General features: G+C 46.7%; 7 protein-coding genes and 1 pseudogene across 14 annotated transcripts; 5 read left to right on the forward strand and 3 right to left on the reverse strand.

The window, feature by feature from the left end:
* The first annotated feature begins 649 nt into the window (after positions 1-649).
* LOC133371124 (nuclear cap-binding protein subunit 2-like) lies at positions 650-5,553 on the forward strand. Its single transcript, XM_061598139.1, has 4 exons — positions 650-837; positions 2,513-2,694; positions 4,094-4,232; positions 5,133-5,553. Exons 1-4 carry the CDS (start codon positions 751-753, stop codon positions 5,193-5,195), a joined length of 471 nt encoding a protein of 156 aa, XP_061454123.1. The 5' UTR covers positions 650-750; the 3' UTR covers positions 5,196-5,553.
* Positions 5,554-10,021: 4,468 nt separating this feature from the next.
* On the forward strand, positions 10,022-10,140 carry LOC133371565 (5S ribosomal RNA; annotated as a pseudogene).
* Positions 10,141-19,464: 9,324 nt separating this feature from the next.
* On the forward strand, positions 19,465-53,684 carry SLC7A3 (solute carrier family 7 member 3). 2 transcript variants are annotated; one of them, XM_061598992.1, is made up of 12 exons: positions 19,465-19,558; positions 40,276-40,685; positions 41,873-42,031; positions 42,982-43,162; positions 43,993-44,105; positions 44,976-45,198; positions 46,053-46,192; positions 46,269-46,371; positions 46,552-46,763; positions 47,439-47,605; positions 48,085-48,193; positions 48,353-53,684. In XM_061598992.1, exons 2-12 carry the CDS (start codon positions 40,316-40,318, stop codon positions 48,469-48,471), a joined length of 1,896 nt encoding a protein of 631 aa, XP_061454976.1. In that variant the 5' UTR covers positions 19,465-19,558; positions 40,276-40,315; the 3' UTR covers positions 48,472-53,684. The 2 variants fall into 2 exon arrangements, with proteins under 2 accessions (XP_061454976.1, XP_061454975.1); XM_061598991.1 differs by lacking the exon at positions 19,465-19,558 and adding an exon at positions 34,807-34,844.
* A 1,147-nt stretch (positions 53,685-54,831) lies between these two features.
* On the reverse strand, positions 54,832-62,867 carry LOC133371486 (uncharacterized). Of its 4 annotated transcripts, none has more exons than XM_061598994.1 (6): positions 61,870-62,854; positions 59,258-59,342; positions 58,644-58,727; positions 57,946-58,040; positions 56,004-56,087; positions 54,832-54,973 (listed from the first exon to the last, which is right to left on the reverse strand). In XM_061598994.1, the coding sequence occupies exons 1-6, from the start codon at positions 62,731-62,733 to the stop codon at positions 54,929-54,931; spliced, it is 1,257 nt and encodes a 418-aa protein (XP_061454978.1). In that variant the 5' UTR covers positions 62,734-62,854; the 3' UTR covers positions 54,832-54,928. The 4 variants fall into 4 exon arrangements, with proteins under 4 accessions (XP_061454978.1, XP_061454977.1, XP_061454980.1 ...); XM_061598993.1 differs by having other exon boundaries at positions 58,620-58,727; positions 61,870-62,845; XM_061598996.1 differs by lacking the exon at positions 57,946-58,040 and having other exon boundaries at positions 61,870-62,867.
* A 4,560-nt stretch (positions 62,868-67,427) lies between these two features.
* SNX12 (sorting nexin 12) lies at positions 67,428-74,887 on the reverse strand. Its single transcript, XM_061598721.1, has 4 exons — positions 74,604-74,887; positions 70,331-70,426; positions 70,000-70,124; positions 67,428-68,739 (listed from the first exon to the last, which is right to left on the reverse strand). Exons 1-4 carry the CDS (start codon positions 74,766-74,768, stop codon positions 68,637-68,639), a joined length of 489 nt encoding a protein of 162 aa, XP_061454705.1. The 5' UTR covers positions 74,769-74,887; the 3' UTR covers positions 67,428-68,636.
* Positions 74,888-77,786: 2,899 nt separating this feature from the next.
* On the forward strand, positions 77,787-100,690 carry FOXO4 (forkhead box O4). Its single transcript, XM_061598446.1, has 3 exons — positions 77,787-78,590; positions 92,254-93,488; positions 97,301-100,690. The coding sequence occupies exons 1-2, from the start codon at positions 78,153-78,155 to the stop codon at positions 93,469-93,471; spliced, it is 1,656 nt and encodes a 551-aa protein (XP_061454430.1). The 5' UTR covers positions 77,787-78,152; the 3' UTR covers positions 93,472-93,488; positions 97,301-100,690.
* Positions 100,691-105,639: 4,949 nt separating this feature from the next.
* Positions 105,640-128,003, reverse strand: GDPD2 (glycerophosphodiester phosphodiesterase domain containing 2). The gene is made up of 16 exons (XM_061598447.1): positions 127,519-128,003; positions 124,931-125,064; positions 121,414-121,517; positions 121,224-121,317; positions 119,953-120,012; positions 118,617-118,715; positions 117,587-117,680; positions 115,947-116,092; positions 113,516-113,598; positions 113,232-113,382; positions 112,604-112,819; positions 110,391-110,542; positions 109,239-109,386; positions 109,027-109,109; positions 106,848-106,876; positions 105,640-106,091 (listed from the first exon to the last, which is right to left on the reverse strand). The coding sequence occupies exons 2-16, from the start codon at positions 125,030-125,032 to the stop codon at positions 106,039-106,041; spliced, it is 1,614 nt and encodes a 537-aa protein (XP_061454431.1). The 5' UTR covers positions 125,033-125,064; positions 127,519-128,003; the 3' UTR covers positions 105,640-106,038.
* A 1,650-nt stretch (positions 128,004-129,653) lies between these two features.
* On the forward strand, positions 129,654-136,590 carry LOC133371239 (fidgetin-like protein 1). Of its 4 annotated transcripts, none has more exons than XM_061598445.1 (2): positions 129,654-129,675; positions 134,457-136,590. In XM_061598445.1, the coding sequence occupies exon 2, from the start codon at positions 134,460-134,462 to the stop codon at positions 136,497-136,499; it is 2,040 nt and encodes a 679-aa protein (XP_061454429.1). In that variant the 5' UTR covers positions 129,654-129,675; positions 134,457-134,459; the 3' UTR covers positions 136,500-136,590. The 4 variants fall into 4 exon arrangements, with proteins under 4 accessions (XP_061454429.1, XP_061454428.1, XP_061454426.1 ...); XM_061598444.1 differs by lacking the exon at positions 129,654-129,675 and adding an exon at positions 132,283-132,304; XM_061598442.1 differs by lacking the exon at positions 129,654-129,675 and adding an exon at positions 132,548-132,841.
* Positions 136,591-139,875: the final 3,285 nt, after the last annotated feature.

A 139,875-nucleotide genomic window follows, 5' to 3' on the forward strand; every position in this document is an offset into this window, starting at 1 on the left:
CAGGAGTGTCTCCAAGGATGTGCTTCATCAAGACGTGCGCACCAAGCATGTTTTTAGAAACTTTTAGGGAAACCTTGCTGAAATTCCTATACCTATTGTTTGCTGACTGAAATGGTTTTATGCTGAGATTTTAATGCTTGATGGATTCGTTTTTAGACATTGTTTTACAGGTCCTTCTCCCACACGTTTTAAATTTCATTTCATTTAAGCCGTTTTATGTTGTTTTTGAAGTCAGGTATAGAGTTGTTAAAAACTAAATATTTATAAAAAACAAATTAAAACGGGCTCAGATGGGAGCTGGCACAGACACAGAGATACCGCGCCTGGCCGCCTGAGAAGCAAAAACAAACAGACGCTCTGAAGGAAATTGTGAGGGAGTCTTCTCGGCACCAAACTTTCCCGCCCAAATTACACCCCGCTTTCGCCGCGCGGCGTAAAGTGGGGATTTGTATTCGTTTCAGGCGACGTGATTGGAGGATCAGACGAGAGCTGTAGAGGACCAGTTAGGGGGAAAACTACAATCCCCAGCATTCTCCACGGCAAGGCTGCCCGCCCCCTCTGCCGCAGACCGCCCGATGATTGATTGTTCTTGGGCGTGACGTTTACAAGAGACTTCAACGAGGCCGCCGCGTTTCTGCCTGTGCAAGGGGGACGGTCTTGCCACGAGTGACAGGTGATAGAGCCAATTGGCTCTGTCGGAGTACGTCTGACGGGTGGTAAAGGCGTAGAGACGTCATCAGTCTGCCGAAGATGTCGGGGATTCTGAATGCCACCCTGAGTTGGCTCAACACTGACTCGTACTGCGAGATGGGCACGTATCGGGACCAGCACTTCATGGTACGTGGGTGGTGGGAATGATGACGAATGGTCGTGAGTAGGTTCAGAGGCGCTCCTTCTTCTTCGGGTCCTTTCAATAAACCCAGAGTGGTCCTTGCAGGGAGAGGCTCTCTGATCATGCCCAGAGGCCCCCTGTCCCCATTTATGGGAAACAAAGCTTCGTGCCATTCAGTTATATATAGCCTCCTAATTTACGCAGTGCGAGCTGTGCTGGAGCCGCTTATCAGGAATCCCGGGTCTCATCCTTGTCACTCCAAAGGCTGCATCACCTGCGTGTACCTCCGGGAGACAGCTACTTTCACAAGCACTAGGACGGGCAGTACGTATTACATCCAACAGAGCATCACCTGCAGGTCCTGCAATATAATTTAGGCCATTGAATACAAAAGACCAGGATGTAATATCCAATAGTTAGGAAAAGCTGCAAGTGACCTTCGCACATGCTTCAGAAACCACAAATCAGCAATCTTGACTAAAAAAGTGGAGCAACCAGTTGCAAAACATTTCAACACTGGGGGCCCCAGCCTGTTGGACTTTTCTATATTAGAGATGCCAACAGATCCAGCAGCACTGACTGAGAGTGAGAACTTTTGGATATATTCTCTGGACACATTGGCACCACCTGGCCTCAACCTGGAGGACAGTACCAGCATTACTTTGCTTGTGCAAAGGAAGCCCCTCTGAGCATTCCATCCTCAAAGCTCTATAACTGACACCTTGGTAACAGCATTTGCATGTTAGCAGCTGATGAAGGTGGAAGGCTTTTATTGCTTTGGTAGAATAAAAACTTCTGTTAATCACAATGATGTGTGTGTGCGCATATTGTGATACACACACGTCATTGTGATTAACAAAACAGATCTATTTTACTAGCAAAACATTTAGGCTTCTACCTTCATCTGCTGCTAACATCCAAATGCTGCTACTAAGGTGGCAGTTACAGAGCGTTGAGGATGGGGGAGCTCAGAGGGGCTTCCTTTGGAGAAGCTAAGTGATCTTTGTATTGTCCTTCAGGTTAAGGCCCTGTGGTGCCAATGTCTCCGGGAAGTATATCCAGAAGTTCACCCTTAGTCAATGCTGCTGGATGTGTAGTTTTTCCTCCATATTGGATATGACATCCTGTTTTTTTGCATTCACTGACATAAATTATATTGCAGGACGTTCAGGTGATTTTCTGTTTGATGTCATATGTTCTGCCTAGTGCTTTTGAAAGTCCTAGTTTTGAAATTAGCTGTCACCATGAGGTTCGCACAGGTGATACAGTGTTTGGAGTGACAAGGATGAGACTCAGGATTGCTGATAGGTGACTTAGACACAGCACTCGCTATTAGGCTGTGTAAAGTAAAAGGCTGGCGAAATGCTACAACAGGAGTCTTGTTGATGGCTCTAGCAAGAATTGTGTGCTTGAGTGTATGTATAGATATATATTATATATATATATAAAATAATATAATTATTGTATAATACTAGATACTTTATAAATAAAACAGTTGTGAAACCTAGATATCTTCTTCCATCTTTCTTTTCTCTGTTAAATCTTTTAGGGTTTGGGGCTGTGTTAGTTGTTCATTTTGCAGAGTTCTTAAAAGCTGTTGGTGCTAAATAAAGTAAACAGGGATATGTGGATAGGAAGGTGACCCTGACTCCATGCCCCCTTTTTCTGTCCCTTTTCCAGGGAAAGCGTGACCTCCAGGAAAAAGCCCTGAAAAACTCCTGCACGCTTTATGTGGGAAACCTCTCCTTCTACACCACAGAGGAGCAAATCCACGAGCTCTTCTGTAAGTGCGGGGATGTCAAGCGCATAGTCATGGGGCTGGACAGAGTGAAGAAAACCCCCTGTGGCTTCTGCTTTGTGGAGTATCCTTGGCTTGTGTTTGCATTTACAGCCTGTAGTTTGATCTGTGGCTTTGCTGACAACCAAAGTATGTAACTGGCAGCCTCATGTGATGTATTTATTGTTGGACTGTACCTTTTATTTATTTAATTTAACAAAATTTATATACCGCTTGATTGTGAAAAACCTTTAAGCATTTTTTTTTAAAAAAACCACTCCTGATTTCGGGTGAGGGAGTAGGGGGTGGTACTGAATGTTACGAATACTTACCATCTTTATAGAATTCTTTCCATATATATGACTAGCATGTCAGGGTGAAGGAAAATCTACCATATAATTGTCTAGTTTGCCTCTTGTTACACTTACATCTATTTATTTATTGCAGTTGTATTTCTCATTTCTGGAAACTAAGTGGCTTATATAAATACATGAAGCTGCTTTTGGCTTGGGCCATTGGCTCATGTAGTCCAATATTGTCTTCTCTGACTGGCAATGGCTCTCCCAAGCTTACTGGCAGAAGACTTTAACATCACACTTATCTGCTCCTTTCAACTGGAGTTTGAACCTACAACCTTCTGCTTGCAGACCATGTGCTGCTCTGCCATTGAGTTATGGTCAAATGTGAAGCCTGCTGGTAATTTCCTGTTGAGTGGGTGAAAAGATGTGTCTTGAAACATACAATCTTACTACTGTTCTGTAGGTAGCATCATTTACATTATTTATAAAAATATTTATATACTGCCAACATGTATATAACATCAGGGCAGTGTACAACACTATATACAAATACAAAATATAAAACGCTAAAGATAAATCGGAATAATCCTTAAAATGAAGTACTGCGTAGGCCTGTCAGCATGAAAAGGTCTTCAAGAGATGCCAAAACTCAATAGTGAGGATGCCTGCCGAATCTCTATTAGAAGAGTGTTCCAGAGCTTGCAACTGGCAACATTAAATGCCTGACTTCTAGTTGAAGCCATTTGCGTCTTCGTAACACGGGGGAAAACTGACAGCGCTCCTCCAGATTATCTCCAGATACCAAGCTGAGACATAAAGGCTCAGGTGGTCCTTATGGTGTATCCTGGACCCGAGTTGTTCAGTATTTTTATATTAACACCAGAGCCTTGAACCTGGCCCGGGAGCATAGGGACAGCCAGCGCAGATGTTTTAGCAGAGGAGTCACCTGCTGTTGGCCATCTGCCCCCATCAGCAGTCTAGCCACTGCATTCTGCAGTAGCTGCAGCTTCTGGACCAGGTCCAGGGGTAGCCCCACATAGAGCGCATTGTAGTAATCCAGTCCTGAGATTTCAAGCTTGTGAGCTATTTGATGTCAGTTCTCTTGTTGCCTCTTCATCAGCCTGTGACCAGCCAGTATGATCCCATCAAACAATCTCATGAGTTTTCTTTAAAGTAACATTCCAGATACTACACGAGAGCGGAGGCGGAGCATGCTATGCGGTTCATCGGTGGGACTCGTCTGGATGACCGCGTCATCCGAACAGACTGGGATGTAGGGTTTAAGGAAGGGCGGCAGTATGGCCGTGGAAGGACAGGTGGCCAGGTAGGGCAGATCTGGAATTAAGGGGCAACTTTACACCAATGCCTCATAGAGGGTTGCAGCAAACGGCAGATCTGAGTCTCCCTTTATGGGAAGGCAGAGATGACCCCTGTGCTCCAGATAACCAGGAGTGCAGGCAGGAAAGGCATAAAAGGCACTTGAGTTGCCATAGTGTCTTCCAGAAGCTTTATTTATTTATTTGTCATATCCATCAACATTCTTCTAGCATCATAAAGACTGACACATTTGTTGGGAACAAACTTCATCAGATCTGTGTCTGGTCAAGTATGCTTTTCCTTCACGCAAGTTTGTTAGTGTTGATGCTGCTGCTAGACTCTCATTGTTCTCTATCAAAACCTGTTCTAGAATTTTGCTTGAGTTGGCTTTGATTGGTCTGGATCAAGCTTTAAAGACAGCTCTGGGACTTTAGCATTTCGTCCGATTTCACCTGGATGTGTATTCTGCCTTGGTTTTCCACCCTAAGTTCTCAGGCAGGGGTTGGCTGGGGGCCTTGCAAGAGCAAAGTGAAGATTTGTCATTGTAGAGAGGATCCTGTCAAAGATTGGCTTAAAACCAGAATCGGATGCTGCAACTGAGATGAGAAAAGAGAAATGGCATAGTGTTCTTCCCTGCATCTTCTAGGCTAAATTATTAACCTTGTGCTCTCTGGGACCATCTCCAGAGAGACCAAGCCATGTTGCGTTATAAAGCAAAACCACCTAGTAGCCTGATAATACCAGGTCATCATCCATCTGGTGGTCCCTTGCTTTTGCTCTGATCAGAGGTTTCTTAAGATATGCGCATGTACAAATCCCATTCCCGCTTGACTGCAGCATGCCCATAATATCAGTCTTTGTCTCTCAGTTGTTGCAAGATCTTTGTCCCCTTGTTCTCCCCTTGCAGGTGCGAGATGAGTACCGGACGGACTATGATGTGGGCAGAGGTGGCTTTGGCAAGATTGTTTAGGAGCAGCAGAAGACTCAACAGACAGGGATCTACTAACAGCTTCTTGGATTGAGAAGAGGGGTTGGGTACAGCGAAGATGATTCGCGGAAGACAAGGAAAAGGTCACAGCGACAGTCTGCATGTCCTGGGCCTCTTGTGTCGCTGTGATCTTTTCCTTGTCTTCCATGAATTTGTGCCTGTTCTGCCACATCCAAGGAATATGTCCAAGAACCTCTGGTAGGGTGGGAGAGTACAGATCATGTGGAGTCTGGGTTGGTTGCTTTTCCTGTGTGGTACGTGTAGTTTGCTTGTTCATTTCTGTTTTTCTGAGTTTTCCCTCTTTTTTGGGGGGGGGATCTAAATAAAATTGTTCTCTTAACATCTGCTGTAACCTGTAGTAACATGCCTGAGGTTGGGGAGGGAAAGCCCTCACTCCTGGCACTGTTAGCTTTGTGAGAAGCATCTCCTTGTAATGCTCTGGCCTAGACTGCCATTTCTGCCCGTATATATTTATTCCTTGACCCAAGGAGAGATGGGGAGAATCCTTCACTGTGAGTCCATGATTCTTAGATGTACAATAGGCTTTTCTGCATGTCCAGTTCTCGGCTGGCCTCGATTCCAAGTGATGTTGGTTTACAAGCTTTTTTTCAGGTTCCTGAGGTTTGTTGGGCAGCTGTCCTCCTCTTAAGTGTGTTTGAATGGTCACAAAGAATTCTCTTATTAGCAGTAAGACCTAGGTTTGGTACAATATGGCCTAGCTTTTTTTGCTGTGCCCTAAAAGTCAATATACCTAATGACTTCTGCACGTTCCTGAGACATCGTCACCAAGAGCATGGGGTCCTACTTAGCTGCCTTTCTTATTTTGATTTGTTGCTATATCTGAGTTTTTAGCCTGTAAAGATGTTGTCAGGAAGTAAGGCCAAGCCAGTCATTTCTAATCTACCTTACAAGAGGACGGTGTGGATTAGCTGGAAATGTCTGCATTTCTTTCTGTCCTTCTTTCTTACTCCCGGCCACCATTCCATTTGGCCTGGTTTAAATGGAACTCTTCTATTCTCCTTCTTTTGCACTGATGGAAGATTCTGGTTGGATGAAGTAGCATCCCAGCTCCCTCCATGGTCCCAGTCAAGGGTGACTTGATAGCCCTGTAACTGACTTACAAGAGAGAGAAAATGGTGAAGGGTTGTGTTTTGTCTTGCCTCCGTTTGTGAAGCCTGACAGAATGGTTTAGAAATCTGCCTTTTTAAATTTACTGGGATCTTCAACCTGCCTTATTGTACCCAGAGCCTCTGAGATGGTTACAATTAAACTTAAATGCAACAGAAATGTATTTTCCCATCTCCCCAAGCTATTATGAATCGTGGCACTGAGAAGCTGGCAAATGGTGGGGTGCCTTGAGAGCAGACAGATGCCATTCACTGGAAGCTGAGAAGAGGTGGCAAAAAGGTGAACCTCTGATCCATCTCTTAATGCACAGTCTTGATCCCTGCTGTTGAGTCTCTTGTTTAGCACGTTGACCATGGCAGAAGGGAGAAGATTAAGAAGTCTCTGGAAAGCAAACACTGAATTCCAGAGGGATCGTCATGTTGGGCTGCTGTAGCAAATATAAACCCGTGTGGTGCCTTCAAAGACTTAACAGGCTTATTGTGGTGTGCTCTTTGGTGGCCTAGAGGAGAGGTGGGCGGAAGGTACATCAGGATCTATTTGGGGATCTGAATGATTTATTATTATTTATTTATTTTATTACATTTTTAGACCGCCCTATAGCAACAAGCTGTCAGGGCGGTGTACAACAGGGTAAAAACAGATTAAAATACATGTGGGTATGAGTACAATACAATAGAAAACATTTTTAAAAACAAAAGATTACAATTAAAATAAATGAAAATTAAATTTAAAATGCCTGGGCAAAGAGGTAGGTTTTTACCTGGTGCCGAAAAGATAACAAAGAAGGCGCCAGGCGTATCTCGTCAGGGAGGGCGTTCCATAATTCGGGGGCCACCACTGAGAAGGCCCTAGCTCTAGTTATTGCTCTCCGGGCCTCCCTATGTGTTGGAACCCGGAGAAGGGCCTTCGACATCGAGCGCAGTGACCGGGTAGGTACATAGCGGGAGAGGCGTTCCGCCAGGTATTGCGGTCCGATGCCGTTAAGGGCTTTATAGGTAAGAACCAACACTTTAAATCTGGCCCGGAAACATATTGGTAGCCAGTGCAGCTGGGCCAGGACAGGTGTTATATGATCAGATTTTTTAGTCCACGTAAGAACTCTGGCCGCAGCATTCTGCACCAGCTGAAGTTTCCGAACCGTCTTCAAAGGTAATCCCACGTAGAGTGCATTACAGTAGTCCAATCTAGAGGTTACCAGAGCATGGATAACTGGCGAGGTTCTCCCTGTCCAGATAGGGTCGTAGTTGGGCTACCAGCCGAAGCTGGTAGAACGCATTCCGTGCCACCGAAGCTACATGAGCCTCCAGTGACAGGAGCAGATCTAATAAGACCCCCAAACTACGGATCTGCTCCTTTAGGGGGAGTGTAACCCCATCTAGGGCAGGTCGGACATCACCCATCTGGGCAGAGAGCCCCCCCACCAACAGCATCTCAGTCTTGTCAGGATTGAGTCTCAGTTTATTAGCTCTCATCCAGTCCATTATCGCAGCCAGGCAGCGGTTTAGTACATTAACCGCCTCACCTGAAGAAGATGAAAAGGAGAAGTAGAGCTGTCTTAAGTCCCTTCCCCTGTAATGACCAATCTGCCTCGCACTGCTATTGCGTCCTCTGCCCACTATTACCAATGCCACCTGTGTGGCAAACTAGCAGTTCACTGGCATGCTTTTTTGCTTTCTCGGGCAATTGCTCGAGGGGATTTATATCAGATCACCAAGGGTTTCTGACTCCCCATTATATAACAATGCAACAACAAAAGGGCTTCCACCCTCCTTCTAATTAGGCTGCTGAGGTTTAGGATGCTTGGTGAAGAAACCAGTAGTGGATTTTTGTGTGACAGGACCGTGAGTTGAGTTCAGACAATGAAAACACATTACAAAGACTATTTCACGGTTGCTAACCTCTTTGGGCACCCTCATCAAGATGTCTTTGCACCGCTGAACACACGTGGCTGCTTTCTGAAAATCCCCTCGAGCAATTGCCCGAGAAAGCAAAAAAGCATGCCAGTGAACTGCTAGTTTGCCACACAGGTGGCATTGAGGTAATAGTGGGCAGAGGACACAATAGCAGTGCGAGGCAGATTGGTCATTACAGGGGAAGGGACTTAAGACATCTTCGAGCTTGTGTCCCTTCCAATCTGCCTCCCAACCTACAGGACACTGGTAGTCACGCTGGGAACTCCCTGGATCTTATTCTGCTGATGAATGCAAGGTCCGTGACCAATAAGTGTTCATGACATTGACCTGGATGAGTGACCTTGCCTGTATTACCAAAACCTGGCTAAGTGACCAGAGCGGAGTGGAACTTTCCCAGCTCTGCCCACCAGCCTTTGTGGTATTCCAGCAGCCTAGATCCAGGGGGCGAGGAGGTCCCAATACTGATCCTTGAGGGACTCCACTTTCTACAGCTCTCCATTGGGAGAACTGTCCGTTTATTCCTGCTCTCTGCTTTCTGTTTCTTAAGCAATTCCTTATCCACAAGAGGACCTCTCCTCTTATTCCATGACTGCTAAGCTTCCTCAGAAGTCTTTGGTGAGGTACCTTGTCAAACGCTTTTTGAAAGTCTAAGTACACTATGTCCACTGGATCACCTCTATCTATATGCTTGTTGACACTGTCAAAGAATTCTAGTAGGTTACTGAGACAGGACTTTCCCTTGCAGAAGCCATGCTGGCTTTGCTTCAGCAAGGCTTGTTCTTCTATGTGCTTAGTTAATCTAGCTTTAATAATACTTTCTACCAGTTTTCCAGTGACAGAAGTTAAGCTAACTGGCCTGTAATTTCCGGGATCCCCTGTGGATCCCTTTTTGAAGATTGGCGTTACATTTGCCACTTTCCAGTCCTCAGGCACGGAGGAGACCCGAGGGACAAGTTACATACTTTAGTTAGCAGATCAGCAATTTCATATTTGAGCTCTTTGAGAACTCTCGGGTGGATGCCATCCAGGCCTGGTGATTTGTCAGTTTTTATATTGTCCATTAAGCCTAGAACTTCCTCTCTCGTTACCACTATTTGTCTCAGTTCCTCAGAATCCCTTCCTGCAAATGTTAGTTCAGGTTCAGGGATCTGCCCTATATCCTCCACAGCCACTATTATGCATGCAGCTCCTTTTTTTAGATCTTGGGATGCTAGTGAAAACAAAACAAAAGTAGATCACACAAACCTGACGTCAGCCCACCCCTGGCCTAGAGTCCCCTTTGCCAAATACTTGCAGCATTCTCCTCGGTAGGCAGCCATATATAAAGATACAGATGGGAAAGTGGTGAGCAATGGGGCCCAGGGACTGTGAAACTCATAGAGGAGCAGTGTGCTTTGTGATGCTCAAATGTACACACAAGTGTATACCCGGGCCTTTGCCAACCTAGGGCCTTCGAGATGTTTTGACCTAGAACTCCCATCAGCCTCAACCAACTGATGGAAGTTGTAGTCCCAAACATCTGGAGGTGACCAGCTAAGCTGAGGCTAGTATACAAGATGAGATATAATGAACTGGGCTTGTTAGAATGTTGGCGAGGAAGTTTATATGGATGGCAGTATTCCACAGCTGTTGGGCAAACGCATGAGCTTTTGGTCTTAGGAAAATCGGTTTGAGGCTTAAGAGATGAGTCAAAGTAAAGGGAAGAGAGCATAAAGAGATTTTGCAGTGGCTTATTGTCTCAGGATTTAGATATTACTAATGTGGGGGATCTGCGGCCATGCTACCCTGAACATGCCCAATCTCATCTGATCTCAAAAGCTAAGCAGGGTCAGGCCTGGTTAGTACTTGGATGGGAGACTGCCTGGGAATACCGGGTGCCGTAGGCTTAGAGGAAGGCAATGGTAAACCACCTCTGAATACCTCTTGCCATGAACACCCTATGAATATATATATCAACAAACCACTGATATGGTGGTGATATATTCATGACATCTTTATGGTCTGGACAAATGGTAAAGAGAGTTTAGAACAATTTAAAAATTACATCAACTCTATCCATCCATCTATTAAGTTTACATTTCATAGTACAAGTGATAATCCGTACATCCCTTATCTTAATGTCCTTCTCACCATTGAAAATAAAATAGCCACTGATCTCTACAGCAAACCCACTGATGCTCACACCTATTTAAACTGGAAATCCTGCCATCCTAAGCATATAAAGAAAAACACTGTGTATAGCTTAGCTCTGAGAATCAAACATATTTGCAACACTGAACATAAATACCAGAAAAGTATCAGTGAATTTTAAGAACACCTTCTGAGAAGATATCCTCCACATATTATTGATTGCACCATCCACCGAGCCTCCATTCTGTCCAGAGAAAATCTCCATCATAATGAGGTGTCGAACAGAGAGCAACGGATTCCATTTGTGGTAGTTTTCCATCCAGCATCTCCTACTATCACCGAGCAATCAGAGAGAGCTACCCATTGCTGACAAACTGAACATCTTGCTAGAGTCATCAGCAGGCCTCCTGTTGTAGCATTTCGCCAGCCTCCTAATTTGCGCAGACTGTTAGTGAGAGCTGTGCTTAAGCTACCTATCACCAATCCTGGGTCTCATCCTTGTCACTCCAAACGCTGTATCACCTGTGTGTACCTCAGGGAGACAGCCACTTTCACAAGCACTAGGACAGGCAGGACATATTACGTCAAACAGAACATCACTTGCAGGTCCTGCAAGATAATTTCTGTCATCGAATACAAAAGACCAGGATGTCATATCCAATACATAGGAAAAGTCACAACTGAACTACGCACACGCTTGAGAAACCACAAATTGGCAATCTTAACAAAAAAAGTGGAGCAACCAGTTGCAAAACATTTCAACTTTGAGGGTCACGGCCTGTTGGACTTTTCTATAGCAGCTATAGAGATACCAACAGATCCAGCAGCATTGACTAAAGGAGAACTTTTGGGTATACTCTGGACGCATTGGTACCACCTGGCCTGAACCTGGAGGACAGTACAAACATTACTTCTGCAAAGGAAGCCCCTCTGAGCATTCCATCCTCAAAGCTCTATAACTGCCACCTTAGTAACAGCATTTGTATGTTAACAGCTGATGAAGGTAGAAGCTGAAACGTTTTGGTGATACAATAAAAAACGTCTGTTTTGTTAATCACAATTACATGTGTGTGTGTGTGAATATTATATATACACACGCCTATGAATCTTTTTTGGATATAGAGTTTTCATGGTAAGAGGTATTCAGAGGTGGTTTACTGTTGCCTTCCTCTAAGCCAGCCTTTGGTTCCCCAGATGTTGTTGGACTACAGCTCCCATCAGCCCAGCACGCTCTCTCTCTCTCTCCCTCTCTCTCTCTGTCTGTCTCTCTGGTTGATTAAAGGCATATAACAACAACAATAATGTGGGGAAAAGGTATTATCTATTGTTTAATCTCTTGATTTATTCACAACAAAGTGTTCTGTAAGTCTGCAGTAAAATGCCTGCCTTAACCTCCCCTTAAGAAGCAAGGTAGGCAAAATGCTCAAGGGGATGAAGCGACTCCCCATGAAGAAAGGCTGCAGCATCTGAGGCTTTTTAGTTTAGAGAAAAGGTGATAAGAGGTGGCATGATAGAAGTGTATAAAACTATGCAGGGCATGGAGAAAGTGGATAGAGAAAAGTTTTTTCTCCTTTCACAATTGTAGAACATGTAGACATCCAATGAAGCTGAATGAGATTCAGGACAGACAAAAGAATCAGTGCATAGTTTAACTATGAAATTCGGTCCCATGAGAGGCAGTGATGGCTACCAACTTAGATGGCTTCAAAAGAGGGTTAGACAACTACGTGGAGGAGAAGGCTATCCATGGCTACTAGCTGTGATAGCTATGCTCTGCCTCCATGGTTGGTGGTAGTGTCTCTGAATATCAGTTGCTGGAGACTGCAGGAGAGGAGAGTGCTCTTATACTCAGGACCGGCTTGCACACTGGTTGACCAGTGTGAGACCAAGTTATCAGACTAGATGGGCTATTGGCCTGATCCAGCAGGCTCTTATGTTCTTAAGTTGCCTTCTACTGAGCCAGACCATTGGTCCATCTAGCTCAGTGTTGTCCACACGGTGGCAGAAGCTCTCCAGGGTCTCAAACGGGTCTTTCCCAGTCCTACTAGCAGATGGCAGAGACTGAACCTTCCGTGTGTAAAGCAGATGATCTACCACTAAGCCACAGCCCTTCCCCTTGGTCTCAGTGATGAACTTCCTAGCTATGCTAATTCAACCTTCCTAGGTCGCGCCTGCCCAAGTGGGGTAAAATCCATTCTGGGTGCACTTTTCATTGCAAAATCTATATAGAAGGAGGCCCACAATGTAGTCCTCCCATGATACTGCTGCTTGCGTTGTGGCAGCCAGCTTTCCCAAATGTCAGCCATTTAAGATTGCACCCTGACCCCATCCAGCTGAACTTAACAGAGCTGGATTTGTTGATGTCTGGTTCAGCAATTCCACGGACAGGAGCTTCCTTTGGAAACCTTTCGGTAAATTTAAGTTTACCTGTAGGAGGCTTCACAAGGCTGCTATAAAAGGCAAAGCATTCAAGTTGCTTTCTTGGCCAAAATGGAAACCTAGACTCAAGAAGGAAACTCCTGCGGTTGAAGAGGAGGAGGGTGCTCAGCAAATGCCTCTGATGTCAATCCAAGGACTTCTTGAACCCACCCACATACCCACCTCTCCAAAGGCAACTCCTGTTACAACATCCTTTTTTTAAAAAAAGCAATGAGGTAGAATTAATGTTTTGAAAGCCAACACAAATTGAGTCTTGCGTCAGAGGCCACTGTCCTCTGGGTTTATCTCCCCTCTGCTGCGGCCCTTCTCCTCGAAGTTCAATCTCTGTTGCCTCCTCCCATTCTGTACTAGCCTCCTTGTCTGCCATGCCAATCACAAGCTGCATTCCCTTTGCTCAGCTATCAGGCTCGTACCCTGAGCAATTGTCAAAGGAAAGGGTTATTCGTCCTGCTGCAAAGGGGCTCTGGCTCAGTGATGGAGCCCCCTTCTTTGCATGTTGAAGATCCCAGCTTCTATCCCAGGTATCTAAAATATCTCTGAAATGCTGTGAAAGATCCTGCAAAGCTGCTGTCTAGTGGAATAGACCCAAGAAGAGGAACCTGTGGTCCTCCAGATGTTAAGATTCCCGCCTCCCTTCCGCTCCAAGCCAGGAGTAGCCCCAGACTATGAAGCTGATCTTTTAAAGGGGCGGGGGTGCAACCTTATCCAAAGCAGGCCATTTACCTGGTTCCCAGGCGAAGCCACCAATCTGCAACACCTTTGTGTTTCAGGGAGAGGTTTACAAGATCCTGAAGCTGCCTTGTATGGTTAATGCAATGTAGTTCTGAGGAGTTGGTATTATTGCATTTATATCCCACCTTTTCTTCAAGGAGCTCAAGGTGGCATACAAACATAGTTCTGCCTCTCCTGACTGTATCCTTACAACAACCCTGGGAGGTAGGACAGTGACTGGCCCAAGGCCACCCAGTGAACTTTATGGTTGAGTGGGGATTTGGACTTACTTTCCCAGGTCCCAATCAGATACTCTTAACCACTACACCACACTGTCTGTCTGTTGCTGGTACTGTTTTCTGTGCACTGCTTTGGGTCTCTGCCAGAGGTTGGGGAAGGAGGGGTGGAAGGTTAGGACCAGTAGAGGCAGAAGAATAAAGTGGCTTTTGTGGCAAACTTTTATTTAACTTTTGGCCTCGGGTCAAAATGTCTCAGGCCTAGGGTCGGGAGTGCAGCTAGCTTGGTCCCTCCTCCATCGCTGTCCCAGCCAGCCTTCAAGAGCAGCTCCATTTGGAATAGTTGCAGTGGAGTATCCTTGGCATTTCATGAAGAAGAAAAGCACTGCAACCGCCTGATGGCATAGAGTTGATTAACATTGTTTCAGGCCACTGTTGCAGCCTGGGATGCTGGGAATCTATGCAAGGCCTGGGTGTCTAGGGGGCAAGTGCAACAAAACTGTTCACAGAGCAATGGGAGATGTTGATTGCCAGGCTGATGGGAGGCAAATCTAGATTTTTGTGGGACTCTTTAACTCCCATCATCCCCAGCCAGCACGATCAATGGTCAGGGATGATGGGACGTGTAATCTAGTAGCATTTGGAGGACCTTGCATTCCCCATCCCTGGGAGAAGAGGGACCATTAAGGGGAGATAGAAAAGCTTTACTCAGGCTGGAACATCAGATCTTTCTCAAGCAAAGGTTAGGACACTGTCCTCTTCCCTTTCAAGTCTGATGATCCCTAAGAGCAGCACTGAGCGACTGTGTCAGGAAGCTGAATCCCTCTCAAGTTCATCCTGGCCTGAGCATCTCTACCGCTTCTGGAATGAGGAAGGGGGAAAGGGTGGGTCCTGCTGGCACTTGCCGCAGCTTGCCAGCTGATGACAGCAGGCGAGAGCTTGCATCATTGATGGTACTGCAGAGAGCATCCTGGGTAATGTAGTCTGGTATTCTAGCTTTCTGGAGTAGCGGAGAGTTTCCTTCTTGCGTTCTCCCAGATGGTAGCTGTGGATAAGGGACACAAAGTTCACAGCCCAGAGCTGTAGCGTCCTGCCGCAAAAGATGGGTGATCTCTTTGTGCTGGATGCAGAGGATCAGGCAACAACCTCCCTCGTGATCATACACTCAGAGTAGTTCACGTTTTTATTGTTTGACTGATCTTATTATACCTGTGCCTTTCCCCTCCTTTTATTTTACAGTGCCTAAATATGCTTAAATGAGCCTGATGATGCTTTGCTAGCATGCATGGAGGAGGGTGTTGCTAGGAGGCCTGAGTTGCAAATATTTTGTGCTGGTCCCCAACTCTCTTGCCCTTAAAAAATAAAATCTAGCTTTGCTTACAGCACAAAGCATGGGATGCCACCCACCTACTACCTGAATTTGCTCAGAAACCTAGGTTTGCATCTATTCATATATACGAGCAGATTGTGTTCTGGGTCTGTGCTCTTGAGGGCTTTTTCCCTTAAAAAAAATCTAGCAATGTCCTTGCATGAGACAAAATGATTAGAAATTAATTTTGGCATGACAAGGCTGCTGTTAAAAGGGCAGGAGCAGTTCCAAATGTTCTAGAAATCTCTCACATGATAATAAGAAAAGCTCTGTTGGGTCAGGCTAAAGGCCTATGTAGGGCAGCATCCTCTTCTCACAGTGGCCAACTGGATGCCCATGAGAAACCAACCACAGAACCTAAGTGCAAGAGCACTCTCCTCTCATGCAGTTTCCAGCAAGTAGTATTCAGAAGCCTCTGACCACGGAGGCACAGGATAGCCATCATGGCTAATAGCCATTGATAGCCTTATTCTCCATTAATTTCTCTAAACCTCTTTTCATAGAATCATAGAATAGTAGAGTTGGAAGGGGCCTATAAGGCCATCAAGTCCAACCTCCTGCTCAATGCAGGAATCCAAATCAAAGCATTCCCGACAGATGGCTGTCCAGCTGCCTCTTGAATGCCTCCAGGGTCGGAGAGCCCACTACCTCTCCTGGTAATTGGTTCCATTGTCGTATGGCTCTAACAGTTTTTCCTGATGTCCAGTCAAAATCTGGCTTCCTGCAACTTGAGCCCATTATTCCATGTCCTGGACTCTGGGACAATCGAGAAGAGATCCCGGCCCTCCTCTATGTGGCAACCTTTCATGTACTTGAAGAGTGCTATCATATCTCCCCTCAGTCTTCTCTTCTCCAGGCTAAACATGCCCAGTTCTTTCAGTCTCTCCTCATAGTGCTTTGTTTCCAGTCCCCTGATCATCCGTGTTGCCCTCCTCTGAAACTGTTCCAGTTTGTGTGCATCCTTGAAGTGCGGAGACCAGAACTGGATGCAGTACTCAAGATGAGGCCTAACCAGTGCTGAATAGAGGGGAACAAATACTTCATGCGATTTGGAAACTATACTTCTGTTAATGCAGCCTAATATAGCATTTGGCTTTTTTGCAGCCACATCGCACTGTTGGCTCATATTTTAAAGCCATCTACGTTGGTGGCCATCCATCATTGCCTCTTGTGGGAGTGAAATCCACAGTTTCAACTATTCCTGGTTTGGTTCAATAGTGTATCAGTTACTCACAGTACTGAATCTTCTCTTAGCTATTTATCAGCCGTTTGTAACATGGATGGCACTTGGGGAAAGCTTAATGAGGACACACCCACTAATTAAGAGAAGGATGTTCCCAGCAGAAGCACCTTTCATGCCCTGGGGCAGCAATTCAGGAGAGGAGATGCTTTGACAGGCTAACCCCACCCTGCCCCTCCTGTGGACACCAGATGCCTAAATCATGCTGTGTCTTGTGGGGCTAGCTGGAAACTCCACTGTGCACTGCATATGAATGGGAGCTCTTCTAATACAGTTGTTGTGAGTCTAGAATTGGAGGATGGAAAGTGGACGCCAACACTATCAGGAGTGCCAGAGGTTCCTTATCCCTGGTCTAGACCTGTGGTCCTCTATTTGTTGGTGGACAACAACTCCCATCATCCTTGCCTACTGGCCATGCTGGCTGGGGCTGATGGCAGCTGGACTCCAGCAATACCTGAAGGACCACAAGTTCCCTGCCGCTGTCTTGACCAGGGGTGGGGAACCTTTGGCACGCCCGGTGCCATTGGACTGCAACCCCCATCAACCCCAGCCAGCATGGTTCCCTGGACACTTATGACACTGAACTGATAAGTGGCAGGTGTTTGAATGATAGCTGCCTCCGGAACAGATCTCAGGGCACCTTCCCAAGAGGGGGAGGGCTCCGTCTCCACTCAGAAGGCCAAAAACAACAAACCTGCTCCCAGCGGAAGAGGAAGAAGAGTTTGTCCAGCCCAAGAGGCAGCATGGGCAGGGGCATAGAAGGTCAGGATTTCAGCACTGCTGCAGTAATTGGGAGACACAATTGCCCTCCCACAGGCCCTTGAAACAATGGGGGCGGGGGGTAAGGACAGTGGGATTGAACTAAGCCTGTGAGGATGGGAAAAGGGAAATGCTCCCTGTCTCTCTGCTTGCAAAAGATGCTCTGCCACTGAGCTGTGGCCTTCCCACAAGGGAATGAATAAATATATGCCCTTTGAAGCAAGAACGGCAGAGTGGCTGCCTGTTGTGAATTGCGGGAAGAACATGAGTCTGCCTCGTGTTGGGGTGTGGCTGAGACACCCACGGGTGAAAGCAGCAGCATCAGAGATCAGATGCCTCCATCCAACGGGGCTCCTGTGCAGGGAATGACACCCCATTTCTTGACAAGAGTTGCTGCTTAAAGCCAATCCTATGCATGTTTACTCAGATGTCAGGCTCCCTGTATTTGAAGGGCAACAGGGCTCACTCCAGGACTTCAGCTCTAAACATCTTGCAGACTGCCTTGCAAGCTGATGTTGAAGGGTGGTGCACAAATTAATCTGGAGTACAACAGGAAGAGGCCACATGCTGTTGTTATTATCAGAGTAAAGGTGGGGGAAAGCCATAGCCCAGTGGGGCAGCATTTGCTTTGCACGCAGAAGGTTCCGGGTTTGACCCCTGGCTCCTCCAGGCAGGGCTGAGAGAGCCCCTTGTCTGAAATCCTGGAGAGCTGCTGCCAGTCAGTGTAGACAATAGTGATCTAGACAGACAAATTATCTGACTCAGTGTAAGGAGCTTTCCTAGGTTTGTCAGGGAGAGAGTATGCACTCTCTGCATGCAGAATGTGCTCTCTGGTTCAACATCAACTTTAAAAGGCAAGCAGGGTGAGGAAGTTCCCTCTGGCTGAACCCCCACAGCCCCTTATCAGAGCTGCTGCCATTCAGAGTAAGTACTGGGCTAAGGCGGAGTAATGATCTGACTCTGTGAATGGCAACATCATGTGTTTCTGTATTCCCCACCTTGAGGAGCTTGTTATTCAGAACGTGACACGGAGGGAGGGGAGATAAATGCGGGCTCCCTGCCAGCTGGCATCCTGACTGGGCATCCAACCAGCACATTAAATACTGTCACCACATGGTGTCTGTCCAGCCCTGGCGGCTGAGTTCAAGATCCACAAAGTCTTGGTAACTTTTGATTTATTAAGACGGTCTATCCAACTCCTCTGGAAGGGATCTTAACACAAGCCTGCAGCAGCACTTGTCCTTGGCCAAAGTGGTATTCAGTGTGTCCTATTCAAAATACACCCATTGAAGTTAATGAACACGACTAACTTGGGTTCGTTAATTTCAGTGGGTCAACTCTGAGTAGTAACAATCATAACATTTATTAATACAAACATTAATTATTGTAGGACTTAGCTGAATACAACCCAATACTATTAATTTAATAGTTTTAAATTAATAAATTAAATCTCCTCCTGCTGGGAGGAATGGCGGGATATAAATCAAATAATAAATAAATAAATTTACACAATTTAATTATATAATATTAATTTAAATCCAAATTAATCCTACACCATTGAATGGGGCATTATTCTGAGAGGCTTGGGTAGGATTAGGGGTGTAGTCGTGTAGGGTCTTGGTGGGGTCTTAGACCCCTTACTTTTTTGGCAGCAGGGTCCCAGCAGGGTCCCTATGTCTCCGGCATTCTACAAGCCAATCAGCATGAAAGAGGAGTGCATTAGCCGCTGAGAAGAGTCTTCTAACATGCTTCCTTGTCCTTTCCTGCTGGTTGGAGCCAGTCAGAGTGAAAGGTGGTGAGTTAACCACTGAGAAGTCTCTTCTCAGTGCTAACACTCTCCTCTTTCATGCTTATTGGTTCCTAGGCATTAACAAGGATTTCATTCTCAGCCTCACACACACAAAAAGCCAGGAGGGGGCGTGGCTGTGATTAACTTGAAGAGACCCTGCACGTCTGAATTTGCCACTACACTACTGGGTGGCTTGTGCTGCAACTATACTAAATGAATAAGGAGTGGTGGAAAAGGTGTTTTTATTGTTAACAGGAGGAAGAGAAAGCTGGCACCATAATAGGTGTTTTTGGAAAGCCTCCGAGGTGACGATCCCCCGGGCAGAGCTTTCCAAGGCAAGAGCGGACGGCCAAGGCCACGTATCGGCTTGCACGCTGCTGCCTCGTTCACACGACGTAGTTCTGGCGCGCGGCGGCGGAGGGCGAGCGGGCGTCCCAAACAGGCTTAGCTGTCTCTGAGCCGCCGGCTTGCTTGCAGGAGGCGGAGGCGGGCGGAGATTTTTCTGCCCGGCTCGGCCCGCCCCCTCTGGATCCTGCCACTTGATATTCCGCCCGCCCGCGCTCTGCTTTCCTTTCTCCCGTTTGTTGTCCTCCAAGCTGCGCCGGGCGCCGGATCTGCGTTCCTGGGGCCGGTGAGAGGCGGGGAACTGGGGCACGCTGGGGTCTTGGAAGCCGGGAAGACAACGGCGGCGGGAGGGGGCTCCTTCCCTCCTCTCCCCTCCGCTCTCTCCCCTCCGCTCTGCTGACTTGGCGCCTCTTTTGCAAGTGGAGCTCCTGGTTGCGTCAGCGCCTGCCCACCCCCGATGCCCCGGGAGCGCTCCGACTAGCCAGCCAGAAGCTCAACAGGTGTAGCTTCGCTTGCCGCGGAAACGCGCCACCCCCGTTTCCTTCGCTGGATTTTTGGCGCCGCATGTTCTGGGTCTGTCTCTCTCCCGTCTCCTTCTCTGCGTCTTGGAGGCGCGGGGAGGTGCGCTCTGTCTGTGCTCAGAGACACCTTTCTTCGTGACGGCCGCGCGCTATCCAAGGCTCTAACGAGGGTCCTACAAGGGAAGGCTTCTGTAGCTGGAGCAAATGGCGCCCTGGTCTCCCGCAAGGTAGAAGGGCGGGGTGGCTTGGCTCGGCTGTCTCAGGAACCATCTGCTTGCCGGTCAAAAGGGTGGGAGAGCGTTGTCGCGCTCGGGCTGTCTCCGGACCGTAAGGCTGGGCTGGGCAGGTTGCATCATACTTTTTCTTTACTTTTGAAGCAAGATCGGAGTGCAAGGAAGGTCCAAGTGCTGGCCCCGTCCGCACTGGCTTTTTCTCCTGACATCTTGGCTTAGGTATTTTCTGGGTCGGTGAGCGTGGTTTCTCTCTCAAACAGGCAGCCTTGCTGGCGAAGCAGGTGTGTTTGTCTCTGTTCAAATCCCCCTCCCCGGCACCAGCCCCCCCCCCCATTCCTGGTCCCCTTGTAAGGTTAAGCAAGGCAGTTGTAGACAGACAGTTGCCACAGTAGGTCCGATGTATGTTTGTGTCATGCTGCGGAAGAGGTAAGCTCTGCTAGAGGTGTGTTTATTTTTAAAAAACAGAATGCCTGGACTCAGCAGAGCAGCTGCTGTAACAGGACTTGCCAATAATTTTTGGAGAATGAAGATGCTGGCTGTTCTGACCAACCAATCCCTTTAGCTTATTGGTAATAACTGTGGATCCTAAACTCACAATTTCCTGAAAAGTTCATATTTTGTATGTATGTTCTCTCTGCCGCCTCTAATTCTGCTTTCTTGTTTGATTTAACTGACCCTCACAACTGCCGTCGGTTACTTTTCCATGAAATAGCCCTGGAATGCTGGTCTCAGTCACCTAACTCTCCTTAACATCATCCTGACGTTGCTGGTGCAATGTGATGTATGTATTTTACATAGTATTACTTCCATATGTATTTTATTTTGGATATCTATATCTTGCTTTTACATTGGAAACCAAAAGTGCCTTTAACTGGAAAATCGGAACGACTCGGCCCATTGACCAGAGGATTCCAGAGAGTGTGAGCGCTCACAAGTATGCCCAGTGCACATAATCACCTGCCTGGTAGGCTTCAGTGACTGCTGCAAGATGCGTAGCTGGACAGTACGTTTGTTAGGAACCAATCAAAAGGTTAGGAGAAAAATAAAAGAATAAGGCAGAATGTTGTAACCATTAGGTCAGCGTTCAGACTCTGTTCCAAGATGGCGATGGCAGGCTGATTAAGTGCCTGCTAAGTGCTGCGGATGTCAGGTTGCACACCTAGGACAAAGACCCAATGACCGCTCCTCAGTTTTGAAAACAGGAAAGGCCAGCTGTTACCCAGATCTGTCCAAGGTGTAGTCCGAAGATCATAAGGAGATCCTTGCTGGGTCAGAGCAATAGCTGGTCTAGCCCGATATCCTGTTCCACACAGTGGCCAACCAGATGCCTTTGGGAAGCCCACAGACAGAACTTCTCCTGGCTATACGTCTGTGCCTGCTGTCGTGGGTTCTGCCCATTCTACATGTGTTAGATCCTGGCTGCCTTTATCTTATTGGATCTGGGTCGGTGCCTTGTTACTAAGGCTTTCCTGTCTGTGGGAAATTCCTTGCCCCAGTTCTTGTGTCAGCAGCTAAAAAGGGGGGGGCAGAATGAGCTCTTCCTGGAAGAGTCCTTGGCACTGGTTGGTGCTTCTGACTGTATCAACTCCTTTAAGTCCCGTCAGAAACACCTTGGTGTCCAAGCGGAAGAGCCAATGCCTGCCTGTCCAGGCATTCAGTGTTGCTCGTGTGCAATCCGCAGGCAACATCCAGTGTAAAAATGCTTTTCCAGAAACACGCCTTAAAGGAGGTGCAGTTTTTTGCTTGGGGAGGGGATGGAGGAAGAAGTATTAAGAATAGCCTCTTATGTGAGGGCATATGCCTCTGAGTGCCATTGCGTTGAGGTCCCACTTGCGGGCTTCCCAGCGGAATTTGTTTGGTCATCTGGAGAAGATAGATGTGCCAGATGAGGCAGCCTTTGGTCTGACTGAGCAGGTTACTCTTACATGCTTATGAAATCTTGGTTCCCAAATGTATAAGGGCACCGTGAGGGAACCTGAGGCCCTCCAATAACATCTGGACTCCAGCTCGCACCAGTCCCAGCTGGTGTGGCCAAGTGGTCAGGATTGATGGGCGAGACAGTCCCAACATCATCCGGAGGGTCACAGATTCCCCACCCCTGCTGTTACAGGGATAATAGCTTCCAAGATCCCTTTGCAAACACTAATTGCCCCTACCTGATGTTCTTTCTTTGCTGTCCTTCATGCTTGTTGGGTATGCCTGGCCTTGACGGGAAGGACCAGCCCAGCATCCCGTTCCTGAGGATATAGTGGGAACAGGATGCACGAACGGAATAGGGCCTTCCAGGAATGGGAGTGGCACAGTGGGGTGTTGGAGCAGGTTTAAAGGGTGCTTGCAGTGCCGGCCTCAGGATCCCGTCTTGTCTGTTTATCATGCTGTTGTTAAGCTGTGGTGTTTCTGGGTCCTGGGTCTTTTGAGATTAGGGAAGGGTGGGGAACACACTTTCCTCCCAGCGTTTAAGCATGACTGCTGCTCAGGGGATGGCTTCCCTGTCTCTAGGCATGCGCCTCTCTCTTCCTTTGGGGAAGGGCCATAGCTCTGTGGTGAAGCATCTGATTTGCATGCAGAAAGTCCCAAGTTCAGTCCCTAGCATCTCCAGGCAGAGCAGGGTCTGAAACTGTGGGGAGCTGCTGCCCGTCAGTGCAGACAGTACTGAGCTAGATGCCCCATTCGTCTGACTCCGTATAAGGCATCTTCTTGTGTCCGTTAGGGACATTCCCAGCTCCATGGAAAAGAACATGATTTCCATGCAGAAGGTTTCCATGTTCGACCCAGCATCTCCCAGACACTGTCTGAAACTGGAGAGTTGCTGCCTGTCAGTGCAGACAACACAAGCCAGATGCACCATTGGTCTGACTTGGGTATAAGGCAGGTTCCTCAGCAGTGTTGTGGTGGGGAGCAAAAGAGTTGGCAAGCAGGGAAAGAGGAACTGTAACTGTACCTAGCACACCTCAGTCTATTTGTGCCCAGGAACCAGAGTGAGCTGCCGCTGGCTGCTCTATGGCGTGCCTCTTGCTGTTTCTACTCTTCCTAGAATATCTGGGCAGCCAGCAGCTCTGGAAAACAGCAATGTGGGTCCTTCCTTTCCCTCCTAATTTGGTTGCCTTCGATTCAGCTCTGCCAACGTTTTTCCTGTTATGCTTTTATTCTAGTTGCATGATTTCCACTGATGTGGGGTGGGTTGAGCACTTCCCCGGTTGCAGGAGGGGAGTCAGGCACAAGCCTACTTGAGCTGAAGTGGAGTCCTTTCAAAGCATCTGAGCTGGGAAATTTGTTTGCAGCTCCGTCCCAGCTGAATGGAGCCAGGTGTGTGTTTGTGTCTTGTGCGCCTGGAGCGTTAAGTGCATCATCTGCTAGTTTTTTTTAATAACTTGTAGGGTAAAAGACGGTGGTGTGGATGATACTCTTCTTCCTCCTAGTAAAGGGACAAGGGTGGTTAAGACCTTTCCTTTGGTCCTCTTGTTTCAGATCTTCGTTGTAGAGCAGCTGACTTTAAAACAGACCTCATTAGCTCTGCATTACAGATTAGCTCCTGGAGGTTTCAGAGAGCTGGCAAAATGCTCTGAAATGCCTCAAAGCTGTAGTTGAGCTAATACACAGCTCTGCGATGGCTGGGAGGGAAGGAATCTCTTCTGGAAATGGCTGAAGGCCAGTAGACAAATCTCTCCCTGTTTTTTTAATGTTTAAGCATCTCTACAGTCTCTGTCACTTGACAGCAGTCTTCCCCAATCTGGTGCCCCCTGGGAGGTTTAGACTCGAACTCCCATCAGCCCCAGCCAGCATAGCCAGTGGCCAGGGATTATGGGAGTTCTACTCCAACAACATTTGGATGGCACAAGCTTGGGGAAGATTGATCTATAGAGTAACATAAGGAAAAAAATGTGGGTGGGTGTCGTTCCCTGCCCTGAGGCACTCGCAAGCTACATTTTGAAATGCAGTTCCATGTATTTAAGGTTGCTTTCAGTTTGGTGTGAGGGCCAAGGGTTTTTGTTTCTTTGTAGGGGCCATAACATTTTCTATGTTTGGATTCTAGCCTTGCTGAGCCAGGATATGGAACGCCCAGTTTGCTAAACCAAGCGGCAAGGATTATTTGCTTTTAGGAATATAGGAAGCAGCCTCTTCCTCAGTATTGCCTGCACTGACTGGCAGCAGCTCTCCAAGGTGTTAGGCGGGGTTCTGTTTTTGCCCTACCTGGAGGTGCTGGGGATTGAATCTGGGGCCTTCTGAATGCATAGCATGTGGTCCTATCTCTTAGCTACGGCCCTTTCTCAAATGGGAAAATACGGTGAATAGGAAAAAACATCGTAACAATCTCTCTGATCTCTCTGCTACCAACGTGACACCGGTAAGGACCAGCTAGCAGAATTTTATGACTTGTGGTCCCTCCCATTTCATCCTGTGCCCTGAGTTGTCTCCAAATGCTGAACAGCCTGCAGTTTGATCAGCCATGCAGAGAGCTTGTGATGAGGCCCACATGCTGTCATTTGATTACTGATCGGGCACGAGTAAAACATCATAACCATGCCTACTGAGTGGCAGTGAGGGCGTCAAAGAAGGCTCACTTCTCTTCCTCCATTGCATCCTCAAGTTGCTGTCTAGTGGAGCTTTTCTGTATTTTCAAGGGTCTGTTGATATCAACTCCAGGAAATGGAGTTTTAGACCTCTCGGGGGCCCACAGTGAATTGTTTGCAAGGCACTTCAAAGGTAAAGTTGCTTGCCTCCGTAGCAATCTTGATCCACATCAATTACATCTGATACAGAGGCTGCGACCCTACCTTCCTATGCATCTGCTTCCACGAGTGATACATGCCCTGGTCTCCTCTCGCTTAGACTACTGTAATGCGCTCTACATGAGGTTACCCTTGAAAACGGTCCGGAAATTGCAGCTGGTACAGAATGCGGCGGCACGCTTGATAAAGCATAGCCGTTGCCGGGATCATATTACTCCAGTGTTGGTAGATCTACACTGGTTACCAGTTGTTTACCGGGCCCAATTCAAGATGTTGGTGTTAACCTTTAAAACCCTATACGGTTTCGGCTCAGTTTATCTGAAGGACCGCCTCCAGTATCACCGATTATGCCGCCAGACAAGATCAGCCTCACAAAACCTCTCAGTCCCACCAGTCAAAACAGCTAGGCTGGTGCGGACCAGAGAGAGGGCGAGAGGGCATTTTCGATTGTGGCCCCCACCCTCTGGAATTCCCTTCCTTTTGACCTTCGACATGCCTCCTCCCTGATGGGTTTTCGCCGAGCCTTAAAGACCTGGCTATTCAGGCAGGCCTATAGGATTTCTGGGGTGGACTAGTTTTTATGATGTATTAATTGAAGGATGGTTTTAGATTAATTGATGTTTGTGGTTTTGATTTGTATATTGTATTTTATATTGTTGTACGTCGCCTAGAGTGTCCATTAGTTCGGACAGATAGGCGACTAACAAATAAAATTTTATTATTATTATTATTATTATTATTATTATTATTATTGTAGTCACCAGTGAGGTGTTGAGTGCAATGTCTGCTGCACCTTCTTACGGGATCAGTTTCAGTTGATGTAGCCTGATGATGTGGACAAGGTACTTGTGATGATGCGACCAGCAACGTATCCTCTCAACCATTGTCCTTCTTGGCTTATTAAAGCTTGCCAAGGGGGTATGACCAAGTAGATCCAGGGTGTGGTCAGTGCTTCTTTGCGGGAGGGAGCGGTCCCAGCCACCCTGAAAGAGGCGGTGATCTGACTGTTCCTGAAAAAGCCCACCCTGGACCCATTGGTTTGTGACAACTACCACCCGGTCCTGAATACCCCCTTCTTAGGGAAGGTGATTGAGAGGGTTGTGAGCAGCAGTTGCAAGTACTCTTGGATGAAACAAATAGATTATCTTGACCCATTCCAGTCTGGGTTCAGGCCTGGTTATGGGACTGAATTGACTTTGGTCGCCCTGATGGATGACTTTTATTGGCAGGACAGGAGGAGTGTGAGCCTGTTATTCTTACTTTATCTCTCAGCAGCTTTTGATACCATTGAGCATGGTATCCTGGGCTGAGTTGGTGAGATGGGTATTGGAGGCACTATTTTATAGTAGTTTCAATCCTATCTCCAGGGTCGTTTTCAGAGAATAGCATTCAATGATTGTCTTTTGGCCCCCTGGCAGTTGTGCTGTGGGGTGCCGCAGGGTATTATCTTGTCCCCAATGCTGTTTAACATCTATATGAAGCCCTTGGGAGCGGTCATCAGATTTGGGGAAAGGGGTCACCAGTATGCTGATGATACCCAGCTGTACCAGTGCTTGGACTCTGTGGTGGGCTGGATGAGGGCCAACAAACTGAGTCTGAACCCTAGCAAGATGGAGGTGCTGTGGGTTGGTGGTTCTCGAGTTTGGATAATTGGTCAGTTGCTTGTTTTGGATGGGGTCGTACTCCCTCTGAAAGAGCAGGTCCGTAGTCTGGGGGTGCTCGTGGATTCATCTTGGTCGCTAGAGGCCCAGGTGACCTCAGTGGCTAGGAGTGCCTTTTCACAGCTTCGCCTAATAAGACAGCTGCAGCTGTTTCTGGACTGGGATAGCCTGACAACTGTTGTCCACACACTGGTAACCTCCAGGCTGGATTACTGTAATGTGCTTTATGTGGGGCTGCCCTTGAGGTTGGTCTGGAGGCTGCAGCTGGTACAGAATGCAACGGCATGACTGCTCACTGGGGCACGGTATCGCCAACATGTTATCCCGCTGCTGAAGAATTGCACTGGCTACCAATTAGCTACCGGGCCAAGTTCAGTGTTCTGGTTTTGGTTTACAAAGCCCTGTACAGCTTGGGACCAGGATACCTGAAAAATGGTCTTACCCCTTATGTACCCAGTTGTTCGCTGTGCTCTGCAGGTGAGGACTTCCCACAGATACCATCTTATCAGGTGGTCTGTTCTGCACAACATAGGAAGCGGACCTTTAGTGTTGTGGCACCAACACTTTGGAATTCCCTCCTCTTAAATATTAGACAGGCACCATCTCTGTTATGTTTTCAGACCTTATGTTTGAAGACCTTCCTCTTTCAACAAGCCTTTTAAGTAGTGACCTTATCCCAGTCTGCGTCTGTGTTGGAATTGCTTTTTAAGATTTTTAAAAGATTTTTTTGTTTTAATATATTTTAAAGGCTGTTTTTAAGATGTTTTAGAGTGTTTTTAGTGCTTCTGGGAGGAAGGGTGGGATATAGATTTAAATAATAATAATAATAAATTGAGGATCGATGTGCTCAGAAACAAGGCAAACATGCCAGGTTTTTGTGTGTGGGTGAGAGAGAGAGAGAGAGCGAGAAGAGAAAAAACACCCTCCACCGAATAGTCAAGGCGAAATTAAGTGAGTTGAGCAGCTGCATGCAAGGGGGGGCTGCAACAGATGGGGAGGATTGTTTTTCCTCTTCCCTGACTGGCTGACACAATTGGTTGCCTTTTCCTTTGGCTCCTTGTAACTGTCCAGGACTTTTGCCCCCATCAGTTCACGCTTAGATGACTCCTGGTCTGTAACCATCTCTCTGCAAGAGGCCGCGGTAAAAGTGTAACTGCTCAGTGAATAATTTCTGCCCGGCAGGGTGATGCTCCAGTCTGTCACAGGGAGTGCTGGGTAGCTGCGTTTATCCCAGATGCTCTTCTTGGGCTATTCTTTATGTGACGTTTCTGGCAGATTTTCCAGAGTGGTAGAAAGGCTGAGGTACCTTGTCTTGTCTGCAGACTGGGTACCTTGCTTTCCAGGAATGAAAGCCTGGTCTGGGATGCTGTGCTCTTCCTCCCCAGAGTCTTTGCAGGGTGGAAACTCAAGGCATCAGTGTGGGAGAGTGGCTGGAATAGGTGACAGTTAGCACCTTGAGGGCCAGGCCTGGTTCCTGTGGTTGGCCAGATTGGGCCCTAGCAAAGGGGCTCAGAAGGGCCCCTTGCTGGCCACACTGCCATTCACTGCCCTTCCAGCAGCCTCTGGACAACCCTTTCAGCAAGCAGTGAGTGGGCAGTAGTGCCATTTTTGAATGGGAGGGAAGCTCTGCTTCTATGGGTGGTGGCTGCTCACCATAATAATACAGATCCACACAATACATTTAAAGCATATCCAACTCGCATTTAAAGCATATGACTTCCCCCAAAGAATCCTGGGAAGTGTAGTTTCCCCCTTCATGATTAACAGTTCCCACCACCCTTAACAAACTACAGTTCCCATGGTTCTGTGGTGGGATTCATGTACTTCAATGTATGTTGAATGTATGTGCTTTAAATGCATGGTGTGGATCTGCCCTAAATTTACCCAAAACACAATGTCAGCCTTATAAATCTAGAGATTTCTTAGATCTCTAGGCCAGGGCATTGTCTTTTGGTTAAATTAAGATGGTGGGCACCCCCTATGGATGGGAGCCAAGCTTGACTCCCTTTCAAAAGTTGCAGTGGTGCCCAGCCACCACTAAAATGCTCTCTGGAGGTCGGGGTCTGGTAAGTGATGCTGTTGCCGCAGCAGCAAAAAAAGAAGACATGGCATTGTTGTGGCCATGTGGGGAGAGGCTAACGGCGGCATCGTGTCGTGGGCCTTCTGCAGACTAGCACCAGCCCTGCAGTGAGGGCGCCTTTGAGACCCAGGTAATTTCCCAGTGGTAATTTCCAGCACTGTTTTTGCTCTGTGTGTTTTTCTGAAGGTGTGCATTGCTTTCTAATAAGTTGCGCCTCATGAATGGCTGCAGTCATAAGAAGACCACCTCTCCGTGTCTGCCAGTCCCTGCTGGGACTCATAATGTGCATAGCAGGTGGTGGCCCTCTTCAGGGTGTCTGGTGCGGCTTGGGCTCGGCTATTACGTTTTCCTCTGGAGCAAGCTGATTTTATGAAAAGAAGCAAATGGGGGAGAGTACTAAAAATGAATTCGTGTCTCCTGTATTGCAATTTCTGGACATTTTGCAACTTACTAAAATGCCTGTTCTTTTAAAAAAATAAAAAATCAGTATCTGTAGGTGGTATTCAACCCCTACTCAGGGTAGATCCATTGAAGTTAATGGACATGACTAACTTAGGTTCATTAATTTTAATTTGGCTATTCTGAGCAGGACTTAGTTGAATACAATCTTTTTTTTATTGTGCAAAAGTGGTCTAAATTCTGTCTTTGTTCTCCTACTCTAAGAAGCAGGAGATGTGGGTGCTCAAAGGCTAATTCTGCAATCTGCCACCTTTTGGGTTAGGCTTGTAATCTTAGCCCATCCTGTCTTCAAAGGCTCTTTTAAGATAAAAGGTCTGGTAAACACTAGGTGCTTCCTTCCCAAATGAGCCATTCATTCTTGGTACCTGCAAGACACCCCTTAACAGATGACAGTGTGAGTGGTGGTTGTTTGCCAAAGCCTAGCCTATTGTCTTAATTTCTATAGATAATTAAAATGTGGCTTTCCATATGCCAGAACTGGTCCAAGCATAAACTAAAGATGGCCGCAAACCATTTCCCCCCTTCTTAAAAATAAAAATGGCTGTTATTCAGCCAACAACATCAGATGAGCCCTCTTGGATCAGGCCAAAGGGCCATCTAGTTCAACATCCTTATCTCCCATGAGGTGAAGGGCTCTCTGTTGCTCTTGTTCCCCTGAACCTGAAACACAAGATGTATTTACTGGGAATGAACAAATATGGAGGAAAAATGAGTTTTACTTTATGTACATGTGTTCCATTTAATTTTTATATTTCCAATGTATTTCCATCACTTATTTCAAATTATTTGGGCAAAAATCTCCAGAAGCAGCTTGCATCCAGAGCAAAAATACATAGATAATAAAAAATCAATAAAGCCACAAGCCAAACCTAATATTGTAATATTATTATTTATCATTTATTTGTTGCTTTGAGACATTTTGGTGTAAAAAAAATTATCAGTAATAAGTAGAAACGGTATTAAATGTTAATAATAATAATAATAATGAAACATGCTGTTTCATTTACTGTCATAAAAACAGAAGCATTTAAAACCATACGGGAATACCTTGTATTAAAAAGCAGCTTGGGGGAGAAAAAGTTTTCATGGTCTGTTTAAAAGCCAGTAGATGCTATACATACATTGCTAGTGAGGGAGCTCCATATACGTGGAGTCACCACTAAAAAGGCCCTGTCTCTAATGTTCGCCAGTCTAATAGGCCTTGATGGCCAGCCCTCAAGGAGGGTCTCTGAGGTTGAATTTAAGGCTTGGGTAGGTTCTTACTGGTGCAGGTATAACCTGGTCCCAAGCCACTAAGGCTTTAATGGTCAACACCAACACATATTGGTCCAGAAAGTGGACTGGCAGCCAACGTAACAGGGGTTGTATGCTTTGAATGGCTAGCCAAACCTTCCCCAGCCTGGCACCCTCCAGGTGTTTGGATTACATGTAGCTGCTAATGGCAGGTGTAGTCCTAAACATCCAGAGGGCACCAGGTTGGGGAATGTGCTTGCCTAGCCCAACAAGCATCTGAACAACTGTATTCTGTGCAGGTTGGAGTTTCTGAGCAACCTTTAAAGGCAGACCCACACAGAGTGTGTTGCAGTAGTCTAGTATGAATATATGCAATGAGGTGAGCAAAGACTTTTCCTAAAGAGTGGGACTGGTATCCAATCTGTATGTGTCTTAGCTTTGTGAAGAACCCAGAATTTGAAAGACCTGTTTTGTTTGTGTTTTTGTAGCGGACAGCTTTGCTTTCTGTCTACAGAGCTGAATTAAGCTTGTTCTCTAGAACATGGATCCGTATTTGAAGCACAATAAAAAGAGAAAAAGGTCCAAGTTAGAGCAGAGCATTTAAGTTTTGTGCACACCAAGATGGCAAACCTATTTCTGGACTGTACCGCTTGCAGTACTATTGTGTCCTTCCCTCCAAATTAAAAATAATAATCCCTGCCTGCACGCAGCCAAGTGGCGTGCAAGGGGATTTTTAAATATGGAGGGATTCAACTGTAGAGCCCCTCTTCCTGCAATCTAAAGTGATAACACCCCAGAAACAGTTCTACCACTTTATCTGCTGTTGAGGCTGCCTTTCCTAGAGACCAGTAGGACAGCCTGAAATTAGCTCGAGAGCGGAAAGCTGATAGCAACAGGGAGAGGGAGGGATGGCTTCTGGCTCCTGCCAGTCACAAACTTGCTCCAGGCTCCCTTTCTTCAACAGTAACCTAGGCTACGCAGCATAGGAGCCACTTCTGCTGGTTTTCAGCTGGGGCTGAGGCCAGACAGACTTGACCTTCTTCGCTGGTGCTTTCTTCTGCCAGAGTAAATTTTTTTATCTATTAATAGGATCAGATGAGCATTGAAAGGCACAATTAGCTTCTCTACTCTTCTGGTGAAATGCGAGTTCAATTGCTCTTCCAATGAGGAAGCGTTTAATTATGTGCTTTGCCATCCTCTTTGATAAGCTAGGGCACTTCTGGGCATAGATGGCAGAAGGCAGAGCTATGCTAGCACGTCTTTTCCCATTCTGTGCTCTGTCGGTCCTGTCCTTTTGGTCAGAGTTTGAAAGATCCCAGAAGCTGCAATGGTGTCTTGATGTGAGGGAGACCCCTCTTGGTAAACAGACTGGTAGTTAAATATTTTGAAATAGTGGGAAGTTATGGGGCAATGTTGCTAGGTTTACTATTCCTTTGAATAGGAGAATGCTGGAAACTAGGAGCATCTTGGTAATATTGTTTTATTTGCAAATGTACACGCTGTTCTTCACAGTCCTGTCATTCATTCCCTTTTCTTCCTGTCTCGTTTTCTAGATGGCAACTTGGCCCTGCTCTGTGGTTCTTCCTCTTCTGAAGCCATCCCTACTAAGGATAGGCTTGCACCTGGAGAACATGCCCTGTGAGATGCTGCTCTAGGAGAGCTCTTTCCTCCCCCTCTGTTATAGGCTGGCATTGCTGCCGGCAGGTGGGGAGATAGTTTGCAATCCACCCTGTAATATGAAACATGCTGTTTTGGTTTACATTGAGCAGGCTCTTGCGTCTCTCCAAGGTCTGGTGCCAACTCATTCAGGCTCTGCTGAGTACAACCCTTCTGTCTCTGTGTTGTGTAAGGAGACCCCTAATTATCCCTGATGGCAAGTGATCATGCCCGGAGTCTTCCGCATGTTTCCACCTGCCCCGAATGTCCACCAAGTACTAGCACCAATTTAGTTAGCTACTCCTTGCCCGCTGTCTGCACCCTTGGGCTTTCCTTCCAAGCCCACCAAGCTGCAGGTCCAGCCAGTGAGTTTTGTCTTGGGGTTCTTATCAATCTGCTTGCTCTTAGTCACACTCAAAGGCCTCCTAAGCAGTTTAGCCATCCTGCTGCCACACCCCTACTATGGAATACGCTGCAAGGCAGTCCTGCCTGGCAGCTGGCCCTCCCTTCCTCCCTCTTGTCAGTTCCTGCTTGGATCTTGTGCCACTCCTCCGACAAAGCATCAGATCCTCACTAGCACCAGCAGGTGTGAGCCTCCTGTCTTTACTGACCAGCACTAGACCGTTCGTAGGTAGTAAGATTCCTAGGCCAGAGCACAGCAAGCAAGTTTGTTTTTATCTCTCTGGAAACAGTGCCATGTCCACGGCAGCCTGGGACTGCTGAGGGTGTGTGTGAAGTTAAAAACCAGAGCAGCTGGCTTTTGTAAGCTGGGTGCACTTGACTTTCTCCTGTTGCACTGGAGTGTGTGATTCAGGAAGTTCATGCTAGGCTTGATTGCAGCAGGATGGGAGGATGTTGCTGTCCTGGTGCATATTTGTCTTGGGGTCCTCTCCCTCCCAAGTGTGATAATTTCTGGTGTTGGCTGTACAGTCACTTTGGCCTCTGATAGCCAGGGGGCAAAAGCTTTATATTTCTGCTTGCTGAGATTGTTTCTCAGTGCTGTTCCCACAACACTTCCAGCCCAGAAAAATGTGCTTCCTCAGAGAGCTTTTTTAAAAGGCACCTTCTGCGCTGCTAGAAATGGAGGTTTGCGTTCCTTTGGCTGATGATGCACATCTATCAAAGTGACATATTTTTCCCTGTTGGTCAGGAAACAGGGGTGGTGGTGGTGGCAATGTTCAAGCAACTCTTAGGCTAACACAATGCGTCTTTAATATTTTAGCTCAAAGGGGTAAATCTACTGAGAACTTCCACCCAAGAGCCTTGTGCAGTCCATTGGCAGTGTCTGTGACCAGCACATGTGGTCTGGCACCAGGTACAGGACTTCAGCCAGAGTGTTCTGGAGCTGCGCAAGCAAGCTAGACATCAAGGGAGCTGTTAACCCACCAAGGTCTGGCGGAAAGTATTGCGCTTATATCCTCACTGCCAAATCCACCCTCTTCCTGGTCATCTGTTGGGTTGCCATTTACAGCTGGATCTCCTCCCTTCTTCTGAGTATGCCCTTCCTCCTGAGGGGGGCCCCTGGTGATGGAGCCACCTGGCACCCAAATGGGCACAGCTGTGGTGACTGGGATTCCAGAGAGGAAGGCTTGTTTGTCTCCTCTGCTGGAGGCAGCCTGCCTCTGAATACCATTTGCTGAAAATAACAAGTGTGGAGAATGCTGTTGCACTCAGCTCGTCCTTGTGGATTTCCCATAGGGCCACTATGAGAACAGGCGCTGGACTAGGTGGGCCATTGGCCTGATCCAGCAGCCATGCTCTTCCGATGTTCTAATGCTCAAACACAACTGTATCCACTTTCAGTAATAACCCTGTAAGGTTCACTCATTTGCTGTGCCTGTTTAACAGACGAGAAGACTGAAGCTACTCATGAGCGGCTACCAAAATGGATGGCTTTAAAAGGGGGTAAGACAGGTTCACGGGGGATAAGGTTTTCGGTGGTTATGTTCTATCCCCACTGCTGGAGGCAGCCTGCCTCTGAATGCCAGTTGCTGGGAATCGCAGGTGGGGAGAGTGCTATTGCACTCAGGTCCTGCTTGCAGGCTTCCCACTGGGGCATCTGGTTAGCCACCAGGAGAACAGGATGCTGCTTTAGTTGGGCCTTTGTCCTAATCCTGCTGCAGGACAGTTCTTGTGTTCCTACTGGGCCCACTGCTGCCTTTGCTCTTGAGGCCTGAAGGGCAAAGGGAATGAATGCTCGGGAAGTGTTTGGAAGGATGATTGGGTGGTCCAGGTGAGACATCCATGGGGGGGGGATTTCTGGCTAACTTGGGGCCGTTGTGGTTTTGCCCGTGTCCTCAGCTGTGCTGGGGTCCTCTGTGGGGGGAACCAAGCCTCTTCCTCTGAACAGATGCTGCTGGGGTGTGGGTCAGGTGGTGTCATGAGCCCAATGGAGAATTCTTGGACTGAGGAGGTGGTGGTCTGGGATCCAGGGGAGGAGCCAAGTGGGCTGGGAGCTGTGCATGAGGATGTCTGGGAGGAGCCCAGTGATCTGCTCCCTTATTTACCCTAAGGTGTCAGCTGACACAGGCGTGTGGGGGGGGGGTGTTGAACCATCAGACCATCCAATTGCATCGCCCTCAACTGCTGTGCCAGCCTCCTGCTGTTGACCTACCATCGGCCTAGGAGGGAATGCCAGAGGTGGGGCCAGGGGAGGTCCTGGCTGAGTCGCCACCACCCCTGTTGCCCCAGGTGCACTGTTGGCTGCGCAGGTGCGAGTAGACTGAGCCCGTTAGCCAGCCTACCCGTAGGAGTGCCTGCTTGCTTGCCCAGTCCTGAGTTGAGAGAAAAGTCTCATCTCCGTCTTTTATTAAGGGGATTAAGGGGGCGTGACGACAACGTCTTTGCTTGAGTAGCCATGCCGAGTAGTGCCTTGCGTTGACTTTAACACCGTGTGATCTGTATAACCTGATTTCTGTTTCAGTCCTGTGCTAATCTGTGGATTCAACCACCAAACTGAGAGTCCTGAGTCTGAATATGCCAGGAGGGAGCCAGGACAGGTGGGACCTTAACTGGCAACTGTAGAGGGAGACTGTCGGTGGATCTTCTTTTTGCATCTTCTGCAAGCCAGCTTCCTCCATTGAGGCCAAAAGCTTCCGCTCCTGAGTTGGGCAACTTTTATTGTCTTTGTCTCTAAAGGGGCAAGAAAGAGAAGAAAGTAAACCAGAGACAAATCCAATAAATTTGGTACTGGATTTACTCTTTGATTGCCAATAATCTGTTTCTGGCAACAAAGAGTGTGTTTGCATGATACAAATGAGGACTGAGAGTTGTTGGAGCTTGATGTTGCTGTATTGCAGAAGAGCTTTAGACCATTTTTCTCAAACTCTGAATCTGTAGCAGCATAATGCATTATATAAACTGGCTCTCTGAGCCCATGCACAAGGAGATGCCCTTCAACTATATGTCACAGAAGTTGAAACGTGTCCGGCATGTTCTCTGAAATACATCTTTTGCAAACGGTCTTAATCTTTTGGGTCTCAAGGTTTTAGACAATCATACCTTTATATTCCACTGTTGTGGTGTCATTAGTATTTGAAAGACATAGTCAGTTTGCACAGCATGATATTTTAGAACATTTTTATGTGCTATTACACACTCTGCATTGCAATGTTGTAAAGCCACAGAAGATTATTTAATCGTTATTGAACGTTCTACTGGTTTTTTGGCTGATCTTCCTTCTTTGATTTCTTCTGCGAATCACACAACCATTAATGGCATGAGACTTTCAGTTCCATGTTGACAAATCCTGGCTTTTTTGTCCTTACATTTGCTTGCTCCTCCAGAATGCTCTTTAATATCCCTTCCCCCTGTTGGCAAACAAAGGAGATGGTCTGACAGTAGAGAGCGAGAGAGAGAGATGGCAATTAATCCCCATAGATCCTCCTTGAAGAAAGAGGAAATGAATGAGCATTTGCGTTGCTGTGTCTCCTGGCAGGCTATCGGTCAGCTTGACGGACAGGCTGGGAGGATGGCACCTGTATTGATTTCATGAGGCACAACAGATGATGGAAAGCCACAACAGTTCTGCAGTTGTCTGATCATACAGAATAAGTAGGACCTGCAACAAAATGTTGCGGTGTATCTCATCCCCCTAAGCTGCAAGGGCAGGGCTGGCATCAGGTACCAGTACAGGTGGATTCTGCTGAGGGGGCCACACCCCTGCACGGCGTCTGCTGATGAGAACCCCTTAGACCTGCTGCAGTGAGAAGGTAGACTCACGGGGGGGCATGGAGGGTATCTTGCCCAAGAGTTCTCAAAATCTGGAGCTGGCATGGTATAAGGTGCTCAAGCAAGCCAATTCGTCTTCTCACCTGCCCCCTCCTGATTTTCACATTCTTTATTTCTAGCTGACACTCAACATTCTGTGGCTTCATCAAGCATGCTTCACTTTCATTGGGCTCTTTTTAGCAGCAGCAGGGGGGGTGAGGAGAGAGTTTAAGTGTGTTGTACCTCTGCAAACCTTAGGGCATGTCAATCCCTCCCTCATTTTCCATATTTTAGCTCAGATCCTGTTGACACTCAGTCACCTGAGCTTGCTTTTAGAGGGAATGTTGCACTGGGAGGGAGATGTTCTCACTACTTGACATACATAAGTAGTTATTTGGGATTGCAGCAGTTGGTCTATATTCATGCCTTGATGCTTCTATGCATGTTAATAATGTACTCTTTGCCTGGTGGCCCATGGTAACTGTGGATTGCTGCTGGGCAAGCAGACAGGGAAGCTTTTGAAAATGGGAACAGTTCGGTTGTTTTGGGTCCATCGATGTGCTGCAAAAGTGTTGTGGACTAGTAGCTTGTTGGGGACCATGGCTTCCTGTTTAGCACCACAGCTCTTAGGATCGGAGAGTCTTTGCATCCTTGTTGCCTCTTAAATTTTGCTGTATTTCAACACGCCATTCATACCCGCCCCCTTCTTTGTCCGTTTCATGAGTCTGATGATGTGGCCCATTGAAGACCTCCTGGCTAAGGCTGTTTGCTGCAATTCCTTGGCACAAACACTACCAGTGCTATAGAGAGCAGACCCGGGTGCTAGTTTTTGGGGCTTCCCTTCCTAGATATTGGAATGGAAATACTTTGTGGGAACCGGGGTAGGTGGGGATTTGGGGCTACAGGTTTCGCTTGGGCATGGCGTCACATCCCGCTAGCACTAAAACTGGCCAGTGTGCATGTCATTAGCCCAGCCGTGTAAAAACAGCCACTCTCCTCTTCGCTTGTGATGAGACTGTCTGAACCTAGTGCAAACCTGTAACGCAGAGCACAGATAAAATGCTTTATGAGATTTGAAAAATGGACAAAGAAGACCTAGCCAGTTCTGAAAAACAGATGATTGGTTGGGATCCTTCAGCTTCTTTTGGATCCCTTTGTTTTATGTCCCAGGCTGAGGCTGATGGGAGTTGTAGTCCAAAACATGTGGAGGGCACCAGATTGGGGAAGACTAGCCTAGAGTTTCAAATCTGCCTGTCCTAGAGAATAGTCTGGACCATCAGCTCCCTGTTCAGAATGTTGCTTCTTTTATTCGCCCCCCCCCAACTCTGCTTCTGATTTGTGTCCTGCAATTCTTGCAAGATTGAGATGCCCGATATAGCTCTGTATAAATATTTGGATGCATGGACTGCTTATATTAATTTATATGTTTAAGTGAGGATCAATGGAATATTTTTACTGTTCGTGTCAGCTGACAATGTTTCTTTCTTTGTCTCTGTTATATTTGCAAAAATGTATTTTTTAATTAAAAATACATCCCCAAGCATTATCTACAGCCTTGTTTTTATCCTCATGAGATCACCATGTGGGCCTGAGTCCCATTAAAGTGGAGCCATTTCCCCCTCCATGCTTTGGTCCTGTGTGCTTGGGCAGGTGGGATTGCGCTATCTTGTGATTTTAAAACTTTTTACTTTGTCTTCATATAGTAGTGGAATCTTGAGAGCTTGTTTTAGATGCTGTCTTTTGGATCTAACCTACACAAGACTTATAACAGTAAGAACATAAGAACATAAGAAGAGCCTGCTGGATCAGGCCAGTGGCCCATCTAGTCCAGCATCCTGTTCTCACAGTGGCCAACCAGGTGCCTGGGGGAAGCCCGCAAGCAGGACCCGAGTGCAAGAACACTCTCCCCTCCTGAGGCTTCCGGCAACTGGTTTTCAGAAGCATGCTGCCTCTGACTAGGGTGGCAGAGCACAGCCATCATGGCTAGTAGCCATTGATAGCCCTGTCCTCCATGAATTTGTCTAATCTTCTTTTAAAGCCATCCAAGCTGGCGGCCATTACTGCATCTTGTGGGAGCAAATTCCATAGTTTAACTATGCGCTGAGTAAAGAAGTACTTCCTTTTGTCTGTCCTGAATCTTCCAACATTCAGCTTCTTTGAATGTCCACAAGTTCTAGTATTATGAGAGAGGGAGAAGAACTTTTCTCTATCCACTTTCTCAATGCCATGCATAATTTTATACACTTCTATCATGTCTCCTCTGACCCGCCATTTCTCTAAACTAAAAAGCCCCAAATGCTGCAACCTTTCCTCGTAAGGGAGTCGCTCCATCCCCTTGATCATTCTGGTTGCCCTCTTCTGAACCTTTTCCAACTCTATAATATCCTTTTTGAGATGAGGCGACCAGAACTGTACACAGTATTCCAAATGCGGCCGCACCATAGATTTATACAACGGCATTATGATATCGGCTGTTTTATTTTCAATACCTTTCCTAATTATTGCTAGCATGGAATTTGCCTTTTTCACAGCTGCTGCACACTGGGTCGACATTTTCATCGAGCTGTCCACTACAACCCTGAGGTCTCTCTCCTGGTCGGTCACCACCAGTTCAGACCCCATGAGCGTATATGTGAAATTAAGATTTTTTGCTCCAATATGCATAATTTTACACTTGTTTATATTGAATTGCATTTGCCATTTTTCCGCCCATTCACTCAGTTTGGAGAGGTCTTTTTGGAGCTCTTCGCAATCCCTTTTTGTTTTAACAAAGATTCAGGACTGTGTGGTCTTGGGGTTTTCCTGTGCATCACATGCCAGGTTTAATGCTGACTTCAAGGTCTCATCCAGCCTGGCCCATAGCCTGTCCTGGAGGAAAGTTTGTTCTGTTGTCTGTTAACCAAAGTTGGCTTCAACGTAGTTAATAGCTGAAGGTTCCTTCCTGCCTTTTTATCTTGTATAAACACTATTAATCCTTGCAGTGTCCCAAGATTTGCTTTTTGCTAATCTTCATGGACACTTGCAGCTTGTGTGGATTTAATGTTTAACCACCATCAATCTGAATCCTAAACTGGCCTTAGCTATTTCCTTAAATACTCAAAAGCTCTCTTTTGAAATATAGATTATATGTGTAGGTTCTATACAGTAATACCTCAGTTAATGAAGTACATTCATTCCTGACCATGACTTCTTTAACAGAAACTTTGGAACTACGTGTAGGAATAACATGGAAAGAATAGGGATTGGTTCCTACACCACAAAAAAGAAGAGCAGTTCAACATATTTCAGCAAACTTTTTATTCAAAGCTAACAATACGCATGTCTGAAGTGAAACAACAAGGTCAGGTAGGCCTTGCATACAGACCACTTGGAGGCTTTTTCCAAAATGCACCCAGGGATGCTTCCCTTGCCTTTTTTCTTTTATCATGTAGCACTCTTGCTATAGCAATCTAAAGCTTTGAGCACAGTTCTCCTCTCCCTACACTCCGTGCGCTTGAGCAGGCAGGCAAGGGGCAGCCGCCACCATCACCACCCTGTGCTTGGTCAGTCTCTCTCTCTCTCTCTGTGCCACCCTCCCCTACGCTTGAGCAGACACGTCTGCAGTATATAGTGCTTCCAAGGCACCTGAAGCACTATTTACTGTGGAGGCGCCTGCGCCACCTGGCAAGGAGTGCCATTCCAGCCACACGTGAGAGCTGCCTGGAGCAGCTGCAATCCAGTAGACAAGGAGCCACATTCTGACTATGTCACAGTGTGTGTCCCTCACCATGCACCCCCCAAATTTTTTTTGTTAAAAAGAGCTTCTTTCCTGGAGGATTTGTTATTACTATAATGTGAGCCTAGAGTCTTTTTTTCATTCCCATGTCACTAAATGAAGTAGATGTGGCATCCTGAGCCCATAGACCAAGGGGGCTAATCTTTTTGGGCCCAAGGGCTACATTTACCTTTGACCAAACACTCTTTTAAAAGACATAAGGTTTTACACAAAGGAGCTGACCCTGAAAGGGTGAGCTTGACCACTCAGGGAAGGAGGAGTGAAACCCCACTGTGGGGCAAATTGCTGGGGACAAAGGATGGTCCCGATTCCAAGCGGTGTAAAACTCAAAGCTTGCTGGGCCACATTTTGGCATTGCCATTCGATTGGTTTTGTTAGATTCCCACATCCTTGCCAACACACATTTGGCATTGCTGTCTGTAATACTGCAATGTTCTCTTCTCCAGATCTTTTGGAGGTGTTGGACACTGCACAAAATCATCCAGGATGTTGAAAAGAACCATGGCAAGCTTTGGCAAGAAGCTGATCCGGCAGCGCACGGTGAACCTCGGCTCCGAGGAAACACAGCTAGCTCGTTGCCTGTCCACCCTGGACCTCATAGCTCTTGGCGTGGGGAGCACCCTTGGAGCTGGTGTCTATGTCTTATCTGGGGAGGTGGCCATGGATCAGGCAGGCCCTTCCATTGTACTCTGTTTCCTCATTGCGGCAATCTCATCAGTGTTGGCTGGTCTGTGCTACGCGGAGTTTGGAGCCAGAGTGCCCAAGGCTGGCTCTGCCTATCTCTACAGCTATGTGACCGTTGGGGAGATCTGGGCCTTCACCACGGGATGGAACCTCATTCTCTCCTATATGATAGGTATGTACTATTCAGCTCAGAGCAAAAAAGGTGGTTCTGAACAATGAGACAATTTTTTTTTCCATCTTGAGATTCAGATGCAAGAAAACTGGAATTTGCCTGCAGCGTTGCATCAATGAAGCGCCCACCGTTGGGTCTTCTTAGCAGGCCAAGATCATCCCGAGTTGGGCTCCACAGACTAGATTATTATTTACACATTCAAACAAGAACAGCACAACAGGCTGCATCATGGTTATGTAACCCTTTTATGTATAGCCTGATTCCTTCAAATATTTTTTAGGCTGTTGTTCCTACTGACTGCTTTTATTCATCCAAAAAAATCAAAAAAAAAATCAAAGCACATATATGAAGTAGGGAGAAAAAACCAAATAGCAGCAAAACAATAATTAATGCTTCTTAAAATAGAGAGGATGAATATGGTTTAGGCAGAATTAATATCAAAACAGGGCAGAAATAAAACCATTAAAAACCCAGAAGATCTTAATTTATCTTGTAAATGGTGCTTGTGCCTCCCTCACTCATCAGGGAAGGGTGGTTTCCAAATGGAGTGATAGCAGTGAAAAAGTACAACACTCTACCCAGCCACTACCCATCTGACCTCACCAAATGTAGGCACCTAGAGGAGGGCCTTGGCAGTAGCTCTTGGATTTTGTGTAGTTTCACACAGGAGGAGGAGGGCCTACTCCTTTTAGGTATCCTGCTTCCCAGCCATGCAGGGCTCCATGTTTAAAACCAGCACTTTGGAACTGTGCTTGGAAATGGACTGGCAGCCAGTGAAGCTCTTTTAAACACTTGCTAACTGCTATGAAATGTTATTTACAATTAAGTGGCATACAAATTCTTAAACACTTGGCGTTATATGTTTGACCACCCCTACCCAACAGTTACTAGTAGCAGTAATCCTAGGCCAACTTAACTTTCCAAGTAGTCTTTAAAGGCAGTCCCATGCACAGTGTCTTGCAGTAGTCTTATCTGGCATTTATCAGAGCATGAATAACAGTGGCCAGACAGAAAAAAGGAGGGTTTTGCTTTTGTCCGTGGCACGTGGCTTGTCTTGTTAGCTCGAGGTTTTTCTTTTCATATGTTCCTCTGCAGGCATCTTTCTGTGGAGTACTGAGGTGCACTGAGATGTGTGGCTGCTGGGGGCTAAGGTTGTGATAATGAAGAGCTCTCTGTTTCTTTGCCAGGGACAGCAAGCGTCGCACGTGCCTGGAGCTCCACCTTTGACCACATCATCGGCGGCCATATCTCCACTTTCTTCCAGAATCGGACTGCCCTGCATCTGGAGAACGTGCTGGCTAAATATCCCGACTTCTTTGCTCTCTTTCTGGTTTTGCTGCTTACAGGTGAGACGATCCTTACAGTGCGGAAGCTTTCCTCTGTTGCATATCCCTGTCTTAGCAATTATAACAGCAGGAGTACCTAAGTTCTGATTGACACGAAAGGGGTGTATACAAATATGCATGGTAATGAGAAAGTGGATAGGAGTGTCCCTTGCCCCACCTCCCAAAGGCTAGATTCAGGAGTCCTCCAATGAAGCTGAATGTTGGGAGATGCAGGGCAGACAAAAGGAAGTAATTTTTTTCAGACGTTCCATATGGAATTAGCTGCCACCAGCATAGAGAGTTTTAAATGGGGATTAGACAAATTCATAAGGAGCATAAGGCTATCAGTGGCTTCTAGTCATAATGGCTGTATACCACCTCCATGATGTGAGGGCTCTGAATACCAGGTGCTGGAGAACAACAGTGGGAAGGTTGTGCCCATGCACTGTATATGGGCTTCCCAGAGGCATCTAGTCGGCCAATGTGGGAAACAGGACGCTGGGCTAAGGGTGTTCTGAAAAGGCTGTTGTTACATACTTGACACTGACTGCTGTGAAGTCTGTTCCGTTTGCCTGAAATTTCAACTTCGTTTCTCAAAGATAGCGATGAAGGTGCCAAATGAATCTCCCTGTGAAGGGAGTTCCACAGCTGGGGCGCCACCACGGAAAAGACCCCCTCTCAAGTAGCTTTCTGCCTAACCTCCAGAGAAGACTGAAACAGGGGGAGGGCTTCAGCCTAACTTAGCTGGTGAGCCCTTGAAACGTGCCAGTCATAGGCTGTTGTTTATAAGGCTCTGTAGGTTAAATCCAGCACTTTGAAATGAATAGGTTCTGCCCTAGAAAGTGTGAAGCTGATCATAATAGTTAACCCAGAAAGCCTCTTGTGTCTGAGACCTAGTGGGCAATTACTTCAAGAAGGCTTGCTCCAAAGAGACCTGGCATCATTCTGTGGCCCCCATATCTCTCTTTCAGCCTTGCTGTCATTTGGTGTGAGCGAATCTGCCCTGGTGAACAAAATCTTCACCGCCATCAACTTGCTGGTCCTCAGTTTTGTCATCATTGCTGGCTTTGTGAAGGGAGACGTTAAGAACTGGAACTTGTCCGAGGAGGATTATCAGAACCGCACGCAGAAACTTGTGGAGTCTGGAAGAAAGTAAGGGCTCTTCTCCCTACGTGTGGCATCTGCCTGGCCTGCTCTTCTAGCTTTTATTGAGCTGTAGACTGGTGCCAGCAGCCATCTCCTGTTCTCCTTGAGGATTACCACCATGCCACTGCAGGTGCTGCTGGCCACCCCCTCCTTGCTGCCAGGTTTTCTTACGATGCTGTGCAGCACATTTATATTTATTTATTTATTATATTTATATCCTGCCTTTCCTCACAGTAGGAGCCCAGGGTGGCATGAAGCACATAAAGAAGAGGGGTGGGCGAAGGGTAAAGGAAGCAGCAGAGGGTAGCCAGTTGGAGAGGCCCTGACGTGGCTCATGGACCAGCTATTCTAGAAGGATGTTTGGTTCACCAAGTATATGTATCTCTATGTGGAAATGCTGTCCCAGTCCTGGCTTCCTTGAAAGTTGCTGAAGAATCAGCATGGATGGGGTGTTTCCAGCTACCCCCACTCCACCTCACCTCACCCCCTGCCTTTGGAAGCATCATAAGAAGTTGCTGCAGGGACAGAACTCTAAATAACGTCATGGGTGGGGTGTTTCTAGGAGCAAAGTTGAAACTGTCTTAATTCCCTTTTATTGTTGCTCTGTTGACAGGAAGTGTAATGTTGCCTGCTAAGAGATGTAATGTTATATTTATTGCATTGAAAAGGTATTTGTGTTTGCTGAGATACTTGCTGTTATGTTACCGTTTCATTATTTTTGTTGTTATGGAATTATTTTTGGTAATTGCTGTTCACTTTGTTGTAAGCTGCTTTGAGCACAATTTTTTTGTGGAAAGGCAAATCAGATGATGATGGTTTTTTTCTCTCTCTCCTAGAGTTGGGCTCTTTGGCAATGGTGGCTTTTTCCCGTTTGGCTTTGAGGGGATCCTTTCTGGGGCTGCCACGTGCTTCTATGCCTTTGTTGGATTTGACTGCATTGCGACAACAGGTGGAGTATCTGCTTTTGAGGTGGGGCGGTGGTGGGTGGGGTGACAGATCCACTTCTCCGTTTCCCATTTGCCCAGGAGCACAGGTAGATGTGCAGTTGGAGAGTGAGAAATGTTGTGCTCAGTGGCTGGGTGTGAGCTGCATGCATCGCTGTGTGGGGACCCTGCTGTGCTCCAGGGCAGACTGAGTTGCTCTTCTGTACCAGCTGTGCTCCTTAGTAGCAAGTTTCCTATTTGTGGTCTGGGGAAATAAGCAGTTATTTGTGCCACAGTTGGTTGCTTTATCTGAAAGTGCCAGAGGAGGCCCCATTTTGCACAGCAGAGTTCTGATACATAGGGATGTTCTTTGCCTGAATGGTAGATTTGCAGTGCAAAAAAACCACACCTGCCACTCTCCAGATGCACACATTTAAAAACTCTCCCTGTCTTGGGTGTAGTAAATGAGAGACATTTTCACTGGAATCTCGTCTAGGTCATTTTGCACACCTCCCTGCTTTTCTAGGGATGGGGGAGAAAATTGTTGTTTGCATTTTAATGTAATTTGCACTTCCTGAACCAATTATACAAATAGAAACGCAGCTCTCCTTTGAAATGTGCACTTCTCTGAAGTTCGCTATGCCGTTCCCCAACCAAAGTGTGTATAGAAAAATGCGCAGTTTAGGGGAAATCGCTTGCAGAAATGCGCATGTTGGCCAATATTCTGCACAGAGTGCATGTATTTGGTGAAATATGCACACAAATGTCCATGGCGACTTTAAAAAAAAATACAGACTGATGCGGAAATAGGCAAACTGAACCTACAAATGGAAAAATAAGCAATGGAGACAAACTGAAATGGACAGATTTCTTCCTTCCCTGCCCCCCTTCTCCAGGCGAGGAAGCCCGCAACCCGCAGCGCGCGATCCCCATTGGCATCATCGTCTCTCTCCTCATCTGCTTTGTGGCTTACTTTGGGGTTTCTGCTTCCTTGACCTTGATGGTGCCCTACTTCCTGGTGGACAAGGAGAGCCCCCTGCCCGACGCTTTCAAGGCTGTGGGGTGGGAGCCAGCGCGCTATGTTGTAGCCATTGGCTCTCTCTGTGCCCTCTCCACAAGGTAAGGGGTACAGAGGCGAAGCAGAGAGTGGGGTTGAATTCCCTTCTGTGGTTACGTAGGAAGCTGCCCCAACACCAAGTCAGACCATTGGTCCATTGAGCTCAGTATTGCTCTCCGGGCCTGAGGATGACGGGGATTGAACCTGGGACCTTCTGCATGCAAAATATGTGGTCTACAACATGCCCTTCCCTTGATCGGCTGCAGTTATTCTCTTATTTTAAGCTCTTTTCTTCAGCATTTATATCCTACCTTCTCACCAAGGATTGAAGGTGATTAAGAAGCAAAAACATACACAATGAAGGAAATGCCAGAGAAGAACAGCAAGCTATAAAAACAAATAAAAGAGCAGATAAAAAGGACATCAAATCTGCCACCAGTGCTTAAAAAGACCCAACTCCAGTTCTAAAAGCAGGCAAGAGAAGGAGTCTAAAGGCCATTAAAGGCCATTAAAAACCCAAGAGAACTTTGCCTAGCACTCAAGGGTTCTAAGGAAGGGTGCGAGGCGAGCATGGCGCAGCAGAGAGTTCCCTGAGCATGGGTGTTGCCACAGAGAGAGCCCTCTCCGCAGTGGCCACTGGCCTGCCTGGAGAGAGGCCTCCGTCTTGGTAGATGGGCAGGGTGTTGTGGGAGGAGGCAGCCTTTCAGAGATACCCCGGGCTCCAGCCTGCTTAGAGCTTTAAAGGCCAGACCATCACCTTGAATTGAGCTCAGAGGCAGACGGTGGGGGATGGCCTGTGCCAAGTTTGCTGCGGGGATTTGCTTGTTACAAGTTGTTGGCCATCTGTCGTCTCTTCCTGTGGAAGCGCTCAGGTGCGCCCGGGTGTTGACTCCTATGTCCTTCCTGCCCAATGCAGCTTGCTCGGTTCCATCTTTCCGATGCCACGAGTGATCTACGCCATGGCCGAAGATGGGCTACTCTTCAGGTTTCTCTACCGGGTGCACAGCCGGACTAAGACTCCCTTGGTTGCCACAGTTGTGTCAGGCATCATTGCTGGTATGGGTCTCTTTCCCTTCACGCTTTGCTCTCGCACAACCTGAGCAGGGACTCACGAGGGGCCATTCTCTTACAGGCCTGATGGCGTTTCTCTTTGAGCTGAAGGACTTGGTGAACCTCATGTCGATTGGCACTCTGTTGGCCTATTCCCTGGTGGCTGTTTGCGTTCTCATCCTCAGGTAGGGGCCTCTTGGAGGGAGCACCGCTCCGCACGGAGTTCTCCAAGCCCCATCTAGACATCGTGCCTCCTTGGTGCATCGGGGCCTTAGCTTCTCCTGGCCCGGGGGAGTCTCCTTTTACAGGAGAGCTGTCAGGGGACTGCAGTTTCTTTCCTTTAACCTCTCTGCCTTTGCTGATAGGTACCAGCCAGAGCTGTTCGGCACCTCCAGAGACTTGGAAATGCTCGAGATGAATGGAAGCGAAGAAGAGAAGGTGGTAATTAATCACGCAGTCAGTGATGGCCAAACGGCACTCAAAGAGAAGTTCACCTGGAGGAGACTTTTCTGCCCCTCTGCAGACACCCCAACTTGCCTCTCGGGGCGCATTGTCTACGTCAGCAGCACGGTTATCTGTAAGTGCTGGTGGAGGTGGGCCCTGAGCTGACTGTGCTTGCTCTTCTGGATACGTGAACGTAGGAAGCTGTGTTACACTGACTCAGACCCTTGGTCCATCTAGCTCAGTATTGTCTACACTGACTGCAGCGGCTCTCCAGGATTTCAGGCAGGGTTCTCTCCTAGCCCTACCTGGAGGTGACGGGGATTGAACCTGGGACCTTCTGCATGCAAAGCATATGTTCGACCACTAAGCTGTGGCCCTTCCACAAACTTGAGTGCTCCTCAGGAGTGGTGCTGGGACTGCCAGTGCTTCACGTGGGCCCAGGAAGAGCTCCAGTATGCCTTTGGAGATGGATTTCTGAGGGTGCTTGATTAGGTGGGCACATCAGACTAATGTACTGTCTTGTACTAGGAACCAAGCAGTTGTTCGAGACTGGAAGAACAAGGGGGGGGGATAGTTCAAAACAGTAGGCAGAAGCTTTGCATGTTAAAACAGGGCTGGGAAATCTGTTGCTCTCCAGATGATGTGGAACTACAACTCCTATCATCCCCGGCCATGGGTCATGCTTGCTAGGGCTGATGAGGGTTGTAGCTGGGCAACATCTGGAGGGCGACAGGTTTCCCAGCCTCGTGTTAAACAATTCTCAGATAGAAGGATGGGGAAATCCCCTTTTGTTTTTTTGTCTTGGCAGCTGTAGCGATCACTGCCTTGTGTGGTATCCTGGCACAGCAGTCGGCGGCACTCATGCGGCGCAGCGTTGGCTGGGTCATCGCCTCTGTGCTTCTCCTTGCCATTTTGCTCATTGGCACGATCATCATCTGGAGGCAGCCGGAAAGCAAGACACGCCTCAGTTTCAAAGTAAGAATCCTGGCCAAAGAGCTGCTCTTCTCTGTGGGATCTTGGGGGCTTGTATGTAGCAGAGATGGGCCTTTAAAGCACCCCCCCAACACACACACACAATTTTTTCTCTACTACTTCAATGTTTCAGAAATAAGATGGAACTGATGGGAGAAAAGGATTTTCAGGAAAGGATCTTTGCAAAACATCATAAAGTTGAAAAGGCCATGTCGCATTCTTTCTTCCTCTTTAAATTCCATTATGTGGAGATTGAGCATTTGTGCTGGAGGCACTACACAGGGCCTATGCAAAGACTGTGCTTCACATACCTCCCCTTTTCAGCCCTCTCCCCACCTCATTAGATGGAAAAGGACTCACTAAAAACCAGACTGGTCTGTAATCCTAACAAAGATTTTGTGCCACAGCTAGTTTTCCCTGAAACGCAAAAATTGTACATTCTCTTGCTTTGTGGAAACCTTGTCTTCTTTGTTTGTTTACAGGTCCCTGGCCTGCCATTGCTTCCTCTCTTTAGTATCTTGGTGAACATCTATCTCATGATGCAACTGGATGCAGGCACTTGGGCCCGCTTTGCTGTCTGGATGGCAATAGGTAAGGAGCCGCTCTGCCCTTGTCGGTGCTGCTGTACAGGGGCTGATCCCGGCAGAGGCTGTGCTGATTCCCAGCCACGCTTGGTGGTGCAGGCATTGCTTGATTGTCAGGGGAGGCTGTGGATACTCTTGTGACCGTGGGGCTCCATTCCTCTTTCAGGCTTTGCCATCTACTTTGGCTACGGGATCCGCCACAGCGCAGAAGGACAGGTCACTCGGCAGTCAGCGATGAGCAAACCTCTGCAATGTCAGAGCCCAAGCCAAGATGCAGAGATCTGAGGATGTGAATCTTTCCTTGTCCCCACCATCCACACACCACAGGTGCCCTTGAGCTCTTACCTGCCTCCTGCCCCTCCCTATGGCAACAAGCAGGAGATAACAAGATCCCAGCAAAATGATATCTTCAGTACAGTGTTGTCAACAGGGTCTTCCTGCAGGGAAGAACAGAAAAGGAAACACTGGTCAGGAGGCAGGGCAGATGCAAGGCATAGCCAATACTCCTGGCCTAGGGGGTGGGAAGCCAACACCCCAGCCAAGAAGCTGCCACTCCCCTAAAGTCTGTGTTTATTCTATTTGGGCTTAGTTGGCTAGAAGTTGCCTTTCCCACGTGTAGATGTATGTGAAAACACCAGATTGTCTGCAGTCCAAAAACAAGACTCTGTGTCCTGTAGCTATAAGCTTTCTTGCTTTCCTTTTCTTGTTTGTATAAATGTCAAAATGTTGGTGTTTTGTACAATTAAAACTCCAAAGGACCTTTTTTAAAAAAGACAAACCAAACCATTTTTTGTTATGTTGGCCACACTTGATGTCAGTTTACTTTCTTGTTAAGCTCATATTCAATGCACTTGCGAAGGGATTTTATTTTCAAGAAAAGCTAAGATATGCGCCTCTATGAGCTGTAAAATTATCCCAGGGCTTCTGGCAAGCTCAGTTTCGGCATTGTGAAGCTGGGACACAATCTCTTGAGTGGCTATAGTCAAGAGTCCCATTGTGGTAGCCCTTGCTGAAGGATCAGCAGGGGCTGTTAAGAGACAAATGCCAGGGTCCCACAGATTTCAACTCCTATAGCCAGACTCTTTCTGAGAACCCACACTGGAAAAGCCAACTTGGTCCTGCTTGTCATGCAGAATGACCACCTTCCCCTGCCCCCAACAAGTCAGTCATTGTACACAACGAGGCAAGTAGCTGCTCATTGCTGCTATGGTGCTTTTAAATGATGGTGTACTGTAGGGCATTAAAAGTAACAAGGCATATTTGAAATCTTTTATGCAGTGCCTCTGCTGCTCTTCACTGTAATTAGCAATCATTTTTGCAACCTGTATACATTGATTGTTTTATTTTGGGTGTGTGTGCTCATAATTCTACTTGTTGTAAGGATGGAAAACATTTCTGCATTGATGTCCATTCCATGCAGCCTGCTTCCTTATCTCCCTTTGCCCTGTTGCACTTAAAGCTTGTTTTGAGGTCTAGTAACTCCCTCCCCACAACCTTCAACTGTAATGGTGATTCACAGGAGCATGAATTATGTAGGGAGTATGTATGTATGCGGAGAATTATGTATGCTTTTGAATACCAGTTGCTCAAAACCAGAGAGTGGTATTGTGCTCTGGTTCTGCTTGCGGACTTCTCATTAGGGTATCTGGTTGGCCACTGTGAGAACAGGATGGTGGACTAGATAGGCCACTGGCCTGATTCAGCAGGCTCTTAGGAGTACGCAAGTGTCCGGCTGTACATGCTATAGTTCAGGAAAACACAAAAGCTCTTGGCTGGACGATTGTGCCTGTACTGATGCTGGTCTGTTATGTAGCTGAACATACGTATCAGTCTATTGGGCCAAGGTAGCTATTTTTTTTTTAGCCAGGTATTCTGTTTCAAAGTAAATTCATCTAGTTTCATCTAAGCTAACCAATGTTCTCATCCAGCATTTTCAGGCCTATGTACTGTAGCTGTAAAACCTGAGTTCCCCAAGCTGTCTGGAACATCTAAACCAGTTGAGCCTGGCAGGCTTTTGTGATCTTGTTAATCTGCAAAGCAGAGGCCTGTGTCCAACCTGAAACGTAAACAGAGTCAAGGGGAGTTTAATAGTCAGACCTCTTGTTCTCTATTACAGGAACCTCTCAGGGCTATCCTCCTTGTGACATTGTTGATAGGAAGTGAGCTTGCAGATCTAGAAGGGAACCTGCCAAGATAGGCCCTGGCCTATTTCAAGAATAAATAGTGTAAATGTAATCATGGGGTCAAGCAGTCGCACTATTAAGCTGGATTTATGGTGCTACAGAGGGACTTGTTCGCACCTGTTGATGAAGCACTTTGGTTTTTTTTATATTAAGTGAGAGCCCAAGCTTTCCATATGCTTCTGCAAAGACATTTAGGATAGTTTGAAGATCTTTCTCTGAACGTGCGGAGACTACATTATCATCGGCATATTGAAGTTCTATGACAAAGGTTGTAATTACCTTACTTTTTGCTTTCAGCCTAGTGAGATTAAAAAGCTTTCCATACGTTCGATATACGATTTCCACACCAGTAGGAAGTTTCCCTTCAATCAGGTGTAGAATCATAGCAATAAAGATAGCAAATAAGGTCGGAGCAAAGATGCAGCCCTGTTTTACACCTGATCCGACTCTGAATGGATCGCTCTTAAAACCATTGTTATCCAAAATTGTCTTTGTCAAGTTGTCATGAAGGAGTCACAAAATCAGAAGTTTATCAGGTCATCCAGTTTTCAGAAGGATGGTCCAGAGAGTGGTTCGATTCACAGTATCAAAGGCCTTCTTCAGATCAATAAACACCATATATAAAGGTGGATTCTGCTTCCGGCATTTTTCCTGAAGCTGTCATGCAGTGAAGATCATGTCCACTGTCCCCCTGGAAGGACAGAAACCATTTTGGGATTCAGGGAGGATATCTTCTGAGATCGGCAGGAGGCGTTTTGCGAGGATCCTTGCAGGGATGTTACCTGCAGTAGCAAGAAGATGCCTTGATAGTTCCCACAATGTGTTCTATTACCCTTCTTAAAAAGAGTAATAATTATGGCATCCCTAAAGTCTTCTGGGATCTCCTCCCTCATCCAGATTTTTTCAATGAGCTTATGAAGTTGTGTAAATTCAGGCCTACCTTCTTTAAAGACTTCAGCAGGAATCCCATCAGGTCCACTAGCTTTGTTATTCTTCATTTGATTAATGACCCTATGAATCAGCGACCTCCAATAGCATCTGTTATAAACCACCCTGTTCAGATCTTGTAAGTTCAGGTCTGTGGCTTCCTTTATGGAATCAATCCATCTCTTGTTTGGCCTTCCTCTTTTTCTACTTCCTTCTGTTTTTCCAAGCATTATTATCTTTTCTAATGAATCATGTCTTCTCATCATGGGGTCAAAGTATGATAACCTGTTTCATCATTTTAGCTTTTAGCAATAGTTCTGGTTTAATGTGTTCTAATGCCCAATTATTTGTCTCTTTCATGGTCCATAGTATGCACTAAGCTCTCCTCCAACACATTTCAAATGTGTTGATTTTTTCCTGCTTTTTTCACCGTCCAACTTTCACATCCATACATAGAGATCAGGATCGAACAGAGATCGGGAACAGTAGTTATACAGAGATATTTTTCTTCACCAAGACAGGAAAAAGTGGCTCAAAGTGACAGACTTGCAAATAGATGCAGTTTCCCAGCTGAAACTTATTTTTTGATCAAGAACAGTCCCTACGCATGTGCATGCACAGCTAGTAACATTTTCTTAAGCAGCAGAGTGATCAAACACCAACACAGCCCCCCATCTAAGACACTCAACATCCAACAGACTAGTTCTTTCTCCATCTCTTCCATGTAAACTGGCATCCAGTTTCTTAAAACTTAGAAACAAAGTTTTAGTTAGTACCAATGTAGTACATAACAGAGCTGATTGGTACAATAGTAGAGGCAAATGAGTACAACAGATTTTAATAAGGTATCCTGTCTGGCTAGTGAACTACCAGAGAACCAAACTTGGAGGTTGCAGCAATGATATTAATGGATATTGGGGGTTGAGAAAAGGCTCAGAGATAATTATAGGAAGCAGAACCTACTTCACTTTCAAAAACTGCAACTAAGAAAGTAGCTGCTGTTTTTAGAAATGGCACCTGATGAATATCAACATGTGTTGCTTTCCAGAATTGGAAGCCTTATCCTGCTGAGCAGAAACAGAAACCCAGGCTAACTCCAGAGAGCTAGTAACTTAAGAGCATCCCTTGAGCATATTTGATGTGGTTAGCTGGAGCCAGAGGAGTGGGGAACAGGCTAATGCCAACAGTTGGCAAAAGGCCAGAGCATATGATGGCTGCCAGATCCTTATCTGTTGTAAATCAGTTCTGACAGAACAGATTGCAAAATAAACTTAATAAAGAGCCACTGGCTCCAAGCTAGGGAATGGGTTTTTTTGTGTGTGTGTGTGTGTGTGTGTATGTAAAGCTCACACCCCCACTCTCTTCCCCTACCCACCCTCTTTATGAATAAGTGGCAATAAACTCAGGGTTTATTTAGTCCTTGCTGGTAGTACTCCACTGCTTTTTGCCCCATTCTTTATTTTAGCTCTCCCCCCACAAATAAAGTACACGTCTATACAGACTGCTAGCAGCTCCGCAGGATTTCAGGCAGGAGCTTTTTCCAGCTCTGGCTGGAGCCACCACAGATCGAACCTGGGCCTTTCTTATGCAAGACAGATGCTCTACCACTGAGCTGCAGCCCTTCCACAGAATTCTCTGAAGACTGAATTATGATTTGCATATTGAAAATGAAATTTCAATTACAGTGTTAGGCAAACACACCCTCCCTTCTTTCTAAAGCTGGCACTTATGGGGGTAGTTCCTCGAGATTCTAGGGTAACCTGGTCTTTTGCCCATTTAAAGTACAAACAGGTACTTTCCAGTATGAAGTAGGTCACTCCTCTTTGGACTGCAGAAATAATCCTTGGGATTCCAGCAAAAGCTCAACAGTTGCACTTCTCTTCTGTGTACACCAACAACGCATGCATGTAGACGAGGGATACATAACAATTGTAGTGCCAAATTCCATAAACCGGTTAACAGCTCTAGTCCTAGCCTTGTAGTGTACTTCATTTACCCAAACCTTTCCAACATAAGAGCTTCAGCAAGTGACCAGGGGCCACAGGGAATTCATAGATAGTATATTTAGCAGTAGTTCCACACTTACAGGAACACTTGATGTTTCCTCTTTGTGATGGTGGGGGAAGCCTTGCAGACAATTTCATGGAATTACACAGAAGTTCAACACAATAAAAAAGTACTATACTGTGGGAAATTAAGTGCCTACAAGAGTAAGGCTCAGACCAAATCTGGAGGTTAACCATCTCAGTACATACAATGACCTTGTCTTTGCACTGAACATGTAAGATGTTAAGAAGAGTTCTCTGTAACAACATGTGACCTGCAGCATCTGAAGACAGTTGTTGGACCAAATAAAAAGTATTGTCACACATTCTTGTGCTTTGTGGTTATAAAATCAACACCGATACATAGCTGCTTTGGTTTCTGTGCTGATTTCAGAAGGTAGTGCAGATATGAGCAGGCAGGCACTTGGGGAGAAAAACTTATTTCAATCCTGGAAAGGGAACATGGCAGGGTGATGAGAGAAAATGCCAGAGCAGAGATGTAGCACCATTTACTCCCCTAAAAATAAGAGATTTGTTAGGAGAAAAGGAGGAGACTAGCCCTTCCAGCGGATTAGGATTATTGGTCCAGATGCAGTTCAGCACACGTAACAGGAAAAAAAACTCTGGAAAGAAGCATGCCAGGAACTTTGATGAAAGATGCATAATATGAGCAGAAAAGGCAGATAAGCTCTAGCTAGGTATACACCCAGAGCAGAGTCATGCAACACACTGAGTGCAAGGGACCATCTCTAGAAAATGTTAGGCTCAGCAGGGCATTCTTGCACAGGAATCTCAGCAGCTCATAGGCAAGATGTACCTATTTAGTAACCTTTGTACATCTGCAAGAACAAAGGCAGCTGACTAAGGAGCAGCTATCTAGGCAAAGGAAAAAAAGGCTGAGCCTTGCCTAAAGAACCAGACCTGGTGCTTATAGATTAAGATTACAGCTGCCATTTGGAACTAGAGGGGGATACTTTAAGCAGTGGTCTTCAACTAGTGGGTTGCAACAGCTGTACTGTCACCATATAAACACATGCTGAAAGAGTAAGAAATGAGTCCCCAAATGCACGTTTCGGTTAAAGGTCAGTCCTGGGTCTAAAAAGGCTGAAGACTACTGCTATAAAGGGCACTTGCTACCAGATTCCAAGAACTGGTACTGTCATTTTTAAAACTAGATTTAGGCTTCAGCAGCTGAGCATCTTCTAGCATCAACATGTGGCAGTCACCAAAACACAGCAGGTATATTTCCTCAGTCCCACACAGAACTCTTTATTATTTGATTTATATCCCCGCCCTTCCTCCCAGCAGGAGCCCAGGGCAGCAACTGGGGAGGGAAAGGAGAAATTTCAATAGGATATTAAAATACTGCTCTGGCCAGCTATGCCAAGGATTACAATGAATAGGTGACAGTGGCTTCTGACGGCAAGTTAAAGCCCAGTCCCACTGACGTAACTTCTAGTGTATCTCTTTCAAACTGTTAAGATGACCTATTGATAGAGAATGCTAATGAACTTTTATTTATTATAAATACAAATAAAATAAAGTAGCAGTAGTTGTGCTAGTTGGTTATAAGGAGCCTCCTATTAACTATTGAGTCTGACAGCTCTCCGTGTCCTCAATATGATCTTCATTCTGTGGGAGAAGATGAGGACAGATGAAGACAACAAGGCCAAGAATCACCGGTTAAAACTGGCATATGGTATCTGCAACCATATGCTGCGTTTTCACAATGCAATATTCTTATTCTTTTCAACAAGATGGACACATGAGCAAGATAGGAAAACTGGATATCAGAAAACAAACGTGCCTTTCACTCCCTGCCGTTTGTTCAGTTGACATTTTTATAACAGGTGGGGAACCTTTTTGGTTCTGTGGGCCAGATCCTTATCAGGATCTAGCCTCAGGAGCCAAATCTGATGGGTGGGTGGGATGTCCACCCATCACCCACATCAGATGACTGGGACTTTGAAATTCCAAAGCCCAGACTTCAGAGCACCACATGTAGTCAATTCAGCAGGCTTTGGTTCTACTGGCTGATGGGTGATAGAGCCAAAGCCACCTTTCCCTCCCCAATGCACAATCAGGAGCCCACTTTAAGGCTTCGCATTGCACACTGGCAGCTGTCTCACTGTGTGCCCAGAACGTGACATCCCGTATGATGTCAAGTGTGAGCCACGTGGGTGTGGTTTAGGGAAAATGGCCTTGCAGATCAAATCTGAACCACTAGCCGGCCAAGCTTGGCCTGCAGGACAGAGGTTCCCCACCTCTGTTTTCTACGCAATAGACAGAGCCATAAAGATGCAGGAACATTTTGTGCTAATCACAACACTGAGGCCTTAAGCGTTCATACAAACAGACTGTTACAATCCTCTGGCTTCCTGCATTGAAGGAACAACTCCACCCCTTCCAGCACTTCTCCTCAGGGAAGGCAATCCTGGCAAGGCAAGCATCTCCCCACAAGTGTGCACTGAACTACACTATCAGGTTGGGAGCCTGTGGACCTCCAGATTTTGTTGGACTGCAAATCTCATCAGCTCCAGCCAGCATGACCAACGGTCAGGGATGATGGGAGTTGTACCCAACAACATTTAGCGGGCCACATCCCTGCCCTAAACAAAGGCAGGAGCCCCTGAATTTGTGAATACACGATTTGCAAGCATACCTTCTGTTTCAGCACAGTGACCATTCTTTGATACTCCTCTATCATACTGTTCAGGTTTTGAATTTCTTTTGTCAGCTGCAGACACTGAAGTTAGAAGAAAAGGCTGCATTAGCCTCAACTAATGGGATATTTACTACTGTAAAGGATAGATTCTGAACTGCATCCTCAATGAGGAACTCATCAAGAGGCAGGCATCACAGCAAATGCACTCCACTTTGTGACACTGGAGAAGACGGAACTGTGCAGACACTTGACTGTGGGAGAACATATGGTGGTGACACCCACCACTGCCATGTGGCCCCTGGAGGGTTTGCCAACGATAAATGTAGTCCTTGGCCAGAAGAGGTATCCCGATCTAGACAGTCAACATGATTACTTTCATGTTATGGAGAAAAACCCCTGTTCTGCTCAGTTCAACACCAGCTTCCACTCTAAAAACTGCAGAACACTTCATCTTCAAATAAGCAGTCTTGCCAAACATTAAAGCAAATACAGAAGAACAATGGAAATCCTCAGTTTCACAATTGCTCCTAAGCAAATACGGACTGTGCAGTGGAAAAGGTATGCGAGTTGCACTACCTGAAGTTTTAGATTATGCTCTGTGTTAACAGAAAGATGGCCCATAAACAAGAATTAAGTAAGATTTCCCCCCACCCAGAAAATTGGTTAGTTGCCTGCTTTGGATGGGGTCGTATTCCCTCTGAAAGAGCAGGTCCGTAGTCTGGGGGTGCTCCTGGATCCATCTTTGTCGCTAGTGGCCCAGGTGACCTCTGTGGCTAGGAGTGCCTTTTACCAGCATTGGCTGGCAAGACAGCTGCAGCCATTTCTGGACCGGGATAGCCTGACCACAGTTGTCCATGCACTGGTAACCTCCAGGCTGGATTACTGTAATGTGCTGTATGTGGGGCTGTCCTTGAGGTTGGTCTAGAAGCTGCAGCTGGTGCAAAATACGGCGGTGAGGCTGCTCACTGGGGCAGAGTATCGCCAACATGTCACCCCGCTGATGAAAGAATTGCACTGGCTACTTATTAGCTACCGGGCCAAGTTAAAGGTTCTGGTTTTGGTTTACAAAGCCCTATACAGCTTGGGACCAGTATACCTGAAAGACTTTTTGGTGCCTACTGAAGACCTTCCTCTTTCAACAAACCTTTTAAGTATCCTAGTCTGTGTCAGAATAGCTTTTTAATATATTTTTAAACCTTTTTGTTTTTAGAGATGTTTTTAAAGCTTTAAAAAATGTTTTTAGAGATGTTTTGTTTTAATATATTTAAGGTCTGTTTTTATGATGTTTTAAAGTGTTTTTAGTGCTTTTGTTTGCCTCCCTAGGCTCCTACTGGGAGAAAGGGCAAGATATAATAATAAAAAATAATAAAAAAATGCTTGCTTGTTACGGGAAAATACGAACTAGAAAATTATGTTTTGAAGTGATGCCTACAGCCCTCTTACAAGGCAGATATCTGGGAATTCCATATGCCGAAAGACTTTGCATAGCAGGGTGCATGGTACCAGATGATTTGCCACACTATATGCTAGAGATTGTCAAATGTTTTCTTGCCCAAGAGCAAAATACCTAGTCCTTTTATTTCGGGCAAAAAATGCATTAAACAGGTCTCAGAAAGTGGTTTTTTTATTATCAGCTGTAGAACCCAATGTAATAATTTCTACTGCAAACTTTGCCCTTGCCACGAAGAAGCTTAGAGTCAGTTATATTAAGAATAACCACTGTAAATAAATCTTTTATCTTTGAATTATTTTAATCTATTATCTTATTTTGTACTATGTATATATGGTTGTATTTCTTCTGTAACAGCCTTTGGCTACATGCAGTAAATAAATAAATGGAAACTAGAAAAGCCACTTTTTAAAATTGGCCCTTTATTCTCGTAATTTAAATTATTACGGTTGACTTAATTCCATCCCCTGCCCATCCTGCTGGCCTTACCCGGGAGCAAGGCGCACTCGATTCAACATTTGCAGCAGCACTGGGGAACTGTCCAGCCACCAGCACGCCCCCTCCTGTGGGCTTCTCAGTCTGACCTGAATACAAGACAAGTGATTTTCCATCTTTGCTCCAACATAAGCTAAAGCCCAAAGCCTGGCGTCATGCTCTCCCTGACCTGGTTCTGCTAGACTCCAAGCCCCGCCCAACTCATGCTTTCCCACTCTGTGCTCTTCTTCAGCTCGTCCTGCAGTAGAGGAATGCTTGTATGAGGGTGGGCGTTTCTATGGATTGCTACCTCCCTCTACTGGTGACAAGCCACCTTTGCACCAGAGAAAGGCTTATCAGTTGATTCAGAGTGACCATCCCAGAACTCTCTAGGCAAGCATGCATTCCACTCCTCTGTAAAAAATAATTATAAATCAGGAACAGCACCTCTGCTGTAGCCCTGGATGAACAGCATTCTGCTTGGGAAGCCCTGCCTCCCAAAGAACTGAGCCATCGCATACAACATCACAGGACAAGAGAACTGAATCACAAAATAGTTATGGTTTAACTGTGCTGGTCAAAATAGTTCATCCTCCAAACCATAGCTCCAGCCTAACTAGATCCTACCTCTTTAGGAGGAGCGTTAGAATTTTCTGCCACAGCTAAGACAAGTATCCTTCTAGTCTTACGTTTGCCTGGGGAGGACCGCTTACAGTGCCAAGCAGCAACTTTTCCAGATAGTTCTTCCTGGGGACGCTTTGCAGCTGCTATCTTCACTTCTACCTTGTTATCTCTAGCTGTCAAAACACAAACAATTTAAGAAAAGCATCAACTTGAGCCTTAAGGCTGCAATGGATTTCCATCTATACCATGGCCTGATGAAAGTGTAATGCTCAGCTCCCTACACACAATGTAGAAGTATTATTTTTGTGTGTGTGTGTGTGATGTGCTGATTTTTCACCTTAATATTAGCATGAATCATAACACCTATCAAGTTCCAAGAGCCCACAGCCTCCATAGAAATTGCAGGAGTGCCCCAGACCTCTTCTTTTCCTTGCCCCAATGTATGTTCAGGTCATTAATTTATAAATCACCCCCCCCATTCCTATACACATATCCTGCCTTACAGGATTTGCCATCTGGCCAAGACTTGGGTCCTAAATCTACAGGGCTGATACACAAGCTATTGCCTAACTGCAGCAGCCTTGCAGGAAAAGAACACAGGATTACCCAGACATTTTGTAGCCCTGAGGACACACCCACCAACCTACTATTAGCCCAAGCAGACCAGGCCCCTGTAGCCCACCTACAAGCCAAGCCAGCACACCTGCAGGAACTGGGAGTCTTGACCTTGACTTGGGAGGCTTCTTATTCAAGGGCAATTTCTTCTGTGTTTGGCCAGGAAGGTCTTTCTATAAGACAGAGGATCCAAGTGTTAGGAGAGACAGAGTAGGAGAGACTGCATCCATCCGCTGCTCTCTTTGCCCAGACATCTTAAAGTACTAATGGCTAACCTTCTCTACCAGTGTGCCACAGGGCAGTGTCACTTTAGTGTACTCTAAAGCAACGGGGCACACTGTGATGTTCCTATATTAATGTATATATGGTAAGTGTTGTTGTTTTAGAAGATACATGGTAAGTGGAGTGAAAGAGGGGGAGTGAATGGGCAGTAGAATGCGAGATGATTGGCTGAGTGTTTAAAATGGCTGAATGTATAAAAGGAAGAGTGAGAGTGGAATAGGAGGGGAGAAGAGAACTGAGTGGATTGCTTGGTGGGGTTTAGAGAGTTGTTTACCAGGAGGGAGGTGGAGTTCGGATTAGTATTGAGTAAAACCATATGCTTGTGTGCCTTAAGAAGAAATCTTGTTAGCTTTGTTATCTTTAATAAATACTTAATTTGGTTTACCAAAGGCCTGATCCTTGGCTGGAGTTTCACAGACCAGAAGGGAGGGTAAGGTAATGACCAAGGCTGAAGGGGAACTGTAACAAATGGTGGCAGCGGTGAAGAGAATAACAATACCAGTATTCAGAGTCTCTGGGAATACTAGTATTGGGATGTTACTGGTGGTTGCCTAGCAGGGGGATCTGTTGAGATCTGTGCTAGAGCGGATAGGTAAACCATAAGAGAGTGCGGTCCGGACTGGTGGAGTCCCTGGTGGTGCCTAGAGACAGGCAGTAACCACGAGCAGGTAGGAACCTGACAGGGAGAGCCAGGGAAGGACGCATCACACACACACAAGCATTTGGTTGAGGACAGGAGTTCAGGCCTCATGACCCACAAAATTATGATACCCTGCTGCACTCATCCTAAAATATACCCGATTCTCCCCATAACAGCAGCCTACCAGATACTTCAGAGATGTATAGGAAGGACATAGCAAAAGGATTAGGACTATTGCTTGATGAAAGAATTCTTAGTTTTCAGTCAAATGTATGAAGAATAAACCTTCATACACTTGCATGCAATTAAGCAATAGTTCTAATAAAAGCACACCTCATTTTGTTTTTAGATTGATATACACATCTTTGGGAGCTCTTCTAACACTTCTAAGATGGCACTAGTCACCTGCAGCTCCTATAGGCATAAGAGTTTGACATTGACTAGAGGCATCTCTCCTCAATCCAAATGTTTTTAACTGCTGAATGTGTTCAAATAAGCACTGCAGATCAGCACTACAAAATGACAGAACTACTTCTAATGCTAATATCTAAACACCAAAATAAGTTATATCGCACAAGTTTAATTTGCCCAAACTACTGAATTTTGATCAAAATCAATGTTGCTTTGGCTTTTTCTCTCATCATCTTATCAGTAACAGTAAAATGGAATGCAACAGGATGCTTTTATTTTTATAAGCTTTTTAATTCTCCCACCTTTCAAGGTAGTTTACAGCAATTTAAACAATCTACAATAAAAACAACAACAGAGCTTTAAACAGATCTAGGAACATAGGAAGCTGCCAAGTGATCTTGATAGGCTGGAAACAGAATGAGATTTAACAGGGATAAGTGCAGCAATCTACACCTAAGAAGAAGAAACCAAGTGCACAGATAAGACGGGGAATACTTGGCTCAGCAATACCACATGCAAGAAGGAGCTTAGGATTGTTGTTTATCACAAGCTGAATATGAGCCAAGCGCAATGTGCCTGCAAAAAAGGCAAATGCTACTTTAGGCTGCATTAACAGAGGAATAGTTTCCAAACTGTGTAAAGTACTAGTTCCCCTCTATTCACCACTGGCTACAGTTCACCTTGAGAGCTGCATCCATTTCCGGACACCCATGTTAAGAAAGATGCAGACAAACTGGAAAAGGTTCAGAGGAGGGCAAGAAGGATGATCAGGACACGAAACAAAGCCCTATGAGCAGAGGCTGAAAGAACTAGGCATGTTTAGCCTTGAGAAGACTGAGGGGAGATAGGATAGCACTCTTCAAGTACTTGAAAGGTTGTCACACAGAGGAGGGCCAGGATCTCTTCTCAGCCATTCCAAAGTGCAGGGCACAAGGAAGCCAGATTTTGACTGCCCATCTGGAAAAGCCTCCTGTTAGAGCAGTACCACAATGGAATCAATGACCTAGGGAGGTGGTGGGCTCTCCAACACTGGAGACATTCAAGGAGCAGCTGGACAACCACCTGTTGGGAATGCTTTGATTTGAATTCCTGCATTGAGCAGGGGCTGGACTCAATGACCTTATAGGCCCCTTCCAACTCTGTTCTATGTGATAGAAGCTGGCTAAGCTTCTAAACTTGGTAGGGCAGTGTCCCATTTATCCTAGCCTGCACTGCTCCAAATATTGTAGTCCAAACCCTTCTGGAGGACATCAAGTTTAGAGAAAGCTGCGGTACAGGCTTTCCTCACCCCTCTCTGCCGCCCTGGGCTCCTACTGGGAGGAAAGGCGGGGTACAAATCTAATAAATAAATAATAAACAATACTTCCCTTGGTCGGCACCGGGCCTTTAGTCAGGGTAGGGGCACCGACAGGCAGGCTCCTCTTGGCGAGACCACCACCCTTGAGAAGCCCGTTATTTTTAGCAGCAAGACGCCCTCTCCTCGAGGCAGGGGCCTCCCGAGAAGACTCTGGGGAGCCCCTCTTCTTGGGCCGGCCTAGCTGGGAGCTCGCCTCCGCCCACCGCCCGCCGCAGCTCTTCCCGGCGGCCCCGACCTCAAGCAGCGGCGTTGAGGTGACCAAAGGTGCCGGCGTGCCTCCTGGAAAGTCCTGCTCGTAAGTCCGCTGAGCGAGGGAAGCTGTGGAGAGTCGCGACCCTTCATCGGCGACATACGTGGCGCAGCGGAGGGAGGCCTCGTCGCACTCATAAGTGCGGTCGCGGCGGGTGTTGGAGAGCAGCAGCCTCTCGCAGGCGGAAGGAGGATAACGAGGGCCAACCGGGGGCTCCTCCTCCTCCCTCCTGGTGCCGTCTCCTCCGGGAGGGGCGAAGCTCAGGCTAGGGCCGGGAGGGCCCTCTGTCGCCGGGCAGGAGTCGTCTCCACAGCAACTGCTGCTTCTCCAGAAGCCCTGCCTGGGCGCCTGGGCCTCTCTGAGGAAGGACATGGTGGCCTCCAGCGGCGTCAGCCTTTCGGCCTCAACACTCAGCGGAACAAGCAGCGGCGGCCGCCTGCTGGCGCCCTCGCCTTGTAGCAGCCGGCGGGCGATAGCGTTAGACTCCCCGGCGAAGCCGCTGCGGTAAAGGGCGCCCAGCAGGTCCGGGAAAGAAGAGGGCGACGAAGAAGGCGGTGTCGCCACGGCCAAGGCTTTCCCTTGCGCGGGGCTGAGGCCCCGCTGAGGAACCGGTGACGAAGCCATGCTCCGCACGCTGCAGAGGAGGCTTCGGTTCACTTCAGGGCGCAGCACCCTCCTTTTTAAACCTTCGGCGCGTCTTTCTCATTGGCCCACGCCTCCCCCAATTGGAAGCGCGAGTGGACATTTCCTCATTCTCCTTTCAGTCGCGTTTTCCCAATCACCGCCGGGAAGGGTGAGATCACGTGTGAGAAAGGTGTCAGGCGTCTGTCCGCGCTGTGACAAATCCATAACTGACGTTTCCTAGTATAGGAACGGGAAGGCGGGGTGGAGTATGAAGGGGCGGGGCTGGTTGCTAAGGAACGGGGATGGAGTGTTTTGAGGCAGTTGGGAGGCCTGTACTACTTCAGATTGAGGGGTAATGTTATACGGTACTGTACTTACAGTATTGAAAAGGTCTTTGTGTTTGCTGTGACGTTTATTGTTTTATTACAGCTGTTGTATTTTATTATGAAATTGTTTTTGTAATTGTTTGCTTTTGTTGTAAGCCACTTTCAGCATGATTTTTTTTGCAAGTCGCTTTGAGTTCCATTTTGGGGAAAAAGCGACTAATAAATTTCATAAATAAATAAGTACCACTTCTGAATGCTCGTCCACTTAGAAACTCCCCGCAAGCGAAACAGCTAGCACATCAGGGAGAAAGGGTCTAGCTCAGGTCTTTGCTGACTTTATTTAAAGGACTTGGGAGACCTAAGTTCAAATCTTTATTATTTTTTTCATTAAATTTATATCCCACCCTTCCTCCCAGGGCGGCAAATACCTACTCACCTTTGCAGCTCTCTTTGTCTCAGCCTAGCCTAACAGTGCTGTTTTAAGAATACAGCAGGGCAGCAGCAGGGGGGAAGAACTCTTATGTATGTCATTTTGAGTTCCCCAGCCAAAAGACAGAATATAAATTAACGAACTACAGAGGGAGAGGCTTGGAATGTGCATGCAGACAGGAAGCGGGCTGCTCAGTGATGGAGCGACACCCGTGGAGGTCGCCACAATTACCCCTTTAGTGTCTTCCTTTCCGGGACACCGTGGGAGGGGGAACTGCACCCATATGAACGTGACAGATAGACAGAAGGACTCTGAGTGAGAGGCAGGGAAGTGGAGGTCTTCTGGGGTGAGAGTCTGGGAGAGCAAAGGAAAGCTCCCACGTGAGAACTACTGCTGTCATTTTCTCTCTGTGGGAATTAAGAGCTTGTATACGGTTTTTGTACTTGAGATACCCTGTTGCTGATTTCCCCATCCCCCCCCCTTTTTTTACTGTTGCTATTAGGTATGTAAGGTGTTGGACTACGACCTGGGAGACCAGGGTTTGACTCCCCCCATAGCCATGAAGCTCCCTGGGTGACCTTGGGCCAGTCACTGCCTCAGCCTCATGAAAACCCTATTCATAAGGTCACCATAAGTAGGAATCGACTTGAAGGCAGTACATTTACATTTTTTAAGTTTTACAGGTATGTAATGTTTTGTATTGATTAGATATGTTATGTACTGACGAAGATAGTTTATGTTCTATGTTGCAAACCACCCTGTGGTCTTTTTGATGAAGGGTGGTATGTACATTTTAAAAAATAAATACAAATAAATTAATTAACTATGGTATCCTTTGAGAGCCAGCATGATAAGAGTAGATAGTACATATGACACAGATTGAGAATACCAGGTTTCAAGTCTCCAGGTGTAAAGAATGGCTGGTTTGTAAGGTTGTTAACCTAAAATGGGATTGTGGGGGGAGCATATTGCCTGAATTAGGGCCTCTGAAAGGCCTTAAGACTGTCAGTTCCCACAGCTGAATCCAGTTAATTAGTCAGTAAGAACACCTGCTTATCAGCCAGAGACTGATATCTCAAGGCCACAGGTCTGGGAAGGTTGGAGAAATGTGTGACTGTTGGGTGCGAAACCTCTGGAAAATTTCATCATCAGAAAGCCTGCTGATTGGCTAATTAATTCCTGGCTCTTGCTGGGCTTTTTCCAATAAAAGTAGATTCTGGGTCTTTGTTCGCCAGTGTTCCTTGGTGCTGCCTGAAGTTGGGGTTCCATCTGCTATCCAGGTTATACATCTCTGGGGAGTGGAACCATGAAGTTACTCTGCTTGTCTTCCTATAATGTACAAGTATAGAATAAACTAGACTGATTGTTTTTCTGTGACTTGAATTCTCTGCATTTTGTATTTTACCTACCCCAGGAGTGTTCAGTTTAAAGAATTATTTTGCTGCTACATTTTTGCACTTACATTTTAATAACGTTACCTCTTATTTACCAGTGTGTGTTCATCTCAGGGGGAATCTGGCTCTCAATCCAGTGCCTTGGCCAATTAGCCACAGACTACTGTATAGTGAGCTATTTTGCCTTAAGGCCCCAAGACAAGGAGTGCATCAGTGGCTCTTCTCTTTTGGAATCTTTGGCAGGTCTATTTCTGGCACTATGGGTTTCCTCTTGACCCAGAGTGGGTGACCAGGTTGAAGGGGTGGCAGCAGTCTACCTACCTTGCAGGGTTGGTGTTGGTTTAACTCAGCCCTGTTAAGAGAGACACAGATTGTGTCTGGCCGGGATCAATTGCCCTGGGCTTGAAAGTTGACCCCATCCCCCGGTGAGAATTGCTGACATAGGCAGACCCAAAACGTGACAATTTGGGGAGGGCCGTTTCTTCGTATAGCCTTTGCATGCAGGACCCAGGTTAAAGACCAGGTCTCTCCTGCTGAAAGGCATCCCCTGCCATAATAGGTCATAGAGGACAACTCATCCGGCTGGATATTGGTCAGCTTCTTAAGTTACATAACTTTTAAGGCACACCAGGGGCAGAAGGAACAGTACAGCACTGCTAAAAAGAGGCTCTACAGAACCATGTACTATTTTACTTCAATTTGCACACCCCAATTCCTTGTGACTGGAAACAAGAGTCCTGGGGTTCTACCTAAGCTCACAACAGGAGCACAAAGTCATTTATGCCACCAATTATGCCGCCAGACAAGATCAGCCACACAAGACCCTCTCTCGGTCCCACCAGTCAAAACAGCTAGGCTGGTGCGGACCAGAGAGAGGGCGAGAGGGCATTTTCGATTGTGGCCCCCACCCTCTGGAATTCCCTTCCTTTTGACCTTCGACATGCCTCCTCCCTGATGGGTTTTCGCCGAGCCTTAAAGACCTGGCTATTCAGGCAGGCCTATAGGATTTCTGGGGTGGATTAGTTTTTATGATATATTAATTGAAGGCTGGTTTTAGATTAACTGATGAGTATGGCTTTTTGATTTGTATATTGTATTTTACTATGCTATTGTACATCGCCTAGAGTGTCCGTTAATTCGGACAGATAGGTGACTCACAAATAAAATTTTATTATTATTATTATTTGGTTGAGCACATGCCCTTTAAGAGGGAGATGAATTCTTCAAGACAAGACTGAATGAATTGCCAAGCAAGCACACTCTGGTCTCTTAAGACAATAGTCCTGCTGGATCAGGCCAAGGCCCATCTAGACAGCATCCTGTTGTCACATTAGCCAACCAGATGCCCTTGGAAAGCCTGCAGGAATGCTACCTGCAACAGTGGAAGTAGAACATAGCCTTATCCTTCATGAATTTGTCTAATTCTTTTTTAAAGCCATCCAAATAGGTGGTCATCACTACATCGTACAGGAGCAAACTGCAGTTTAACTAGGCGTGGTGTGTCCTGAATAATCAGACATTCAGCTTTGTTAAATGGACCTGGGTTCTAGGACGATGTAGGAGAAAGCTCTGTATCTGCTTTTTCCATACCATGCATAATCTTGTACACTATCATGTCTCCCCTTATCCCTCCCCGCAAAAAAACTAAAAGGACCCAAATGTTGCAAGTTACCTTTCCTCCTAGGGGCATCCTTAAAATCACCACCACAGTGGAGGTAGCATTTGTTCTCCCTCATGAGGAGTAACACAGCAAGGGGAAGACCAGTGCAGCCCCACCTGTCAGCCTAAGGGCAAGCTGCTACAGCAGTGGTAGGAAAGCTGTGGCCCTCTAGCTGGGACTACAACTCACATCAACATGCAGAAGGGATCACCTGTTAAACCACCTCTGCGCTGTAGAGTTTATTGCCTGATCCCTGCCTGAAGTAACTCCAGCCCTGGCACTAGAAGCACAGAAGAACATTAGCGGTGCATTCTAATCCAGCCTCAATCATCACACAAAGGACAGGTTTGATCTTTAAGAGAGGAAGGACTTCTTTCTTTGGAAAGGTATTTAGAGGAGCCTGTGACCGACAGGGACACAGACGCACTGGCTTCACAGTGGTTTAATATGAACAAGTCTTGGACATTACATAAGACAGTAAACTGAAGACATAGTTTGCTGAATTATAAGCCCCACATCAGAATATATATATATATATATATATATATATGTACAGCAGCAAGAGCCTTTGATCTTCAGACTTGTGCACCAAATGAAGGAAGGAGTTTTTAAAACTCATAGCTAATGCAGATCCATGAGGTGGCAGCAGGCTGCTTCCAACAGGGATGTTAGCGCCTCTCCAGCAGCAGATGCAAGTGGTCGGTGCAGCGGTGTAGTCATTGCTTTGCTTTGGCAGCCCAGAAAAAGAGTATTTTCTGCTATCCAGTTATCCCACAGATGAGTCATGTATATCCATTCCTTTCTACCCCAGACATAACCAGAATTTTATAGATACAGGTTTTTTCTCCCCTCCGTGACACATATTTACCACTTACGCCAAGTAGTGCAAGGTGCAGAAGAGGCAACATTTTAATTAAAGTCACTTTTTTATGTGGGTTCATACTCCTCTCTTCTCCCCTAACCCCATTGCAGGCCCAAATTTTGGGGGGATTAAGAAGTCCTTGTTCAGATCAACTGAAGAGGCTCCATAGATAGCATGAAAACAGCCATGGTCATCTACAAGACCTCCCAACAGATTAAATATTAAACAAATGGTAGAGAACTTTGCACTATAACCTCAGATGGACACAGACATGAGACCAGATGGGGGCATCCATCAGTATAGAAGCTGTATGCCAAACACTCCTTAGGTTAAAGTACTTGTTCCACTTTTTAACCCAGCAGGGTGAATCCTTGGAGAAACACTGTTCTACAGATTTTACAATTAAGAGCCAGCCAAGGAGTCACAGAGGCTTCACTTGCCCAGGTCTCCACAGGATTCTGCTTTTGCCTTGCACATTTGGGGGAAACCTCTCTGCTACTATAAGTAGCAGCGATCAAAAGGTGCCTCATGTTTTGGGTAGCAAGCCTTCATCTGCTGCCTCCTCTACAAAGCCCAAAGTTTCTTGGGACAGGATTAGCAGCTGGAACCTCCAAAGACACTGGTAGGGAAACGAGGGTCTGAGCTCATGCATGATGGCAGCTTGTAAACTCCCTCAGAAGGCCTTGCTGCTCAACAAAGGGAGCTTCCAAGCCGTTTCTGGTCTACAGTATCCTCCCAGTAAGTTAAGGAAGACACTTCGCTTACGAGTCCCAAGTTTAATAATTCTGGGGTGAAGGGCACAAACGCTAACAGGAAGTACATCGCTGCAACGGCCAAGGAAAGGAGCCTCAGGACCATGTTCTCCCCAAGAAACCTGTGGCAAGGAACACATGTATGGGCTTCAGAGTTCTCCACATCTTTACAAAAAGGAAGAAAAACAGCTCTGATGCATGCTGCAATACCTTATGCTAGTTCCCAGCTCATTTTCAGCAAGCTTTAGCCATCTACCAACAGGCACAGCTCTTCACAGGTGCTCCCCTTTTATGCAGAGACCAAAGACCAACAGAACTAAACGCTGCTGCCTGACAAGGGGGTGGGATGGGGTGGTGTGGCAGGCAACACTGGACAAGTGGGGAGGTTTAAAGAGAAAGAAGCTGGTTCAGAAGAGACAGTGTAAAAATAAATGTCATTTTTGCACAGGGAGAGAGAAAATGGAGAAAGCCAGACTCCCTTACTGGCGGACTTTCCCTGGGACATAATTCCTATCGATGGTCTCCTCTTGCAGGAACATGTGTAAGCAGCGCTCGTTCTGTGCCAGCGGGTGTCCAGCAATTCTGCCAGGAACAAGGAGAAGTGATCGGTTAGCAAGTCGTTATCTGATACTGCACAAGGGAGATCACAAAGTGCAACAGCAGTGTAGTCTGGCACCCAGCAAACCTATTCCCAGGATATTTGTGACAGGAGATACCGGCAGGGTCTACCTATCTTGGTTGGCCTCAGCAGTCATCCATTATTTCCTTTTGCCACCAATTCTGCCACTCCAGAGTCTCCCCCAAAACTTTCCATGCACGCTAGGAGAGATACAGTCTCCTCTCGGACCTTGGAGGCACTTAGACTGCTCCTCAGCAGGATGTCAGAGATCGGCCTTGCACCATACCCAAGAAACAGGCCTCGGAGGGCTTTCATCTCTGAATTTGCGCTGGGCAGTGGGTGGTTGTCCCTTGATGCTGCACTTTGGAACCCCAACTGGCAGGCTCTGTGTATGAAGTGTACTTTCCACAACAACTGAATTTATAGACCCTTAAGATACATCAGTGCTACAAACTCATCAGTATTATATCAGTACAACCATTGTGGCTCCCCTTCCACTCAAGTAGATTTGAAGAACTATAGTTTGAGGGCGTGTGACAGAGCTAATCCTAGTATTTACCAGGAAGAAGAGCCTGTGAAGTTGCTGGCTAGTGAATCACAGTTCTTTGTGGTTTAGGAAGTGGGCATGGCTGTACTTCCTCCCTGAAAGAAGCAGCTGGAGAGGGGAGGAGCCTAAGTCTTACGAGAAGAGTTTGGAGTTAAGTCAGAGAAAGGGAAGAGAGAAGCTGGCAGTCTCTGACTAGTAAACTTTTTTTTCCAAGGCTGTTGTTGCTATCATTTACATTTAAATTGTAAATATTTATGCAAGGCATTTTTTGTTGAGATAGCACAAAAAAGTCAGATTCCTGACTTTTGGCATCTCAGCTGACTTCAGGCCAACATAACTACATTTTTTAGGATTCCACACTGAAAGAAGTCAAATAATGCTAGGTAGAGTTACAGGCAATGTGCGGAGGAAGGGGGCTCCTGCTTTAAAAAAACCCAGAAGAGGCAGGTTTTTCAGTAATCTGTGCTACATTGCATCCGCTCTCATTAACACCCTCTATACTGTTTGGATACAAGAGAAACATGTACAGTACAGGAACGCCAGCAGTGCTCTCTTCAGGGAACAGCACAATGCCAATGCATATGCTGCCCATGCTATGCAATTTGGCAACCACACTGTGACACAATACATCCTCCCAAGCATCTTCCACTTCCCCTATGCAGTGAAGCCCCCTTACTTGTTTATGAACTGTTCTAAGCCCTGTCTTCTTTCTTCTATGAAGGATTCCTCAAAGATGCCTTCATCTCCTCGGAAAGGAAGCTGGCGTTTCAAGGCTTTGCCAGGCAGCGGAGGCACTACAATCTAGAAGCACAGAGCATGATTTAGGAAGCGAGTAGCACCATACCCCTGCTGCTGTTGCTGCTTGACCCTTCAGGGTCACTACCAGCCCCAACAGGGAAGAATGAGATCTTTCTGCCACAGAAATGCGGAAGAGAGCCACCTGCACTTATCCAGCACTTAAGACCAGGAGCTGCACACAGAGTGCGCAGCCATTGCTCTGCACTCACCTTACTGTCACGCTCCAGCTCATTTTTCAGCCATTCAAAGTCACTATATCGTCGCCTCACACAAGACTCTTTCAGTTTGAAGATAGGCAGATTTGTCTGGAAGGAGAAGAGAGAAAGATTATTTAGTAACTGCTTTATTGTTCACTAAATTTACATTCTGCCCTTCCTCCCAGAAGGAGCTCAGAGTGGCAAACAAAACACTAAAAGCACTTTAAAAGATAAAAAAGAAAAGACTTTAAAACAAAATATATTAAAAACATCTTAAAAAGCAATTCCAACACAGACACAGATTGGGATAAGGTCTCTACTTAAAAGGCTTGTTGAAAGATGAAGGTCTTCAGTAGGCACTGAAAAGAGAGATGGCTCCTGTCTAATATTTAAGGGGAGGGAATTCCAAAGGGTAGGTGCCGCCACACTGAAGGTCTGATTCCTCCTGTTAAGATGTTATCTGCAGAAGGCCCTCGTCTGCTCAGCGCAGCGATCAACTGGGTATATAAGTGGTAAGATGACCTTTCAGGTATTCTGGTCCCAGCTGCGTCAAAACTAGAACCTTGAACTTGGCCCAGTAGCTGATGCTTTACAATTATTTCAGTTATGAATTGCTTCCCATGAGGCACCCCAAAGCAATTCACAATATAATCAAAACATATATAAAACAGAAACAAAATAAGAACAGCACACACATAAAATCAATTCAAATCCAAGACAGGTACCAACTGGGATAAAGATCTCCATTTAGAAGGTTGGTTGAAAGGGGAATGCCTTTAGCAGGCACCAAAAAGACAATAGAGAACATACCTGTCTGATACGCAATGGAAGGGAGTCGCCACAGTAAAGGCCTGTTTCTGACATTGTGCAGAATGGGCTCCCTGATAGGATGGTAGCTGCAGGATGCCCTCTCTTGCAAGTCACAGTGATAGGTTGAGTACATAGGGGATGAGACACTCTTTTAGGCATCCTGGTCCCAAGCTGTTCACGGCTTTGTATGCCATTACCAGCACCATGAGCATAGCCAGGAAGCTAACTGGAAGCCAGTGCAATTATTTCAGCAGTGGTGTAATATGATAGTGATATTCCACCCAAATGAGCAGTCAAGCTGCTGCATTTTGCACTAACTGGAGCTTCCAGGCCAGCTTCAAGGGCAGCCCCAGACTTTGAAAGCCACTGCTTCAGCTCTACCACAGGCACCATTGCAACATAGTGGCACAGTGCCACTGTGTTTAAAGAAAAGTCCCTGCACAAACCACTTTTAGATACTCACTGCTTCTAGCTATTCTACAATGCAGCAAAGTCCTGACTCTTTGAGACACATGTACCTTGCAGGCTCAACAATCCTTTCTACTACTCAAGAGGGTGCTTCATAAAGATAAAGCTCCTTTACGCAAAAGGCACTTAAAAATGTTTTCTGCAGCTTGATGAGGATTAGTAGCAGGTCACAAATAACTACTATTGCAAAATTGTCATCTATTCCACACACATTACTAAAAATACTTTTGTTGAGTTTGCTTTTATTATTCTTTTTTGGAGAATTAAGAATCCAAGACTGGCCCAGCCAATGCTCAAAGGAGACTCAAGTGCTGATCAGCCCTAGCTCCACTTTATATGAAGTCTCACCCAGCAAGAGAACTTTCAGGAAAGTTATTTTGCAACTGTTTAAAGAGAGGCTAACAGTCCTGACGATCAGGACAGGACTTATAAATGAAAACCTAACTCTTCTGTGAAACAGATGGCTTATTTTACTAACCCTCATCTGAAACTAAGCCAGAGTACATAGAAAGGCATACCTTTTTCATCTTTGCCTGTCTCCTCTCTACATTGCTTCCCCCTATCCCACTCCACCTAATTCTTAGATTGTAAGATCCTCAGGGCAACATCAAATGCTTTGCTTTTCTCATTCTGTAAAACAGGTGAAGCACCTGTGGCCCTCCCCAATGATGCTGGACTACAATGCCCATTACCTCTGGCTGAGAACCGGGGCAAGGTGGAATCCAACAACATCTGGAGGGCCACAGTTTCCCCACCCTTGATGTAGGTCAGCTGCACTGCATATATAATATTATGGCTACAATCCTACCCATGGTGACCAGGGAGCTACTTCCTCTGAACTCAATGGGCCTTACTTCTGAGTAGATATAGCTAGGATTGTACTGTAAGACAGGAGTAAAGAGAGGGGAAAGGTGGGATAAGGAGGAGGGGAGATTAACCCCCATCCCTCACACTCTCTGCTTAGCCAGGTATTTCCCCTAGGCTGCAGAACCGACCCACAGTGTGTGTACCCTCTTTAAAGATACTGTACACTAGATGCCTCCTTGAATTAAATTCTAGGGAATTAAGCCTATTGTAAAGGTTTTGCTGTTTCACACAGAATCATACAATGGTAGAGTAGGAAGGGTCCTTTAAAGGCCATCAAGTCTAACCCCCTGCTCAATGCAGGAATCCAACTTAAAGCATAGCCGACAGGTGCCTGTCCAGCTGCCTCTTGAATGTCTCCAGTGTTGGAGAGCCCACCACCTCACTAGGTCATTGGTTCCATTACCATACTGCTCTAACAGTTAAGACGTTTTTCCTGATGTTCAGTTGAAATTTGGCCTCCTGTAACTTGAGCCCATTATTCTGTGTCCTGCACTCTGGGATGCTTGAGAAGAGATCCTGGCCCTCCTCTGTGTAGCAACCTTTTGAGTACTTGAAGAGTGCTATCCTATCTCCCCTCAGTCTTCTCTTCTCAAAGATAAACATGCTCAGTTCTTTCAGTCTCTCCTCATAAAGCTTTGTTTCCAGTCCTGCTCATCCTCGCTGCCCCTCCTCTGAACCTGTTCCAGTTTGTCTGCATCCTTCTTAAAGTGCAGTGTCCAGCACTGGACGCAACACTCAAAATGAGACCTAACCAGTGCCGAATAGAGGGGAATAAGTACTTCATGCAATTTGGAAGCTATACTTCTGTTAATGCAGCCTAAAATAGCAGTTGTCTTTTTTGCAGCCGCATTGCACTATTGGCTCATATTCAGCTTGTGATATAACAATTCCAAGATTCTTCTTGCATGTAGTATTGCTAAGCCAAGTTTTCCCCCTCCTATAACTGTGCACTTTGTTTCTTTTTCCTAGGTGTGCAACATTGCCCTTATCCCTGTTAAATTTCATTTTGTTTTAAGTCCAATGCTCTAGCCCAGCCTTTCCCAACCAGTGTGCCTCCAGAAGTTGTTGGACCACAACTCCCATCAACCTCAGCCATTGGCAATGCTGGCTGAGGCTGATGGGAGTTGTGGTCTAACAACATCTGGAGGCACACTGGTTGGGAAAGGCTGCTCCAGCCTATCAAGATCCCTTTGAATTTTGTTTCTGTCTTCCAAGGCATTAGCTATCTCTCCCAATTCTGAATTATCTTCATATTTGATAAGCACTCCCTGCACCTCCTCATCCAAGTCATAATAAAAATGTTGGAAGAGCACTGGGCCCAGGACTGAGGCCTGTGATACCCCACTCATTACCTCCCTCCAGTTTGAGAAGGAACCATTAATAAGCACTCTCTGAATATGATTCTGTAGCCAACTGTGGATCCAGCCCACATTTAACTAGCTTGCTAACTGAGTATCATGGGGAACTTTGCCAAAAGCTTTGCTGAAGTTGAGCTATATTATGTCTACAGCATTCCCACAGTCTACCAGGGAGGTTATCCAATCAAAAAATGAGTTAAGATTAGTCTGGCAGGATTTGTTCTTGACAAATCGATACTGGCTTCTAGTTATCCCTGCACTGTTTTCAAGGTGCTTGCAAACTGACTGCTTTACAATCTGCTCCAGAATTTTCCCAAAGATTTACCTCAGACTAACTGGTCTATAGTTTCCAGGTTCCTCCTCAGGATTTACAAGCTCATCCAGCCATCTATTTTATCCATATAACCACCCCGTGGGGTAGGTCAGTCAAAAAAAGGGAGAAGGAGGAAGACCAGCCACAAGATAACCCAGTGCACATATCTGCGTGGGTTTTTCCCTCCGACCCAGGCCCCGCCCAATGATCTAACCACTATACTACACTGGACCTTCCTGCATTTATCAAAATATTCCTGCCTGTTCTCTTTAAGAACACCCTCCCTTCTATATAAAGGTATAAATTCACTCCCCCCCACACACAATAGGTTGCTACTGGGCGTGGCAAAAGACAACCTACTTCGCCCCCCTCCCCTTTAAAATGAAGGTGAGGATAAGGCGGTGGCCCCACCCATGCATCCCCTCTGGCCCCGCCCCTTTCGCGCCCCCTCCGCTTCTCCCTCACGCACTCTCATGCGGAGCTCGTAGCTTGTGTATCGGGCCCGCCCGACGCCCACGGTCTGCGGGTTGAAGATATCGATCTCCAGGAAGTTGCTGGGCGGCCCGTAGGCGTCCGTCAGGTCCTGCGGCTTGGAATTGAGGCGCCGCGTGTCGGCCACCGTCGCCTCAGACATAGTGGAGAGGGAAACCGGGAGATCTCGGCCACAGCCGCCTCAGCGGAACCCACCCTGCCACCGCCGCCAGCTTCTCCTCAGCGCCGCGGCGCCGCAATACATAGCGCCGCCCCGGAACCTGCGTGGCGAAACGAGGCTCCGCTTCCGCTCTGCATAACTCCAAGAGATATCCATGCTCCGGGGCCTCTGACCGTGTCGACCCCGCAGCATGCATAAGCATAAGTGGCGCCTTGGCGAACGGAAGCGGTTAATGAGTCATCCATGGTGCAGGGCTCTGGAACCCGGTACCCCGGAGCCTGTGTGGCGCAGTATTCCGCCTGCACCTGCAGAAGGAAAGTTGCCTATCCAGGGTCCGGGGCGTTGGTAGCGTCCCCCTGAACTCTGCACTGTAAGGAAAAAGTCTTGCATAATAAGAGGGAATAATCCATGACACGGGGTGGCTCTTTGGAGCTGCATCCCCGCGCATGCGCAACATTAGCGCTACTGGGGAAGCTTTAGAAAAGCGATGGCGATGGGGATGGGGGAGGAATGAGGGAGGATAGCGGGAGATCTCCTCGCTTCGTTCCTTCACCAATTCCAGCAGTCTTCTTATGATCATGCATTTTATTTTAATTTAAAACACATTTTGAAAAAACACAAATTTTGAACCGAAAATTGGCTTGCAGCATCAAATCAACAAAACAACAGACACAAGCGGCACAATTGCAAATATAATAGCATGTAAGCAAATTAGAACAATTAGGTGTTAGAACAAATTAAACGAGAACTATCACTAGAAGCTAAAATGAGGAAACTGAGGTTGTCATGCTTTGGACACATAATTTGAAGACAGGATTCACTAGAAAATACAATAATGCTGGGAAAAACAGAAGGGAGTAGAAAAAGAGGAAGGCCAAACAAGATGGATTGATTCCATAAAGGAAGCCACAGACCTGAATTTATTTACAAGATCTGAATTGGGTGGCTCATGACACATGCTATTGGGGGTCGCTGATTTATAGGATTGCCATAAGTCGTAATCAACTTGAACACACATAACAACAACAAGCAAATAGAACAGTGAATATAAGATTAAAGTAAAACAACTCCAGGTTTCTATGGCAGCAACATATGCCAACATACAGCCTGTGCAAGGAAGGATTAGATATCGATGGAATTTTAAAACCAAACTGTCTGAAAGAGCCAGGTCTTAAGTGTCTAAAATGAATGGGAAACCTCTTCCTTCCTGGGCAACCTTCAGAGGCAAAGGTGGACAGAACAAGAAGTGTAATTTTTACCTTTGTACAGTAGGTTACTTTCTACACACAGTCATTTTGATTATTATACTTAACTGTATACAGAGCTAACCTGTGGGTTTAGAGTTGGACAGCTAAAATTTGCAGAGGTGTGTGCTGGACTATGAAAACTATTCTTTACCAACCTGTAGTCGGCTGCTCCTTCTGGATGACATCCTCCAACATTTGACAGAGAGGTACACATTTTATGTTAAGTGCACAAAGAGCAATTAATTACATGAAGTGCCTACATCTGCGCTGCTAAGTGGCATGCCGTGCCAAACAAATATTAACCAACTAATGCCAAATATTAGCAAGCTGGTTACATTTCTCTACAACCCAGTGTTAATGTGTGCATCCCAATCCTATGCAAAGTGATCCTAAATTTACATAGATTGGAGGCTTCTCTGTCACAAATTTCCATGCATGAATGTTCTGTGTTGCCACATCTTTCCCAAAACTAAAGCACTGAAAAGCCTCAAAATTGTTTTCACATTTGCAACACTGCAACATCTAGTTTCCAGATTATAATTCAGTGGTGTAGCATGGCAGGGAAAACATCAGCTCCACATTTCATAGCAAGGACAATGATGTCATCTCCTGGGGTTTTATCTGCCAATCCTCTGCATGCCAAATAAATAGTTTTCTCAAGAAAGAAGTTTATCAAATTGGCCAAGCAAAGGAAGAGGTAGATTGCATAAGTATTAGCATGCATGGTTAAGGGTTAAAGTGTCACTTTTATTTCTGAAAAAAAATCTGAAGTCCCCTTATTAAGATCAACCAAACTGTCACAAAGAGTCTTCATCAGGCTGGATGGTGAGCAAAGCGGCGGGAGGGGGCAACTGGCTCAATAATCAAGCTACAATGTGTGTGAACTGGACAAAAACTCATTTTTGTTATACAGTATTAGAATGGGTATGACTATGGAGCACTCGCAGTTCAAAATTTATCACAACACCACGGCTGTAATTTGCAATTTACATTGGTATAATTGGAAGTCCACTTTCGGTGTAAATTGGCACACAGCTATCAAACTGTTACCCAAGTTTTTCTGGGTTTTTTTTTCTTCAGCCATGAAATGCATTTGGAATGCAATTCCGACTGTGTACACACCATACCTTTAAAGTGCAAAATTCCCCCCCAAAATTCTGGGAAGTGCAGTTTATCCATGGTTCTCCCTCTCCATTTTATCCTCACAACAAACTTATTGATAAAATTTAGTATATATTAATGTATATCAATATTATATTTACACGTGCACATATATATATTCTCACACAGAAACAATTTGTATAGATATAAATATATATACAAGCACGCACGCAGTTTGTGTAGATTTAATTGATTAATACATCAGCCGGCCAGCAGCCGCATCAGCGAAGACGTCTTTACTCCGGCAACGCCACCTACGGGGAGGGGTGTGTGTTGTTAAATAGAACAGCCGGGTGAGCTTCAAAGTGGGCAGAGGAGGGCGGAGCCGCCAACGACTACAACAGCCGCGGCGCCGCACCGCCTAGCAAGCTTCTTTTGCATGAAGTGGATTGGTCGGTTGCTTATGTAACGCCAGCATGATGAGGGAGGAAGGAGAAGAAACTGGGATTCTGGGATTCGTAGTCCGCTTGTTTTCGTCAGGGCCGCGATCGTTTCTTTTCCTTGCCGCAGGCCCGCCCTTTGCCTGACGGGAAACCGAGTCCATCTATGCAGCACCTCCCCCCTCCTAGGGACTACGCTTCCCAAGGTGCATCAAGCGCGCACGCGCACATCCTTTCCCCCTCCCTTGTCTGTGGTAAACAGAGTGCCGCCGAAGCGGCCGACTGGGAGGCAGGCAGGCGCCTCCTGTGTGGCGAACGACTTAGTTCTTGGGGGACGGGAGCGCGGGCAGGCCGGGGTTTACGGGGTTCGAGAGCGTGTTAGGCCCTGAGGCGGACGGTACCCCTGACAGCGAGGAGGAGAAGGGAGCGTGGGCCGTACCATTCGGCAGGCAAGGCGGGGGGGGGAGGAAATAATTGCTTCGCTCGGCCCTGAGGAGACGGACGTGCGGGAGGTGATGTGGCGGCGCTGAGAGAGTTTGGGCGGGCACGGCCGGCAGGCGAGCCGAAGCGGCGCCATCATGGCGGAGCCGGTCGGGAGCCCCCCAGCGGCCGAGCCGCCGCCGTCAGTGGCGGCCTTGGACCCGGAGTTCCCCCCTCAGAGCCGGCCGCGCTCCTGCACTTGGCCGCTGCCCCGGCCGGAGTTGGTGGCGGCCGAGAGCGAGCCTGGCGGAGGCGGAGGAGCGGGCCTGGGCAGCCCTGAGGAGCCCGCCGGCGCTGCTGTTGCGGCGGCGGCGGCCCCGGGAGGCGGCTCTGGCGGGGCACGCAAGAGCGGCGGCGGTTCCGGCGGGGCACGGCGGAACGCCTGGGGCAGCCAGTCCTACGCCGACCTCATCAGCCAGGCCATCGAGAGCGCCCCGGACAAGCGCCTGACGCTGGCGCAGATTTACGAGTGGATGGTCCGCTCCGTGCCTTACTTCCGCGACAAGGGCGACAGCAACAGCTCCGCCGGCTGGAAGGTGAATGACGGGACGAGGAGGAAGAGAGGGCGGTGTTGGGCTAAGCCCTGCTCGGAGTAGGCCCACTGGAATGAAGGGGACTCAGTTAGGCTGCAGTCCAGTGCGTGTCTACTCAGAAGCGAGCTCCGTTGGGTTCAGTGGAGTTTACTCCCAGGTAAGTGTGTATTGCGTTGCAGCCTGCTGCAATCCAATGCACACTTACCAGGGACTAAGCCCCACTGAACCCAACGGAGCTCGCCACTGAACCCAACGGAGCTGGGTAGGCATGTATTAGATTGCAGCCATGTCCATGCTCATTAACTTCAGTGGGTCTGCTCTGAGTAGGACTGGCTTGGCGCTGGATGCCAACCAGAGAGAGGTGGCTTAGCTGCGGAAAGGGATTCTCACTCGCCTTGAGGGCGTGAGGGGAAAAAACAAACATTATAAGCCATGCGCTTGTTAAGTTACAGGCTCAGAATAGACCCCTTAAGCTCCATGGGTCAAAGTTAGTCATGTCTGTTGATTCCAGTGGGTCTAACTGAGTACAGTTGATGGTTGGACGCAGCCCTATATTCAGGCAGTGCTTTCATTAGGAAAACGTGTGCAAGCTTTCAAGTTCTCCAGGATTCATTCCCTCAAGCTAGATGGTGAACAAAGCATCTGTCATCTTTTCTCCCCCCCCCCCTTCCTTTAAACTCTTTAAACTGTTGAAGAGTTCTGGGGAACTCCGGCCTTGTTTTAGCCAGCCAAAAAAGTGGTATGGCCCCAGTTTTGATTTTGCATATTTTTACTTTATGACCCAGCACAGCTTTATTTTTGGATTGATGATAAAGTACTCCTGTGGTGTGCCACATGTGACCATTTTCAGGAGCATTGCACCTGTCCTGTAGGGTAGGCCAGTGTTGTCCTTTCTGTCTTGCAGCTGGGAGGGTAAGAGAGTGTGTGAATGCTCACTGAGTATGGCAAAGGCAAGACTGAAACTGATGGCTTCCTGATTGTCAGTTGCTAAGCTACATGGAATTATGGTATTTCTACTTTTTTACCCTAATCTCTCTTCCTGCTGCCCATTACTTCTGCATTTATGCTTATTTACTAAACTTGCATGCCGTCTTTCTGCCAGTGCACCCAAAAGCTATAGTGACATGTTATCTAATAGGCACAGTACAAAAGGAGGAAATAAATACCTTTTTCTTGCAGGGTTTCTGTATCCTGAACGGACAGTTTAGCATTCTAACGCCTGGTCGATTATGCTTTCACCTTCCCCTTTACCAGAATGAGTCCTAATGAAGGCAAGGGGACAGTAATAAAATATGTTTAAGAACTTTTTGAGACAAAGGAAATCAACAGGTGACACTTTTTCTTGACACAGAGTGGTTGTGATGAGAGGCCAAGAGAGGAGTGTGCTACTTGTTGAATACCTGTTGTGCCCAGTGTTAAAGGCACTGGAAAGAATCGAAAGACAGAGAGACCAGGAGGTTAGGCACTCTGAAGTTTTTAGGTGGGATTGTATATTCTGTGGGTGTTGGCATTGCTAGGGTTTAGCCTCTGAACCAGTTTTCAGTGCTAGTTTGCAATCCTAGAACATGTTACAAAAAATTACATCTGAATAGAGAGAATGTGCAAATATATTAGTTGGCACAGGTCAATGCCACACATCTAGAAGTAGGCTATAGGGCTCTGGGTCATTGGGTGTGAGTTACAGGCAGTCATTAGCTCCCAAATTAACTGCTGTAATTGTTACAGCCATTGGATTAGGCATGCGACTTCGTTTGAGCCTGGATTTAGGCCCAGAATTTTTGCTAGAAAATGGAGAATCTCTACGTATGTGCAGAGTGTATAATTCAGACCACTGTGTACCCACAGCCAACTGGCCCCAACTTGAGATTAGGAAAAAGGGCTTTCTGGTCTCAAAGTCCTGTGGTTTAGATGGCATAGACTGTGAGGGATGGAGATGAGGACAGACGGTGATTCTGTAATCTAACAGGTTGGTCTAGGTGGCTTTTTCTTTTCTCCAGCTCTTTGATAATGTCACTTAAAGAGCTGATTCCAGGAAAGGTTGTGACTAGGGAGGGCAGGAAAGAACATTAATTTCTTGCACAAGCTGAGAATGGAGAGCTGCCCTACTGAGGAGCTTGCTGGTCTTGAGATTTGTTTGTGGCAGGGACATTGGAGCTTCTAGATCTAAACTCTTGTGCAGTTTTTGTCCCACATGGAGAAGCTGGTGGGATTTGACTTTGTATTCCTCTATATGTGATATCAATGTTAACTCTGCAGAGGTTCTCTCTGTACAGAAGGCTTGGATTGGTTCCGCTTCCTCCTCCCTTTGTCATAACACATGTGCTGGCTTGTGATATCTCAGATACCCATAATATAGCTAAATTCCAAGAGCAAAACAGTTGGCGGAGAAAAACCCCATATGAAACGATTAGCTGCGCTGAGTTAGGGAATTCCTGTTGTTGTCAGAAATTGGGAAGGCACAAGAAAATTGCCATCTTTAGAATATGGAAAACCTGTTATAAATGTTTGGACATTTCTTTCTCTCCCCCCCTCCTTCCTGAACATAGCTGATAGCTTCTGAAAATGTAAGCTTAGGCTGAGGAATTCTGGGAGTGGGGGCGGGGGAAATTCCAGCCTTGTTCTGTTCGATATGATCTTATCTTATATGAATTTCCTTTAAAGAATCTGTTAGTCTGGACCAGCCTTCCTCAGCCTGGAGCCTCCAGATATTTTGGATTACGTTTCTTATCAGTATGGCCATGCTGACTGAGACCAATGAGAGTTGTAGTCCAAAACATCTGGAGCGTTCGAGTTTGGGGAAGGCTAGTCTAGAAAGACACTGTCCGGCTTACACAAGCCTGTGTGTAAGAACAGTCTTGCCTTGGATCAGCCTGAAGAGGTCTCTGGGCCTGTCGTGTCTCTGATACTATCTAAGAATGGATAGTGAATAAGCGTTAGGGGATGGACTTTGGGGGAAACGCAGCTGACAACTCCCCCATCCCATCTCTCTTCTTTCTTCCCTCAAGCTTGACCCTTACGTTCACTTTGTTTCAGCACTTCCAAGAAAGGCCACTCCCAGCCCTCTTTGTAAATGTTCTCAGAGATTTCTTGGAAAGGCACGAGCTCGATCTGGGACTTTAGGCCAGGCTGCCGTGGAAGACTAAGTGTCACTTGAATAGTTTTCAATACTGGGCTTCAGTTCTTTGTCACCCAGCTGCGTTGATGCTCAGTATAAATAACTCCTTCATAGCATGCATTCCTGGCTCACACAATCCTTCTTTCAGAAAGAGAACTCTGGGCAGAAAGAGAACATGCATGCCCTGTGCTGAGGAAGCTCAGTAAAGCTGAAAAGGAGCTGAGAAAGAACACTTTCTTTCAGATATGAGCCTTATTTGTTCTAAAAATGGGAAATGCCAGCCTTGGCTCCTTTAGGCTTCAGATGAGGTAGCTGCCTCCCTCGCCGAGGCTTTTCGGAATCCCAGAATAGCACCACATGCCAGAATGATCTGCCCCTTGCAAGCTTGCATTTAAAGTAGTAGAAAAAATTACTTTGCTTTTGGTGCAAATAGAATTGCTTTGATTTACCGTTGCTTTCTCCTCCTTTGCACATACAGGCAGTGTCTGCAAAGGCCTGCCATGTTCAGAGTGCACTGCTCCTTAACCTGCGTGTCTACCTGCCCCTCTTTCCTTCTCCATCTGAAGTGTTTAGGGCAATATTTTTACTGTTTTAAATGTGTTTGCATCGTGTAGCTAATACTCACAGAAGATACCACTGATTTATTTATCCTTAATGTGTAGGTCGGATGTGGGTAACGGTTGGTCCTCTAGATGTTGCTGAACTAAACTTCCATTCCTGGCCATGTTTTCTGGGGCTGATGGGAGTTGTAGTTCAGCAACATCTGAAGGGCCAAAGGCTCTCCACACCTGGTGTAGGTTATTCTGGAGTGCAAGAGGATTGCCTGAGGCCCCATAGGGTTCCAGGCTGAGCAGTTCTTGAAGCTGGATAGCAATGTTCACATCCACCACGTCAGCTCTGTTTTGTTTTTTAGCCAATCCTCAATGTCTATATCTTTTTCCACAACTCAATGGAGATTCATCCTTCAGCAATGTAACAGGCACTTATTGAACAGTTTCTTCCTGTCCTTTATTCCACAGAGTGTCCTTCTATGGTTAGACAATTAAAAGTGAGCTGTTGCCTCAAATGCAGCTGAAACACATGTTTCAGCAGTGAGAGCTGTTTTGACTAGGCCTTATCCTGTGCCAGGCATCTCCCATACAGGTTTCAGGGGGATGTTTAAAATTCTCATTCCCAGTGTTTGTGCTGTGACCTTTAGCCCAAGGATTTGGCCATCCATATTCTGTTTTAATATTTCTTTGCAATCTCTTCAGAGAGGCATTATGTGGAATACCATTGAGCAGTTATTGTGGTGTAGGTAAGCCTGGACCTTGGGGGCTGAGGTCCAGAGCCCCGCAGCCTAGGGCACCCCTAACAGACCACCCAGAGAACTATAGTGATGGGGTCAGTGGGGAAACAGGCCTGGTATCAACACTGGGGCTGACATAGGCATGCCAGGGCCTCCGCAGCATCCTTTCTTCTTATAATACAAAAGCACATCATCAGGTCAGCTGGCCAGGCATGTACATGGTTACAGATATTTAATATTTACTTTAAAATATATGTAATGCTCTTCAACAAAAAGGGAAAGGACCATGCAGAAGGTCCAAGGTTCAACCCCCAGTATCTCCAGGTAGGGCTGGAAAAGGCTTCCTGCCTGAAACCCAGGAGAGCCACTGCTGGCCAGTGTAGACAGTACTGGGCTAGATGGACCAAATGGTCTGATTCAGTGTATGGCATCTTCCTATGTTCTTATAACAATATGTTGCTTCTTTCAAAGTAAATGTGTTTTATTCCTGTAGTCATGATAGTGCCATGATTTAAGCGAGTTTAAAATGGAAAACTGCACTGTCTGCACGTGCTCACTATTGCTTTTTGTTTTGGAGTTGGTAAATTTTTTGTTTTGTTTTTGCTCTAAGTCAGGGATGGGAAACCTGTGGCCCACCGGATGTTGCTGAAGTACAACTCCCATCATTCCTGGCCATTGGCCACATGGCTTGGGGCTGATGGGAGTTGCAGTTGAACTGCATCTGGAGGGCACTTGTTCTACGGTGTGTAGAACCACTTGTAAAGCATGGAATGGGGGTGGTGGGGGAGAGAAATATTAATTGTGTGTTTCACAACTGAAGTAACAAACAGGGCCATCTAAAGGGGAGGGAGGGTGTAATCCCATTGTCTAAGTGCCAAAGTGACCTCTGGCCTATGGGTGAAACTTGGCCTACCAGGCCGCCATCGGAGTTGGAAAGGAGCAGCTCGGGGAGGCTTGCAAAGTATAGAGCTGGCAATGCCTCTTGCACTGTAGTTCCCAAACTTGGGGACCCCACACAAGGGATTTTGACAGACGGGCAGGACAACCCATCTCTTAATCATGTGACATCATAATGAAACTTTATGATTGACAGGTAAGTTTCACCTGCCCACCTGTCAAAGCTGGGTGGGGGTAGATATAGAGGTCCTCCATCCCTGGTATATGTCCATATAGACTCCTGTGTAACTTCCTTGTTGATGTTTTGTGAATAAGCATTTTAAATCTTTTTGGCTTTGAATGTTCCTTAGGTAAAAGCTATCCTGTATATCTACTAAATGAAAGCTCTCCCCCCCCCCGTCCTCTGGGATTTTCATACTATGAGGTATAAGGGACTTGCTTAAGGTGCTAAATTCTGCCCCAGGAACTTATGAGCACAGGCTGGCTTATTGCACCTGCTGCTGCCTCATGCCAGGAAACCACCTTAAGCAGCTTAGAATTCCTACACTGCTCCTGAGAGATGAGGTTGGGTCAGGTGAAAACTAGTATCCAAATTAATGGAGGCTGGGGGGGGATTACTAGGTAGTGGTGCTTGACCCACATGCTGAGGACTTGTAGATCATTCCTGCTCGCTGTGGCTGTCTTCAATTTTGTTGGGTCACCTGTCTCCATAAGAGTGCAGCCTGTAAAGCTCAAAGGGGAAATTGGGTTCCTTTCAGAATGGAAGAACACTGTTGTAGCAAAGGGAACAGTACTCTGAAAAATGATGTAAGGAAATTATGCACCAGAAAAATAGCAAAGTTTGTTCCCTCTACTAAGCTAGAGGAGCAAATTGGGCATCCTCCTTTTAAGCTTGAGATGCCTCTTCATTTGTAAGACACATCCTGGGGAATGCCAAGAAAGGTACTTGCACTTTTCTCTTGAGGTTTGACCAGAGGCTGTCATTGTGTGTTGCTCCAGGCTGGAGCAGGAAGCTGTTCAATTGGCTTCTTTCTTTGCATGGAATTGTGTGTGACTTGTATTAGTACCAAAATAAAGTGGTTCAAGGAGAGGATTTGAACAGATTGTCTTGGGTAAGTGAATGACAAATAGGTGAACTGTACTTTTGAGTGCCGCTTTCATGATATTTTTTTTTAAACAATATGTTTTTTAAGCTTTTAAAAAAATGTCTTCAATGCTTTTAACAAATGTTTTTAACGTTGTTTTGTGATTTTTTTAAAGTGTTTTTAGTGCTTTTGTTTGCTGCCCTGGGCTCCTGCTGGGAGGAAGGGCGGGATATACATCAAATAATAAATCAAGTAATAAATAAATATTCAATGCTGAAATGCAGGAGTAGGTGTGGTGCCCTGAAAAAGACTCTCCAACAACACCTGGGCTTGCTTGAGTCAAACAGTTCTTTTATAACTTTGCAGTTTTGTTTTTGACATGCAAGCTGCATGCTTCTTGGTGTGCCCAGCCAACTAGAATCTCACCCACGGCACGTGCCAGCTGGCGGATTGGATGGGTGAGCTTCATAGTAGAAAAGGAAGGAGAGCGTAGAACTTGTAACTATTACAGAGGTATGTGCTTCTGGAAGTGTGGGGGAGGCAGGGAAATGTAAGGGGGAGCCAAAAAGGGCATCTGGAGTGACATGTGGTCGAAGAGGATGGAGATTAATGGAAATAAATTAGGGTTAGAGAGATGAGGTGGCAAGCAGAATTGTGCAAGTGCAATTCTATCACAATCTGTCTGGGCATCTCTGCTAGGGAACCCACAGAAAATATCTGCTCTGAGGTGTTGTCAGCCATACCTATTCCTGAGTGAATGCTGTAGATTAAAAAGAGGGTGTGCTTAACTGAACAAGAACAGAACAGGACAAACATGCCCCACCCCAGAGCCATTTGGGTTCAGAGTCCCAGAGGGCACTTTCCCACTCCCTCCTCGCACAGTGCATTGCCTGCTCTTTGTAACTCAGGCTGAATTATCTTGGAAATCCTTGCTGCCGTTTCTGCCAGTTCTGAAAGAAGCTATTTCCCCTGATGAGAGCATGTGTAGAGGTTGCTCTGCAGCCTCCTTGGGCCCCAGAATGGCTGCTTTCAGGCTGTTCATACATTGTCACCATTGTGGACTCCGTGCCCACAGTGTTTATGGCTCTTGTGTGTATTGTCGATATGACTTGAGTTCTGGTGAATGACTCCACGGAGCATGATGTGCACAGTCTCAACTTTTTCCTTACTTTTTGAGTGCTTTGGAACTTAATTCTGTGGGAGACGAAAACTGATTTTGGGAAAGGGGGATATATGGGCACGCTGATCTTTGTGTTGAAATAATAGAAGCTCTGTCTGTGACCTGTGTGTGTGTGTAGTGTCCCATGTTTAGGTAACATAGGTGGTTTGCAACTCAAGATCTTGAATTATTTGCATAGTTTAGGGTTGGTGGTGTGGGTAGGGGGGAGAAGGGCTCTTGTGCATGCATGTGTGGCCGGCAGAATGTCAACGCTAAGCTTTTTCTAGTATGGGGGTACTTGGAACTTGGTTAGCACAACTTTTGGTGACCATCTTCTTTGCAGACCCCCATAGTGTAGAGGTCAGAATCCTGCCGTGAGGTAGAATAATCGCTTGCGGGAGGAAGGCTTGCACCCTGTGACAGGGCACTTTGTGGGCTGGAGAAACTTCAGCTGCAGTGTTGTATACTGTGCTTAAGCATAAAAAGTGCCTTGCTGGATCAGACCAAAGGCCCATCTAGTCCAGCATCCTGTTCTCACAGTGGCCAACCAGGTACCTCTGGGAAGCCCACAAGCAGCACCTGAGTGCAACAGCCCCTTTCCCCATGTACAGGTATTCAGACGCATGCTGCCTCCAACAACTTTCAGGGAAATAAGGGAGCTGTTGGGTATAAACCAGCCTTCCCCAACCTCCTGCTCTGCAAGTGTTTTTGGACTACAGCTCGGTCACTGTAGCCAGCAGAACTATTCTGGCTGGTGCTGGCGTCATGCAAAACATCTCCAAAGCACCAGGTTGGGGAAGACTGATGTATTGACTAGTGTTTCTTTCTCTAGAACACTTGTGTAGGGCCACCTTTTTCATCAAGTTCTTCCACAATCTCCACCTTGTTCTGTGAAGGCCCTTGTTTATTTTCCTTCTTCCCTGCCCCCCTCACAATTCTTATTTTCCAACAACCACAAAACCCAAGTTCAATAACTGCACTTACTCATAGTCATCTGCTGCCCCCCCCGCCTCTTCCACCCCTTCCGTCCCTGTGTTAGACTTTAGATTGTAAGCTCCTTGAGTGTGGGGAACTGTCTCTTTAGCAGTCAGGCACCCTCCACATCGGCACTGTATGAACGTGTAGGTAGTTTGGAGGGAAGGGATGCTTTTTAGCAGCTGAAATTCTTCCAGCTGCATTGGAGATTGCAAGCGTCTTCCTTGGCGTGGAGAAGGCGCTTGCCATTTGATACGTGAGGTGCCTTTCATTCCTCCCAGGAAAGTCTGAGTATTTGGCTCATTAAACTTTATTTAAAACCATAATTTCCTCTCTGTCCTGGTGTGGACAGCTTGCTGCCAAATCCTTGAAGTGTTTGAGGAGCCTGCAAATGGGGACCAGTGCCCTGGCATTTAAGAGTCAGTTTGGAAGCTCTTTAAAAAACAGTCAATTTGTGCTGCCAAATAGCATTTACTTTGTGATGGCTCCTATGTGAAGCCTTTGTTGGTTGATTCACCCTCCCCCTTTCTCATTACAGAATTTGATGTCTTAAAATACATTTTTAATTTAAAAGGCAGTACTGTACATTTCCAGAGTAGTGTGTATACAATATATTTGGAGGAAGAAGGTCAAGTGTCATGTTTGAATCAGGGTTAGGAGAGAGTGTTTGTTTGTTTCTTTGTTTCTTTGTTAATTAGATTTATATCCTGCCCTTCCTCCCAGTAGGAGCCTGGTATGTTAATAGTGAGGCAGACATATTTACCTGACAATGATTTTTTTGACACTATGAGATTCCTTAAAAGCTTGTTCAAGTCCCACCCACCCCTGAGATTGTATCATCTGCTAAGCACACTCCAATATGAATTTGAACAAAGGCAGTGAAGTATGTTCAGTGGGCTATTTTCAAAGCTGGTGTATAGCAAGTAACTGAGGCCTGCTGTTGCCTCCCCACACACACACAAACCCCCCAACCTCTTCTCCTCAAGTGATCAGGAAGGCTTTGTGGTTGGTGTGGTACTGTATTTCTTCTTTATTCAGTCATGTCGATTTTTGTTTTAGGACATGTTTGGGGTTATATAGATGTTGGACAGTATTACCTAGAAATCATACTCATTTTTGTCTGATCCATCAGGGCTCTCCCTGTGTTCTTAGAATAGTAGTGTTGGAAGGGGCCTATAAGGCCATTGAGTCCAACACCTGCTTAATGTAGGAATCCAAATTAAAGCATACCCAACAGGTGCCTGTCTAGCTGCCTCCTGAATGACTCCAGTGTTGGAGAGCCCACCACCTCCCTTGGTAATTGGTTCTATCTTATCTTCTAGGTTGTTAAAATAATGGGCCCTGATATTTCTTAGTGACAAGAACTTGCTGTTGGAGAAGCCAAGTAAGATTGATAAATTCACTGCACCAGAAGGACTCTGTGATTGAGCACTTTTTTAAAAAAACAACCACCTATAAAACCCTAAATGGCTTCAGCTCTATATATTATATTCATGTGCTCCATGACAACCAACTATTAGAGGGAAATTGATTAGTATTAGTAGCATTGTGAGACACGCATGTACCATGTCCAAAAAGCGAGCGTATGCCAAGAGGTATTCATGATGGCTGCTCTTTCCCCAGAGGTCTCACTGAAACTTGGACCTTTGTGTTTTGCAAAGAGGATGCAAAGAGCCAGGGTTAGGAAGGTAATTTTTTCAAGTGGATTATCTGCTTGCTTATCCTGAGCTGTTGGGGTCTAGTGAAGAGATTGGGGTATAGTTCTAGGTTTGTAATAAAAAGTGCTTCTCACTAGTATTCTCAGCAAAGTGCACAAGAACAAGCCTACCTAATAACTCCCTGTGGCGTGTTGTTTTTGTTAGTGTTCAGACAGCCTTTGTTTGTGTGCAGTTGAAAATGCTGTTGAGATCACTTTGACACATAGCAGTTGGGTAGGGGGAAAAGGAGTGTTAGATAACATGCTTAATAAGTGAACCTGCAAACCTTCAATGTACATCAAATACTGTTTAGCTAGAAACAGGGTTGAGTCTAGCGATGTGGCAGTTCCAAGCTTTTTGCTAGTTCATCTTTTTGCTAAGTTTGCTCAGGATTTTCATCAGCTTTCTTGTTCTGTAATAATCCTTCATTTTGACTGTAGTGACAGGATTGGTAGTTTTAGCCTGGGCAATCCTTGAACTTTGCATTTTTAGAGAACTTCGCATTAAGGTTCTACTTTCACATGACTCTTGGATATTCTTGCTTGGGGTGGCTGTGCCTGAGTTACTGGGCTGCCTGGGCTACAGTCTTGCTTGAGGGTCAGTAGAGCATCTGCTTTGCATGCAGAAGGTCCCAGGTTCAATCGTCAGCATCTCCAGATAGAACTGGGAATATTCCTTGTCTGAACCCCCAGACAGCCGTTGCCAGTCAGTGTAGACAATACTGAGCTAAATGAGCTTGTTAGCTTGGTCTGACTTGGTAGCTTTCTCTGTTCCTATGATGAACTACCATAATGCTGCATGCACTCTGTGCTGTCGTGCCTTAGTTTCTTCCTTTATTAAAATCAAAGGCCTTAAAAATGCCTTAATATCTTCACCAGAGAAGCCAAGTCTCGATGATTCTGTTCTGTAATTCCAGAACAGTTTTGCTATTGGGCCAAGGACATCTCTTGACGCAAGGCTTCACACACTGTGGTTCTGGCTGAGGAGGCCTGTTACCCAGAAACAAAACCTTACTACTATTCCTAGGAAGTTACATGCTGTTCTGAACCTCTTGGTTTCAAGTCACTCTGAAGTATGCAGAGCCAAAGTCTTGCGGTTATGCAATTAGACAGCAGTCATTCCTTTTGGGGAGGGGGGTGGCTCTTGCTGGCCAGCTGGTTGGCTCACTCCCTGTGGGGTGGGGCTGCACAGCAACTTGCAGCTTGCAAACCACTGGGAGGAAAAATAAGTATACCGTTCTAAATCAAGAACAGCCATGGTTGGGCTGTGGTTGGTGGTTGGGTTTTTTCCTTGCAAAAACTACCAAGGAGATCTCTGGAAGCCAAAGTACTCCAGACTAATACAGCTGTTGCAAAGGCTTTAAAACCCGCACTGTGGGCTGGAATCCACCAACTTCTGGTTGCGCAGCCTTAGCTGGAGTTAATAGCCAGTTGATGGACTTGCTTGTACTATCCTTGAGTTAGTGATCTAGCAATATTGGATGCTTCCCAGTTTGGAGGGCAACTCAGCATTTTTAGGGTTGAGGTAAGGCCACCCATGCTCCAAGAGAAGGCTACGTCGATGACAAAGCTAAGGTCTTTGGTGTACTACTAGCCCCACCTGGGGTCGGTCCCTTATGACTATTCCACACAGTTTGAGCTAGAGGTTTCCATTGTTGTCATTAACCCATGCTTGTAATTTAGTTTGATGTTGGCCACTGCATGGTTCACCAGCTGACCAGAAAGAATGACAAATCCCAACACGAGTAACCACGAAGGCCGACAGAGGCGTGAAGCAGTGATGGGCTTGGCATATGATTCCCCTGGCACTTGGAAGCCAAGGAGGGCAAATAAACCTGGAGTAGGAAGGTTCCTGGCTCCTTCAGTGTGCAGGGGAGGAAGAAGAGTCGCAAGGAGGCATCTGGAAACCAGAAGTGGGCAAAGGCTGCAGGGGGGGAAGGACAACTTTTAAAAAAACCCAATGTGTTTATTACAGTTTTTATAATAAAGGAGTGTATGCATATTGTTTAAAGGAAAAAAGGAAAAAGTATAAAAGGAGGAAACGCATAATAAAGAAAGAAAAGGGGAAGAAAAAAGAATAAGGAGCTTATAAACATAAAAAGCATATTTATACTCGGGTGTTGCTTTTCATGCTTTAAGTAAAGAATTATAATTTTAAATATATTCATTAATCCTCTGTGACATTTGAAATGATCCCAGCAAAGCATCCCTCCATAATGATGTGTGAGTCGATGGTCCTTTGGGGGCCACAAGAAATAAAGCAAAACCATTTTTCCTGGAAAGTTTTTGTTTGTTGGATTATGTCTGTGTCTCATTTGTTGAATGAGCTTTTTCCATGAGGGCAACTGTCCATATCTGCGAAAGGGCAACTTATTGGGTGCTTTACTTCAGGCCTGCTATACCCTGTTTCTTGGATATTCCTTCCCATTTCTATTGGTTTGAACATAGCCCTCAGTCAGGAATAGTTCACATTCCTTAAACAGATCTTTCCTTACAACAGGAAAGCCAAATTGCCTTTTCTGTTGCATTGGTCTCTGATGCCAATGTTAAAATGCCTGCCACAGTTTGTCTTTTTCTAGAATGGCCTTGACAAAAGCTTTTTGTGCCTTTGTGGATTTTGATATCCTTTTATTTTTGTTTTATCTCTGTAGAGCAGGGATGGGGAACCTGTGACCCTCCCCCAAGATCTTATTGGTCTCCAATTCTTATCAGTCCCAGCCACCATGGCCCATGGCTAGGGGTGATGGGAGTTAGTCCTGAAATTCAGTATGCCGCTGCATGGGAGAGGGCATTCTCAGTTTGGGCTTTCCAGCTATGGAATTCTCTCCCTTCTCAAATAAGGCTGGCACCCGCAATTATGTGTGTTGGGTGCCAAAGAGCCACCAGTTCACCCAGGCCTTTGGATGAATCATTGCTGCTAATTTGTTTTGAATGTTACCTGTTTTTACTACTTTTTTATTATTTGTGCGAGTGTTGTTTAATACAGGTGTGGATAATCTTTGGCTCTCTAGATGTTGCTGAAGTACAACTCTCATAATTGCTGACCATTGGCCATGCTTGCTGGGGCTGATGGGAGTTGTAGTTCAGCAGCATCTGGTGGACCAAAGATTCCCCGCACCTGCTTTAATGTAATTCTCTCTGGGATGCTTTTTTCTGATAATGAAGAGTGGGATACCAGTATTTTGAATAAATAAAGATCTGGAGGGGAGGTCACGGATCCCCCATCCATGCTCTAGTGGGAAGAATGGTCTAATGCAGCCTTTCCCAACCAGTGTGCCTCCAGATGTTGTTGGACCACAACTCCCATCAGCCTCAGCCTGCATTGCCAATGGTCAGGAAAAATGGGAATTGTGGTCCAACAACATCTGGAGGCACACTGGTTGGGAAAGTCTGGTCTAATGAGTTGTATGGAAGTAATGTTGACACACTGCCCTTCCCATTTTCCTCCCAGAACTCCATCCGACATAACCTCTCTCTGCATAGCAAGTTCATTAAAGTGCACAATGAAGCTACAGGGAAGAGCTCTTGGTGGATGCTCAATCCAGAAGGGGGCAAAAGTGGAAAAGCTCCACGGAGGAGAGCGGCCTCCATGGACAACAGCAGCAAGCTGGCCAAGGCCCGAGCGAAAACCACCAGGAAGAAGACACCTGTGCCAGTGGCTCCAGAATCTACTGCTGACAGCCCCGGCTCCCAGTACTCCAAGTGGCCTGGCAGCCCTTCTTCCAGGAGCAACGAGGACTCTGATGTGTGGACCAGTATCCGGCCTCGGACCAGTTCCAATGCCAGTACCATCAGTGCAAGGCTTTCTCCGATCCTGACCGAGCAGGATGACCTTGCTGATGAGGAGCTCCTCCCCTCCCTCGTCTACTCCAGTGCACCCAGCAATGTCCCGCCCACAGTGACAGAGGAGCTGGAACTCATCGATGGCCTGAACCTGATGTCACCCAGTTCCTCCTTGTTGCCGACTCAGCAGCCTGCCTCAAGCAACCTGGCACAGAGAAATCCTGGCTTTTCCTTGCGAGGCCAGAGCTCAGCTGCTCAGGCACCCTCGTTTGGCAGCTCTCTCTTCAACCCTGTTGATATCTCTCTGCACAGCTCCGCTGGCCATTTCTCTGGCCCACAGACCCTTGAAGCCCTCCTGACATCCAACTCTCCACCGCCCAGTGATGTGATGATGACTCAAGTGGATCCGATCCTTCCACAGAGTGGAGGCAGGTCGAACAGCCAGACTTTTCTGCTTTTGGGGGAGCAGTCCTCCAAAACCAAGATGAGCCCGGTTAACCTGATCAGAAAGCCTTCGGAGCAGCAAGAGTCAGTTGGTGCCACATCCTTGCCATCTGCATTTTCAATGGCATCTCCTCAGAATACAGTCAACCTGTCCACTTTGAAGGCATCGGGCTCAGCGCAGTCTGCCCAGGTGGCCCAGCTGGGCATCCAGCCATCTCTGGCTGCAGCCACGTTTCCCCCCTTTGGAGGGAATCAGGATAGGTTGCCGAATGACTTGGATGTTGACATATACATGGAGAATCTCGAGTGTGATGTGGATTACATAATCAACACCGACCTCATGGATGGAGAAGGACTGGACTTCAATTTTGAGGCCATTCCGTCTGCTCCCAGCTACCCCAGCACATCACAGGCCTCCAACCATACTTGGGTACCAAGTTAACTTCAGGATTGACAAAGGTAGGTGAATGTAGAACCTGGCCTTTTCCAGCCTGGTGTCCAAAATATTTCAAATGTTGAGGAGCTCAATCAGAGTTTTCTAGCCTTTTTAATCTGACCTGCTGTTCTGCACTAAGGTACTGTCTTGTTAGGGTATCACGGGATGAGGTGAGGACTTGATACCTTGGAAAACATGCTTAGGAATACAGAGAGCAGCACAGAATAATTCTGCATTTCATCCCTGGATCTTTATGAGGGTTCTAAATTCTGCCAGTAATTTGGGCCAAACCTAGCTATCACATTAAATGCATTTATTGCATTGAGGGGAATAATTTTTTTAAAATTAAATAATGGCCAGGGGCCCTTTAGAGCAGGATCAGGCCTGGGAGGTCAGACCATGGAGCCAGTGAGAGTTTCTCAGCCAATGCAAATGGCAGCATCGGGAGGGGGGGATGGGAGGAAGGGATTTTCTTTAGGATCACAGCAGGAAGAAGACTTCAACCTCTCCCACTGCTGTCCTATCCTGCTTCGGGAACCATGCAGCAGATTTTCTTTCTTTCTTTCTTTCTTTCTTTCTTTCTTTCTTTCTTTCTTTCTTTCTTTCTTTCTTTCTTTCTTTCTTTCTTTCTTTCTTTCTTTCTTTCTTTCTTTCTTTCTTTCTTTCTTTCTTTCTTTCTTTCTAAAACATGTTAAAGGAATTCTTGCATTTAATATCATGTTCAGTTTGCGCAATTTCTCCCCAAATAGCCGAAATATTTGCCCTTGATTCCATGAAGTGAGCCATAGCAGACAGCTAGCCACTAGTCAATGCGTGGCTCAGATCATGGGGGTGATGCTACTACTAGTAGTAGTTATTCACCATGTTACAGGTTACACCACCAGGTTACAACAATTTAAAAATACAATATTAACAACAGTTAAAACACATTACACTCAAAAGAATAGGGTGGGTCTTGAAATACATAGCTTAGGTGTCAAAAACCAGGGTAAAGAGATACATTGTCAGCATCCAATGAAAATTTCATAATGAAGGTGCCAGACACACGTTTGTGGGGAGGGAATTCCATAACTTAGGGGTTACCACAGAGAATGCCCTCTCCTGGGCTGTTCCCCCCCCTCCCTGAACTTCTAAGATCACCTTCCATGATTCTCACACAAATGTCCTTAGACAGGATTGTGTCTTGTTAGATGAGTTAACATGTCTGTCTCTATTTCTGCTTTAGTTTCACCAGGGTAACACCACAAACCACAGCTAGTGATACCCAGAAGGCTGTGCAGCAGATGACATAGGTGCCTTTGGGCTCTTCGCCCTAACAAAGCGTTCCTCATTCTAGTTGGCCTCATATGGTACACAGGTTCAGAACATTATCCTCCTAACACAGACATGACTAGAAGTCAGGACCCTTTACATAGAGCAGGGGTGGGGAAACTGTGGCCCTCCAGATGATGTTGCTCCCAACTCCCATCAGCCCCAGCCAACATGACCAACAGTCAGGGATGATGGAAGTTGTAGCTCAAAAACACTTGGAAGATCACAGATCCCACAATCCTGATGTAGAGAGTAGACACGTGCCTCAAATTCTCCTTCTCTGTTACGGACAGAAGGCCTAAGGGTGGATTCTTAATCATGTAGGCAAAGTAGAGCCAAATTGTGTATGATAGCCATTGGGGGCAGGATTCCGCAAAAATGCTTATGCCCTCTGCACAGCATTAGAAATCCTGCTAAAGGAGGCCGAATGTGGTGGAGCTTGGGTACTTGGGAGTTTTTATTTATTTATTTATTATTTCATTTATATCCTGCCCTTCCTTGTTCTCATGCCTTGCAAGCTCTCGCTGGCCACATTCTTCTTTCCATTTCATGAGCATGTAGAATGGCTTTTCTAGAATGGCCAAAGTTGCGGCAACCCTGTTGAGCAGGGGTGGGAAACTGGATCCAGCTCACCCTCCATGGGGCGTTTTTGACATGTGGGTATGGCCACCCACCTGTCATATGATGTCAGCTTATTCAGACTTTAAGCGTGGATGCAGGGGGATGCTTATCTCCGATCTTAGCACTGTAGTCTCACAGCACTAAGATTGGAGATAAGCCTCCACTTCCTCCTTGATGGTCTAAGGCAGCAGCACAGGTTTACCTGTGATCTTAGTGCTAAGTGCTGCAGCCCTAAGATTGACCTTAGCATTGTGATGCTTAGCGCTAAGATTAGAGATAAGAGATCTCTTATTTCCAATCTTGGCACTTAATGTGTAGATCAAGGATAACAGATCTCACCACAAGACATCATATGATATAAGGTGACTGACTGGTGGGTGTGGTTTGCCCAGAATGGCCTCATGGGCCAGCTTTGGAGGCATGATAGGCCTAATTGGACATGTGGGCCACAAGTTGCCCTCTGCTGCTGTAGAGAAACAGTATCAGTTAAGGATTGGTGAACACAGAAACTGAACTATTAAGACACTATTAAGAAACAGATTAATTCAGGTGTCAGGTGGATAAGTGCACAAAAATTGCAGCCCACAAAAATGTGTCGTTGCCTAAAAGAGAAAAGGAAGCCAACTTTTCTAAAGGATGTATGAAGCTGTCTTATCCGTTTTCAGACCATTGGACAATCTAATCCAGTATTGCAGGGGTTCTTAACCTGTGGCTTCAGGGGATCTGTGAACTGGGCACAACAAAAATTCAATTTTGTATCTATGTGTTTATGTGCATTTTTCTGGGGAGGGAGATCCATAGCTTTCATCAGATTCTCAAAGGGCTCCATGACCCCCCAAAAGGTTAAGAACCACTGGGGTATTGTCTATTTGGACTGGTGGCAGATTTCCAGGATTGTATGCAGAACTCTGTTTCCAGCTCTGGTACCTGAGTTTGGAGGTGCCACGTGTAAAGCATGTGCTCTTACCATTTTGCCAGGGCCCCTTTTCGTACTTCTCCATCTGATCACCAGGATGCAGTTCTTCTTACCAAAGGCAATGAGGCTTTTTGCAAACAATCACCTCCCTTCCCCATTGCCACCTTTATTTTAATGCCTCTTTCTGTGTTCAAGAAAATATTGCCCGTTAAACCATTTCACGTTATTTCCTTCTGTTCAGTTTTTATTTATTTATTTTTGAGGATGACTAGAAAACAATGGGAGAAGACAAGTGAATCTCCACCCCTCCCTACTGTCCAGAACTGGGGTTACCTGGAATGTGCATACTTGTGGCCTTGTGATGGATGCGATGTGCAGCTGTAAACAGCTGCTGTGTCATGGACAGTGCCTTCCTTTAGTTCTGTTGATAAAATGAAGAGTCTGGCATGGTTGCTTGGGATGGGGGTTGCTAAAGGGCCAGGTGCACGTGGAGGAGGAGGGACAGCAATGAATTTGGATAAGAAACTGAGCAGAAACAGGGCAGAATGAGCCAGTGCAGTTCTCTGTAGTAGGATGTGTTTTAGGTCTGAAATCAAGAGGGAAAAGAGCCTGGGCCTCCAAGAGTTTGTAGTCATTACAAAACACACAGTCCCTTGGGCTTTAGGACTAGAAGCTGTCTGGCAGTTGTGGATTAATATGGAGCCTCTGTTGGGGGCGGATTAACCTACATTTGCCTGGTGCAGGAGTCTTGAGTCTCACAAACCCTTGTTTGTGGATGCAGGCTCCAGCTCTGACTTGGGGATTGCACCTTCAGAAACTGAGGTGCTCAAAGAAAAGCGATGGTAAATATCTGATATTTGAGTTCCCTCAAGGCTGGCTATGTCTTGAGCTTGTGTGTATTTTTCTGTTGCTATCCGTGCCCAGTAGGCAACTAAGCACCTTCCCTCTCTCTTCTCCTCCTCTCCCCTCCCACCCCCGTGCAAGCAGTGCCCTTCTGGTTCTGGAGTGTTGCGCTCCCAGAAGAGTCTGGAATGCAAGGAGCACCTGCCGTCTGTCTCACTGCTGTGCAAGCCAGCTGGAAGCAAGGGGCAAACAGCGACTGGAAGAGAGAGATCCCATTAAGTGCCACATCTTTTCCTGAGCCTACCGCAAGCCCCACCCAGGCCTCTGTGCAGGAGCCCGTGAAGAGCCCCAGGAAGCGCTCCACCACCCATGGCCAAAGACTCTTCCTGCCCTACAGAAGCCTCCTCCAAATGGATGGGGTTTGGGCCCAGCTGTCATAGGTGAAGGGGCTGTTTGAAGGGGCCGCCTCGTGTTGACATCGCCCCTCCAGCTGATCTTTGCTTCATCCCTCCTTTGACTTGACACCCTGAGGATGGGGTGGGAAGATGGTCTTACGAATCGAATCGTGGCTTAACTGAGTTGAGAAGCCCCTCCCCCTAGCATTTTTTTTGATCCTTTTCTGATGTGAGCAAGTGCTGGTGGGGGAGGCCGAGGGAAGGAAAGTTGTCCTGTTTGAGTGTGGGGAGAGGCCGTAGAGCTCTTTCTTGACTGTACCGACCTACAGGCCCCTTGCGGAAGCAAAAGCCGGGCCTTGTGAAGCCCCCACCTGTGTGGTCATTGGTAGCAGTTCCCTGTAATGGCGACTGCCCCGAAGCAGGCCAGCAGGTGCTAAAAGCTGTTGCTAAGCAAACCAAAACAACTTCTCTTTGGGTTCCTTTCTGGGCTGTTGTGTTACAACAGAGAAATGGGAAACCCAGATCTGGCCTTAACCAGAGCCCTGATTGGTGTTCATGCGTTTTTCCTTCTTTTTCTAATCCAGAAGGGCATTTTTTACAAATGAACTATTTTGGAGGTTGCTTTTTTTTTACACTAATCTGCATAGAGGGCGGGGTTTTCTGTAGCATTCAAACTACATTATAAGTGTCTCTGTATTCGGAGTGCCTTTCCCTCTCTCTAAGATGGCCCTGGCAGTAGCTGTTGCTTTTCCAAGTTGCATCAAGAACAACGTGGCAACTTCTTGGGTGCGTTAGCGGGGGGGGGGAGGAGAAGGGCACCCAGCCAGCCTTGTTCTTTGGAACTGGGGCAGGTGACAGAGTTGTACATTATAGATAATTACCTGTAAAGCTAGCAGCAGATTAACTAGAAGCTTTTGTAAACCTGGGGGGGGGAGGGGATAGAAACTGTCTATATTTTCATGGAGAATTCTCTGAAATTATAGGCTAAAAGTGCAGCCCATTTCCTTGCAGCTTTATACCTTTTTGATACCAGCCAGAACACTAATGCACATGTGGCTGGGAACTGGTCTGAAGATGGGATTAGGGGAAAGTGCGTCTGCTTGGGGTGGGAGGATGGAAAAGAGGTTAAAGATGACGCGGAGGGGCCCCCCTTTCAACCGTGTGCTTTCAGCAGCTAATTATGAATGGCCAGCAGGACATGCTGGGGCCTGTCTAAGCCTTGGACAGCTGGGTCACAGCTGCCACCTCCGAATCCTTGTGAGCCCTTGACCTCTTTGTGCAGAATGCTGGCAGAAGGAGGGGCTGGCTCAGGCCCTCCTTGCTCAGCAACTGTAACCGCTTGGTTGTGAGGCGGGTGCTGGGTCTGCTTGGAGTCAGCCTTTGCTGCTGAGCCTAGTAGGCAGAGCAAAGAGAAAATCTAGGATTTGAGGGGTTGGGGAATCTCTTTATTGCTATTGGAAAAATATCTTGGAAGTCAGAAAAACTCCAAAGGTGATCTAGGAGCTCCCTGTCAGGACTAGACTGTTCGGGATGTGAGGAATGGAGAGCATGGGTGAACTCCCATCCTGCATTGCCCCCATCAACAAGGGGGTGACAGTTTGAGGCTTTCCTTCCTGCCCTGGGTGTGCTTGGAGTTTCACTAGCGCTATTGGAGATGGAGACAAGATGAGGCTTCAGCCTTTGGAAGCCAGGCCAAACACTAGCTGGAAGAGCAAATAGCAGAAGCCAGTTAGTTTCTACAAACTCTCTTCCAGAGCCTGCCTTGGGGCTCGCAAAGATCCTTAGTGGTGGCTGGGCAGGGAGAGTGCATTGTGAGGCGCATGTGGGGAATGTGTCATCCAGGGAGGCATGACTTGCAGGAAGGGAGACAGCCCAGATGCCTCCCCCTGCTTGCAACAGCAGCCTTGGTACTCCTGGCACGGCCTTGAGCAAGCCACTATAGGTGTGTCCATGTTCAGACCAGGCTGTGTGGCTTGGAACAATACTGTTGGCTTCTCCCAGCACACGTGTGCCATGTGAGGCAGCAGTGGTATGGCTAGCAGCGAGAGGAGCCAACATTGTTGAGAGGTTGGTAGAGCCTTCCAGTGCAAACATCCTGCTGCTTTCTGAAGACAAATGCTACTTTAACAGCAGGAACTAATCCGCTCCAGAATTGGCTGCTCAGGGAGATCCCCTGCTTTCCTTTGCATGGTGGGGTGGTATGCCCCAGCCAGGTCAGGCTCAGGGGGAAGTGAGAGTCACTGTGGCCCTGAGGGCTGGTATTTGGCTACCTTGAGCTAGACTACCAAGAAGATGCAGATGTGAAGCCACATCTTGTAACGTAGGGTTAGTTTGTTCAATAATGCTTCCCAGCCCTCTGGTTCCATACTCACAGCGATACCTAACATGAGCAGTGTCAAAGCCTTGGGGCCGTTCTGATTCAAAGGACTGCTTTAGCTGTGCTTTAGCTGTCTACAGTAGGTGAAGGATGAACTGATCTGCATCACATGATGGGGAGCTTGCTCACCCCCCCTTGCTTGTCTTTCTGTACCCAGCTGCTGTGGAGTACCCTGAATAGGAGGGGGGGTCTTGCTGCCTTGGAGCAAGCAAAGATGAAGGCAACAGGGAGGGGGTGCAGGGACAACTCTGTCAGCAGAATGTGCCCCTCTTAGGTTCTCTGGGAGTCCTGCCAAGGTGGTTTGCGCTGTAGACAGTGGGGACTCAGGAGCAGCTGGGAGGAAGCTACTTGTTGGAGCTTTGTGTGTGTTTCATGGTAGGGCTGTTGAGGCTTCCTTTCCACAGAAGGAATCTCTAGACACAAGAAGTGACCTCAGGCTGGCCTCGTTCTAGGGCAGTGTTGTGGAGGGCCCTGCGGGCATAGAGGTCATGTGCAGTGTGTGAATATTCTCCTTTGACTGCTGCCCTGCTCTGGTGGGGTTGGTGGTTTGAAGGGTGCTGGTTTGGATAGACTTGGTCCTGTTTCTCCTGAGGAATTGATTCACACATCCCATGCTCTACTTTAATGTTGTCCCCTGTAGCAATAGTCTTTCTTCTTCCAGGGCTTTCCAGGGTTCCCCTTCTCACTGCCCCCCCCCGGCTAGAGAGACTGTGTGGAATGTGCTGGAGGTCAAAATGTGACAAATAAATCTCTATAATCCTCTGCTTGTGTCGTAGCAATTCTTGCTTTCCTGTCTCTGCTGTGAGTCAGGAAACCCCAAAGTGTGGGCTGCTGGGGAGTTAGGGCATGTCTGCCTATGAGGATGAGAGGAGCTTTGGCCGTGGAGAAGGTTGCTGTGCTGGGTTTGCTCATATTGCAAGGTGGTCTGGGCCTGGCCTTGGAGAGAGTGCGGAGTCAGTAAGTCCAGCTTGTGTTCACCCCTCAGGTTTTAGGTTGGAGGTTGGAGATTCAAGTGAAAGTCCTACCATGTGAATAAGGAAAATAAGTTGTCATGCAGAACTACACACACACTCTAGGTCAGCACTTGTCTCCAACAATGGGCATCCAAGTATCCCCAGAAAACTCCATTGCTGTACATGGAGAGCCATCTCCGTCTGTTTTGATCTTCAGCTGTCTGCTCTGACCATGGAAGCTCCATTCTTCACTTGTCTGCCTAATAGAACAGCTTGTGCCTGGTGAATTTGGCGCTCTCCGCTTCCAGCTGGAAAGGAGGTTGAGTGCTCCAGGCCTGCTCCAGCTTCACCAAGGTGCAGTTGAAATAGAGCAGCTTCTGAGATGGGCAGGTTTCTTGGCTGAGAAGGAGCTGAAGGCCAAAGGCAGCAAGGAAATCCTACAGACTAGCTGCTTCTGGTGGCAGCAAAGTGTATAGCTGAGATATTTCTAGAAGAGAAAACACCCCACTTATAGAAGGAGATGGAATAGTGGGGAGTATTAGTGACATGTCCCTTGGCAAAGTTATCCAACATACAAGCACACAAAGGTGCTGGCAGCAGAATATATGGTGAAAAGTCACACTTTACAACCCCCCCAAAAGCTACCCCTCAAGTCTGGGTTTTTTATTCAGCAAGGAAACAACTTCCTGCGCCATCAGCATGAATATCTGTGACAGCAGATATTGTTTGCTCTGTTGTCATTTCTCTACTGACGGATGGTAGTGAGGGAATGTGGGCAAGAATGATGAGAAGGAGCCTTTCCTGGCTTGATTCTGTGTTCTCTGGAGAGAGCGAGAGAGCAGGCCTGCGGCAGATGACTCCTTGCGCAGGCTACATTCCAGCACAGAGAGTTGTTCTTTCTAGGCCAGCACATTCCATTCCTTTCCTCCCACCAGCAGGCCTGGGAGCAGCCTTTGCTTGCTGCCTCTGCCAAGACAGCCGCCTGCTCCCTGTGGCAGCCAAAGTAGGTGGTGGTGCTGCCTGTTCCTTCCTCAGGAAGCAGGGTGCTCTCTTACTCCTCAGCCAGCTGTGACCTAGTGTTGCTGCTGTATGTCCTACACAGCTGGATGGAGCTGATGTGGATCCATGGAAAACATTAGCTTAGACCGGCTGCTGTCAGGTGGGCAAACTGATGGGTTATCAGCAAAGGTACATGTTGTATCCAGGAGTGTGTAGGTTTTTTTTAAAATCAACATTACACATCAAGAAAAATGTGGCATACATAAGTCATGCAAATACAGAAACATGCCTCCGTTTAGCATAAATGTCAAGAGAAGAGGCTGAGAACTACATACAGCACTGGAAAAAGAGTGGAAGTTTAAAATGGTGCTCAGGAGCACATTTGTCTCTTACTTTATTTCTAGTCTCCACCTTACACCAGAGATGGAAGAACCTGTGGCCCTCCAGAGGTTGTTGGACTTCCATCAGCCCCTGAAAGCACCACCAGTGATCATGGATGATGGGGTGAGGAGTCCGGCAATCATTGGAGCACCACAGGTTCCTCCTTGTTGCTGTAGATCTGGTGTGGATAACTTTTGGCCTTCCAGATGTTGCTGAACCACAGCTTCCATCATCTCTGGCCAATGGCCATGCTTGCTTAGGGCTGCTGGGAAGTTGGAGTTCAGCCACATTTGGAAGACCAAAGGTTCCCTGCAATTGGTTTTAGACAGACAAGGGCAAAGAGGCGGATAGTTCGGGAGAGATGAGTACATGGCCACCCAGATGATGTTCGACTCCCAGCTCCCTTCAGCCCCAGCCAACATATCCAGTGCCCAGGGATGAAGGGAGGTGGACACAAACAACATCCAGAGGGCCATATGGGGGTATAACTCAGAGGTAGATCACATGACTTGCATCAGAAGGTCCAAGGTTTGATCCCCATCATCTCTTGTTGATTGGCAGAAGTTGGGGAACTGCTGCCTCTCAGAACAGATAATACTGGGTTAAAAACAGAGGAGGGCCCTTGGCACATGCTTTGAATGCAAAAGGCCCCAAGATTCAAGCCTGGTATCTCTGGCTAAAAGGATTAGCTAACAAGTGATGGAAAGATCTGCTGCCAATCAAAGTAGGCAGTACTGGCCTAGATGGGTAATGGTCTGATGTGATGTAAGACAGCTTCTTATGTTCTCTCAGAGCAGGTATTCTGTAGGTCCCTGTGATCAGAAGGGAAAGGATTTGTCTGTCTGCCTCAAATATTCCAAGAGTAGCAGCATCAGCCCAGGTCTCTCCACCACTTTGCTGGTAAATCAGCAGTTACTGGAGATGGGGTGGCACCTGCTGGTCAAGAGGTGCAGTGCAGGAGATACTTAATGTCCTGCCATAACACCCACAAGACTCTCCAACCTAGCTGGCCAGGGACCTGTTTTCAATTACATGAGTACTGGCATGGTTTCTGTTAGATAGCTTTGCTGCTTTGGGAATCACACACTTCTGCCTGAGGGTGGACATTTGGGACTTTTCAGTTTAGAGAAAAAGTGAGTAAGAGGTGACATGACAGAAGTATATGAAAGTATGCATGGCATGGAGAAAGTGGATAGAGAAGGTTTTCTCCATCCTGCATGATACTAGAATTCATAGATGTACAATGAGGCTGAATGTTGGAAGATCCAGGACAGGCAAAAGAAAGTACTACACGCAGCGCATTGTTAAACTATGGAATTCGCTCCCACAAGAGGCAGTGATGGTCACCAACTTAGATGGCTTTAAAAGAGGATTAGATAAATTCATAGAGGAAAAGGCTACCAGCAGCTACTAGCCATGATGACTATGCTCTGCCACCATAAGTGGAGGCACTACCAGTTGCTGGAAGCTGCAGGAGGGAAGAGTGCTGCTGCACTTAGTTCCTGCTTGTGGGCTTCCATCAGGGCATCTGGTGGCCACTGTGACAGCAGAATGCTGGACTGGAGGGGGGGATTGGCCTGATCCAGCAGGCTCCTCTTATGTTATTGTGACAGCGGCATGTTGTAGCGTTGCCACTAGTGCTCTGATGGCATCCATATACCATTCAAGATACTGCTTTCCTTTGAAATTGCATTTCTGCTTCATTCCTAACTATCCTTGCTGGTACCAGCTTTCCCTCAAATGGGAAAGATGCACAAAAAGAGGTCTTAAGGGTAGACCTGTCATTGTGGATCCTTTTCCTGAGAGGTCTGAACATAAATGCCTCCAAGAAGTAAAAAACACAATTGGTGTTTCCTATTGAGCAGGCTGAGAATAACTTTAGATATGGTATGCATTCAGCCCTCTCCCCCTCCCCCCTTGAGATTTTTGCCCACATCAGAGCAACATCTGCAGACCTGAAAATTTTTACCATTTCTGAACCTCATTACAATTCTTGGTGTAAGATGCAGGACAAAAATATCTTAAACATAAAGCATACTCTTTTTACAAGAGGGATTCTCTCCTGAGAGAAAATACATCTTAAGGTGGTGCTTGCCATAAGCACTTTCATAACAAAAAAAATTAAGCAGTCTGTTGCCCAGTTAAGCAGGTTTACAGGCCAAGACTTAGACGTTGCAATTAAATGTTGCAACCCTAATTTTTTACCAAAGCAGCAGCTCCTGTAGCTTATTAAAAGGACTGTGATGAAGTTTGAGCAATGGTTCCTTTCTTGTTCTTTAAAGCAAGATGCAACAGCATCTTGGAAAGGAACCCCTTTCATGCTCTTGGTCCCAAAAGCATGAAAGAACCATCTATGGCACTCTGTACCTACACAGAAGCCATTTTTGTACATGCCCTGCAGCTGGATCTTGGTATTGTAAATTAATTCTGGGCCCATCTAGCTGATGGGTAGCAATTTCAGCCCTGCTTTCTGCAGGGATTGGCTGTGCAACTTAGTTCCTCATGGGGAAGTTGGTCACACAGCTGATCAAGCCACATTGCTACCTGATCCACGACACCAGGTGTGGGGCAGGTGCATATGGTTTGGGGAATACAGCCTCACAGGCCACATCTGGCTTATGAGCTGCAGTTTCCCACCCCATTCTAGGGGCTGAAACTGAAGTTGATCCCTGATGCATCAGAGAAGAGGGGAGGGAATGAATGTGGCAGTGTATTGGGGATGTGGGTGCTAGGTAGCTTACTGTATCTCCGGGAAGTACTGCTGCAGTTTTTAGCACAGTACATACTATGGCTTGGTCCTAGCTTAGTATTACACCATGGAGGAGGAGCCTCCCCCCTCTTGCGCCCCAGGCATCATCATGAGGAGGTGATCAGAAGCATCTGTTTCTAACTAACCATGATTATGGGTGGAGCAGGAACTGTGCTTTACTGAAATAAGTGAGGATCAAGAACCACACTTTGAAATTGACTATGATGTATTAAGACAAGCTAACGCTAACCCCAGTTTCTCCATCTTCAGATATAAATGACAAACCACAGTTGAAAGTGGAAGCTGATAATTCCAGTCTTCTCATGACTAGAGTAGGGGAGAGTGTGCAAGCCCATGGCTTGTGCATGTAACATTAAACTATAGTTTTCCATTGCTTTGCATGCAACATAGGCTATGGCAGCCTGGTGCCCTCCAGCTGTTTTGGACTAAACTCCCATCAGCCTCAGCCAAGCACATGCTGGAGGGTACCAAGCTAGTAAAGGCTGACCTCTGGGGGATGAGCGAGAGCTGTGTGTGTGAGATGCAAAGCCCATAGGTTGGCAGCTGTCAAGGGAAAGAATGTGCTCTCCCATCAGCTACCCCCTTCCCCACTGGAACAAGAATGACAGCCTGCCTTAGTGTTCCCAAACCATGTAGGGTGCTTTATTGACAACTGTTTCAGAGGCACTTAAAAAAATACTTCTGTCACGTCCCGCACCAAGGAGAACACAATGCAGGAGGCTGCGGTTCTCTATCCCAGCCAGTACATCGTTCTTGCAGCATTTTCAAGATCTGGGCCATGTTGAAAGAGAAACTGGGCACCCAAACACCCACAAGTTGAACTGCATGAGTCCAGTCCGACCTGCCCAGAGGTAACATGACTGCTGCTCCTTTTGGCTCTGGAGAACAGAGGCCACCACAACCAGGTCCCTGCAGCCAGCCAGAAGCCATCCCCAGAAAAGGCATTTTGAAAGGCGAGAGGGCTCCCCTGAAGGCAGGAATGCCCGTGTTCTCTTTGTGCTAAGATGTTATTCAGACAACAGGCTGTGGATCTTTGTTAGGAGCACATCCGAGTCAGAACCTGGAAGTGCAAGGAAATGAGTGTCAACACGGCAGCTCCTGAGTGGGGGCCAGCCAGTCTTTTTGCTGTCTATTTTTTTAAAAAAAATAGTCTCTACCTGCAAAATGAGGTGAGCTTAACATGCAGATGCATTAGAATAATGAACCTGGTGTTCATGTACCTAGGTAGCAGCAATCTTAGAAGCAGCTAAAATAACATGACTGTAGCATAGAGGAAATCGATTGTCTTTAAAAAATGGGGGGAGGGGACACTTAGGAGTTCTCTCATAGGGGGTTTACAACAGCAGGTGCATGACTACTACAGCAAGGGGTCACTGCAATGATAACCAGTGTGGTGTAATGGTTAGAGTGTAGGACGAGGACCTAGGAGACCTGGGTGTGAATCCCCATTCAGCCATGAAGTTGACTGGATGACCTTGGGCCAGTCACTGCCTCTCAGCCTAACCTACCTCAAAGAGGAGTTGGAAAGCTAAAAAGAAAACGGGAGGGGGAGAACTATGTATGCCACCTTCCAAGGAAGGTACAATATAAACGAAATAGATAACTGTACCCCGCTCCCGTGATAGGGGTTGTTAAAGGGGGTGCTGAATAGAGCTCTTCCCCATTTATTCATTAATCTCCTGTATTTCTAAGTCCCCCCCCCAGTTTTGCAGGCACCCAAACTGGCAAAGGGTTGTGGATTTGTTTAGTTTACACAACATGCACAAGATGCAGCAGAAATACCACACCGTTCCAAAGGTTCAAAGCTTCCTTTTACCTGCTGACTCTTTTCTCCGGGACCATCTTCTATAAAGAGAAGGGGGGGGGGAAATGTTAGCTCAGAGACAGGCATGCCCTCCCGCCTGCCACACATTCGTCACCAGCGTCCAGGCTACGCTCTTGTCAGCTATGTCCTTGGACACAATGCAGTTAGGGAGGATGGAGGTATTTTGACCAGGATATATTATGCCAGACACTTGTCTCGTTGCAAATGCAGAAAAATTCTGTTGTCAGTGACTTACTGTCGATAATTCAAAGTTGAAGAGGAGAGCAACCACCACTGAAGCTCAGGAACCTGAAAAAAGCTTGTATGTAGATCAGGTGTGGGGAACCTTCGACCCTGTCCCAAATGTTGCAGAACTACAACTCCCACCAGCCCCTGCAAGCATGACCACTGGCTAGGGATGATGGGAGTTATAGTTCAGCAACATCTAGAGAGCCAAAGGTCCCCCATTCCTGAAATAGATTGACATAGTCACTCAGAACTGAGGTCAGCTTTGGAACAGGATATGCAGAAAGGCCTTCTGTGCAGTAAAGATTTGTCATTCCTCCACGCAAGACATGCAGAAGCAGCCAATGGGATGATGTGCTGCCCGTCTGAGACTGGTGTAACTGCTACTTACTGGGGTGGGGCTGGGCTCTGTGGGCACATCGGCAAGGACAATGAGTTGGCTCTACCTGTGTGTCCATGCAGCCTTGACCTTGCCACCCTTGCCCAAGTAAGCAGCAGCGGTGCCACTGTCAGGAGGACGGCTTCATGCCTCCACCCTACCCACTCCTGCCCTTTTAGCAGTGAGGGGATGCACCACAAGGCATGCACATGGACAGCACCCCAGCCCTCCATCTTCAATGGGCTATAGCTGCATACACACACCATACCTGGCTTCTGTTTACAGTCTGATAACCTCTTGGTTAGATTACTGCAATACATTATACATGGGGCTGCCTTTGAAGACGGTTCAGAATGCAGCTGGTGCAGAATTCAGCAGCCAGATTGCTCATAAGGGCAAGATGGTCTGAGCATATAACACCAACTCTGGCAGAACTGCACTGGCTACCAATTCAAACTGCTGGTTTTGACCTATAAAGCCATATACACCTCAGGACCCCAATAGCTCAAGGACCACCTTTCTCCATATGAACCAACCCAGACCCTATGTTCAGTATCTGAGGCCCTTCTTTACATGTCTCCTCTGAGGGAGGTGTGGAGGATGGCAACATGAGAACAGGCCTTCTCAGTGGTGGCCCCCTGCTTATGGAACATTCTCCCCAGAGAGGCATGCCTGGCGCCATCATCTATCTTTATGTGCCAGGCAAAACCAGTTCTCCCAGGCATTCGGCTCTTAATTTTTGGAGGGTTTGGGGAGGGCTTTTGACATTTTAGCCTCTCTTAGGGGGGTGGGTTGTTCCACCATCTTACCCATATAGTGTTTTTTAACTTTTTATTTGTGTTAGTTTTATATTGGTTTTAATCTTTTTATTGTACGTTGCTTTGGGCCAATTTTTATGAAGAAAAGCAACTAATACATTAATAACAATGATACCTTCAAAGCACCGTCCCCCAAGAATCCTGGGAACTGTAGTAGCTCTGTGAAGGCTAAGGTACAGTTCCCACTGTTCCTTTTGGGGGGTGGGATGAATGTGCTTTGAAGGTATGGTGTGCACCTAGCCCCTGATGGGTAAAGAGCTGGATTCCACACACTGGAGAAAAGTGCCTAGGAACATTTCACTAGCATACTTCATGTGGGATCAAGGTGTGCCCTAGTTTCTGAGAGGAAGGGAATCCTACTGAGTCCCTCAAGAGATGACCTATTGGCCAAGTCTCCGAATGCACTTCAGCACCACCTTTCTTTCTCTGTGGTGGTAGTGGCAGTCCTGACATATTCACAGTAACAACAAGTGATTATGTGGGTGACCGCAGCAGGCTTACCTAGGTGCCTAGGACAGGTGATGGCCACTTGCGAAGCAGAGCCCAGCCCATGTGGAGAAGGCATGGCTATGTGGCAGGGGTGGAGAACCCTCTGGCCCTTCGGATGTTGTTGGGATTCCAACTCCCATCAGCCCCAGTTAGCATGGCCAGTGGTCAGGGATGAGGGGAGTTGTGGTCCAAACCATCTGGAAGGCTACACAGATTTCCCCACCGCTGCTGTATAGAATCCTGCTCACACTGTACTCACTTCAGCAACAGGAAGGCCCAGGCAATCAGCAGGAAGGAGACGCAGTCCGTCACAATCCAGATCATTTGGTATGTGGCACGAGGCTGTGGGGGTGGCATGAGGAATGGAGGTCAGTGGCATCATTGACATGGGAGTGGTTTTCCAAGGCAGCCACCCGCACAGAGTGGTAGTCACAGGAGTAGTCCCTGCTTTGCCTGCCCAACGTGTCTTACCAGCAGCCAGAGGGGACGCTCCATCCTCTGCAGCACCTGGCAGGCATTGGTGGTGACGGAGCTGGTCCCTGCGCACCACAGAATCGAAAAGAGCCAACGGGCATTCACCACATACAGGTTGACAGAGATGTTGTCACGGCGATATTCCCTAGGGAAGAAGGGGAGCTCAAGGCACCAATGCAGAACAGCAGATGTTGTGCAGGCATTTTCCTAAAAGGAGAAGCCCCAGTGCCTAATGCGCAGAGCCCCAAGGAGCGGCAGGGAGAAGATGCACTCCCAGAGGCAAAGGCAGAAAGGGAGAGTCTCTGAGCATCAGGTCCCACAGCAGCCAACTTCAGTGTTTGCTGTCATGCTGCTGGGCTACGCTTAGGGCTCAGCACCCAGGTTGAAATGCCTTCTATGTTCAACCTAAAAAATCATCTCATCCCTTACATACATAGCCAATCACTGCATGAGGGCGTCTTGCAGATACCATCCTATCAGGAAGTCCATTCTGCAAGATACCAGAACAGGGCCTTTAGCACAGTGGCACCTATCCTTTGGAACTTCCTCCCATTATATATCAGACAGGTGCCTTCTCTATGGTCTTTTCAGTGCCTGCTAAACATATTCCTCTTTCAACAAACTTTCTAAGTGGAGATCTTTAGCCCAGCTGTACCTGTACTGGATTTGAATTGATTTTAATAATGTGTTCTGTTAAAACTGTTTTTATGTACATAATTTTTCAATAATTGTTTTTATATATGCAATTGTTTTAACTGTTTTTATCTATGTAATTGTGAAATACACATATATGTTTTTATTACATTGTAAATTGCTTTGGAATGTCTTATGGGAAGAGATTCTTTAGCAAAACAAACAATAACAAAAGTTCCAAAGACTTCATGGCCTGAAAACCTGCTTATTTAGGAATTATGCAAAGCGCTGTTGCCCTACTCAAGCCCAGGATGTCCTGTTCAGCCCACCTTTAACTTCAGAGATTTCCACCATCCATTTCCCACACAGTTTCCAAAGGTATAAGGCAGTTGTTCCAGGATGCTCAAGTTTTTATGCTACAAAAGATAATTCTCTCTCCTTGGGTGAGGTTGGTCCCCTATGCCTGGAATACACACCCATTTATCCCGCTGTGCCCCCACCCCCAGCCAAACTAACCTGATTTCTGTGTCGCTCAGATTTTGGTAGGGCAGGTTAACATGCAGTGGCACCTTCGTTTCATTGCTCAGCCTCTTCCGGCCATAGACCTGCCGGAAACTGGGCACCTGCTGCTTCACTTGGTCTCGAAACTCATCAGGCAGCCACAGGATCTAGGAAGGAGAGAAATGGTGTGAAGCAAGATCCTTCGCACCCTAGGGAGCTGCTGCCGGTCAGAGTAGGCTTGATGGACAAGTATCCTGACCTGGCACAAAGGCAGGTTTGTTGACCCTATGCCTCAAAATGAGGGGAAGGGCAAAAAACAGGGTGTGCTACAGCTTCCGCCTGGAATGGCTACAAAAAAATAAATCAAGGGCCAACCTTTTCCCCTAGATAGAGATTTGGACTCAGACACAGGATCAAGTTCCATCTCAGAAACAGACTAATTAGTTGGCTCTGGGGAAGCCTTGGTCTTTGGGTTCAAAGCAGCCAATCTCTGATTATCCGATGCTGGGAGTCAGAACAATCTGCAAGGCCTGCCTGCTTGTCAGATTCTGGCTGGCCAGCGCAGGGAGACAAAAGTTGTGGATTAGATGGACTTTGGGGAAAGTCTTATGGTAGCTCTTCCACAACCTCGGTTCTTCAATCCGTACAATGGGAATAGTGACAACTTATTAGCCTGAGGTTCCTCGCCTCTGCCCTAAACTAACCCAATGCCCTCAGGTGCAGTGGAGGCAGACAGTGCTGAAGATAAGATTCAACTGCCGCTCTGGTCAGCCTATGTGTGTGGAATTACAGAAGGTGTCGTCTTGTTCTTCACTTCAGGCAACAAAGTGTCTTGGCCGGGCCCTGATGGTTGCATGGGCCAATGCAATATCCAGGATTACACAACTCAGAAACATACACCTGTCCATCTTTGCCCATCTGCTCTGTATCTCACCTGCCATCAGAAGCGCAGCTGGTGAATATGCAGGAAAACCATCTTCTCCACTGTGAAACTTGGGCTGTAGAACTCCCAGGAGATCCTACTGGCCTCCTTCTTTACAGCTGTTAATTAGCAGCTAAATACCATCTTTTTCTAAGTAATCCTATGGTCCTGACTGGTTTCTAAATGCTTTTTCTCCCAGCTATTTTTGTTCGTTTCCAACTGGGTTTTTTTTAGAAAATCCAAATTGTATTGTAATTGTAAAATTGTAAATTTAAAAAATTGTATTGCTGTGTTTTCAAACTTTGTTTGCGTTAGCTGCCTTGGGCATCCCAGTGACAGGACAGAAAGGCAGATATAAATGTTGTAACTAAACACACAATGAAAACCATATAGCAAAAGGAAAATAATAATATAAAGAATGTCTGTATAACCTGGTATCTCATAGATGGTTCCAGGAGGAGACTGATCCAGTTAAGTGCTACATATTCCTACATATTCCTGTTCCTGTATAGCTTGGAGGAAGAGGCTTCATTCACCTAGACTTGTAACTAAGGATGCAGTTCAGTAGCTGGTTCCTATTCAGTACCAATCCGCCATTTTTTGTTCCTGATTTTTTTTGCAATTGCTGACTCGTTTTTTCCCCAGCGAAAAAAATAATGTGATTGTTAATGGTGATTGTTATCACCTAGACAGAGGTTAAGAATGGATCAGCTTAGAGGAAAGCCTACGAAGACAATAATGTAAAATTCAGAGCAGACTTTTTTTTTAAAGAAACCATGTCGATGACAGCCGCGATCTGCCGCAAAAAATCAATGCCAGTCCAAAAACAATGCGGATTGTCAGACTGTGTCAAAATCCGGTAATAAATCCGATAAAGCAGATATTCTCCCCCTTCCCTAATTGTAACATGATACTACTGAATCACAATCCATCCATCCATTGTATCACCTGTGTTTTGAATTGGGATAAAGGCTTTTTAAAAAAAATCACACTATGTGTTAGTTAGCAATGCCATCCCTTGGATTGGATGCAAGAAAGATGACAGGTGATGGCTGGCTGGCTGAGGGCACGCTGGGCTTAGGGGAGAGTGGCTCGTTGGCCCCAATGTGCCCAAGGAGATGGACTGTCATCCATAAGAGGCTTAGGCCATAATAAATCTATCAGTCTTTAAAGATGCCACAAGACTCATTGTAGTTTTGACCCAGACTGAAGACAGCCATGCACTCCTTCCTTTGTCTCCATCTCCCTTTGTCAGATTCACTAAGAGAAACCTTGTCTGTCACATCCAGCCACAAGGACAACTCACCAGCTCTGGGGCAATGCCGGATTGGAGGATGGTCTCCACAGTGACATTGACGAGGTGCTCGTACTGGGGGTCTTCCACAGGGCGCAAGTCAAACATGACGGACACGTTGTGCCTCTTGGCCTCACCCAGAAGCTGCATCAGAGACGGAATCCGCTGCGCCCGTGCCAGGGCCTGTTCTTCATTCGAGAGGCGTTGCGCTGGAGGGAAGGGCCGCTTCTGGTAGGATGGAGGGAGGCAGTGAGAGGGTACAGCACAGAGCCCTTCAGCTCCAGACGTCTCCAACCCAGGTTTACTTCCCCCTGTGGGGCTGTATAGGCAATCACAGCCCCATCTATTTTGGCTGCCCCCAGCAAGATTTCCTTCCCAAGGGTTTTCCCCAGTCAGACTTCTTGTTCCATGCAAGGCAGCATATGGAACATGGCTCCATTCAGCTCTATGGGACAAGAGAAACAGTTGCATGTGGGGGAGAAAGGAGAGGACGATTGCGCTTTCGCCTCAGACCCTGGTGGGGAAATTAACAACAACATCGATGGAACTGCTCTACCTCTCATACAGCACAGCTCTCTCGGCAGTTTACAAGCCCAAATCTTGCACAGGGTTTGGCTTGGCACTGCCACTCATCTCTTACCTGCAGGAACCAGCTGCCAGCATCAAGTTGCTGCAGCTGCGTCCAGTTGAAGGAGCTGGCGTTGGAATGTGCCTGAGCAGAGAAGACCTCTTGCACGTTTGTGGTCCGGAGGAGCTTCTCGTCATGCATGATGAAAGGGAGCCCGTCAGCACTGGCAGGTGAGAAAAAGAAAGGAAATTTGTCTGGACATCATTTATCTCTACTGCCCGAGGAAGAGGTGAGGAAAGATGCTTTGGAAGACCAGGAAATCTCCTTGTCTCCCACCTGCCGGCTCTGCCCCTTACCTCACCAGGACATCCGTCTCCAAGACGCTCACGCCACAGTTGACTGCCTTCCGAAAGGACATCAGAGTGTTCTCAGGTGCAAGCTGGAAGGAGATAAAATAGGAAGGGTGCACGTGAGGCGCAAAGATGGCAAGGGTGGTGCTGGATGGCAGATTTTGGTGACCCACGCACCATCCCTTCTGGTTTCCCAGCTATGTTATGTAACATGAGAACATTGTAAGAGCCCTACAGGTGGATCGGGCCAAGGCCCATCTAGTCCAGCATCCTGTTCTCACAGCGGCCAACCAGATGCCCCAGTGGGAAGCCTGCAGGCAAGACCCAACTGCAACAGTGCTGCACTTGTGATTCCAAGAGTGAAGGTAGAACATACCACTATGACTAGTAGCCACTGATAGCCTCATCCACCAAGAATGTGTCTGATCCTCTTTTGAACCCCTCCCAGGTTGGTGGCCATCACTGCTTGTGTTGTGGGAGTGAATTCCATAACAAACAGTGCCATCTTTTGTCTGTCCTGAATCTTCCAATATTCAGCTACACTGGATGACCCCATCGGGCTCTAGTATTACAAGAGAGGGAGAAAAACCTTCTCCTTATCCACTTTCTCCCCAACAGGCATAATGTACAATGTTCTAACATTGTGGTGTCCCCCCTCACCTTTTTTCTAAGCTAAAAAAAGCCCCCAACATTGTAATCTTTTCTTATAGGGGACAGGAGATGCTCCAGCCTCTTCTTTGTTTTGGTTGCCCTTTTCTAAACCTTTCCCAGCTCTGCAATATCCCTTTTTAGGTGAGGCGAGAACTATATTTCAATTACAGATGTACCAGAGCATTATAATATTGGAAGTTTTATTTTCATTCCCTTTCCTAGTGATCCCTAACGTGGAAGTTGCCTTTTTCATAGCTGTTGCATGCTGGGTCAACATCTTGGCCAAGCTACCCACTATATAACCTCAAGATCTTGCTCCTGGATAGTCACTGCCTGTTCAGACGCCATAAGCATATGCCAGCAATGGGGAACCTCAAGCCTAGGAACCAAACACGGCCCTCCAAGTCTGTATTTGGCCCTCAGAACTCTCCCAAGGCCACATCCTTTACTGGCCCTGCCTCCCATCCCAAATGCTTTGCCTGGCTGGAATGCATCCTTCAATTCGCTTCCTGCTTGTCTGAAGGGATGATAGAGAGGGGTGTGTGATCGTGTAGAGAAACTAGTCTTCTGTATAAAGATACAATTTACATTTGTTGCTCTACCCACTCCTGGCTCTGCTGCCTACCGGCAAAGGGCCCTTGGAGGTTACCCAGAAAAGAATGCAGCCCTTGGGCTGGAAAGGGTTCCCCATTCCTGGTGTATGTGTTCTGCAGAGAATGTGCTCTCCAAGTTACCAGCGGGATTCAGCAGCCATCTAGAGGGTGCACAAAGCACAGTCAGCTTTGACCAATTCCCGCATTGAGCAGGGGGTTGGACTTGATGGCCTTATAGGCCCCTTCCAACTCTATGATTCTATGATTCTATGACTGTGGCAAGTTGAAGGGCACTCAAGGGTAGGAGATGGTCTGGAGCTAGGGGAGCATCCCAAGGCCGGGACAATTTCTCAGCACCAAGAACAGGGAGCAGAAGTCCCTGGGAGGATGGACTGTAGAAGCTAGCAAGGGAAACTCCCAACACCCAGGATGGAGATGGGAGGCAGCCCAGCCTCAGTGGATGGCTCCAAGACAAGGCTGAAATTGGCTCCTGCTCTCCCGGTCTTATTAAAACATGAGGATTGCAAGGGCAGCCAAAAAAAGAAATGGCAGATTATACATGTCTGCATCCCCCAAATAAGCTTTGAGCCCGCCTCACATCATACACCCCCATGGGCAAGAGACTGCCCCCCATTTCAAAATGGGCCAGCACCTCCTCCACCCAAAGCTCCATTTTTGTGCCATGTGCTTTAATATGTGATGCCCGCAGGCCAACACAAGGGTGGGAGGAAGCTGAGGCTTTCACATCCTGAAACAAGCCTCGGGCCAATCTGAACCATCAGTCCTGGCAATAAAAGATTGCCTCCTATGACAGGGATGGGCAACCTGTGGCCCTCCAGATGTTGCTGAGGAACAGCTCCCATCATCCTTGACCATTGGCTGTGTTGGCTGGGGCTGATGGGAGTTATAGTCCAACAGTATCTAGAGGGCCATGGGCTCCCTAGACCTACAGTACGAGCTGTCCCAGCACAATTTCCAACATAAACTGAGTTTGGGAGCCACATCACTCACAGTCACAATGTCTGCTAGCCAACTAATACCATTGTACCAAAGACTAAGGAACTGGCGGGGGGGTAGGCAAGCAGGGGATCTCAAGGTCCCTCAAATCAGCCTCTCTGCCCCCAGTTGCAGGTCTCTCCTACTATCCTGCTGCTTGCTATGCGAGGGAGCAAAAGGAGGCGCTGGCTACTCACCATAGGAGCTCCACGGTGCCCATACAGAGCAGGCTTGGGGGGCAGCTGGCTATGCTCCAAAAGACAGGGGGAGTCAATGCCCAGTGGAGCCAAGTACAAAGCAAGTACTGTTCCCAGATACAGCAGCAGGAGAAGTACTCTGAGGGCTGTGGAGAGAGGCCGTTGGAAAACGCAGGTGAGATGCCACAGAACACAGGAAGATGCCTTATACCAGCCTTTCCCAACTAGTGGGCCACCAGATGTTGTTGGACCACAATTCCCATCTTTCCTGACCATTGGCAATGCTGGCTGAGGCTGATGGGAGTTGTGGTCCAACAACATCTGGTGGCCCACTAGTTGGGAAAGGCTGCCTTATACCAAGTCAGGGCATTGGTTCATCTACTTGTTCAGTGTTGTCTACACTGACAGGCAGCGGCTTTCCAGGGATCCAAACAGGAATCCCTCCCAGTCCTAACTGGAGATGCTGGGGATTGAACCCAGGCCCTTTAGTATGCAAAGCTCTGCCCATGCTCTTGGAAGAGGACAATGGATTGCTAGACCATCCCCAGCACTGGAAAGACCGTCTGGGTAAAATGGCAACAGTGCCACCATCCACTATAGGGTCCCTAGCTCCTTTGGGCCATTCTAGCCTCCTCCCTCCAGTGAAGCTCTTCATTTCTTCAGAGTGGAGTTCCAATAATGCTGTAATGCCACTGGCTAAGTAAAGAAATAGCCACACACACAATGCAGAATATTGCACTGCTGATCACCACCACCGAAGGCCCCTCCAGACTGGTGTTTCATGGCGGTGGGTTTATTCTGCTTTATCAGTTCTAAAATGCTTCGCCAATGCGACCACATTGTTGCTATCTGGAGGGGCTGTAGCCCAACAAAAACAGGGTCAAAATAAACCAGAACATTTGTGATAGGAAAAGTTATGGGATTTCAGCAGGAAATTACAGGATATGCGCTAACTAGAAATGATGCGGTGCGACCACTCCAAAACTTTTGCAAGCACAAACAGTGTTGAAAGTGGCATTGCAAATGACCACCCCGATACCATCATGAACACAAGTCATGAACGTGCAATAAAAAGGATATTTGGAGGGGCCACTAGTGGCCTAGGAATATAACTTAGCAGCAGCAGAAGATGCTGAAATGCCTGCTGAAGGGGCCTTTGCTGTGTTGAGAACGGGTGGGAAGGTCTGTCAGTTCTGGTTCTCTCCATTTCTCATTTTTCCAATTTTAAATTCAATTCTTCTTTCTGCAGCAATTTGCAATTTAAAAAAATCCTCAGGAAAATTCTCCAGCATTTTAGTGTGAATTTCTCCCGATAAGCACGTTTTTGTAGGTAGTTTTGACAAATGTACACATTTGCAAGCACTTTCTCATCATATAATGCATATTAATGTTATTTTCACTCATAATATTCATTTTTATGCACACTTTCCCCTTACATATGCATTTTTTTTGAACACTGGTCGGGGAACTTCATCACAAAATTCGGATAAGTGCAATTTTCAAAGGACAGCTGCGTTTCAGTTCTCATGTTGTTTCGGAAAGTGTGAATTTAGACAGATTCAGCTTGAAATGAGAATGACCGAATTCCTCCCCCACCCCTAATTCAGCAGAAACAAAATTAGCTTTGGCCTCCCTAATACCTGAGTGGGATGCACGGTAAAAACAGTCAGCCACCGGCCAGGCCAGCAGTGTCATGCCCACCACAGCTCCGAGGTGAAGGAAGGGACCCGTCGCCTGGCAGGTTAGAAACAACAAGAGTCAGTCATCGTCAGTTTGGAGTTTCCAAAGGAGCTGTCCCAGGCTGCTGCAGCAGCATCTACAAAGCGGGGGTGGGTTAGGAAGAAAGGAAGGACTAACTGGGGAATAGGCTGGTCCTGAAACTGATCCCAGCCTGTATCTGTATTAGAATTGTTAAGATGCTTTATTGATTGAGAGTTTGCCATCCTGGGCTCCTTTGGGAGGAATGGCAGGATATACATTTAATTAGTTATAATAAATATCTCTTGCCCAGAGATCCCTCCAGCATGATGACAGAGGGCAGTAAGGTCTGGAATTCCCACCCACCACAGGGAAAGGCTGCAATCACCCCGCTTTTTTATTGTTAATCACTTCAGATGTTTTCAAGGGAAACAATTCGTAAAGTAAACTGTCCTGGCAAGACGGGCAAATGGAACTCTTGGTAGCAATATAATCTACCAAGAATAACAACCAATATGCTTTATTGGGATATGAGAAAGGCATAGTAAACGAAGTAGATTTGGAACTTGCAACAGCGATGATCACTGCAGCCAGACTAGTCATAGTAAGAAAGTGACAATTGGATGAACTAGATGACATTTTGCAGTGGTATAAAAACATATCAGATACACCATTGTTGACAAAGCTTACATATTATAAAATATTTTGAAGGACGTACACCAAACACTGTCGGATACACCCAGTGGGCCAGTTTGCATGTTAACCACTGCCTGTATAGAAGCTGCTATGAATCACTCACTCCACAAGTGATTTCGCATGCAGCAGCTCAGCAAGAGAGTGGAGGAAGAAAAACAACAACATGTGCCAAACATTACATGGCAAGAGCTTGATCCAGTTTCAAGCAGCATCCATGTGGCAACTATGACGGGGCCTTTATTCTCTGAGCTCAGGCCATCAGCTGTGGACTCTTACCTGCAGGGAGATGCGGGCACTTTCCCATTGCTCTGCCCACTGGATCTCCATCCCCACAAAAGCAGCTACCACCACAAGTGTTGTCAGGATCAGGAGGCCCTGGAAGAAATGGAGAGGGCAGCATCAAGCGTCTGGAGAGGACACCGGTCAGACCTTTCAGCAAGGACTGTATCCCTTCTGTTACTTTGTACACTGCTGGCACTAAATAAAACACTTCCGTAACATTGTTCTCTGACTACAGTAAGTGGGACCATCAGTGCAGATTTGCCTTAAAGCAAGTCTGATCATAGCCTAAGATTTGACAAAATATTTTTATTATTTCTTAAATGGTCCAGGACAGCCAGGAGATGTGTCTTTATGGGAACTAATGGTTAGAAAAATGGTATCTTGATACAGAGATTGTTGCATGTTTGAAGGAAGTGACACACCTAACAGCCCCTGCCTAAGAGGAGGCGACAAATGTAAGGGAAATGTGCACATGCATCTTGGGGTGCAACGGGCTTATCTCTGGGGGTGGCAGATTTGCTACCTGGTAGAAGTGTGTCTGTTTCTTGCCTCCATCCCCTATGTTGTAGTTCTATATTTGTAAATAAACGTAATACTACAAAACACTACAAGTTTCTAGTGATCTCTCCTCTAAAGTTATTGTTGTATTATTTTTCCCCAAAATATTTTTGCACTGGCCTTTTTGGAAAGTCTGGCTATCTATGGTATTTGTGCATTTAGTAGCTGACTGCTTTTATTGTATTGATTTTATTCTGTAAACCACTTTATTCTATAATGAAAGGCGGTCTATAAACATTTTAATAAATACAAACAAACAAACTTACAAAGCACCATCCATGTGCATGGCACTTTACAATATGCAAGAGGGCAGACCCCTGCCCCAAGAAGCTTACAGTCTAAAATTAAGCACAGGCGAAACAGGGAGGGACAGGAAGTGGAGGCAGAGGACAAGGAAGCGGTATGTAATTGTTTCAGTTGCATGCATCTAGGCTGGATTACAAGTCAAGTTACTGTAGGGCAGCCACAGGGAACTTCCAGCCTGCAGGCCTAATGAGACCTGCCAGGCCATTTTGGGCACCCACCTGTCAGTCCCCTGACACCATACAACATCAAGTGTAGAGATTGGTTATCTTGTCTTAAGTGAAAAAATATATCTGCATGCACATTTGTAACTGGAATGTACACATGATTTTAGGAGGCCACTAGCTAATGGCAGTGACCCAGTGTGCATTAACATTATGCAGCAGCAGGCACCCATGTGTAGGACTGTGTCTTCCACAAAGGAAATATGCAAGATGTTGGAAAGATTGTGTTTTGGGTAGGACGTTACCTTGTGTAGCCAATGGAGCTTCAGGGGCTGGTGGCAGAGCTGCAGGCAGAGTGCCAGAACCTGGGATGAAAAGGGGGGGGGAGGAAAGAGAGGTTTAAAAAATTAGAACCAAACAACCTACTTTTGCTTAGCTTCTGGGACAACGACAATAGGAGGACAACATTCCTGTCAGGAGATAATGAAGCCAACTTCACTCAAAACCCTGCCTTGAGGTTGCCTACACAACCCACACACAAAAAAACCCTTCAGACCTGTATTATGAAAGTTGGTGGATATTTTCTTATAATTAATTCTGCTGCCACTAATTATGTGGAAGGCTATGCAGGACACAAAGGTCTCAGCTGCTAACCACTGGAGACCCTTCTTGGCACCTCCTTTCTAGTTTCTGAGATGCTCACCCACATGCTTTCAAGCGTAATCTTATTGGGCTGAAGGGGGAAGGGCAATGGCTCAGTAACAGAACATCTGCCTTGTGTGCAGAAGGTCCCAGGTTCAGTTCCGGACATTTCCAGGCAGGGCTGGGAAAGACCTTGTCTGAAACTCTGGAAAGCCACTACCAGTAAGTGCAGATAGTACTGAGCTAGGTCGACCAATGGTCAGGATAAGGCAACATCTTATGTTCTGTGCGTGAGTTTTAAAGTAAACGGGTATTCTCATGGTGTTGATTTAACTTTGCCGCCCTCCCTCCAACACAGGAGTTCCGTGAGCTGTAGTTTTATGAAGTTGTTGAAATGTCTGTGTTAAGATATTGCTAGCCCTCTCAAAAAACTACAGGTCCTAGGATTCCTGGGCATGACAGTAGCGGCACTTAAACCGATTCAAATTTGTAGTGTATACAAATCCTCATCTATCTAATAGTGGATGGGACAGAACATTCTCAGGACACTTCCAAACTGTCATTAATATTCAGACGGGATTCAGTTCCATACCAGCAAATTCAGGTTGCATAATGACAGCTGATTGTGAGGTCTTGCACAACCAACCCATTTCCCCAGTAGATCCAACTTTTTGCAGCTAGCTAAGGGAAAATGCATTGGAAAGTGTGGAATAGCACTTGCTTTCCTGCCACATCATCTAAGCTTCCCACAAACAAATCAGAATGAATGCTCAATAAACAGGTCTTCTGGAATTGCTCTTTGTAGACAGAAGAGCATGTTCCCAGATAGATTTTGGGTGTTTGATTCCCCAGCCATCCTAAAGGTAGACAAAGGAGTTCTGGAGGTGGGGAGGGGGAGGTTTTCCAGATGAAGAGCCCAACAAACAGAGTGTACCAGGAGCAGAGAGGAGAATGTGACCAGAGTCGCTGTTCCAGACAGCATCACCACCGACCAGTCAAGCCACCACTCTGTCTTGCGGAAAATGAACCTGCCGGGCAGAAGGAAGAACAGGGTAAGGAAGGGTTATGACAAGAATAGGTAGGGGAGAATCTTGGGTGTGGGGCAATCTGTGCCGTCTACTCACTCATTGAGGTTGTGGAAATCGTTGAGGGTGACAAGGGCAAGATAGAGCCAGGCCAAGGTGAAAAGGCACACGCAGAAGAGGAAGAAGAACCAGGCACAGTCACACTGTGAACGGGAGGAACGGGTTAGAAAATTGTCACACCAGCCAATGCACCTCAAGGCCCCGCAGTAGATGGCTCTTGACGCCTTGGATGATATACCCTAATCCGGTCTGAAAGCCCTACTCCAGCTCCAGATATGCAAAGCTGGCTGTGGTTCCTCGGTGGAGGACATGCACTATGAAGGCCAGAGTAGATAGACGGATACGAAAGACAGGTCTTTCTCAGCAATTACACTGAGACTGTGGAATTCCCTCCCCTTATAGATCTTTTGGGCCCCTTCCCTTTTTTAGACCAGCCTTCGTCAACCTGGTGCCCTCCAGATTTTTGGACTACAACTCCCATCAACCCCAGCCAGCATGGCCTATGATGTGAATGATAAACATCCAGAAGATACAAGGCGGATGAAGGCTGGTTCAGACACTTGCTGAAAACTGTTTTATTTCAACAAGCTTTTGGTTTTCAATTTTTTTAAACTACTTGCTGTGCCTATGGCACTAGATTTTCATCTGGTGCTGTAAACGGTTAGTTTTATTATGACTGATTGCAATTACTGATTGCACATTTTAATCTTGTAAACCGGTTTTGTGTCTCCACAGACAGAGAAGTGGGGTAAAAATAATAAATGAAATAAAAATCTTACCTGCTCTAAGGCTGAATTATGGCACTGAAAGCAGGTTCTGATTTAAACCCTACCGGAAATCAAGCTCTGTATGCAACTCTGAGGGCAGCTTTTGATGAAGATTAGGTAACATTTTTAATTTTTTCTAAAAAGACAGTTGAAGGTGATTTGAGGGCTTCACTTCTCATAGTGAACACACACATTTCTTCATTTGTCTTGAAATCATTTTGCTGATGTGTTTTGAAATGAATTGTTGGACATAAGCTCTTATATTTTGCTTCATCCTATTGTTTTCTTGTGGTTACTTAGTACAGATTGATGTATTATTTTGATGTTAATTTCTTTTTAGTAGTTTTATTTCAAGGCCTTAGTATGTATTGCTGGTGGATTGTCCAGTTGTTTAATACTGAATTTATTATTACGTGGTGTTTTGATGGCCCTTTTGAAATGTTGATTCTACGTTTATATTTGGATTGTAGCTGTTATAATTTATTATACCTTATTATCTTATGTTTATTATTGCTGTTTATAATGAGGCTACTGTAAGATGTTTTGGGCACAGTTTACCATGGAAAGGCAACGTGCAAATAAACTGTGATGCCAATGATGATGGCTAAACAAGTTTTGCAGGGGTTTACAGCAATACAAGAAACAACAACTACAAAGCCTGTTTACTAGAGGCGTAAGTGAAAGGAGTGTGTATCTCATAAGCTGCAATCCCTCAAATCTCCGGGGGACAAAAGATCCTATCTGTCTCCAGTCTTGCGCTGCTTATGGTGCCTACACTGCAGGATGGGCGGGAGGCAAGACCTAGCATGTTACCCTCATGCCCAGCCTACTGTTTTCACCTCTCTTCTTCCTCCCATCCACACCCACAGCACTTAGCTTTCACTCACATGACCAGACCATGCTTTCTCTCTCTTTTGATGATCACATCGCCCTGTATATGGAGAGGTGGAGTCGGGGAAAGCAAGTGCCACCTCTCCCACAGACTCGGTGTTGGACCTTGGCCAAGTCACTTCCTCTCAGTCCCTTGCCCGCCTCTGCCCATCCCTGCTGTCTTGATATGGTTTGCTTTTTAATTAACGGTTTGAATGTTGTTTTATTTTATGGTTTTAATGTGTATGTTGTAAATCACCATGGAATCTTAAGTGATGAAGGGCGGTTTAGAAATTGAGATAATCATAATAATTATATGGAGCCTGGACCAGAAACTCCACCTAGTGCAGGGGTTCCCCATCCTTCTCTCCCCCCCCCCATGGACCACTTGAAAATTGCCGGTGGTCTTGGCTGACTGCTTAATGATTTTTCTGCCTGTTGTGCAATTGTAATGCACTGTGGTAGATGCTGTATGATTTTTAATTGTATTTGTATTGCTGCTTTTATTTCTTACATTGTATTTTATTACAATTTGCATTCAATATAATTCATACTGTAATACAATATAAGAAAAGGAGTAATACTTAAAAATAAATATTAACATTCAATGCAGACACACTGCGGATTGCCTGAATGAAGCTCATGGACCACTGTGGTCCACAGGCCACAGTTTGGGAATCTCTGACCTAGTGCAAAACGCTGCAGCTAGACTGTTGACTGGGTCAGACTACTGCCAGCACATAACTCCAGTGCTTAAAATCTTGTAGTGGGTGCCCATGCACTACCGGACCAAGTTCAAGATTCATGTATTAATTTAAGCACTTGGGGCCAGGACACCTTAAGAAACACTTGATTCCTTTTATCTTGCCTGATCACTGAGGTGTTAGGGGGATTCACTGTTAGTCCCTTGTGGCTCAGACACATGACTCATATCCACCAGGACGCACGTGCATTCAGTATTGTGGGACCAATTCTGTGGCACTCCTCCCAGGTGTGATCAGACAGGCCCCCTCCTATTGAACTTTTTAAAATTTCAGCTGATATTTTAAGTAAGCTTTTCTGATTTTATGGTTTATTCTAACTGATTTGATCTGTTTCATCTCCTTTGTAATCTCATTGCATACCACTTAGAAACAATGGTGTTAAGCAGTAGATAAGTTCTTGAAATAAGTAATGATGATGATGAAAACAGTGAGGACCAGGGTAGTTTACTGCACTCCCTCACTGTGCTGGAAACCAAGTTGGGCTTTTGCTCTCAAGACAAACAAGGGACGGTGATCACTCAGCACTGAGGAATTCCCAACAAGTCTGGGCTGGGAGGCAGGCAACCAACCCTTCCCCACGAGAATCAGGCAGGCCAACCAATTCCAGCACCAACTTTCATGGAGCTTTTGAGAGTGCAGCACTGAGCCTGGGGCCTGAGCTGACCTGAAGGTGCGGGGAGGAAAAAATAAAAGTGTGTGTGAGGTGGGATCCTGCCACTCTGGAAGATGCTAGGGAAACCAAGCCAAAACACATCTGCCCAAGGGCAGGGAACAGGAAAGCTTCCTCTTGAACTTGTGCTTGAGCTTGCTTTCTCCTCCTCCCTCCCATTCCTTTTTCCTCATGTGCCATGTCTTTTTAGAGTATGATCCAGAGGGCAGGGGCCATCGCAGAGCCGATTTTTCTGAGCGCCTTTTCTGGCTGAAGGGTGGGGTATAAATGCAGTAAAAATACAATAAAACTGAAAATAGCCCTTTGGCTGCTGCTAGTACGGAAGGAGGCCCAGGCCTGACGCCTACTGCCCCTATTCTCCAAGCCAAGAAATGCCAGGGTATCCTTGGGCAAGGCTCTCTGCAGGTCTCGTGGCCCAATAGAGCCAAGGCAGCCAGCATCCCTGGCCCATTCATCAGGATGTTGCAGAGGAGCTGCCCACTCACCTTGCTGGTTGCCAAACCCTTCTTGCTACGAGTCCAGCGACAGCTGTAAAGGCACAGCAGGCAAGTGGCACACAGGTTGCAGCAGCCCCCATCCTTCGCCATGGTGTGTCAGGTGGGTGGGAAGACACCAGGCCCTGTAAGTGGGAGGAACACACACACACACAGACAAGAGCCCATTGGTATGGCATGGCAGACGGTATGTGGGGTTTCCAGAGGGGACAGGACAGGGCAGGAATAGGGGTGGCGAGGGTGAAGTAGGGGGAGAAGGAAAGAAGCCACACAGGCCTGAATGGGCCTTTGCTCTCTGTCCCCTCCTGCCCTTCTCCACCCTCCCCAGCAGCAGGGACAGATACAGTTTGCAAGAGTGTGTGAAGCTCTTTGGGATTCCAGGCTCTGTCCTCCACAATCATCACCTGGCACAAATCTTGGTGATGGATTCTCAGAAGAGGCTGATCCAGATCAGGCACCAGGCCAACGGAAACCTGCACGGGGCGCGGGTGGGGAGCTCAACCAGCCTGGCAAGCCACACCCAGGCACCCTGCCCCAAATCTGCAAGCTGGGGCAGGCCCACGAGGCAAGGAGCTGGGTTAGTATGGAGCTTAACCCGACCTGTCCTCCAGAGAGGGAAAGAGAAAGAGGCAGGCCAAGAGAAAAAAGCAACACGACAGGAGGATGTGGGGAAACCCACATACACAACCACTCTTCCCCCTGCTGCCAATCTTGTGGGGGGCTTGCTTTGGAAGTCCCATTTCAGCAGCGAAGGCCTGCTGCTTCCTGTGTAATAGCTTAACCCTAGTTGTCAGCCTCATCCGTACATTTCTTCCGTGCATAAGCAAAGGCTTCTCCTGCTTTCTAGGTCCCTTACACCTCCTTTAGCAAGCACAGCTCTGCGTTGTTGCTATGCAGCTCTATGGGAATAAGGTTGACCCCACTCCCCTCCCTATAGTGTACCGCATGGAGGGTCTGTCCATTTACAGAACAGCACATGAAGCACATGAAGGGTGAAGTGAGGATGGAAACCTACTTCCTGCACCACCCTCAGCGGATTTAAAACCCAGATTCAAGCCACGTTACAAGTCAGCCACACAAACTATGCAAAGAAGACCCACAGACCTGCTCCTTCTCCCATTTAACCTGCTCTCTATTTCTCTCTCCCTATCTAGATTGTAAGATCCTTGGGGCTGGGGCTGGCATTCTCATTCTTTGGAAAGTACAAAGCACATGGACAGCACAATCATCATCATTAATAAATAATAATAATAGACCCTTTGGACCTTGGAAATGCGCTTATAAACAGAGGACTCTTTTATGCAAGATATTTTTCCTACACAGAGATAACTGCATTGGGGAAAGACACATGCAAGTGTGGCATAATAAATACAAGTGTATTTACCACAATTGGGAAGCCAATCAACCCAACACACTTAAATAACTGTGGCAAAAGAAAACAACAAAAATATGATCTTCACACATGATGGTATAGACATTTCCACCCTGGGAACACTCTTCACATAGGGCAGTGTGTATCATATCATGCGTGAAGCAGTTTTGAGAGGCAATGGCACTCCAACCCTGCAGAGGCCTCTCATGCTGGGTAAGGGGTTGCTATGGATACCAGAGAGGCTTTAGGGCTTGGTGCACAAGGGCAGGTGGGGCGGTGGTAGAGGAGAAAACAGGATAACTTGGCTACACGGGTTAGAAAACACTTGCCTTCTCATGCAACAATAGCATCACAGTGTCAGGAAGGGTAAAGAAGTGGGGGGGGGCTGCATGCATGGCATCGACTATGGGAGGCAAAAGATATCTCTGTGAGTCTTGCAGAAACTTGGTTGGCACAGACTAGCTGATTTCCTGCAAAGGAAGTCATTGTGACATTTTGAGTCGTGCATGTGTAAAAAAACTCCCTAACTTTCCTTCTGAAAGTTTTGGTGGTACAAAAATATTTTAAATCTGAAAGATATCCAAGATTACATGGATTGGAGGAGGAGGACAGGAAGTTGGGAAAGAGTCTTAAATCTCCAGAGCTGTCTCCTCCTCTTCTCCCCGCTAACTTAACACACACTTCCTATGTGGCACAGCCATACTCAAAACAGTAATGAAAGGTACAGAGATTTATTCAGGACAGCCCTGTACAGTGGCGCCCATTTCCAGTGGGGGTGGGGGAAGAAAGAAGAAAACATGGTTTGTTTGTTTTTAAGAAAGGAAGAAAAACCTGGAAGGAAAACTTCTCAGCCGAACTTGAGAATCCCACACCACATCTCTCCCCCCTCTGAGCTGAAAACTGAAGCTAAAATGCTTTCCCCTAAATAAGAGAACTTTCCTAAGAACATTGCTCCCCAAGAGCTCAAAAAGACAACTCCTTTCTTCTAGGGGGAATACCACCCCCCAATACCACCCCCCTCTCACCATCCCTTCCAAAGCAGCCCATTCCAGCATATTTCCGGGGTGGGCTGGAGGGAAAGGAGGCACCCCCCTCCCTTCTATCTACACAGCTCTTGAAAAGTCTTTTTTGCTCCAAGGCAACTTGCTTATTGCTCAGTTGTCTGCACCCCTGGCACTCCTCCCAGCTCGCTCGCTCGCTCACTCACCTTGACCAAGGCCCCAGTCCCCTTGGAGGCCAGGCAGATTGGCCCTCCTTTGCAGGCAGCCCAGGAAGGTACTTTTATCTGACAGCTGTTTTTCTTTTTCCAAGCTGAACTTTTTGCTGCAGCTGCCGCTCCTCCTCCTTCGGTGCTCTCCTCTCACTGTCTCTGGCAGCTCTCTCCTCTCTCCTGCACAGTTCCTGGCATGCCACCCCCACTTGTGTGCCACCTACGGGCAGGGCCAGGCAGGCCAGGTGCACCTGGGAGAGGCAAGAGTGAGTGAGCTGCAAGGCTGCAGCGGGAGGCCAGAGAAGGTGCTGCTTTTGTCCCAGTCCTGTCCCTCAGCTCTCAGGCCAGGGGGGCTTGTTTTGTGGATGCTTAGAGAGGCTGGGGAAAGGGCCTAAGGTGGGGTGGGGTGGGGGAGTCACTCGCTGCACAGAGCCCAGGCCTGGAATTTGCAGGCAGCCCACGCTCCAATGGACGAGACAGAGGCGGGAGCCAGAACAAAGCACGGGGCTGCCCCACAGGGAGGGAGCGGGGGCTCTGTACCACTCAAACAGCAAGGCATTCTCATTCCAGCACATTAAGGAGTGTATACAAGTCATTTCAGAAGCAGAGGCATGAAAAATCCCAAGTAATACTCTCATTGGTGGTAAAAAAATAAAACTGAGTTATTTGACCATTTGTAGCCTTTTAACAATACACCTCCAAACCTGTCCCCTCAAGATAAGCCAGAAGCCAGTGTACAGAATAACTCTGCAACAAACAGAGTTGCACGCCACCCCAATCTCCGAGTGGTGAGAGATCTCCAGGGTTCCCTGTGCTTACCCAGGGTTTGGTTTCCTTGGAAAGAAGGCCAGCAGAATCTGTGGTGTCTCTATGAAATATTTGTTTATTTACACGCATGCCAACTTGAGCTTAAGATGGAGGAGTTCAAAGGATCAGCAGTCCAATATCTTGCTTTTCCATCAGGCTTACAGGAGGCACCCTAAAGCCATGGTGTAGGGAGCCAGCCTCTCTACGTGTCTCCAGTTCCAGCCTTTCCTCAGACTCCACTCAAACACACACTTCTTTTAAGCCCGGGGGGGGGGGGGGCTCTCCTAAAGAGTTTCAACAACAATGGGCACTTGATAGACCCATTCGCTCACCTGGCCACTCTATTACACTAACAAAAGAGACTCATCCGACTAGAGGAGTAGATGCCCCACAATCACCTCCAGGTGCAGGGTTCCAAATCAGAGGCTGGAAGAGGACTCATAGAAATCATCTGTCTCAACCCCCAAACCCACAACAATATATTAAGTCACCATAAAACTGATAGTGTTTCCTTTAAAACGAGCAGCAAAATTTCATCAAGAAATAGACATTAATAAAAAGCAGATTGAAACAAAAATGTATTACACGTATGTTCTCTTAGAAATCAGCATGCATTCCACAGGATGCCACTGAGAAGGCTCTGTCCCTAGTTCTTGTCTGCCCAACACAGAAGTGGCCCTCCAGATGTTGTTAGATTACAACTCCCGTTGTCCCTGACCATTTGTCCTGCTAGCTTAGAGTGATGGATCACAATATCCGAAGGACCACAGGCTTCCCACCCATGGCCTAACATGCGATGGAAGGAGTGGCAGGAAGAAAAGGTAGCAGGACCAGGCAAGGTAAAAACTACCCTTCTCCCCCAATATGATTTACATCCCTGTAGGTTGTTCTGATGGGCAGTCTGTCCAAAAAAATGCCAACCTGTTAAAAATATATATCGCACAACATTCATTTTTGTTTTGACTTGAGAATCTGAAGCTATAAGACACAGATTACATAGGCAAGGTTTTAGAGAAATTTAGACAAAATAGATAAAGCAGGCTTGGGGGTTCTTGCTGGAGTAAACAAATATTGCAGGGTCACTTTAAGGGATATTTGGGGAATATCCCATGTACCTGTTTACCATGATGTAACTTCCTAATGGGTGGGGTTTAGTCACCTGACTTCCTCCTCCTTTGTCTTGGGGGATTTTTGAATATTCTCCTTTGCTGATCTATCCACCATTGAGAGAAGCTGCATGGCACAGATGCTCTCTCTGAGAGCATCCATACCAAAGACTAAGATGGACTGAGACTATATTTCTTTCATCTAAGCTACAGCCTATGTTTCTGAACATATGAAGAATATGTGAGTAAATGTTCTTTATCTTTTACCTAAGAAGATCGTGTCTGCTGTTATTTATATAGAGAAAGGTGGGGCTGGTTTATATTCTCATTCTGCTGCTTGTATTTTTACAACTCGGCTAAGGAATAGGACCAACCAAATTAGTTCCTATTTTTGTGTGTATTTTTTATAATACCGAACAGTTCTGTGGGGGTAGAAAAACAACTCGCTGTCCATGACCAACACCTGCTGAAGAGGTTGGTACTCAAATCAAAGTAATACCATGCACTAAATCAGGAGGAGCTGGAGATGAATGAACTGAAAAGGACTCTCTTAACCCAACAAAGGCTGAGGGAGCCGTATGTAGTCACTGCCAGCTCCCTCTCTACCTGGTCCTCCACTGGTTCATTGTTTACGGGTGAATCACTTCTTGCAACCAGGTATTTTCCCTCCTCCCAAGTAGATCCTTCCTCCTGAGTAGACCCCGGTAAGAGAGCCACCTCGGAGCCAAATGGGTGCCCCTCTATTGACTCTGGCTTTCCTCTCGGATTTGCTATTGCCTTTGCTATTGCCTTTGCTCCCGAGTCCCAGGGTGAGATCAAGGCTGGACTTGGGATGGGGTCAAAGGGGTTCTTGGGGGATCCCTGAAACAGGGCTCTTCAGGGTACCTTCAGCGAATGCCAGAGTATAATGAAGTTCTTTCTTTCATCTGCCCTGAATCTTCCAATATTCAACTTTATTGGATAACCCCATTTGGTTCTGGTGTTATGAGAGAGGGAGAAAAACTTTTCTCTATCCACTTTTTGCACACTAGGCATCATTTTAGACGCCTCTACCATGGACACCCTTGCTTGCTTTTTCGCTAAACTCAAAAGCCCCCAAAGCTGTAATCTTTCCTAAGAAGGTAGATGTTCCAGTCCCTTTATCAGAGTGGCTGTCCTCCCCAGAGCTGCTGATGCAGGCCCTGCTCAACTTTGGTCAGGGCAAAGACAGGGGCGCCCAGAGAAGGCATGGCCATGCCTAGCATTCTGGATGGCATAGATGGGGAACCTTGTTCAGCCCAAGGGCGCAACCTTGCAAGGGCCATACACCAGTAGCGGGTAGGGCTGGAAGCAAGTGTTCTGATTTTCCTGGGAATCACACATGGGCAGAGAGCTGCTGCCACACTCAGGTTCTGCTTTGCGGGCTTCCGGTAGGCATTTGGTTGGCCACTGTGAGAACAGGATGCTAGCCTAGAGGGATTCTCTTGATTTTTATTTATGTATTGCAATTATATCCCACCTTTCCTCCAAGAAGTTCAAGGTGGCATACACAGTTCTCCCCCTCCCTATATCCTCACACAACAACCCTGTAAGGTAAATTAGGCTGAGAAACAGTGACTGGCCCAAGGTCACCCATTCAGCTTCTTGGCTGAGTGGGGATTTGAACCCTGGCCGCCCAGGACTTAGTCCAACTACAACTCCACACTGAAGGCGCCGGTGGTGGAGCTTCAGAACTCTCTCGGTTATGGCTGTGAATGTTTCCCTCACGCCATAGGGACTACAGGTCCCAGCATCCCTTAGTGTGCCTCCCGGCGGGTCTACTTCCCCTTTCCCGCTAAGCATGGTGGGTAACGTAGTCCACTTAAAAGAGACATCATTTAAGTACAAACTAATGTCAATAATGGTCTGCCTGATGTAGCTGTTCCCGAGGGACACTGGGTAATGTAGTCCGTCCGCGCCACTTATCTCCGAAAATTGTTGGCCACACCCCCACCCCCTTCGGCCTTTTAGTGCTTGCTGTCGTTTCGCCGCTGCTGCCAAGGCGGGGGGGGGGGTTAAATGGCGGGACGGGAGAAAAGGCCACTAGAGAACCATACGCAGTGCGCACGTCACAAGCTCCCCGCAAGGCATGCTGGGAAATGTAGTCACTTCCATTCCTGTCGGTCTGCAGCCCCTTACACCCAATTACAGGGGAGTTTCCTTGAACTCAGTAGGACTTACTTCCCAGTAGACCTACATAGGGTTGTGCTGACCATTTGCTCATCCTGAAAGTTAATCTGGGAGGAAAGGCGGGATATAAATTCAATCAATAAATAATAAAGGTCCTATTACATCTTCTTTGTCCTATTATAATAACTTATATAATAATAATTATTACAATAATGACTATTACAATAATACTATAATAAATACTACTAGTAGTCATATCGATATTACTACTACTACGGGCATCTTTCTCCTATCATTATTATTACTACTACTGCTATTAATAATTACAGCATTCTTTGTCCTATTGTTATTACTATTACAGGATTATTACAGCATTCTTTGTCCTATCTTTTATTTGCAATTATTACTACTGCCACAGGTGTCTTTGTCCTATCTATTATTATTTAATTATCTACAACTGCCAAAGCATTTTGTTCTACATTTTATTATTATTACTGCTATTACTTCCCTAGGTACGAAGTGGATTCTTTGCCCTTTTCCCCCCATTAGCATCCTTATAAAAGAGGATTAGTCAAATCCACGGACGATAAGGCTATCCAGTGCTTTTTTTGTGTAAAAAAAAAAAAGAGTTGCGGCTACTCACACCTTGACAAAAGCGCTCCGGGTGCTAACACCCTGTGGTTGCCATGGGCAGCCAAAAAACTTGCCCGTGCTCCGAACTAGTGAGTACCATGACCAAAAAAGCCCTGAGGACTAGCCACACTGGCCATGCTTTCCAAATACCAGTTGCTGGAAACCGCAGGACAGCCTGCTCTTTGCACTCAGGTCCTGCTTGAGGGCTTCCAGTAATGGGCATCTGGTTGGCCACTATGAGAAAAAGATGCTGGGCTAGACGGGCCACTGGCCTGACCCGGCAGTCTCTCCTGCCGCTCCTCCTCCTCAATTCTTGTAAAAGAGGCCTCGTGCCCCGCCCGCTCGCCCGGCGCATTTGCACTGCTCACAGCCCACAAGCAGCAAGCCGCCGGGCTTTTTCTTTCTTGCCATTTAGGTGCCTGCTCAGAGGTTACCCTCCCTGGGTCGAGCTGGGCTCCTACCCTTCCTCTCAGGGAAGTGGGCAGAGCGTTGCAACTTGCATCCGCCCCCGTAGGGGTGTTGCCGCCGCCACCACGCCCTCCGGGAAAGAGCAGCCTCTCTTGCCCGCCTTTGCTTTTCGGCGGGCTGGCAGCGCACTGAGCGGGTTTGCTGAGACGGACGTAGAGGTTCGTAATTCATTGCAGCGCCGCGTGATCTCTCCTCTCCCACCGCGGGATCTCTCCTCCCCAACCCTGCACTTCCCGCATGGGGCGAGCTCCGCTGACTGGGCCTCGGTTCGCCCCACGCTTTCGGCCTCTTTTCTCCATCCCTCCCACCTCCCCCAGAGCGACTGGCCGCCAAACGACGTGGTTACTTAGGCGGCAAGCCAATGCATGCATACTCAGAAGTAAACTCCATTGGGTTCAAGGGAACTTACTCCCAGGCAAGTGTGTATTGGATTGCAGCCTTACGCAACATTCCTCCTCGTTGGCTTGTACGAAAAGTTTGTGGGGAACTTAGACCAGCGGTTCCCAAACTATTTTCTCCCGAGGGACCACTTGAAAATTGCTGGTGGTTTCAGTGGACCACTTAATGATTTTTCTGCTTGTTGTAGCAATTCAATTGTAATGTGCCTGTACTAGAGGCTATATGATTTTAATTGTTTTGCTGTTGCTGCTCTCCTTTCTTGCATTGTGCTTTCTTACATTACAATTTTTCGTTCCATAGAACTCAAATGGGAATAAATACAATCAAATACAGTATAAGAAATAAAGGAAGTGATGCAAATACAGTTAAAAATAAATATGAATGTTTAATACAGGCATGCTGCGGACCACCTGCATGAAGTTCACAGACCATAGTTTGGGAGCCTGTGGTTTAGAAGAACTTGGCTCAGTATTGAGCATTTCTTCTGATTTGTTGGCGGGAAGGTTAAAGCACATTATGCCAAGGAATTGTTACATCATGCTTTTCTGTGCATTTCCCTGTCTCCTTCTGGAAATAAGACTGATTTTGAGGGGGAGGGAGTAAGTTTGTTGCATAAGAGTGCCAAATCAACTTTTATAACTGCAGAATCTCAATTTGCATTATTAAATCCCCAGCGCCTTCCTCCCCGCTGCAGTCTGGAAGTGTCCTCTGTAATATTCCTGCAAAGTAAGAACTGCAGGGGGAGGATTTCTTCCCCCAATACCAGGAGAGTGGCCCTTGGCCTGGGACCTGGGGGGTGGGGTTGTTTTAAAAGTGCTACAGGGAACCACTGGGTTTAAAGCACAGATGAGGAACTTGGGACTTTCTTGGGAGCAGATCCACACCATACATTTAAAATGCATCCAACACACATTTAAAGCATATGGCTTACCTCAAAGAATCCTGGAACTGTAGTTTTCTCATCACAGAGCTACAAATTCTCAACACCCTTAACAAACTGCAGCTCCCATGATTCTTAAGGGGAAGTCATGTTCTTTAAATGTGCATTGGATGTACTTTAAATATTTGGTGTTTGGACCTGCATGTTGTTGGACTCCAATTCCCATCAGCCCCCAAACAGCACGGTCAATGGATGATGGGAGCTGTAGTCCAACAATACCTGGAGGGCCATAGGCTCCCCCATCCTTGCCTCAAATCAAGAAGTGAGATTGTTTTCTTGGCTGTGTGACATATTTGCTAAATATATCGTGGTGGTTAAATAAGAGGTCATGATAAATATCCTGCTGTCGCTTAACATCCTTTTCTGTAGCTAGAGCTAAAGTCAGAGGCAAACTCTCCCCATCTCATCACCACATTTTTTCCGTTTCTCTGTAGATAATGCAGCCCAATAGTCCCAGTGACATACACCTGAGTGAATGGCAGAAGAATTACTTTGTGGTTACTTCGGACTCCTGTACACCAGCACAAAAGGCAGATGCATATCGTGCACAGATTCTACACATTCAGTATGCATGGGCAAACTCTGAGATCTCCCAGGTTTGCGCTGCTGACCTGTTCAAAAAATATGCAGAAAAATACTCTGCAATTATTGACTGTGACAATGCTGAGACTGGCTTGAATAACTATGCTAAAGATATTATGACGTTGGCAAGATGTCAGCAAAATGACAGCGACAAGTGGCAATCTGGGTTGACAACTAGTAACGTGATGGAGCTGAAGTGTGTGCAAGAGATGGTGCAGGCTGGCAAAAAGTTCCAGAGCGCTCTGGTGGCACAAGCTGATGTGAGCACTGATAAGGAGGCCACTACCTCTCTTTCTTCAAGTCTTCCCAAACTCACTGTCTGCAGTGGAGATGAGAAATCTGTGCTTGGGGCTGGCTCATCAAATTGTAAAAATTGGGGACCAGATATCCTTGGGAGCCCCCCAGCTTTAAAAAGTCATCAAAGTGGCTTGCTTTTCAAGGCAGGAGCGGCACATTCTTTGTCACCTGTGCCTATACGTGAAGTGCCTCATACTCCCTCTTGTGCAACCTCATCATTTGTAAATAGCGATTCAGGATTTAAAAGTTCTAGCTTTGGGCAGAATTCACCATTTCCCACTCATTCAATTTTCCCTGCAGGGATGGGCAACCTAGGAAAAAGGAAAGTGTTTTTTGGGTCCGGAGAAGAAAGTAGTCATGCCTCTTCTGCTTTTATTCCTAACAAGTTGATTAATAAAGAAAGAAAAAAGTATCCAGGGAATGGAAGCCAAAGCACTGAGAACAGAGCACCAGGTTTCAAAACGGCAAAAGAACAGCTCTGGGTGGACCAGCAGAAGAAACACCCAAACCAGCCCCAGCATGCCCCGTTCCCATCTTACGGTGGCACAAAAAAGTCTTTGGGGGCTGGAAGGTCTCGGGGTCTGTTTGGAAAGTTTGTTCCTCCAGTACCAAAAGAAGATGGAAATGGAAACGTGGGAATGCAATGCAAACCTTGTGGGACTGCATCCACAGAGCTGGCTTGTCCAACAGACGAACGGTTAAAGAATATAGAACCGAAAATGATAGAGCTCATCATGCAAGAGATTGTGGACCATGGGCCTCCAGTAAATTGGGATGACATTGCTGGAGCAGAGTTTGCAAAAGCAACTATCAAGGAGATTGTAGTGTGGCCTATGTTGAGGCCTGACATTTTTACTGGCTTACGAGGTCCTCCAAAAGGAATTCTTCTGTTTGGTCCTCCTGGGACAGGGAAGACACTCATCGGCAAATGCATTGCCTGCCAGTCAGGGGCCACTTTTTTTAGCATCAGTGCCTCTTCACTGACCTCCAAGTGGGTCGGCGAGGGAGAAAAGATGGTCCGTGCGTTGTTTGCTGTGGCACGATGCCATCAGCCAGCAGTAATCTTCATTGACGAGATTGATTCTCTCTTATCCCAGCGTGGAGATGGGGAACACGAGTCTTCTCGAAGAATAAAAACAGAGTTCTTGGTCCAGCTAGATGGAGCGACAACCTCTTCGGAAGACCGCATACTGGTTGTAGGAGCAACCAACAGGCCACAAGAGATCGACGAGGCTGCCCGAAGGAGGTTGGTGAAGAGACTATACATCCCGCTTCCCGACGCTTCTGCCAGAAAGCAGATAGTGTCTCGGCTGATGTCAAAGGAACGTTGCTCCCTGACTGAAGAGGAATTGGAACTCATTGTTAAAAAGTCAGATGGGTTTTCTGGGGCTGATGTGACTCAGCTTTGCCGAGAGGCTTCTCTAGGCCCCATCCGCAGCCTTCAGTCTGCTGACATTACGACTATCGCACCAGAGCAAGTCCGATCTATTGTTTTTCAAGATTTTGACAGTGCTTTAAAAACCGTCCGCCCCAGTGTATCCTCCAAAGACCTGGAATTGTACGATACCTGGAATCAGACGTTTGGGTGCGGAAGATGAGAGGGACTGAACTTGCACCATTCAATTCTGATTTTGAGTGACTTTCATTGCTAAAATGTTCATAGTGTTATAATAAATTGGACTTAATGCATTTTTGTGCTTGGCTGCCTCAGCTACTGAGTAGTCTGTGCACGTAGACGTCCTAATGAGAGACCCTGGCCTAGTTCCCACGTCACGTTAGTTAATGGTATAATGTGAATGCACTGATCTCGCCCACTTTGCTCCCTTCTGCTATCATGGAGGAGAAATAAACTACACAAGAACCCTGCTGGATCGGGCCAGTGGCCCATCTAGTCCCACATTCTGTTCTCACAGTGGCCAACCAGATGCCCAAACAGGAACCCTGCAAGCAGGTCCTGAGCGCAGCAGCAGCTCTCCCTTCCTGTGGATTCCTGCAACTGGTTTTCGGAAGCAAACTATGGAGGCAGAGCATAGTCATCATGGCTAGTAGCCATTGATAGCCTTATCCTCTATGTATTTGCCTAATCCTCTCTTAAATATATCCAAGTTGGTGGCCATCACTACCTCTTGTGGGAGCAAATTCCATAGGATAACTATGTGCTGTACAAAATACTTTTTTTTGTCTGTGCTAAACCTTCCAACGTTCAGCTTCATTGGATGCCCATGAGCTTAGTGTTATTGGGGGGGGACCTTTTCTCTGTCCCTTTTCTCCAACACAATTGCTGGCTTAGTGTTACACCTGAACCAGGGTTTTGTTTTACTCAGCGCCCCCCCCCCCCAAATATTGCCATCCTGGGCTCCTTTGGGAGAAAGTGTGGGATAAAAATTTAATTAATAAATGTAGCCAATGTTTGTCCTCCTTTACTTACTAATTGTGGTTTGTTTGAGTAAAACAAATTACAATCCCCAGGTTGGATGTAACACAAAGCCAGGGTTTGTGGCTTGTTTCCCCTGCCTGCTAACAGGGAGTAGCAAGGTGGGTGTGATCAGTACATTCATGTTAAATCATTAATGATGGTTATCTGTAAAGGGTCCAGTCTTGGTCACGTAATGCTGCAATCCTCAGTACACTTCCTAAGAAGCAAATCCCTTTGAACTCATTGGGACTTACTCATAGGTAAATATGCATGCATGCTGATGCAGTGAACTTGAAGCATAAAAGTACCAGAACTGTCCCATCATAGCTGGTATCGAGTATCCATAACAATAATCTGTAGTATGTGTGTTTTCTCTCTCCCTTTCTGGCGGCCTGCTTTCTCCCTGCTTCATCTCCCCAGCCACTCCATTTCCCTCTCCCACTCCAGGCCTTCCAGATTTCTCCCCTTCCCTTCCTACCCTCTTTGCCACTCTGCTTTCTGTTCAGCTTCTGTGGTGCCAATTGAGCCTTGAAAATCACATAGAGTTGAAAGAGGAAGTAGGGAAGAGCGTCTCTCTTCCAGCTTCTTCCTTACAAGGCGAAAAAAGCTTCTTTCCAAGGAGAAAAAAGGTGACCACCCTGGCCACCTCATGACAAAGGGGGCAATGAGTGAGGTGGGGGCACAGAGTCTTTGCAGGCACCAGAGGAAGAAATCAAAGGCACAATTGTAGGCCATTCTAATTCTGTAGCTGGGGAGGGCCTACCATGGCTCCATACACTGATCTGAGTTAAATGGCCAATAGTTGGGAATGATGGGAATTGTAGTCCCGCAACAGCTGGGGCCCCAAAGGATGGAAGAGGCCGACTTAAGGAATGCAGTCCATCCCAGTCGGTGAAGAACTCCACAAGGTGAGTAGGTAATGAACCTGATGGGAAATGGACCCAAGTGTAACCCTCTCGTTGCTGTCACACCTTGGACAACGCGGTGCATATAATTAAATAATTGTTTCACTTAATTCAGGGAAGGGCCGTGGCTCAGTGGCAGAACATCTGCCTTGCATGCTGAAGGTCCCAGGTTCAATCCCCGGCATCTCCAGACAGGGCTGGGAGAGACTCTGCTTGAAATCCTGGAGAGCTGCTGCCAGTCAGTGCAGAGAATACTGAGCAAGATGGAGCAGTGGTGGGACTGTAATACTAAGGCAGCTTCCTATGATGGGGAACCTCCAAATGTTGCTGGTTTAGAGCAGGGGTTGCCAACCCTTTGGGGCCCATGGGCACATTTGCAAACCAGAGAAACTTGTGGATAACACAGGCACAATAAAAAGCTGCTCTCAAGCATAATTGCAGTGTGGGATATGCTTAGGGGATTATTTATAAATTGCTTAAAGATTCTATTAACAATCAAGCGGTATATACATTTTGTTAAATAAATAAAATGATACCCTGTGGGTACCAGGGAAAGCCTCTGGGCGCATATGTGCTTGTGGGTGCCAAGATGGTCTAAGCCAGCCTTTCCCAACCAGTGTGCCTCCAGATGCTGTTGGACCACAACTCCCATCAGCCTCAGCCAGCATTGCCAATGGTCAGGAAAGATGGGAATTGTGGTCCGACAACATCTGGAGGCACACTGCTTGGGAAAGGCTGGTCTAAGCAGCCTTTGGGTCCCCAGATGTTGCTGGACTACAATTCCCATCATTCCTGACTTGACCGTGCTGGCTGGGGCTGGTGGGAGTCTGAGTCCAATAACATCTGGAAGTCCACCAGTTCCCTACCAGTGGCTTAAGGCATGAGAGAGACCAACATGTTTTCAAAAAGTGGAGACCAGCCATTGCTGCTTTGCCCCAGAATTTTAGGTGTAACTTGATACCTGCAAGTTGCTGGTAGTATAAATGGAGACCTCAAGGCTTTGACATTCAGCCTAGTTTTTGTATCTCTCCCCCACTCCTCCATCCCCTAACTCCTGTTTTGCCTAACATCTAGCCTGATGTAGAATTCTGGAGAACTCAAAGGCTTGTGTGTTACTTTGCAACATTTTGATTGGTCCTGATAAAGGTATTGCCCAACTGCGCATTCTGTGTTTTAAGAAAATCCTCAAGACCTCTAGGTGGCACCCTGGTATCATGACCATGAACAGCAAGCTTAAGTGAGACTGGCATTATTCTTCCTTGGCATTTGGAGATAGCCACTGGTTTATGCATATTGCTGCACTGAGGCCCTTGCTGGATGGGTGCATCAAGCTCTCCCAGATGAGAGAGGAATGTGCTCCTTATGCTGCCTTCAGGGACTTCTCTGTGGACTCAGACCAATTCAGTTAAGCTTCTCAGCCACAGGTACATTAATTGCAGGGTGTACTGTCAGATGTGGTGCCTATACTTGCATTCTTTTAAGGGAAGCTTTCTGGCTATTGTTACTCTGGCAGTGACAGGTTCCTATTGTGCTCAGCAAAGACAATGGAGGTAAGAGCTATTTAGAAGAGGAACAATTTTGCATCACAAATGCAAATGGGGCACATTCCTTAACCTCCCTGTCACTCAAAAGGCTTGCCAATTACTTCCGAGA

The sequence above is a fragment of the Rhineura floridana genome, chromosome 16, assembly GCF_030035675.1.
Source record: "Rhineura floridana isolate rRhiFlo1 chromosome 16, rRhiFlo1.hap2, whole genome shotgun sequence".
Lineage (NCBI taxonomy): Eukaryota > Metazoa > Chordata > Lepidosauria > Squamata > Rhineuridae > Rhineura > Rhineura floridana.

Coding starts and splice junctions, on each gene's coding strand:
- LOC133371124 (XM_061598139.1), top strand. CDS start 751: ATGTCGGGGATTCTGAATGCCACCCTGAGTTGGCTCAACACTGACTCG. Junction 2,695..4,093: donor TGTGGCTTCTGCTTTGTGGA/GTATCCTTGGCT, acceptor GTAACATTCCAG/ATACTACACGAGAGCGGAGG. Junction 4,233..5,132: donor GTGGAAGGACAGGTGGCCAG/GTAGGGCAGATC, acceptor CTCCCCTTGCAG/GTGCGAGATGAGTACCGGAC.
- SLC7A3 (XM_061598991.1), top strand. CDS start 34,822: ATGCCAGGAGGGAGCCAGGACAG. Junction 40,686..41,872: donor CATTCTCTCCTATATGATAG/GTATGTACTATT, acceptor TTTCTTTGCCAG/GGACAGCAAGCGTCGCACGT. Junction 46,372..46,551: donor GTTTGCGTTCTCATCCTCAG/GTAGGGGCCTCT, acceptor CTTTGCTGATAG/GTACCAGCCAGAGCTGTTCG.
- LOC133371486 (XM_061598993.1), bottom strand. CDS start 62,733: ATGGCTTCGTCACCGGTTCCTCAGCGGGGCCTCAGCCCCGCGCAAGGG. Junction 59,343..61,869: donor AAGGCCCGGTGCCGACCAAG/GGAAGTATTGTT, acceptor TCTGTCTTATAG/AAAGACCTTCCTGGCCAAAC. Junction 58,041..58,619: donor GCGGTCCTCCCCAGGCAAAC/GTAAGACTAGAA, acceptor TCTTGTATTCAG/GTCAGACTGAGAAGCCCACA.
- SNX12 (XM_061598721.1), bottom strand. CDS start 74,768: ATGTCTGAGGCGACGGTGGCCGACACGCGGCGCCTCAATTCCAAGCCG. Junction 70,427..74,603: donor GCTACGAGCTCCGCATGAGA/GTGCGTGAGGGA, acceptor TTCTCCTTCCAG/ACAAATCTGCCTATCTTCAA. Junction 70,125..70,330: donor AGCTGGAGCGTGACAGTAAG/GTGAGTGCAGAG, acceptor CTGTGCTTCTAG/ATTGTAGTGCCTCCGCTGCC.
- FOXO4 (XM_061598446.1), top strand. CDS start 78,153: ATGGCGGAGCCGGTCGGGAGCCCCCCAGCGGCCGAGCCGCCGCCGTCA. Junction 78,591..92,253: donor ACAGCTCCGCCGGCTGGAAG/GTGAATGACGGG, acceptor TTTTCCTCCCAG/AACTCCATCCGACATAACCT.
- GDPD2 (XM_061598447.1), bottom strand. CDS start 125,032: ATGGCGAAGGATGGGGGCTGCTGCAACCTGTGTGCCACTTGCCTGCTG. Junction 117,681..118,616: donor GTGCCCGCATCTCCCTGCAG/GTAAGAGTCCAC, acceptor CTAACCTGCCAG/GCGACGGGTCCCTTCCTTCA. Junction 113,599..115,946: donor GGCACCGTGGAGCTCCTATG/GTGAGTAGCCAG, acceptor ATCTCCTTCCAG/CTTGCACCTGAGAACACTCT.
- LOC133371239 (XM_061598443.1), top strand. CDS start 133,045: ATGCATGCATACTCAGAAGTAAACTCCATTGGGTTCAAGGGAACTTAC. Junction 133,099..134,456: donor TCAAGGGAACTTACTCCCAG/GCAAGTGTGTAT, acceptor GTTTCTCTGTAG/ATAATGCAGCCCAATAGTCC.